This window comes from Pelophylax lessonae (genome assembly GCF_965119305.1).
Source record: "Pelophylax lessonae genome assembly, chromosome: 7".
Classification (NCBI taxonomy): domain Eukaryota; kingdom Metazoa; phylum Chordata; class Amphibia; order Anura; family Ranidae; genus Pelophylax; species Pelophylax lessonae.
In genome coordinates, this window is record NC_138774.1 from 70,317,954 (window position 1) to 70,462,132 (window position 144,179).

Consider the following 144,179-nt stretch of genomic DNA (forward strand, 5'->3'; position numbering starts at 1 on the left):
ATTTACTTGCTGCTGAACATGGCCATACAGCTCGGGAATGCCCTTCTGCGAGAAATATTTCCTGCCTGGGACCTTCCATTGTGGTGTTCCAATAGCCACAAATTTCCGAAAGGCCTTAGAGTCCACCAGTTTATATGGCAATAGTTGGCGGGCTATCAGTTCCGACAAGCCAGCAGTCAACCGTTGGGCAAGAGGGTTATCTGGCGTCATTTTTTTACGCTCCTACATTTGGGCCACGGAAGCCTGCCTTTTTCCAGAACAACGTGAGGACGACATGATGGAAGGTGGAGTGGAGGGCAATTGTGAGGAGAGATGAGAAGAAGCGACTGGACGGTGAGAGCCTGGAGTGTGGCTTTGTGGTATCTGACGGCGTTGCTCCCACTGGGCTCGGTGATGGAAGTTCAGGTGCCTTTTTAAGGCAGTCATCCCTAGGTGAGTGTTGGGCTTACCGCAACGTATGCGTTGACTGCAAAGGCTGCAGATGGCAACAGTATTGTCAGCAGCGGACACATTAAAAAAAAGCCCACACTGCGGAGCAATGTGCCGGTGTCCTGGGAGTGCCAGATGTGACTGTACATGGTTGATGGCTCACTCCTGATACATTAGTAGTCTGCTGCATTGTCCCTCCTGTGCAATGCAAGATCCGCCTGCTTCTCCTTGCTATCTGCTGGTCCATCTCTCCATCTGAACTCCCCCTACTCTTCCTCTCTTGTGGGCACCCACGTGACATCCATAGACACATCATCATCGACGTCGCCTTCAACACCACTAACATTTGAGATCTCGGAGTAGGCAGCAACAGCGGGGGACCAACCTCCTTGGGCTGATCTGGGTACCGTCAGACTGCTGAGTGGCGGCTGTTGCTACCTCCTCTTGCTGATCCAATGCCAAGAATGGCTGCGCATCCCAAATGTCTTGTGATGGATTGGAAAATAATTCCAGTGACACAAGCAGAGGGTATATGGTGTTGGTTTCTTTGGGGGTGCACACAGCAGAGAGTGAAGATGGTGCAGATAGAGAGGATGAGGAGGGTGCCAAAGAGGAAGGCTGAGTGAGCCACTCAACCAAGTCTGGTGCGTCCTTTGACGTAATCGAACGCACCTTCTGAAACTTCACACTTTGGCTCTGGCCTACTGCTCCAACCCTACCCCTGCGCCTGCCTCTTCCTCTGCCTGTCATTTTTTTAAGTTACCCTGTGACAAATGTCTCTAGAGAAGCGCAGTATAAGTGGAACAAGGTATATAACACCCCGCTTCAATCTGTGGTATTGGGGGGCCACTGGTCTTTCACACCAGTTCTACAAAAAATTGTCCAGTAACTTTGGCACTGTGTGTAGCAGAGTTAACGCAGCAAAATAGACAATATTTTTGCAGGACACAAATACACTCTTATAAAAGTATACTGTTAGACCAGTGCCCCCCCCCCCCCCCCCCAATACCACAGATTGAAGCAGGGTTTTATCTAACAGTATACTTTTATAAGAGTATTTGTGTCCTGCAAAAATATTACCTCTTTTGCTGCATTAACTCTGCTACACACAGTGCCAAAGTTACTGGCCAATTTTTTGTAGAACATGTGTGATAGACCAGTGACCCCCAATACCGCAGATTGAAGCGGGGCGTTATCTATGACACCAGTTATTCTTTTTTAATAGTGCTTTTGTCACTCTTTGTAGTTGTAGTATCGCTGCAGAAATGCTCAAAACACCAGTCACAATGCTGCACAGTGCACAATACAAATCTACTATAATATGCTTTCTATATTAGAAAGTATATTATAAGTGTATTATAACCCTATATAGTGCACTGCACACCAAAGAATAGTACACCTATACCAAATACCAGTCCTTGAAAGGACTTTTGTGGTCCTATAACAGAGCCATCTGTGTCACTGACAGTCACAGTGGCTTCATTGCCTTTTTTTTTTTTTTTTACGATTGCCAATTTGTTTTTCTGAAAATAAAATGTAAGGTCACAATTCCTGGAACATGAAGATTTTGAAATCTATGTTCAGTTCAAAAAGGATTTAAAATGTCATAATGGGGAACCTAGAATGACATTCCAAAAAAAAAAAAAAAAAAGATGTACAATGCCAATGCAACAGAAATCTTTAATAAGGATTGCCAGTTTCTAACCACAGTGTGACACCATGCTTGACGTTTCATCAGGGGTATTTCACCGAGCAACAGCAAACATCTTATAATTCCGAGCTGTTGAAGCATTGGTGTTGGGTTCTGGGGTGATCTCCAGATCCTTCAAGTTGACCGTAGATTTTAAAATAGACCTTTGCAATATAGTAGTGAAAAACAAGAAGAGTTCCATTCGAGCCAGCCCTTCTCCTGCACAAGAGCGTTTACCTAAAGAGAATGGACAAGGAAAAAAAAAAAAAAAAAAAAAATCAGTTTTTCAATACCATTACAAGACCGGTTTGCAGTGCAAAATCATGTGTCAGTAACCTGGTGCCTGGGAACACCTAATCTTAGGCTTGTGATGCTGCAGGCAGGGCTGCTGTTAGAAATCGCGAGGCCCCGTACAGACTACCTGGCAGGGCCCCCTCAAGAAAATATTAAAGATATATTTAGCTAAAATTACAAAGTCACTATTAGCAGACACATATACAACATAACTCGCATAATTCCTGCTAAAACTAAAAAAAAAAAAAAAAAAAAAAAAAAAAAAAAAAACTATGTTAAATGAAAAAGAAGATGAGATGAGAAAAATATACAGGCTGGGCAGTTGGAGCTCAGTGATAAGAGAGACAGAGAGAGAGAGAAACAAAGTTACAATTTACAAATAAACTCCTGAGCAGAGATAAGTGCTGGGAGGGGCGCACAGGGAGGGGGATTAGTGAGGGACGACTGTCTCTTTCTCAACAGATAAAAGCTGATAGCAGGGAGAGGGACAGATCAGATTCAGGTGCTGGAGGAAGATTTCTGTAATTGTTGTCCATCAATAATCCCCCTCTCTGTGTGGGTCTCCCTGTGTGCTCGGGCCCCCTACAAGAGGGCTGGTGGTCCCCCCCTGTCAGCGGCCCTGGCTGCAGGGCAGGGCTTTACAACTCCATGCAGCAAAATTTTTTTTGCAGACACCAAATCCCATACTTTTGTCCAATTCTAGAGGCAGGGATGTAAAAAAAAAGGGGGAAGAAGAACCGACAAGTGTTCTATTGGAGACTGTTTTTTTTTTGTATCATTTAGTAGAGCAAAAGAAAAAAAAAAAAAAAAAAAATTCACCCATGATCTGACCCTATGCTGTCCTGCCCAGAGGAATTCTCATAGTATTGCACTGTTAGATTGAAGAAGAATGAATAAAACTTCAAAAGCAATAATCAAAATATATTTTTTGATGTTCCCCTCTGGGATTCATATTCATACTCTTGACAGTCATATGTATAATAAACTAGAACATCCATACCATGGATAAGGACATGTTGGGACTGATGTTTTAATGGATTAGAGTCACTACAATAATATTTATATACAGTGGGTACGGAAAGTATTCAGACCCCCTTACATTTTTCACTCTTTGTTATATTGCAACCATTTGCTAAAATCATTTATGTTCATTCTTCTTCCTCATGAATGTACACATAGCACCCCATACTGACAGAAAAACACAGAATTGTTGACATTGTTGCAGATTTATTAAAAAAGAAAAACTGAAATATCACATGGTCCTAAGTATATAGACCCTTTGCTGTGACACTCATATTTAACACAGGTGCTTTCCATTTCTTCTGATCATCCTTGAGATGGTTCTACACCTTCATTTGAGTCCAGCTGTGTTTGATTATACTGATTGGACTTGATTAGGAAAGCCACACACCTGTCTATATAAGACCTTCCAGATCACAATGCATGTCAGAGCAAATGAGAATCATGAGGTCAAAGGAACTGCCTGAAGAGCTCAGAGACAGAATTGTGGCAAGGCACAGATCTGGCCAAGGTGACCAAAGGTGACGGAAGTCCTTCACTTCCGTGTCCGCTGCCGGCGTGCGGTTCACGGTGGTTCTCAGGAAATGACGCTGTAGCGTACCGCTGCCCGGAAGTGCGTCGACGCGTTTCGCCCGCCTTGTGGGCGTTTGATGACTTTGCTGTATTTGCTGACTAATGCCTAACTATTTACCACCTTTGTGAGTACCATTTTTTAATCGTTTTAATAAATACAATACATTACGGGCTTCACTATGTCTGGCTTCTTTCCTTCCTTCTGAACATACCATTGGGGAGAGAGTGGAGAGGAGCTAGTAAGGAGCCAATAGTAAAGGATTGCAGCCATCCATCCGGGCAAGGGAAACCTTTAGTATCCGTGAGGCTGCGCTTACTTTCCAATTGGAATTTTACATACGTTTAAGGCTCATTTACATCCCAAATCTGGTGAGTGCATCCCCATAGGGGGGATTTTCTTTGAAGAGCACTTGGGCACTTTATTTGGATTCTGAGCACCTTTTTGGCACCATAACTTCTTTGGAAGAATATAAGTTTGGACTGCACTTTAATTACATTTTGCACTTTATTTATGATTACAGTTTGGACACTGGATCCTATTTATTGTGACACTTTATGAATTCACTAATTTTGTATACATTTTACCATATTTATTGTTGCACTTTATGCATTTATGAATTTTTACTGAATTTATATGCACTTAATTTTTAGTATAACCTATATCACAGATAATAATTAATTATATAGCACTTATCTATAGACTTTACCTGCTAGCGCTGCCTATATAGGTTTTCTAGTTTTTCCTGGTGTTATACTTGGTGAGCAGCAGCTTCAGGATATAGATATAGATTATTATATATATATATATATATATATATATATATATATATATATATATATATATATATATAAAAATTCACTATATTTATTCATCACAGCGCGGGTATTAAGTTACTGTTTTACAAGGAAGATTTTAAGGCTGCCATCTCTGGGGTGTTCATGGCTCTGCCTCCTTGTGGTGGGCTATAAATACAAGAGGAGGCAGCCTAACTGGGCCTTAAGCCTTCTACAAGGGAATATAAAGAAAATAATGCTGCATCATGTAAAGGCCGTGCTAAGCATATGGTCTCTTTTTGGGGAACCCAGTCAGGTTACCAGACTTTGATGAAATGACTAGATTATCTAGAGGTATAAACTGGGCAGCCTGAGATAGGGTGAATTAGAGCTGTGTATGGGAGGAATCTGGAACTGTACCATGTTAATTCTGTATCTGCAAGAAGTTTTAAGTAAAAAGTTAAAAAATTCCTAAAGTGCCTGGTCTGAAGTTCTTGAAGATAAGGACTGCATGCAATTAAAAGAATAGGGCTTTTAAACAGGGGATGAAGAGGAGTTTGGGAGATAATGAGGTCAAGAGTTAAGAAGTGGTTAAGCTGAGAAGTGAAAGGCTATATTGTCATGCCTCTGGAAGCAAGCACCCCCTCCCTCCATCCATATACCCCACTGGGCTATATCTTCATGGTGGTGTCATTCTCGCTATCATTTAATCCCATCTCTAACATTCTTACTAACCCCCCCCCCCCCCAAAAAAAAAAAAAGCCCTGATCTGAAAATATTTTGACAGGGTTAAGGTCTCCCCATAAAAGAATGGGCATTTCACATTATCTTAAGTGGCTCAAGACTGACATAGCCCTACTACATGAAACCCATTGATCCCCCTCAAGACTAACCGTATGCGCAAACTATGGGTGGGTCAAGTTAATCGGTCAAGAGGAAAGCTGGTGTGCTTATCCTTATCCACAGAAACCTCCCCTGTGAAACCCCTTTCAATAGAGATGGATAATGACTGCTACAATCTTCAAAACTCAGATGGTAATACCCAAACACTGTCTGAATCCAGTATACAACATTTCTGAGCCCAGTCAATCTGCCTAAACTAGATTGTGAGGCATTACAATCTCTTAACTCCCCACGCTCAGAAAAAGATTGACACTATTCGCTCTTTGCCAATGCATAAACACCAAGCACAGATGGATTCCCTGGAGAATAGTATAAAACATTCTCTCACATCTTCTTGCCACATTTAGGCAATTTATTTAAGGAGACTGACAAATCTGCATTTTTTCCAGAGGAAATGCTGCAAGCTACCATCACTGCCTTGCCTAAATCAGGAAAAAGCCAAATATCCTAGAAAATGTTTGGCCTAGATATTTTAAACACTAACATGAAGATTTACACAGAAATTGTAGCTAATAGATTAGCCAAGGTAACCCCCCCCCCCCCCAATTAGTAAGGGGGACCAAGTGGGCTTCGTAAAAGGTAGACAAGACCCAGATGGGACAAGGAAACAGTTCAGTCTCATTAAAAATTACAGAATCCTGTAAAAAGCATATGTTAATCTTAAGCTTAGATGCCGAAAAGGCGTTTGGATAGGGTGCATTGGGGGTACTTTCGAACAGCCATTCAAAAATTATTTTTTTACGGATTCAGATTTTCAGCAGTCACCTCGTTATATACCGTACTATTCCCTCAGCTAAGGTGTACGTGTCTAATATGCTCTGACAAATTTTACATTACAAATGGCACCCGCCAAGGATGTCCACTCCCAGCCCTTACTGTATATATTTACCATTGATGGAACCGTTGACGGAAGCCATCAGAAGAAAGGATTCCATTTTAGGGATTAAGTTAGCAGGATATAATCACAAAATAGGATTATTAGCCAATGATGTAGTATGAACATTGACTAATCCCGCTTCTTACCTGGCTAGTGTTCAATGTTTATTAGAGGAATTTGGATATCCTCCCATGAACTTTCATGCATGGGGAAACCGGCATGCCTTGAAAATGCACCCGCTACCCAAAATCTACGATTTTATAATAATCCTATAGATATACCAGAGAACTTCACCTTAAATGAAAAATGGACAATTTTTGTGGAAAAAAAAAATATGACTAAATTGTCTTTTCCAATGCCATTTAAACATAGAAATAGAGGAGGTATAAGCTTTTCCAATTTACGCAATTACCACTGTAGCACCCTTGTCTTAAACAGGGTTGTTTACAAATTAGCCAGGCTAGCTACCACCTAGCATAGCTAAATTTATTGTCTTTGTGATCGTTGGATTTTCCTCCCAAGACTGGTTTAGCTGTGGTTTCTCCCTTTTGTCAGTAGGTGGCACTGTTACCTTTGGCATTATTATGGTATGAATATGTATACTTTTCTCAGCCAATCATACTGGCTGCTGAACATGTTGGGAAAAGGTATTTGGAGGCATTGGTTTAGTGATCTTTGTCTTTTCGGGTGGATGTGTGAGGAACAGCTGCTTCTGGGTAGGCCTGAAGCCCAACCACGTGCAAGGGAGAGCCTGCTCGCTACCTTGAAGCATGAAGGAAAGGATGGACCAGGAAAACCATGGAGAGCCTGGGAAAGCATCAGGAGGGAATCATCCTGCAACCAGAGTTGAATATTGTTGCTAGAGGAGACCGCTTGTGCTGCAAAGTACAGATTGCTGGTTCCAGCTTAAAGGCTTTTTTTGTACTGCAGTCTACCTTTTTCTACATTTTTGTCTAAAGAGACTGCCGATCTGCAAGTCTGCTGCTGTTTTTGGACACGACTAAGGGTGTCCTGTGCCCTACCCATATCCCACATTTTTCCTGTTGTGAGAACTAAACCATTGTTCAAGCACAAAAGTGACTGGCGCCCATCTTTCTACCTTGTACACCACCCACAAGGTCTGCCCTCCCCCTGTTTGGTTGGGGGGGGGGGTGCTACATCACTACGCGACCCTCTTGGACCAAAATGAAAGCTTGGTTAGAAACTTCCTCTGAGAAACTCTGGGTACAAATAGAAAAAGCTGTGTTGAGTAACAGCCTCACCGCCATTATTATTGGCAAAACCAACGGGAAAGGGAACAAAAATAAAAAGTACTACCCTGGTTACATAGCAATCGAATGACAAACAAAAAATCATCAAAACAACCTACCCCCCCCCCCCACCCCCTTACCCTAACATGTAACTACATTATATCTTGATGGTTGGTGAGGAAATTAAGTACAAAGCCCACGAGGCAGCATGGAATTACCTCCTAAATAAACCACAAAAAAAGAAAAAAAAAAAAGTATGGCCTGGTTTTACCCTCTCATCCAATACGAAGAGAAATTTACTAACAACTCTAATATGGATGAATTGGGGTAAAGTACTGGGCTCTACTTTTTCCCCTATGGACTGGCAATATGCCATCCAATCACATTACAGTCATTCCCATTGAGCACTTATGCTAAAAATCTTGTTTAGAAGGTATCTAACACTAGTTAGGATCTCACAAATTTTCCCATAGTCTTCAGCTGATTGTTGGAGGCAATGCAGAGCGAGAGGGGGTATCTTGCATATTTTGTCTATTTGACTATTACATCAAAGTGGAAAATGCCTACTGCCCCTAATGTTTCCAAAGTAATATACAGGGTCAAGACAACACTCATGAAAAAGTTTTTGCAGCCTGATCCAACACCTTAGGTACATTCAATACACGTTGGAACCCCTGGGCTCTTCACTTCCCAAATGATACCAGAAGAAACTAAAAAGGCATATCCAAACACATATGGCCTTTAAAGCATCTCAGTATCCTGGTACTGAATATTTGTGTATTCAGTGCGTTTGTCTTATCTTTACTCAAATAATTTGAATCACAGCTGTAGATTACGCACTACGAGAGAGAGTTTTATCTCAACACGTGTACTTGTCTAGCAGAAGTCTAAGCAAAATCTTTCTAAAATGTGATAATTTTTTGTGATGCATTTCTGTAACTTTAATATATCCCTGTTAACTGTATAATTGCAACTTACAGGTCAACTTTTCAATAAAAAAAAAAAAAAAAAAAACACTTGAAAGAAAGTGCAGCACCATGCGGAAGAAGTCTAGTACAGTAAGCAAGTGTAGATTCACTGAAGGTCATTCGCGATCGTCCCTTACACCGGGAGAAAGGCAGGCAGCTAATGTAAACAAAGCCGCCTGTCATTCTTCCCTGTGTAAGAATGGAGATCAAACGGTTCTGCTATGTAGGACCGTTGATGTCTGTTCTTACACATCAAGCCACATCCAATCACAGTTAGAATCATAACCCCTCCCTCTCAAAAAAATTTAAAATCGCAGATCACCACCATTACTCGTTAAAAAAACAAAAAACAAAAAATGACAAAAATCTTTCCCTTAGTTAGTAAAACGCAATAACTTTTGCGCAAACCAATCAAAATACGCTTTTTGCGATTTTTTTACCAAACATATGTAGCATTCAACAAATTGGCCTAAAATGTTAAAAAAAAAAATTAGATTTTTACATTTTTTTTTGGGGGGGGGGGGGGGGGATTTCATATAAAAGAAATTTTGAAAAATATTGTTATTTTTGCAAAATTGACGCTCTTTTTTGGTTTATAGCGCATGATCAAAAAAAAAAAAAAACACACAGGTGATCAAATACCACCAAAAGAAAGCTCTATTTGTGGGGAAAAAAGGACGTCAAATTTGTTTAGGTACAGTGTCGCACGACCGTGCAATTGTCGTAAAGTCACGCAGTGCCGAATCGCAAAATAGGCCCTGGTCAGGAAGGGGGTAAAATCTTCCGGGGCTTAAGTGGTTAATGCCGATTTCTCATGACTGTGGTCTATACTGCTCAATACAGGCATTAGCTAGCATGGTTTCCAGTGCCCCCGATTAGGCGTGTTAAGCCCCCCTCACAAGTTAGTTCTCTGGTACCTGTAGAAAATGGCATGAAGGCATCATTCTTCTTTAAGTTCCCATTCTCATCAAGAAAGTTCCTGGGGTCAAATTGAGTTGGGTTCTTGAAACAATTAGGGTCTTTCAAGACAGAGGTTAGTATAGGAGCCACCAGTGTGTTCTGAAATGAAATTAAGAACTAACATTATTGCCTTTGAATTCTTCTAAATTGTGTTCTGTAAATCAGGCCTTGGCAACCTGTGATTCTCTAGCTACAAGGAACTACAAATGGGGCATCATAAAAACTGACGTTCAATACTGAGGGGACACCTACAGAAACAAAAACAGACAAGCACACCATTGTTGTACTATTGTCTAGAATATGTTGTACAAAGTTGTTTAAGGGGTCTTTGCTCATCCTACATGGGGTACCATGAAAGTTAGGCCTCTATTAAATTAGAACTACTATAGGCAACCCCCCCCCCCCCTCCCCATTTTGGATAGAGCAAGGGAGGGTTAATACACCTGTCAGATTATCTTTTGAAATCTGTTCCATTGCAGAGATTTCTCTTCACTTCCTAAGCCAAAACAGGAAGTGAGAGGAAATTCCTGCAAATTAAAGAGTATTCCCTGGGGACCTCACCAGAAATTGCGTCCCCATTGGAAAATCTCTTCTAATAATTTTCTGGGGACAATCCAAAATGTGGGATTCTTTTTTTACTTTCAATGGTAATGGTAAACATGGAAAGAGGGTTAATCTCTCCTGAACTCTACCCAAAGCTAAACACAAATGTTTTTCCTTTAGCTATACTTCAAGGTTATTGGCCTTGTGATTTTAAGCTTTGTATGCTCTTTTACATTTTTGTAGCAAACTATTTGATTTTTATTCTATACATTGTGTCATGCATTTGCCGATAAAGTCTAACATTTTCTGTATCAGGGGTATTCTGGTCAGTTTCAGGCTTCTCTTACTTTAGGGGGGAGAAAAAAAAAAAAATTTCTCATGTTGCGACTTGCGAGTTCTGCCTGTCTGCTGGCCATCTCTTTCTACATTTTCCTGTATTTCCTGCATGCTTTGCATCTTCTCCTCTGCTGTCAGTTTTCAATTACTAAGGACTACAAAGACAATGGTACATTGCTGTCTGAAAGCAGCGATTCCTGTACCAATTCCTCCTCCTGAAATGCCTCAGCACCTCTGTAGTACAAAAGGCAGGCTCTGTGAGAGGTGTGACACAGCATTACCTAGTTACAGGTCATACTACAGAATTAAAGGACATAAATGTTTGAGGATCTTCACAAAGTAAGTTTGCACACGTCAAGTTTGTTCAGAGTAATAGAAGTAGGCCAGAAATAATACGCAATATAAAAAATTAATATAGGATTTTACATTTTGACAGAGTTGTATAAAGTACTCGAAACCGATACTTGAGTAAAAGTACAAGTGCTCGATCAAAAAAATGACTTGAGTAGAATTGGAAGTGCTCGATCAAAAAGTGTAGAAGTACTAAAGTATTCAACATTTTTTGTATTTTGTATTGCAAGTAGTTTTTTTAAAAAAAAATTTGCTACTCAAGTACTGAAAGTAAAAGTACAAGTACTGTGTTTTGTAGTTCTTAACCTTCCTAGCGGTATTCCCGAGCGTGACTCGGGGTTAGGTTTTAGAGCCAAAAGCGGTAACCCCGAGCCACATTCGGGGCAGCGCTAGGAAGATCGCTGGATCCTGGTAGAGGTTTTACTTACCTTTTCTCCAGGATCCAGCGAAGAATGCGGGCGGTATGCAGCGGCGGAGCTTCCTTCCGATCGTCTGCGAGCCCCGGCTTCCGTCTCCGGCAAATTCAAATGTAAAACACACCAAACACACTGATACCATTCAAAAAAAAAATTCACATTACATTGCCCCCCAGTGCCCTTTCCTGCAGTTTTACTGTAATATATATACACATACATATATATAGACATACATATATATAGATATATATATATATATATATATATATATATATATATATATATATATATATATATATATATATATATATATATATATATATATATATACACACACACACATATATATACACACACACACACACACACACACACACACACATATACATATATATACACACACACATATACATACACACATATACATTATATATATATATATATATATATATATATATATATATTATATATATATATATATATACACATATACACACACACATACATATACACACACACACACAAATAATATATATAATAAATGTATACAGTTGGTTTGGGCTGCTCATTCACAAGAATTACATGCAAAATAATGGTACCGCTTTTAGCACCTAAAATCCAAAAGAATCATACCGCCAGGGAGGTTAAAGAAAGAAGTCAAAAGTTTATTAAAAGTTATTAAAGTTAAAGTTGTTAAAGAAAGAAGTCAAAAGAAGTCAAGTCAAAAGTACACATGACATACACATTTTTTTGAGCTTCATGAAACCTGCCATCTACTGTTCTGGCAGTGGTAATTTTTATAATAGTAACGAGTAACTATGCAGCACAAAAAAAAAAAAATATTGGAGTAGAAATATTGAAATCATTGAAAAAATGTAGTGAAGTAAAAGTGGAAGTAGGAGAAAAAAATTCTACTCCAGGAAAGTACAGATACCGCCTTTCGGTACTTAAGTACAGTAGTGAAGTAGTTCTACTTAGTTACTATACATCTCTGCATTTTGACCATAGCTTTAAGTCAAAAGGTTCACTCAGTTTAGCTTAATTAACTGCAGAAAGTTATCCACTAACAAGCTTAGTAGTGCAGCAGGAAAAGTATATTTTCTGGAACCTGTAAAATGCAACTTCCACTCACTTCTTCCTGCATTTCCAAACCCATTCCAACTTCCAAGGCAGGTTTCATTCTAATTGGAGACTGAGAAATATCTTGATACTAGCATTCTTAAGCTAGGGGGTTGATTTACTAAAACTGGAGAGAGCAAAATCTGGTGCAGCTCTGCATAGAAACCAGTCAGCTTCCAGTTTATTTTGGTCAACACTTAATTGAACAAGCTGACGTTAGAAGCTGTACTAGATTTTGCATTCTCCAGTTTAGTAAATCAGCCCCAATGCAGTGCATCTGGAAGGTTTTCACAGCGCTTCACTTTTTCCACATTTGTTGTTATGTTACAGCCTTATTCCAAAATGGATTAAAGTCATTGTTTTCGTCAACATTCTACAAACCATACCTCATAATGACAATGTGAAAGAAGTTTGCTTGAAGTCTTTGCAAATTAAACACAAAACATGTACCCAAGTACTGTATTCACAGCCTTTGCTCAATACTTTGCCGAAGACCCTTTTGCACCAATAACAGCCTTAAATCTTTTTGAGAGAGTATGATGCACAAGCTTGACACCTATTTTTGGGCAGTTTCTCCCATTCTTTGCAGGACCTCTCAAGCTCCATCAGGTTGGATGGGGAGCGTCATTGCACAGCCATTTTCAGATCTCTCCAGAGATGTTCAATCTGGTTTAAGTGTGGGCTATGGCTGGGCCACTCAAGGACATTCACAGAGTTGACCCAAAGCCACTCCTTTGTTTTCTTGGCTGTGTGCTTAGGGTCGTTATCCTGTTTGAAGATAAACCTCCTCCCCAGTCTGAGGTCCAGCATGCCCTGGAGCAAGTTTTCATCAAGGAGGTCTCTGTACATTGCTGCATTCATTTTTCCCCTTGATCCTGACTTGTCTCCTAGCACCTACGACTGAAAAACACCCCCACAGCATGATGCTGCCACCACCATGCTTTAGTGTAAGGATGGTATTGGTCAGGTGATGAGTGCTGCCCCGATTTCCTCCAGACAGGATGCTTGCTATTCAGGCCAAAGAGTTCAATCTTTGTTTCATCAGACAGTCCTTCAGGTGCCTTTTGGCAAATTCCAGGTGTGCGGTCATGCGCCTTTTACTGAGGAGTGGCTTCCGTCTGGCCGCTGTACCATACAGGCCTGATTCTTCACAGAGAAACGATGGAGCTCTGTCAGTGTGACAATTGGGTTCTTGGTCAGCTCCCTGACTAGGGCCCTTCTCCCCCGATCGCTCAGTTTGGCTGAGTGGCCGGATCAAGGAAGAGCCCTGGTGGTTCCAAACTTCTTACTTTTGATGGTGGCCACTGTGTTCATTGGGACCTTCAATGCTGCTGAAATTTGTAATGTACCCTTCCCCAGGTCACTACAGTCCTGTCTGAGGTCTACAGACAATTCCTTGGACTTCATGGCTTGTTTTCTGCTCTGACAAGCAGTTTTAAATGTGGGACCCTATATAGGCAGGTGTGTGCCTTTCCACATGTCCAATCAACTGAATTTATCACAGGTGGACTCCAATCAAGTTTTAGAAACATCTCTAAGATGATCAGTGGAAACAGAATGCACCTTTGTGTCATCGCAAAGGCTGCATATACTGTACACGTTCTATCGTTCTTTTATGAATACATTTGCAAAGATTTCAAACAAACTTCTTTCGCAATGTCATCATGGGATATTTGTAGAATTTTGAGGAAGATAAGGTAATCCGTTTTGGAATAAAGCTGTAACATAAAATGATATGCCTTTGTAGATTAGGTTTTCTCTATTGTTGAAGCCAATTGGTATGAAATCTCTACTTATGTTGTTAACCACTTTAAGGACCTGAAGGTTTTACCCCCTTAATGACCAGGCCATTTTTTGCGATATGGCACTGCGTTACTTTAACTGACAATTGTGCGATCGTGTAAAGCTATACCCAATTATAATGAATGTCCCTTTTTTTCCACAAATGTAGCTTTCTTATGGTGGCATTTGATCACCTCAGCCAGTTTTTTTTTTTTCTTCATTTGGAATGTTTTATAGCAGAAAGTTAAAAAAATGTATCAATTTAGGCCAATATGTATTCAGCTACACATTTTTGGTTACTGTTCCGACACTGACAGGGAAAGGGTTAACACCAGGGGCGATCAAAGGGTTAAATGTGTGCCTAGGGGATGCTTTCTAAATGTGTGGGGGATTTACTTACTGGATGAACAGAGACCTATGTTCCTAAATAGGAGGAACACAAGATCCCTGTGTTCATCACTGACAGAACAGTGGTCTGCCGTGTTTACAAAGGCAGACCACCATTCTGTCTCCATTGGGAGAAATCACTAGTGCCTGGCGGACTCCCCCTCTAGCCAATCGGTGTGCACATGCCCCCACCATATGCTACACGAGACGTACAGGTATGTTGTTTCGCATAACCGAGCCAACCGGCCACAGAACACCTACGGGGGCTTGCCGGCAAGTGGTTAATGGGTTAAATGGTCAATAGCTCTTTAATAAGGTGCGTTCTTACACACTATGTCATTCTATGTTTTTTGATACCATTTGGTGTATATAGTTTGTGTAATCAATTGACCGTTGTCTGGGTTCCCAGTGTTTGACTGCATGCTGGGCTTTGGGGTCAGATGTGTGGCCGGGTAGCCGGATTGTCAGTGCCAGCTCTGGTGACTGTCATTGGGCAGGTGGTGTATGGAGGCCACACCAGGGGGCAATCCCCCTTAGTTGTGCCATTCCTGGGACTGCTCTGTCCTCCTTTCCCTGCTCTCTGGGCATTGAAATCCCCTTGTCTTGGAATCCCCTAGGTCTTGGAACGCACGGCGGCATGCAACATACTGTGGAACGCAAGCCGGAACACTGCTAGGAAGCGTTTGCCTCGAATCCCCGGAGCCATTTTGTTCCCATTGTACACCCAAAGTGGAAATTAAACTATATAAAAAACGTAATCCACTATTTGGAGCCTATTATTTTCTTTGCACAACCTGACCCCACATCCTGAGGAGTGAAACTAGGTGAGGACGGACCTGACCTGCACTCCACTAGGAGAGGAAAAGGGGACCCCAATTATTGGCCTGGAAGGCCTCCAAGCGTATTAGGTCTTAGTGCTGTATAGCACACAAGACCCACTATTTCCGGTAAGTGATTCAATTTTACCATATGCCACTGGAAAAAAAGGAACCCACGCCACGAAAGTCACAAACCTTGAATACTGAGCACAAAGCACTTTGCACTTGATTACACTTTCAAAAGACTGTTATTTTTATTATTTTGGTGGGCTCTTATTTCCATAAATTAATAATTGCGCACAAATAGATTTGTTGGATTTCACTTATAACTGCACATTGTCACAATATCTGCTATTTAATCACAAAATTATATATATTTTGAATTATATCCTTTTCATATTTATTGTTTATTAATTTATTCAAATCAATTTATTCTCGTAATTATATTAGGCTAGTGGCAAGCGCTGTATATAGCCCAGGCTATTTTTTCTGACAAATCCCCTTGTCCGCACGCAGGTCACGGTGCATGGGCAGTCATACCTGGCCGGGTTATGCTGATGACTCGATTTGGGACACACATATAAGGCTCCTAGTGAGCCTTATACTGTGTCTGATGCGTCCATCAGGTGCTCTTAGCATCCGGCCAGACCAAGTTTTGTTTGCTAGCAGTATGTGGACTGATTGATATACACATACTTAGCAATATGCCACAGCGTACTCGTCCATGTGAATCCCAGCCTAATATGTTTTAGATTGCTTTGTATGGGAGGGGTCTCCCCCCCCCCCCCCAAAACAACCGGTGGCAAGCCAGTGCTATATGATGAATACATCCCGGTTTCTCTGTGCTGCAGCAATTTACCACCTATTATGTTACTGTATCTACTCAAAGCAATACTATCTGTTGGTTAAGGTGAAATCCCGGCCACCATCTTCCCTCACCCTAACCTAATCTTCCCCCCCTTTCCTTCTCTCCCCCCCCACCCTTTTCCAAAGCCCCTTCTTTCCCCCCTCCCATTTTTCTTCCTCTTCTGATCCTATTCCTCCCTAAAAAGGTATTGTCTATGCAAGACTGGGCTTACACATGTAACATATTTTTAGATATTTATACTACTATAGATCTCTTTTAGTTTGAGGATATTTCAAATTTTGCAAGTGTTCAAAGTTTGACAAACATAATTGCTTTCTATTCTGATAAACTACCAGTCCCTGTACGTCCAAATACATTGACCCGGGTAGGTCACTAACTTTATGGTAAATAAATGCAGCCTCATGAGTGGTGGTGGGCTGGTGGCCTCTCCTGTACAATTATTTTCTATGCAGCAAACTCCCCCCTCTACTCTATAGGGAGTGTGTTCTATGATTATTCGCCCCTTTTTTAGATACTTGGTGTGTCCCCACATCTGTCTTTGCCTTTTTTGCATGTTGGTTCCAGCCCTGGGATCTCAGACAGAGTTCTATCAGATTTAATTTCTGTATTCTACAGTAACATGGTGAATATATCTTTTGTAAACAAAATTTTGTTTTGTTAAATATACTCACTAGATTCCATTTACATACTCACTAGGTTTCCATTTACATAGAGTATGCAAAGGAAAATAGGCTCCTGAAGAAGCGCGATACTGTGAAACATGTTGAGCTTTTAGCATTTATACACTGCATTCCAACTCTGCAATGGGATACTACCAGGGTTTGTTATTCCATTGGCCCTAACCCAGCGATCGGAGCTGGATAACTTTTTTGTGAGGTTTAAATTGCCATTTCTTTTTTTTTTTTTTCATGTAAACATGTGTTTTATGCAAATTGTTAATAAAAGTTATACATTTTATTGGTGCCTAGAAAGTCCATATTTCCTTTTCCATTTAAACATACTATCCATCGGCTAGTGTTGGTCCACTGTGTTTTATCAAGTCCAAAGTCAGCGCAGTCCTCTACCAAGAGGTTCTAGAACTCCTAATGCTTCCCTCTGCTGACCAGCTTAATGGAGATTTGGATTTCATTTTTCAAGCAGGACTTGGCACCTGCCCATCATGCCAAAACTACCAATACCTGGTTTAATTATCATGGTATCACTGTGCTTGATTAGCCAGAAAACTCACCTGACCTAAACCCCGTAGAGAATCTGTGGGGTATGGTCAAGAGGAAGATGAGACACCAGACCCAACAATGAAGATGAGCTGCTTTTAAAGAAACCTGGCTTCTACAACTCCTCAGCAGTGCCACAGGCTAATCGCCTCTATGCCATGCCGCATTGATGCTGTAATTCATGCAAAAGGAGCCCTGACCAAGTATTGAATGCATACTATACTGTACATGGACATACTTTTCAGTAAGCTAACATTTCTGTATTAAAATTCTTTTTTGTTGGTCTTATGTGAGGTTTAAATTTTCTGAGATACTGAATTTTAGGTTTTCACTAGCTGGAAGCCATAATCCTCAAAATTAAAAGGAAAATGCTTGAAATATATCACTCTGTATGTAATACATCTATACAAGATATAGGAGTTTCCCTTTTAATTGAATTACTGAAACAAAATAACTTTTTGATGATATTCTAATTTTAGGAGATGCACCTGTAAATATGCAAGCCAGAGAAAATGTAACACTCATGTTGTCTTTGAAAGCCAACAAGCAACCAGCACACACTGCAGCCTTTCACCTAATGCCATGCCTAACATGCTTCAACTGCAAAAAGTAGAAGTACAGTATGGGTTTGCACAAAATAAAAACACACAAATACAAACTCACCTCTATGCTGGTTGGTGTGATGCTGCAGCTGTCCCTAGTCAGCTCCAAGTCCAAGAACCGAGTGATCACATGACCACTATCGCTTAGTCCTTGGGTCTTCTGGGGCAGGGAAAGGGGCAGGTGCAACAATGATTGGCACAGAAGGGAGCTGGTGCAGCTGGCACTGGCTCTCATCCATGTGCCAACTTGTGGAGCCAGCTGTCAGGCAGCTGTGTGGATGCCAACAATATTGTCGGGGCCCTTCCTGAGTGGCTCTGCCTTGTCAGCTGACGACCAATAGCCTGCTATCAGTGGATGCTGGGTCACAGGAGAGCAAAAAGTAAGTGCACTTTTGGGACCCACAAGAGAATATGACCAAAAATTGTAGCAGCACACAGTCCAAGATCTCTCACAGGTCTGTAATCACCAAATGATCCTTGGATGCCTCTAACATAGCTGTGACCTTGAAGTGTAGAAGCACAGCTGGACTGCCCAGGAGCCTTTAGGCTGGGAACTTCTCCTGGACAAGAATCCTGCTGTTCCAAGCCTCAGACTGTTTATGGACTCCCCGGCCACTTACTGGACACTCTCCCCCCAAGGATTGATTGGGACCACATATATTTAGGTGGCCTATTTGACTCTCCCAGCCCACTACATTCCAGAACCCTCCATAAAGGCGGGGGGGGGGGGGAGCAGTCAAATCTGCAACCAGTGAGACAAAACAGCCCAAAATAAATCACAAGCTTCTTAACTGATTACAAGAGAGCTACAGGAACTACATTTTACCTAAATAGAATCACATCTAGGAGGTTGCTACATTAAAAAGCATACATAGCTACAAGTACTTCTACCTTAGGAATGTTATATCCTCGGAAGGTAACGTCTTTACTGGTAGCATGAAGTAATCCTAATGGAAAAATATCAGCAAATCTCTGGATCTCATGTATAACGGCATCTGTATATGGCATCTTACTTCTGTCCTCCCCAGAGGGAAGGCGATCTTGTCCAATCACAGTGTCAATCTCCCTTTGGACCTTTTCTGTAGGTTGTACAAAAATTTATAAAAATGACAAGCCTTGTGCAAAAATAAAAAAATTACATTTAGCATGGGGGATTTTTAAGTTTGGAAACTGTTACTTTCCAGACAGTTTAAATAGGAGGAAGACACATACATGACATGCTCCATACCTACAGTGGATATATATATATTTATTAGATAGATGATACATTTACACACCCATTAGGTCAGGTTTCTGTGATTAAATAAAATGAGACAGATACATTAGAACTTTTTCCACCTTTAATGTGACCTATAAACTGTACAACTCAATTTGAACAAACTGAAATCTTTTAGGTGGAGAGAAGTAAAAATAAAAAACACTAATAAATTATGGTTGCATAGGTGTGCACACCCTTAAATACTTTGTTGAAGCACCTTTTGATTTTATTACAGCACTTTGGGTAGGAGTCTATCAGCATGGCACATCTTGACTTGGCAATATTTGCCAACTCTGCTTTGCAAAAACACTCCAAATCTGTCAGATTGCGAGGACATCTCCTGTGCACAGCCCTCTTCAGATCGATGGTGATGTGCAGTGTTTTTGCGCCAAACATATATCTTTTGGAATGATGGCCAAAAAGTTCTGCCTTGGTTTGATCAGAGTGGAACATATTTTCACACATGCTTTTGGAAGACTTCAGATGCGTTGTTTGCATAATTTACCCGGGCTTGCATGTTTTTCCTCGTAAGAAAAGGCTTCCATTTTGCCACTCTACCTCATAGCCCAGACATATGAATATTGGAGATTGTTGTCACATGTACCAGACAGCCAGTACTTGCCAGATATTCTTGCAGCTCCTTTAATGTTGCTGTAGGCCTCTTGGCAGCCTCCCTGACCAGTTTTCTTCTCGTCTTTTCATTAATTTAAGGGATGTCCAGTTCTTGGTAAGGTCACTGTTGTGCCATATTTTCTCCACTTGATGACGACCGTCTTCACTGTGTTCCATGGTATATCTAATGTCTTGGAATTCTTTTGTACCCTTCTCCTGACTGATAGCTTTTAACAAGCTTTTAACAAGGAAATCCCTCTGATGCTTTGGAAGCTTTCTGGGGACCATGGCTTTTGCTGTAGGATGAGACTAAGAAAATGTCAGGAAAATATAACAGGCTTTGGCAACCTTGGGTTGATCATTTCCTCCCACCTGATTTTGATTCCTCTCTTTTGTTGCCGTGATACTCCTCCTTCAGCTTCATTATGTTCCTTATCTGATGCCAGTGCTCTACCCCCCAGCGACATCCCTCCTACCTTTTCTCTTTCCGTTCCCCCTGCTTCTCTCTTTTCCTCCCTCCATCCCTCTTTCTCCCTCTTCCCTCTCCTCCCCTGTACGTACACTCATGTGTTTACTAAATAAGTCCTAGACGTGATGTGCCTCACTAGCATGGTTATGCTTTTGCACTCACCATAATTCCTGTTTACGTTTTCAATCTGTATATGTAACCCCTGTATTTACCACTATAGTTGTTGACTTCACTTTAGTCGATCTGTTTTCTCAATAATATTTTACTTTGGAGGTGAATGAGTCTCGGAGTCGCCTCTATGTAATAGCGAGCGGGAGGTCGCATCGCCCAGCGCGGGCACAGCTTGTTCCCTTTACGGGGTGCCTGTGTGCCGGCGACGACAGCCCCACCTCCTCTCATCCTGGTTACTCGCGGCTTGCTCTTGCAACCGCCTGTATGTACAGTTGGGTTTTGTATTTATGGTTCCTGTAACACCATGTTATTCTACACATTGCTGTATTTATTCTTCTGTTCATTGTTCTTCTGATGCTTCTCTTCACCTGTAAACCTTAATAAAACGTTTGAACAAGAAAATGTCAGGAAAGACCTACTAGAACAGCTGGACTTATTTGGGGTTAATCAGAGGCACTTTAAATGATGGCAGATGTGTACTGACTCCTGTTTAACACAAGTTTAAATTTGATTGCTTAATTCTGAACACAGCTACATCCTCAGTTATTAAGGGGTGTGCAGACTTAAACTACATTTTTACTCCCCCCCTCCCTTTAAAGATTTCAGTTTGTTTTTCAATTGAGTGTTACAGTTTATAGGTCACATTAAAAATGTGGGAAAAGTTCTAAATGATTTATCTTAGTCTCATTTGTTTACATTAAAGAAACCGAACATTTTAAACAGGGGCGTGTAGACTTTTTATATCCACTGTATGGGCTTATAGGATTCAAGGGAATATGCAGGAAAAATGTTTACAAAAAAAAAAAAAAAAGGTATGTGGGAAAAAAAATAAAAAAATTGAGGTTTAAAGCTTAAGTGGATAGACTGACATGTCAGGGGTTAAAAACTAGAACATCAGCCAGAGACAAGACAAAGACTGGAAGGTACTGGAGGGGAAAACCGAATAAAAGAAAAAGGATAAAAATAGGAGTTCAGCACACCAAACACAGACAAAAAAAACATTCATATTTAATTAGTTTGTGTGCCAAGTTTTTATTGCACATTTTCACACATTTGGAACAAGAACATTTTGGTGACATGGAGCCATTATTGACCTTATAGTTCCCTTAAGGTGATAGATCTTTATTGTGATAATAGTTTTTGGCCACTAGAATTTTAGAATTGGTGATTATAAAAAAAAAAAAAAAAAAGGAGGAGAAGTATGGCCAAAGCTATTTTGGTTATACTTCTGTGGATCACAAAAGTGCAGTTCTTTCTGCACTCCTGTGAACCATTTTCAGCCAACAGCAGGCTAAAGTTTGCTGTCGGCTGATGTCACTCAGCCGGTCCGGGCGCTGGATCAATCCAGACTTCACAGTTGGGATCCACCCAGAAGCCTGGAACGGCAGCTGGATCAGCCACTCGCACTGCTGGTAGACTGAGCCTGCTGCTCCTACCCCCCTGGCTCCACTGAGTGTTGGAGGAGCAGATCAGAGAGCCAGTAACCAATAGTCCCTACTCTCTGCTCAGAGTCACCAACTGAGCTGTGTTTAATCATTCAGTTCCCAGTGTAGAGGTGACAAGAGGATGCTGCATCCCCCTAGGGGAGTGTGGATGTTTTTAATACAAAAAAAAAAAATAGTGTTAAATGCTCCCTGAACTATGCTTTAACTGAAGCACAAGCCCTACACCTAACCCCTAAAGTTAAAAAAAAAAAAAAAATGAACTTTAGGGGTTAGGTTTGGGGCTTGTGCTTCAGTTAAGCATTTAGGGAGCATTTGACCCTACTTTTTTTTTTTTTTTTAGCAGGGTGTGTGTCCATGTAATTCCAATTGTAGTTTGCTTACCGTACATTGCCTCCCTTCATGTCCACTACATTGTTGATCCTGCCAGCCCATCTGCTTACTTATTGTCAACTGAACATGGCAGGCAAGGAAGCACTGTTAGTTGGCAAGCCATTGACTTGTTTGCATGTAGAAGATACTTTACCCATGGCATCCTGTGTAATGTTTGCCCACCAACGGGTGGCATTCACATGCATTAGGTTTGGTGTTTGGGTAAAAGAGCTTTAGATGAAATGTAGTTCTCTGGGAATGCAAGTTCTGCCTTTAAGAAATTCTGAAGTTTTTCTTTCACAAATACACCACTTTTTCCATTTTATTTAGTTTGATCTGTAAAGTCACGGCATGTATGTAGGCACAGTATCTCCTATAGGTCTTGCATATGAGAGGGGCTAGGAATGTAATGCTCAAGCTAGCTGGTGCACGAGATAGCAAACATGCCAATCACCATAGCATGCTGCTGAAGTAAATTCCTATGGTATACTGCGATTTATGGTCTGGCAGAAGGAATATATACAGCTTGCTGCTATGCATTGGAAGTAGTAAATGTTGCACAAGTCCAGCTTCTATTATGGCACATAAAAAGCTACTTTCTAGCTGGCTTATTTTTCTATTTATTTATTTTTTTTAAAAGGTTATGTAGACAAAATTTTTTTTTTAGGGAATAAAAAAAATAAATAAATAAATAACACTCAACCTGTTATATTGTGATCATGCATCAATATAGAGTAAAATAAAACCACAAAAAAAAAAAAAAAAAAAAAAAAAAAAGAAGGACAGTAGATTTTTTTTTTCTTAAATCTTTTACAAACAAAAGCCATGCAGTCAATTCTGTGGATTTTCTTTATAAAAACTATAAAATATAGGATTTGACATGCCTTTGTTTACTTTACATAACGATATCTCACACCCCTTTGCTATGTGGCATACCACTGGTCTAAAAGCAAGAGACTAATAAATAGCAGGGCAAGTAAGGACCTGGTGATAAGGCTTTTGCTTCCACATTAAATTAATCTTAATTTCATCCATGTTAGGATAAAGAACTAAGCTATTCTGTAGACTGCAGTGTGCTAAAGATGAACTTGGAGCAACAAATAATGTAAAAACGAGCAAAGGTAATACCTTGTATCTCTGGGTGTTTCATCATTATTATGAAAGCATAGCTCAGAGTTTTGCTTGTAGTCTCCGTAGCACCCAACAACAAGTCGAGTACTGAACCCAATAGGTTTTCCTCATGAAATTCTGTATTTGGGTTCTGTTTCTCCTGAAAGAAAAAACACAAAATCATAGGCACACAGGCATAGGTTGACAAAGCATGCAATATCAGAAAATCACTAGTAATATGTCATGCACAGTAGTAGTAGTACATACATACATACATACATACAAGTATATATAGTATAAAAGAAACAGGCACTAAACCAGTTAAAAGGCTAATTTAATAGTCACTTGATAGGTTTGGTAATGAAATAAGCATAGAAATTGAATACCAAATGGTAATACAACTTTGGCTGCAGGGTAATTCGTAATAGGGCTAGGCATATGATAAAAACCAATCTACTTCTAACCTCAGCTTGTCGAATTAAGCTTTGACAATAAAACCTGAAAGCTGATGGGTGGAGTCCTTATGCTCTTCTGCCGGCCATCATTGGGGTGTTTTAAGAAGCATTGGTACCCTTAACAGTCTCAAACCAGTATACAGTACAGATCTTGCCTACAGTAACGCAGTCCCTGCTAACAGTGTTAACAATGGGCAGTGCCCTCTCACCATTCCTTGTGCTGTGGTTGTGAACCTTCTCTGTAGAAAGGGGGCCCCACCTCAGTCTCTACAGAATGCCTCTGGTATCAGTGGTGGGAAGTAAAAGGTGAGAGGATGTTCTGGTCTCCCTGCGGCAACTGTGCAGATGCCATTTATGCGGTCTGTGCTGCGCTGCCTCGGGTGTCTTCCCTGGTCTGACCAACATGCAGCAGATGTGCTCTTATCAGTTCCCTCAGCGCCAAGAGAAAGAGCCTAGCTAAGCAATCTTAAAAGCAGCTCCACTATTCCTTGACCCAGTGTTTCTAAAGTTCTAGTGCTCCACAATATGGCTTACTTCCTGCACTTCACAATCCCATGTTCCTCAGCATTCTGCATAATAATCCATATGCTTTTCTGCCTATAGTTCTCCCTCTGCTGACTGGGAGGTAGTTAGTGCAACACAACAGTAAATAAGACACACACAGAAAGACTAAAAGCCATGATACCTATATGTACCGTAAAAGCTCTCCCTTCGATGTTCCCTTTAGGGGGTATGTATGTATGTATGTATGTATGTATGTATGTATGTATGTATGTATGTATGTATGTATGTATGAGGCAGGGAGTCAGAAACCTCGCTAAATATGTACAGATCTATTACAAGATGTGAAACACATGCACATACTGTATATAACAAATTAAAGTTTGTTACAACTAAAGTTATTCTAGCAGGTTATGTTGACATCAAAAACAGTCCATGGTGTCCAATTTTTTTGCCTCTAGACATAAAAAACCTGGTGATTCTGCCAGTCCCTCATTTAATTTTCTAAAGTGACCACAATAGAGATGAAAGCTAGCATGGTCAGTTTGCATCCAATTTATTTCCTGAAAGAGATGCAGGCACAGCTTTCCTATGCATAGCATGCCTGCTGTATGTATATCTCTGTAATTTGGCATGACCCCCACTTATTCCTACCAGATTGATTGACAGCCTCTAGAGAAAAGTATTCCCCACTGTGTATGAAGTATGGAGAGCAGAAGGAAGGGGCACATTCCTGGAACAAACTGTATACAGCAGGAAAAGCACTTCCAAGCTGTGTTTTTAAGTCATCAACAAGCCACACCCTAGCAACACTGACACGGCCCCCAGAGGCCAAATAAAACATTAAGCATCACGCAACGGATAGAGAAAATAAGGAAAAAAACAACAACTTTATTTTTTGAAACATTTATACATGCAGTATGAGAAACTCATAACTGTTGCTTTGAAAAAAGGCACTTTGGGTGCAGCATGCTCAGAGATACTTTACGTTTAACAATTGGGTATTTGTTTGAAACTGATCAGCTTCAAATATTAAACCTTTTTTTAAAAAAAAGGTTACTTTCATGTATAGTTTGTCTACCCTCTGAAAATACCCCACCATTGTTAAATGTATTTCTGCTACTTATATAGGGCTACCCCCGCAGGAGCCACTTGAAATAATTAATTGTGCTCAGGTCTCTCACTGATTACAGCCAGACACAGGGCATTTTCACACAGCTAGGTGCACACACTCCTCCGTCCATCTCCAATATTCAGTTTAAGGGATGTGTTTATTTTGTATTTTATCTGAAGAGCTTGGATAGGAGAAGGGAATTAGTAGGATACTCCAAATTAACAAGCTAGGACAACTTCAATATAACTATGCAGCAGGCTGTACAGAACAAAGCAAGTCCCTTTGTAGTAAGAAGGAATTTAGTGGACTTTGCTTCAAGACACTAGCTAATGTCCCCTTTATCTTACACAGTATTCTGACTTCTAGCACCAAGAGGGGGATTTTAGGGGGTCTGTACTCGAGGCCCTGGCTGCAGGTCACCTTCCTCCGTGGACATCCTCCCTCAGTCAGCTTGCAAGAGAACTATGGGTTTCAGCTTCAGTGTTTCAGGCCCTCAGGTCTCCTACCTAAGGCCGCATGGTGTCCTGAGCTTAGGAGAGGCAGCAGCCCTCTACCCACCTGGACCTCACCCTGTAGAGGAAGGCTGGACTGGACTGAGCCTATGTGCTCCTCAGATATAAATACAGTCACCCAGAATGCCTTGGGGCTCACCCCCCTTCTAATTGGCCAGGAGTGTAAAGACATCCCATGCGCTCATCTGCCAGGTTTCCACCCACTATCCAGTATACTTCATTGCTACTGGATCAGTATGAAATGTCAGAACAGTATGAACAGCACCAGAGCACAATGAGCAGCCTCTGCTAAACCACCACAGCTAAATTTGCAGAGAAAAAGGCAGAGAAACCAAAAATTATATACACTCACTCTAGCGCCTACCTAGAAGGGTGCGCTACACTTTGAATATTACTAATTAAAATTCTTCTAAGACTCAACATAAAAGACAAACATTTCACCAACATTCCCTCACCAGTTTGTCAATACCCAAACTCACCTCTTCCATCTTTATGAGGAAACAGTCTATGAAGTCCTGTGGACAGTCCTTATCCAAAACTTCTCGGTGTGACTTCACCACCTTCCTTACAAATGCTCTCAGGTTTTCAAAACTGGTAAGCGATTTCTGATGGGGTCCAGGAAGCTTGCCCAGCAATTTTGGGAACATGCTTAGGAACTAAAACAAACACGTACATTTTAATATAGAATGTCAACAAATTGACCTGGTCTTAATTTCATAAGATAATACAAGTCTCAACGCTAATGCTTTCTATGTGGTATGTTAAGCTACAGGTCATTGGATAATAAGTTATTCGATTATATTCAGGAAGGTTGATGGGTTGCTCGCCAGTTATAGACCAAGACTTTGGTAGAAATGACTCCAAGATATCACCAGCACACCATGTTTAGACAGGATGCTTTATTGTCACCAACAGAACGCAGTAATGTTTGCGGCCACTAGGGGCCTCTACTTCAGACAGAAGTGACAGTGGGTTAAGGTCACTGCCTTCTGAGAAGGCAAATGCTATAAAAAAAGACATGGAAGTCCCATAGAAGATTAAAATCAATAAGGCAATTTATTGAATACGTTGTGAACAACCTCCATAAGTCATAAAAAGGGGGAGAAAAGCTCATATAAGTAGGTGTTCTTAAGGTGTAAGCACTACGTCCCAATATGAGTATTGTCAATACAGTATACATTTTAAACTTCTTCCTTTTCTCTAATAAAGTTAATCTTTTTTGATATTTTATATCTATCTCTTTCTTGTATATTTTACATACCAGCACCCATCTTGAAAGTCCCCTGTTTTTTGCGCCCAACCCTCTCCTCTTCAATACTCCATAAGTCATAGATAAGGAACCAAGGCACACCCAAGTGCAGGACAAAGAAAGGGCTATCAAATTACATTGACTCGGGATCCATGGTATGCAAGCAGACAACAGATTAGAAGCGTGGAAATGGTACGCCTTTATTGACTTGCTCCCAATAAAACAATGCAGCACTGTAGCTGGCATACCATGTCATCTTTAAAGGACCACTCATGGTTTTTGCATGGGACATAGTTCTTTGAGCCTCACAGTTCTGATGTTCACCAAGTGATCCTTGTGCGCTTTTGTTTTATTATTGTTTAGTTCAATGCCCCTCCTCAGCAAGGTGGGATTGCATACAGCTGACTAAAGGATATACCAGTTTCCTGGCTCTTCTTTCAATATAGTCCATTGGTTTCTCCACAGCATTGCCTTTTAGAGTTGGACTGTTTTTTTTTTTCTAGGTTTTACCTCCCAAGAAAGAGGCCCCTAGTGATCGAAACATTCCCACTTTCTGCTGGTCACAATACATGCCTTATCTGTTTATCTAAACATTATGGGCTGGTGATATCCTGGATAGGACTTCTTCGGTGGCACCATTCACCATTTTACCACAGCACCCTCCGATAACTGGGTATCATTGCTACACAGAGTGCCCCGTTTTAGAAATGAGACATTTCATAGTGAAAACCAACTGTTCTTTTGGGACTTCAACAGTGAAATCTCCCAGGTGGAGCTCCATGCTCCCCCCTCACAAGGACCCTCACAAGGACCCCAATCATAATACTCCCCCCCCCCCCCCCACTCCCATTTCCACCTCAGATATAGCTGTCATACAGTTTAAATTAAAAAAAAAAAAAATGATAAATGCACCAAGATAGTCCAATTGGTTTGTGGAACACGAGTGCATTATGCAGCCTAAAAATAGACATTACAGCAAATACTCACACTGGGGGAATTCCAATAGTATAAGGTTTCCAGGAGTAATCCAAGATTGGACCATATTTAGACATCATGCGTACCAAGAAACACCTCAACATTCTGCCCCCAAAACCCCCTGAGTGAATACACCCTTTTGTACAAGCTCCACCCCTTGTTTCAAATATTTTAGCAAAAGCTAATGCTTGAAAGTACTAATAGGGGCAGCATAGGTGTTGTGTGTATAACCATTTTACAGTACAGATCATCAACAACGATCAGCTCATGTTTCTTGAATTATAAACGAGATTTCTAATTTCTCGCAACAATTCCTTAACCCTCTTTCCATTACTGGTCTACTAACTTTAGCCACAAATGCCCAGAGGTAGACAAAAGGAGGGGAAACAAAGAAAGTTACACATTGTGTATATGTTAAGGCTTGAGGGTGCACCCCACAGCCCTGGATGGAAGTGATTGGCTGCTTCTGAGTGGGCTTAGGTTAGTATTTCCATTAGATTTAGGGCCAACCACAACATGATCCAAACACCAAAATTTTTTTCCCCCGATTTCTAAAAGCATGCACATAAATATACAGGTTTATATCTCTGGAGGGTTAAAAGGTCAGTTCCTTCTAACACTAAGTGGTGGTATAAGTTTTTTTTTTTACCTTAATACCTTTTAATAGTAGCTCCCCTGCAGTCCCCCTAAATACTTAAAGTGAATACACCTCAAAGTGAAAATGTCCAAAAAGGGCCCAATTAGCCACTTTCCCTCCCTGGTGTTATGTGACTCGTTAGTGTTACAAGGTCTCAGGTGTGAATGGGGAGCAGGTGTGTTAAATTTGGTGTCATCGCTCTCTCATACTGGTCACTGGAAGTTCAACATGGCATCTCACGGCAAAGAACTCTGGAGAGCTGAAAAAAAGAAAAAAAAAAAGAATTGTTATAAAGATGGCCTAGGCTATATGAAGATTGCCAAGACCTTGAAACTGAGCTGCAGCACAGTGGCCAAGATCATTCAGCGGTTTAACAGGAGAGGTTCCACTCAGAACATGCCTCGCCATGGGCCACCAAAGAAGTTGAGTGCACATGCTCAGTGTCATATCCAGTGGTTGTCTTTGGGAAATTGACGTATGAGTGCTGCCAGCATTGTTGCAGAGGTTGAAGGGGTGGGGGGGTCAGCCTGTCAGTGCTCAGACCATACGCCGCACACTTATCAAATTGGTCTGCATGGCTGTCGTCCCAGAAGGAAGCCTCTTCTAAACATGATGCACAAGAAAGCCCACAAACAGCTTGCTGAAGACAAGCAGACTAAGAACATGGATTACTGGAACCATGTCCTGTGGTCTGATGAAACCAAGATTAACTTATTTGGTTCAGATGGTGTCAAGCATGTGTGGCGGCAACCAGGTGAGGAGTACAAAGACAAGTATGTCTTGCCTACAGTCAAGCACGGTGGTGGGAGTGTCATGGACTGGGGCTGCCGGCACTGGGGAGCTACAGTTCATTGAGGGAACCATGAATGCCAACATGTACTGTAACATACTGAAGATCATCATCCCCTCCCTTCGGAGACTGGGCCGCAGGGCAGCATTCCAACAGAACAACCTCAAACACACCTCCAAGATGACCACCATTGCCTTGCTAAAGGTGATGGACTGGCCAAGCATGTCTCCAGACCTAAGCCCTATTGAGCACCTGTGGGGCATCTTCAAACAGAAGGTGGAGGAGCTCAAAGTCTCCAACATCCGCCAGCTCTGTGATGTTGTCATGAAGGAGTAGAAGAGAACTCCAGTGGCAACCTGTGAAGCTCCGGTTAACTCCATAACCAAGAGAATTAAGGCAGTGATGTCAATATTTTATGCTGCCACCATGATTTCCACTTTGGGCCCAGTTTGGACATTTTGACTTAGGGGTATACTCACTTTGATGCCAGTGGTTTAGACATTAAATGACTGAGTTATTTTGAGGGGACAGCAAATTTACACTGTTATACAAGCAGTACACACACTACTTTACATTGTAGCAAAGTGTCATTTCTTCAGCGTTGTCACATGAAAAGATATAATAAAATATTTACAAAAATGTGAGGGGTGTACTCACATTTGTGAGATACTGTACATGAGGCTGATCTTGATCCAGTGTTATGCAAGTCTGCAGCAGCTTTTCTCCCCTCTCCCCAGTCTCCCAGGCTTGGCTGAGGGCAGCTGGACCCATTGGCCCCGTTGATGTTAGTCAAACCCTGTGAGAGCAGAGAATGTGGGACTGGGCAGAGGCCGACTGAATAGATGTAAAAACGGACAGTAAAGCCCCGTACACACGTACCGAATGTCGGCCGAACGATCGGCCATCTTTTGTCCGGTGCTGTCCTGTCGGTTGAAAAGTGCTAAAGACTGCACACGAATTTTGTCGGCCAACAACAGCCGACTGCCGAAGTGATGTCATGTGATGGTTAACTTTCCTGTGTTTTTTCTCTTCTCTGAGCATGCCCAGTCTTGCTCATCTGCTGTATGTCGGCCGAATTCTGTACTGACTGGCGAACAATCGGCCGTTCTGGTGACGGCCAACAAAAATTTTAGAGCCTGCACACCCGATTCTGTTCGGCCGAAAAGTCGCAGTCGGTTGTCGGAAGCATCATACTAACAAGCCGACAATCGGCTGATCGTTCGGCAGCCGAATATTTACGGCTGACAATCGCTACGTGTGTACGGGGCTTTATTCTTACCAGTAATGGTGTTTCTATGAACATTCCAGGATGGAAACAATTGAGATGAGAGGCTCCACCCTACAGAAAACACAATCAGTTCACAGCTGCTTAAAAAGGCCCCACCCTTCCCCTTGTACCTCAGTTGTAAAAACGTAATCCTCCCAACCGATCCACAATGGGTATAAAATTAATTTAGGTACTCACCACCTATTGTTTACATTCTTTCCTCCCCCTTAACTGGGTAGGATGTAGACCTGCCGTCCTGGAAGGTTCGTAGAAACAACCTTACTTGTATGTCTAACGGTCGGTTTTCTCCTCTCACCTTCCAGGACAGCAACACCTAAGAGTATAGTCAAGTTAACTGCAGGTGTACTTTAGGCTGGGACCATCGCCTATAGCACCTTTTGGCTGAAGGCTAGGTCTTGCAGAGACAGCACCTCAACTCCGTAGTGCTTCAGGAAGCTATCTTGACTGAATCAGGTGGCTGCACTGTGAATCTGTTCCCAGGAAGTTCCCCCTTTCTCAGCCCATGAGATTGACAGGGCTCTGGTAGAGTGCTTTCAGCTTTGCTGGTGCAGGAATACCTGAAATCTCATATGACGACACGGTAATGGCTTGTCTGATCCACCAATAGACTGAAGGCTTAGATGCTTGAAGTCCCTTCCTTGGTCCAGAGTAGAGGATCAAAAGAGGATTAGATTTCCTAAACTCCTAAATTTCTTCCCTTTTCAGAGGATTTGGACAAAACTTTATCCAGGCCTAGATCAAAACAGCAAGGACCCTTCAAAAAAGGCCACACAGTTTTACCTTTTTGAAGTAAAATCGCCTCCCCATGCATTAATCTAAAAATGGCTCTCCTAGCTGAATTAATAAGGGCACCAGTTTTAGCTGAGGCTTTAACCGACTTGACTGCAGCATCAGCCAGGTAGGCGACAGTTTTCCCTACAACTTCCTTCCCTGTGAAAGTTGCTTAGTAAGGCCTTCTATCCTGAAGTCCGCATTCCTGGCAACGCGGTTTGCAGCCAGCGCTGGGACCATAGTGGATGAATTGGTGTCCCATGTTTTTTTAGCAGGGACTCCAATTTACGGTCCATGGCATCATTGATACTCCCTGTATCCTCAAAAGGAGAGGTCAGATTTTTTTTAGTCACCAGGGACAGGGAGGCATCCAGTTTAGAACTTTAGGAATTTTTCCATGCTTTTGGTCTGACCAAGCTATTTTCAGGAACATCACACTCTTGAAGAAATAAATCCTTCAAGGACTGGTGTGCAGGAAATACTTTGGACTGGTTTTTAACCAACCCCCTATACATCCCATCCTGTGCCGAGGTCTTCTTCTGAGGTTCTGGGATCTCTTCAGTGGCATAGATAGCTTGAAGGAGTCCCACAGATGTTTTATCTTGGTCTCCTCTATCTAGATCAACCTCTTCCCCAGAGCTGGGTTCAGATTTTGCCTGACTTTCTGCCTCTCCCAAGTCTTCCTCCTCCCTAGCTTGAGCAGGGGGGAAGTTCCTACAGGCAGAAAGGCACTCGGCCCTGTCTTGGAAAGTAAACTTTCCTGAGAAGGGCCCTCCATAGGGGTTGGCTCTTCTGGGTCTGGTAGCTGGGTTGAAACGAGAGAGGTGTGAAAGGACTAGATTGTGGCTAACATTTCCTCCTGAACAGAAATAAGAAAATCCTTTATTAACCCTGAGGCCTCCCTTCCAGCCAGCTTGTTAATACACCAATAACAAAATGGCTTAGTGTGAGATTTGGAAAAAATGGATTAGTGTGAGATTTGGACAATCTCTCCCCACAATTACCACATTTTTTAGAGGAGCTAGTGCTAGCTGTAGGGGGTGGTTTGTCAGAGGCACCCTGGGTTCCACTTGGGGATTCTGCAAGAGAAGAGAACAAGTAACCATCACTCTTTCTGCCCCCCTTTTACTTGGCCACAGCCCCCCCCCCCACGAGGGGAGAGCATGGAGACTACCAGAAACTAAAGCCCGACTCAGGTATTACCCCATAGGGAAAGGCACTTCCTGGGCCCCGACTTGCTTTTGCCTGCAGCCACCTGTGCTGTCTTTCCATCCTACTTCTCCATGAGGTGGATCCAGACAGGTTTCACTCTTACCAGCTCTCTGGCTCTTGGTAGCTGAAGAGCCAGTCATCTTTCCACCGCCACGCAGGTCTGGTGTCTTCTCCATGCCTTATTCCCTCGTCCAGGTCGCACTGTATGTGCTCTGCCTCTTCCCTGCTCAGACCGGAAGTTCCGGTTTCAGAACGAGTCCTCCCCTTTGTTGCTTAAAAAAGTTTGGCCGGGCCCTTGCAACATGGCGTTCCGCTGCATACAGGGAAAGACAGGAGGAGACCCAAGCTGCCGAGCAGAGTACAAAGGTGGGGGACCATCACACTTTGTCCGAACTGCCTGTACAACATGAGGTGACCTGTTAGAAGCTCAAGGTGTGCAGGTTCATGCGGCCCTCACAGACATTCCTAAACCTGCCTCAGAGGTCTTCTGGTCAGAGAAAAAAAAACAAACATTTCACTGTGGGAGAAAAACAATCAATACTGGAGGGACAAGGGGAAGGGTGGGGCCTTTTAAACAGCTGTAAACTGATGTGTTTCCTGTAGGGCAGAGCCCTTCATCTCTCAGACGTTGCCGTCCTGGAAGGTAGGAGGAGAAAAGCCGTCCTGGAAGGTAGGAGAAGAAAAGCCCATCTCGAGATTGAGCATGCACGAGTGCTCGAACATGAATTGGCTTCCTTTGGTTGGGGGGGGGGGGGGTTTAGATTAGGATCGCCATGGGGAAAAAAGAGAAATTGGTGCTGCTCTGTTCAAAACCTTTGCACAGGTATAACATGTTTATCATTTAGAAAAAAAAAAAAAAGGAAAAAAAAAAAAGGAAAAAAAAAAAAAAGATTTACAATCACACCGTAGCCTTCTGGGACAGTCACAGGTCCCAGAAAGCTGCAAGCCATTCACAAGCGCAGAGTGGCTCGCACATGCACAGTGGGAAACTGGCTGTAAAGCCATAAGCAGTCACAGCCAGCTTCCCAATGTAAATATGCCTCCTGAAGAGCCGGCTCAGGTGAGGACTGCACTGGATCCCTGGACAAATAGGTGTCCCATTATTAAAAGTCAGTGCTACAGTTACTTTTGTTTCTAGGTTGAAGAACTGTTTAAATAACCAAACACAGCTACCCTGTTACTCAGAAAATAAGCCCTACCCCCAAAAAAGACCTAGCATTATTTTCGGGAATGGCTGCAATATAAGCTCTAGTTAAAAGTTGTTGTAAAAACATGTAATCATTTTGTAAAAAGATAATGTGCAGTGTGTCTCCCTTTACCTTTATTGTGGCAAATCCCTTTTTACCGCGCCGCTGGGCGCTCATGTGACCCCGCCGGAGATCTTCTTTCCTCCCGGCTGAAGTCAGCGGCCTCTCCCTCTTCAGTGCTCGGAGTGGGGAATAAGAGCTCCAGCAGGTCACGAGAGCGCCCAGCAGCACTGTAAATAAGGTCTTTTTCACTATTAAACTTACAAAGGAGACACACTGCACATTATATAATCTTTTTACAAAACTGATTACAAAATTTTATGATGCATTAACCAAGGTTTATTTTTGAGGATTACAGAATGTCATAATGCTGACTCCTGAGCTGATAGGGGGAGAGAGGAAGAGGGTAAGAGAGGAAGAGGGTAAGAGAGGAAAAGGGTAAGAGAGGAAGAGCATAAGAGAGGAAGAGCATAAGAGAGGAAGAGCATAAGAGAGGAATAGGGTAAGAGAGGAAGAGAGGAAGAGGGGAAGAGAGGAAGAGAAGACAGGAGACACAGGAACTTTTTAAAAACCTTTTATTACATTATTCCAGGTTTGAGAACATAGAGAGGGGTAAAGGACAAAGCACAAGCAATGTGCTGTCTATTATGGTTTAAAGGATCAGGATAATTTTTTTTTTTTTTTAGGGTTACAATCAATTTAAGATCATCATGATGACATAACTATTTGAATAAATGTACATACCATAAATAAGACATCCCCTAAAAATAAGCCCTAGTGTGTTTTTTGTAGCCAAAATTATTAGAAGACTCGGTACAAACATTTCATTTCTCTTTCTCATTTAGCTTTTCAGGTAAAGAGCATTATATAAACCCATGGTACATTTTTGGGTCCATGCACACCATGCAGCTGAAAAAAAAATGCCATAACACTCATAGTGGCTCGTATTGCACAAGAGTTTATGGCCATTTGCTTTTATAAGCGTTTTTTCCAACCCAAAACATTTGCCTCATTTTTCACTGTAATCAATGTACACTTGGAATCACTTAACACTCCCAAATGCTGCGTTTATGGGCATCAAGTGTTTTTTTTTCTAACCAAAAGCTCCTCTCAAACACACACGCTGTTTTTTTTTTTTTCAGTCTAAAAACGCTCTTCTGCAAATATACCTGTAAACACCCGAATGTGCATAGACAATTAGGCGAACAGAGTTCCCTATACAGGCTGAAAAAAAAAGAAAGGCAAAAGCCTGTATAAGCAGCATTTTTAATGTGCAGCATGCATAATGCCTTAATGTCTAAACACATTTGAACTGTCCAAGAATATTCCTGATTTGCCTCTATATACTCACCACACCAGATCGGGAGTTTATACTCCTGAAGATCTCTCTGATGTATTCCTGAAGAGTCAAAAATGTCTTCTCCTCATAGTCAAATCTCTTTCCAAACACAATGGAACAGATGACATTAGAGACAGATAATCTCAGCAGAGTAGTTGGGTCAAATGGAGTGTCTGTTAAAGAGAAAAAGCTAGTCACATTTTAAAGTGATACGCCACCATATAGGCTTGTTAATGAAATCAAGTGCATAATACAAAATTCATGAGCACGCCGATATACCAGGCAGCAAGAGACTTTTCCATCATTTCCAGACTGATACAGATCTCTATGTACAGAAAGATGTTCTCATACAAGGTTCACAAAACTTTAGTGCCCCTTCATATGCTAGCTTTGTGTAAGGCCAGGGGAGTTGGGGATGCCTTAAGATAGAATGGTGTGCTCGAGGCTAGATAGGAAGCCCTCTGCGGTGATAAACTGTCAGGGTTTACAGTGAGGACACATCTGGGACAGAGGTAGGGGCCTGGCCATCCCTGGCCTTGGGGCCAATGTGAGGAGCACCCTTTGTGGGAAGGGAAGACACACCTTATTTGCGAAAATCAAAGAACAGACTGGTGACATCTGGGAAGATAGCTGTAATGGTGCTGGAATTTGAGTGTTCTGCACTTGAGGCATTACAGTTCAGAAGTCATTCACTTGAGGAATAGTGCTCTGAGCTTTAGAGTTATATTCAGCAAGTGAAGATAATGACAACCGTTCTGCAAAGCAAATGTTACAAGAGAGATGTATGGAAACAGTGATTAAGTTATGTAGTAAAGTGTTTAAAATGCAACTGGACTGCAGTTTATTTCAGGTGACAGGCCTTAGGCTGGTGATATGGAAAAGGTGACCTCAGGCCAGGAGATTGGGACACAATATGGTTGAGGTTCTCATTAAACAGGTAGGGAACTATCACATCTAAGAAGCAGCATGGAGGGTCTGGAGTCAGCATGGCGGGAACCACAAACCAATGGCAGACCATTGCATGCAGAAAAATGAACTGTACAAGCATGAACTCTTCCACCACCAAGGTATCAACTTAATCAGGTTGGCATGCAACTGCATAGAATAGACTCTTATATTCTAGAACAATAGAGAGTCAAGCTGAGAATCACCACTTGGAATAAAAAGAAAAATGGTACAGAACACAGCTATATTGGATTAGCCTCATAAACAGCATCCATCACAGTCCAGTGTAACTCTGCCAAAAGAGAGGGAGGTGAACGGTTGAAGGGATCCGAGGCCCATGGAAAGGGCACCTCACTGGAACCTGAAAACTCTGGTAGCAAATGGGGAAAAGGCTTCCCACAGTAGCTGGGACTTCTAGAGAAAATGCATAAGGGTCTTGCCCAACTACCTGCATGCCACTTCTGACCACGGAGGGCCCTCACTTGTTTTCGGATCAATTACCTAGCTACCTCTGCCTCATCAGGTGGGGCCATATAGAGCTAGTGAGGGAGGGAAAGGGAGGAATTTATAGAATTTATAGTACCTGGGCATGTCCAGGAACCCAAGTAGATGTGGGAAATGTGCACTCTGCTACAAGTACAAGTACGTCATAGTGACAAAGAAAGAAAAGGAAATCAATTGCCTTTTTCTTTTTTTTTTTTGACTATGGATCTTGGGAATAACAGCTGAGAATAATATGACAATTTGGCCTCATCTTGGTCACCATCATGGTAAACCTGCAAAAAAAAAAATAAAAAATGCACTTAGGAGTGGTGTGTGTGTGTGTGTGTGTGTGTGTGTGTGTGTGTGTGTATCACACACGTATGATGCTTTGGAAGCTCTCTGCAGACCATGACTTTTCTGTAGGATGTGACTAACAAAATGTCGGGAAAGACCTACTAGTACAGCTGCACTTTATTTGGGGTTAATCAGAGATACTTTAAATGGCAGGTGTGTACTGACTCCTATTTAACATGAGTTTGAATGTGATTGTCTAAAGTCTGAAAAACGCTACATCCCCAATTATAAGAGGGTGTGCACACTTATGCAACCACTGTATAATTACGTTTTTTTCTCCCCCTTGCTTTCCAAAACTTGCACTTAAATATACAAATCTCCTAAAGTGGTAAAACAATGTAGAGTCACATGAAGAATTTTAAAAGGGATATGATGTGCCTACTCTAGAGAAGTAGAGGTGAGAACCACATAACTTTATGAATCTAAAATGACTCTGCATGTAGGCAGGGGCAGTCTGCTTCCTTCACTGTAGGTGGCACCCATCCAGAGTGGCATCATAGCCTGGAGAGGAAGTCAGGGGAAACTTTCTGTGGTTTCCTGGCTCCTGGAGGCAGCATTCTGGTTGGCTGTGCTGCATTCAGGTTGACCTTTGGTGGCCATCTTGGGTCAGCAGAGTCTTTCAACTCCCTGCTCCCCAGGTTTTGTGCATTAGCATGTGGGTAGTGTAGCAACAGATTTCCCATCTATCAAGGACAGTATTAGTGGCAGGCAGAGGTTTCATGAGGAGAAGGAAAGCGTAGTGCTTGCAATTGCCTTGGGCATCTTCCTGTTTGATTACGAGACAGCAGGGCAGTATTCTGTCCCCCCCAGACAGATGCTGTCAGTTTGGCTGATACCCACTCAGCTATGGGCTGTTGGCATTTGCAAGTGCTCCCTGTTGGGTTCTCTCCCACTGAGTCTGTTGTGAACGGTTTGTCCTGACTACAAATTCTGCCTTTCCTGCAATACAACTTATTTTAATTGCACCTAGACGGTGTGTGAATGATTGTCGCTGAAGCACACTGCACCCACCCACATGCATCTATGAGACACTCCTCCACATCTGCCAAGTCTCTACAATCCAACATCTTCCACGCTCAGTCAACACTTAAACACTTGTGCCAATGCCGAAGCTTCTAAAATATAGGTAGCTTTTGCTCAAAAGAAAGTAGAGATGGAAGCAGAAGCCACAGAAACCGCACACAAGTACAGATGTAAGCAGAGGTGAAATCAGAAGCTGCACGCAAGGGCGTAGCTGCCGGCGCAGAAGATGGCTGCTTTCTAAGCTAGCTCCGCACGGCCACCCAGGACAATCGCAGCTACAAGGGCTACCGCAGCATCTCTGACCCTCGGAACAGCTCTGCGACCCGCATGAACGCCGCCACTATGACCCGAAAGAAGAAGACCGGCCAATCGGGCAAACTAACGGGATTCTTCATCTCTCAAACTCCCGGACTCCGCCAAAATGGCGGCGGGGATCCGAGCTGCGGGCAGCGTAGGAAGCAGGGACCTGCTCCACTAACCAAGCTCCTTCATCTCCCATCCACCCCGCCACAACGCTGCATCATTGGCAACCCAGACAGCGGGCAATCGTCAGGATCGCCATCTCCTCCTTCTCCGTCCTCCAGGAGTCCCGCCAAACACAAGCAGAGGAGAGAGACTCACCTCCTACCTCACAGAGCGAACCAGGTATTGACACCACCTACCCCCACCTCGCACCTGCGGCCCTCAATCCTCCTCCTGCAGACCCCTTCTCCGCATATCCCACTGGGGGAATCCCATCTCAGAGTCTTCTATGAAGGACTTGTTATTCACACTGAGCATCTATGCAGGCTGACATGCAGCTACAAACTAAACAGATTACTGCAGAGATATCTTCCCTGGGCTCCAGAATAGACCTGGTAGAGCAATCCGTATCCATGCTGAATCTATCAATCTCATTATAGATAGAACAAATGCCCAAACTGAAGAAATTATCTGGCTAAAAAACAAAGTGGCTGACCTGGAGGACCGCTTCAGGCGCAACATCAAACAGAGGTATTCCGGAATCGGTCTCCCCTACACAGCTGCTGCAACATGTTACAACGTTGTTCAAACTGATGGTTCCCTCTATGCCAGAATCTGAGCTCCTAATTGATAGGATTTATCGGTTACCCAAACCCACATTTCTGGCAGGTGAAGTGCCTAGGGACGTCTTAATGAGGGTACACTTCTTTCATGCCAAGAACCGTATTATGCTGGCCGCTAGACAACTCAAACAGCTCCCGGAACCATACTGCAATGTACAGTTACTACCAGACTTATCCAAACACACGCTACAGGCCAGGCGCAACCTCTCTATGGTTACCAAGGCCTTGCGTAACCACCAGGTGCAACACAAATGGCGATACCCTGCGACTCTTTTGGTCACACATGAGGGATCTACAGTGCCTATTAAAACACTGGAGGAAGGCCTCTCCATACTTCACAGATGGAACATTCTCCCAGCTGAGCAGGCCCCTTCTCCTCACTTTCCGCCTCTATGTCCCATGGACAGCGAGTAGCAAGTGGTGTCCCGCAAACGGCCCTCCAGGCCGCAATCCGCCAACTCTAGCCACATTTGATGCAACACAGTTCTTGTCCTAGGCATCTGATAGTAAATCTGGCCCCTCACCGCTTTTTTGCAAACTGTTTCGCTCTCGGACTGCCAAGACGGTCCTTTTTTTATGCATTTTTTCCCCTTTTATCCCTGACCCCCTTTTCTTTTTTCTCAACATTTTTGGATATTAAGACTGGCACATACTCCATGGCACTGGACTTTTATTTTGATAGGCACCCGCGCAGCACTATGTGATTCATTATGACCATTAAGCTGATTTCTATCAATGCCAACGGACTGAACCACCCAGCGAAAAGGCGTTCCCTGTGGAAGGAGGCCATTTCACCTAAAGCTGATATACTGGCTGTACAGGAAACCCATTTTCAGGAAGGAAACCAACCTAGATGCACTCACAGGAGCTATCCTCAGACTCTGTTTCCTTCTTGTACTGACAAGAAATGGGGTGTCATGCTAGCGTTCAGAGACTTTGGCGGTCACCCTCCATAAGACTGTCCTAGATCCTGAGGGTCGGTTTATAATTGCGACCTGCAAAATCAATGGACTGCCGATTACTTTGTGTGTTATCTACGCTCCGAACTGACACCAGCTCCGCTTTCTGAAGAGACTTCTTAAGCAAGTATACAATGTCAAGTATGGTCATTTGTTGCTCTGTGGAGACTTCAACGCTGTTGTCGACCCCAGGTTGGACTCCTCGGCGTCCCCCCGGGATCGACAACAGTCACTGGGGGCCCTTCTCCATTGTGAAAAATTGTTTGATGTGTGGAGGTGTCAACATGCCACAGAGAGGGACTACTCCTTTTCACCTAGACACCGTTCCTATTCCAAGATAGACATGTTTTTTGTGGATATGCATTTGTTGGATATGCATGTTGCAAGAAGATGCACGCAAGAGCTTTGGAGAAAATGTGAGCCCCCCAACAGGTATGGCAAGGTAAAAAGGTTTTAGAGCAAGCTGTTAGCAATTGTGAAGGACATTTTTAGCAGCACTGCATTGTGTGCATCATATTCCTTACACTGTATCAAAACTTAATCTCCCAGCCACAGCAGCTGTATCCCTCAACCAAGGTCAGTACATTGAGCCTACCGCCTCTCAAGGCAATCTGCCTACCCATCCCTTAGTACACTATGCCTCAGCAAGCTGTTGCCACAGGTTTGCAGATTTAACAGAACATACACCCTACCATAAGGCTAATCAGTTACCTCCTATCCAATTACACAGCTCCACAGCTGAAACCCAACATGGAAACCAACTCCAGGTCAGTATCAGGTATGAACACCCTTTCACCACTGCCAAAGTCGCTCAATCTCAGCACACCAGCCAATGTAACTGCTTTTGCTTCGCATGCAGCTGTGCATCCAAAGTCTGAAAACACAGACAGGACCTGTCACAGTTTGTTAAATACATGCTCTGCAAAAAGCCCACCAAGACAGATCTCACTGTGTTGGATGCAGGCCCGGATTGGCCAATCGGGAGAACCGGGAGAATTCCCGGTGGGCTGGTCGGGTTGAGGGCCGGTGACACCGGTGTTCTAAAATTTAGAACACAGCTGACAGAGAGGAGGCAGGACTGGTTGCTTAGCAGAGAGGAGGCGGCACGGATATAATACATCCTCGGGTCTGAGAGGAGGCGGGGCTGAGGCGGGACAAACTGCTTAGCTGGGAGGAGACGGGACGGAGGTAGAGAAAAAATGTAATCAGCAAGCTCTGCATTATTACAATTATGCTCGACCTCCGTCCCGCCTCCTCCTAGCTAAGCAGTTCGTCCCGCCTCCGCCCCGCCTCCTCTCAGACCCGAGGATGTCTTCTCTCCCTCCCACCTCCTCCCAGCTAAGCACTTCGTCCCGCCTCCGCCCCGCCTCCTGTCTCAGCTAAGTAATCTGTCCCGCCTCCTCTGCCAGCAATGACCTAATGACGCTGGGGGGGGCGCCATTTTCAAATCGAAAGAAAAAAACTGCAGTGGCCCAGCAGTGGCGCTCGCCTCTCATCACGGCCAGGTAAGACCCCTCCACAGCCTCTGACCATCTCCCCTTGTACCATGCCCACAGCCTCTGACCATCTCTCCCTGTACCGTGCCCACAGCCTCTAACCATCTCTCCCTGTACCATGTCCACAGCCTCTAACCATCTCCCCTTGTACCATGCCCACAGCCTCTGACCATCTCCCCTTGTACCATGCCCACAGCCTCTGACCATCTCTCCCTGTACCGTGCCCACAGCCTCTAACCATCTCTCCCTGTACCATGTCCACAGCCTCTGACCATCTCCCCTTGTACCGTGCCCACAGCCTCTAACCATCTCCCCTTGTACCATGTCCACAGCCTCTAACCATCTCCCCCTGTACCATGCCCACAGCCTCTAACCATCTCTCCCTGTACCGTGCCCACAGCCTCTAACCATCTCCCCTTGTACCATGTCTACAGCCTCTAACCATCTCCCCCTGTACCATGCCCACAGCCTCTGACCATCTCTCCCTGTACCATGCCCACAGCCTCTAACCATCTCTCCCTGTACCGTGCCCACAGCCTCTAACCATCTCTCCCTGTACCGTGCCCACAGCCTCTAACCATCTCCCCTTGTACCATGCCCACAGCCTCTGACCATCTCTCCCTGTACCATGTCCACAGCCTCTGACCATCTCCCCTTGTACCATGCCCACAGCCTCTAACCATCTCCCCTTGTACCATGCCCACAGCCTCTGACCATCTCCCCTTGTACCATGCCCACAGCCTCTAACCATCTCCCCTTGTACCATGCCCACAGCCTCTGACCATCTCCCCTTGTACCATGTCCACAGCCTCTAACCATCTCCCCTTGTACCATGCCCACAGCCTCTAACCATCTCCCCTTGTACCATGCCCACAGCCTCTGACCATCTCCCCTTGTACCATGCCCACAGCCTCTGACCATCTCTCCCTGTACCGTGCCCACAGCCTCTGACCATCTCTCCCTGTACCGTGCCCACAGCCTCTAACCATCTCTCCCTGTACCATGCCCACAGCCTCTAACTATCTCCCCCCTGTACCATGCCCACAGCCTCTAACCATCTCCCCTTGTACCATGTCCACAGCCTCTAACCATCTCCCCCTGTACCATGCCCACAGCCTCTAACCATCTCTCCCTGTACCATGCCCACAGCCTCTGACCATCTCTCCCTGTACCATGCCCACACCCTCTAACCATCTCTCCCCTTGTACCATGCCCACAGCCTCTAACCATCTCCCCTTGTACCATGCCCACAGCCTCTAACCATCTCCCCCCTGTACCATGCCCACAGCCTCTAACCATCTCTCCTTGTACCATGCCCACAGCCTCTGACCATCTCTCCCTGTACCATGCCCACAGCCTCTAACCATCTCCCCCTGTACCATGCCCACAGCCTCTAACCATCTCTCCCTGTACCATGCCCACCGCCTCTAACCATCTCTCCCTGTACCATGCCCACAGCCTCTGACCATCTCTCCCTGTACCATGCCCACAGCCTCTGACCATCTCTCCCTGTACCATGCCCACAGCCTCTAACCATCTCTCCCTGTACCATGCCCACAGCCTCTAACCATCTCTCCCTGTACCATGCCCACAGCCTCTAACCATCTCTCCCTGTACCGTGCCCACAGCCTCTGACCATCTCTCCCTGTACCGTGCCCACACCCTCTAACCATCTCTCCCCTTGTACCATGCCCACAGCCTCTAACCATCTCTCCTTGTACCATGCCCACAGCCTCTGACCATCTCCCCTTGTACCATGCCCACAGCCTCTAACCATCTCCCCTTGTACCATGCCCACAGCCTCTAACCATCTCCCCCCTGTACCATGCCCACAGCCTCTAACCATCTCCCCTTGTACCATGCCCACAGCCTCTGACCATCTCTCCCTGTACCATGCCCACAGCCTCTAACCATCTCTCCCTGTACCATGCCCACAGCCTCTGACCATCTCCCCTTGTACCATGCCCACAGCCTCTAACCATCTCCCCTTGTACCATGCCCACAGCCTCTAACCATCTCCCCTTGTACCATGCCCACAGCCTCTGACCATCTCTCCCTGTACCATGCCCACAGCCTCTAACCATCTCCCCCTGTACCATGCCCACAGCCTCTAACCATCTCTCCCTGTACCATGCCCACAGCCTCTAACCATCTCTCCCTGTACCATGCCCACAGCCTCTGACCATCTCTCCCTGTACCATGCCCACAGCCTCTAACCATCTCCCCCTGTACCATGCCCACAGCCTCTAACCATCTCTCCCTGTACCATGCCCACAGCCTCTGACCATCTCTCCCTGTACCATGCCCACACCCTCTAACCATCTCTCCCCTTGTACCATGCCCACAGCCTCTAACCATCTCTCCCTGTACCATGCCCACAGCCTCTGACCATCTCCCCTTGTACCATGCCCACAGCCTCTAACCATCTCCCCCCTGTACCATGCCCACAGCCTCTAACCATCTCCCCCCTGTACCATGCCCACAGCCTCTAACCATCTCCCCTTGTACCATGCCCACAGCCTCTGACCATCTCTCCCTGTACCATGCCCACAGCCTATAACCATCTCCCCTTGTACCATGCCCACAGCCTCTAACCATCTCTCCCTGTACCATGCCCACAGCCTCTGACCATCTCCCCTTGTACCATGCCCACAGCCTCTAACCATCTCCCCTTGTACCATGCCCACAGCCTCTAACCATCTCCCCTTGTACCATGCCCACAGCCTCTAACCATCTCCCCCTGTACCATGCCCACAGCCTCTAACCATCTCCCCTTGTACCATGCCCACAGCCTCTAACCATCTCCCCTTGTACCATGCCCACAGCCTCTAACCATCTCCCCTTGTACCGTGCCCGCAGCCTCTAACCATCTCCCCTTGTACCGTGCCCGCAGCCTCTAACCATCTCTCCCTGTACCATGCCCACAGCCTCTAACCATCTCCCCCTGTACCCCATAGACATGCATTATGTCCGTATATCATCCGCAAACGGATAGGATGATATGCAGACATACGGACCGGATGACACAAGTGTCATCCGTATCCGTAAAAAAAAAAAAAAAAAGTGCCACAGCGGACAAAAAAAACGGAGCGGCCGTGTGAAAGAGGCCTTATGCCCCGTACACACGTGCAGATTATCTGCAGACTTTTGTCTGCAGACTTACCAAAACCATATAATATGAGGTCAAACCTAAACACTTTCAATTTGTATGCAATCCGGCAGGCCCTTGTACTACATAGAAAAGGTAAGTCTGCAGACAAAAGTCTTCAGATAATCTGCACGTGTGTATGGGGCATTAGGCTACTGAATTTGCACTGAATTGTAAATATTTTTTGAAAAATACAATGAATTACAAGGCTGTAGAGAATAGAGAACAGTGCACCTTTGCAAACTTATATTCTGAGGTTTTAATTACATTATTTTAATATAGTCAGTCATGAACTAAAGTGGGCCGGTCTAAGTCATGAAACTCCAGGGCTGAAAATGAGTCCCACTCCGGCCCTGGTTGGATGACAAACCTTAAAGCTACAGAGGCTGGAAATCCACCTTCACAGCCACAATCAGTGACCTAGATAACTAAAGAAGAACCAAATCGGTTTAATCAAGTGGCTAGGTCCTCAATCTGCTGAACATATAAAACAAAAAAAAAAAAAAAAAAGACTCAAAGCTGTTTTGAGTTGATAAATCTGCAGGTCTTAAATGTGGTATTAAACCAAAAAAATTAAATATTGCAGCTTAACAAGTGGTGGCTGCAAAGGTTCTCTTTGTAGCCTCCCCCCCTCCCCTTTTTTTTCACCTGCCAATTTGGTGACGGTTGTCAGTTGTACTAGCAGCATCAGATACACTAACAAATTGAAGCCAAATGCCAGCTCTCACTGCAGTTACAGCAAAGTTTATTTTCCTTTTGGAATAAAGGTTTTACAAAATAAAATAGGGTTATTACCAGCTCTATGGAGTTTTCAGTACCTTAATTCTTGTGATGTAAGCTGCCTCCAACCTACCACTGAGGTAGTAAAATGAAAAAGGTGCACAATGTTGGGAATGGCGCTATCACTTAAAATATACAATAATAAAGTGCGTTTTGTGCGTATTGGTAAAAATAAAAATAAACTGCATAAAAACATCCGTATTCGGTAAAGTGCATATGGTGCATACAGTGCATGTGCCCCTTTAAATACAAAGTGCTACGTGCTAGTTAAAATTTCAATAAATAATGCATGGGCTGTGTTTAGTGTACCATAACCTATATCACATATGCATAAAAAGCGCTGAGTGCTTATATAGCAGTAAACCACGTGAGTGATAAAGTGCTAGATAATGGATGTGGCGCCTGTGGATCCCCACAGATAGCGCCGCTGCTTACCGCACACTTAAGGCAAATGACTCAGCCGTTCCTCGGTCTCTAGAACACAAAAGAAGCCTCCATTGCGTAGTATATGGTAGTTGGGTTAAGAGCAAGCAGCATCCCTCAAGGGGCGAACACCTATACTGATAGTGAACTCCCTAAATGTGAGTGGATGCTGCTTGCTCTTAACCCAACTACCATATACTACGCAATGGAGGCTTCTTTTGTGTTCTAGTGACCGAGGAACGGCTGAGTCATTTGCCTTAAGTGTGCAGTAAGCAGCGGCGCTATCTGTGGGGATCCACAGGCGCCACATCCATTATCTAGCACTTTATCACTCACGTGGTTTACTGCTATATTAGCGCTCAGCACTTTATATGCATATGTGATATTTGTTATGGTACAATAAACACAGCCCATATATTATTTATTGAAATTTAAACTAGCACGTAGCACTTTGTATTTAAAGGGGCACATGCACTGTATGCACCATATGCACCTTACCGAATACGGATGTTTTTATGCAGTTTATTTTTACCAATACGCACAAAAACACACTATTATTGTATATTTTAAGTGATAGCGCCATTCCCAACATTGTGCACCTTTTTCTTTTACAAAATAAATAGAGTTGATCACTGTAAGCACGCCTGTCAATGGTAAAATGGTTGCCTCAAACACTCTTGACCGACACATCTACTGGACAGCTGGTTCTTTTGAGAAAGAACATACTTATTCTTACTGGATGGAAGACCAGGTGAAAAAGGAAAGCAAGCCTAAAAAAAAACAAAAACAAATGCAGCCATCGCATACAAGAATGGTTGAGTTGCAATATAATAAAATATTTGCTTTGATGTTTAATGAAGCTGGGGACAGTTTCAAGAGCTCAGTGAAATTTTTTTTGGAGCTTCAACTGGCCAAAGCTGACATCCCATCTACCCAGCCTCATTTACATAGATCCTGCAAGCATCACTTGGATCAAGAGACCAGAAATAAAATATGGACAATTGAATACTTCCCTTTCCATAATTTTCCTTTCCTGGTGCCTATTTATTTGGGTTTACAAAACAAATTTGTAAAGTTTTTTTTTCCAAAAATCACAGGAAGTCAGTGCGTCTGGGTCCAGGCTATATTGGGCCATGAAGGTGTTAAATGAAGACCAACTTGCCGCACAACAAATGGTTTCTGGAGAGACCTGTGCTAGAGCTGCCCAAGAAGAGGCTATTCAACGTCAAGTGAGCATTGGTTGCCTTAGGAACCGGAAGACCACTAGCCCGATAAGCCTTTTGAATCAGACATACGATCCAGCTTGCTATAGTTTTTGGATGCCGCCAACCCTTTTCTACCTCCGTTTGGAAGAACAAATAAGCGTGGTCTTTACAGAAAGGTTGTGTTGGATTGATGCATTGATGTAGAGTCCTTGCAAGGTCTAGTTCATGTAATTTTGATGTAGCTGGGTCTTCAAAATCTAGGAGGAGAACCCATTCCTGATTAGCATGGTAAACAGTTGGAACTTTAGGTACTGTATGAACTGGTTGTAGAACGACCCTGTTCGGGAAGAATGTAATGTACGGGTCTTGAGCTCACAAGGCTTGAATTTCCAAAATCCCATGGCCTGAGGTGACAGCTACAAGAATGGCAGCCTTAAGGGTAATATTTTTACCCTTTACAATCCTCAATAGGCAGTGCTGTATCTTGGCCTAGGCCGAAAAGGCCCAGGCCTAGGGCAGCACAAAAGCTGCACCCTGCACAAAAAAAAAAAAAAACAGCCTCCTCTCGACTCTGGCAAGAAAAGGGTCCCCGCCGGCTTGAGCTACACTTTTCGTATAATGACTCTGGACTTCCTAGTCATTATAGAGGTAAATGAAATAATCCTATGATTACAATGAGTGGCAGCAAACACAAGTCCAAACATCTTAGGCTGCACTAATGGGCACTAATAGGCTGTACTGGTGGCCACTGATGAGGCTACACTGATAAGGCTGAACTCATGGGAACTGATGAGGCTACGCTGATGGGCACTGATACACTGGTTGTGGTTTACAGATGATAGGGCAGGTCATAAAAAGGAAGGGGTGTGGCCTTTACAGGAAGGGGTGGGTCATATTTAAACTAGGGGGTGCACATGTTTAGTCAGGCCTAGGGCAGCACAAAACCGAAATACACCACTTTCAGTAGGAGCAAATGGAGGTGCTGTCAGTATTCAGCACCAAAGTTAAATCTCACTTCTGGTACAGCATTTTCCTAAGTGGTCTTAACCTCAGGACAGCCTTCTGGAAACGCTCTATCAGAGGGTTCAAGGCCCGTCTGCTGTCTGCCAGAGCCAATAAGGCTGAGACTTCTAAGTGTACTAAGCCCCAAACCCAAAATCTAAACCCTCCTGTAGAAACAGGAAAGTTTCCTGGACACCTGGCCTCAAGGGGTTAAACTGGCTGGCCTCTGCACATTCCAAAAATTTCTGACATTCTCTAGTAGGAGCTATTATTGGATGACTTTCTGGCTTGGAGTAGTGTCTGGATTACTTTGTGAGAACATCCTAGTTCCTCCAGCCTTTTCTGCTCAACTTCCAAGCCCTCAAATCCAGGATCTCTGGATGTGGGTGGATGAAGTCCCTTTGAGACAGAAGGTTGTGCATCTGCTGAAGAACTAATGGGTTGCAAAGAGAAAGTTGGGTCAAGGGCATGAACCAATGCCTACTCGGCCAATTGGGAATCACTGCCAGGATGGTCACTTCCTCTTGTCAGGCTCTGAAGGAGTGGGGTTGGAGGGAAGGCATACCCCCACTTGGAAGGTCCATGGCCGGACTAAGGCATCTACCCCCGCTGACTTCAGGGCATGGCATCTTCTGAAAAATTGGAGGAGTCTTGGCGTTCAGTGGGGATGCAAATAGGTCTAACTGAGGATTGCCCCACTGATGACAAATCCACCGGAACACCCCCAGCGTCCAGAGACCTTGATGATAAATTCCCTGGACAGGCGATCCGCTATATGATTCGGGGGGGGGGGGGGGGGAAGTGCCTGGTAAATAGGCCACTCTGAGGTTGACCAGGTTCTTTGCCTATGAGGGATAACGATCTGCTGTGGGTTCCCCCTAGGTTCTGGACATAGGCCACTTCCGCCCTGTTGTCCATTCATAACAGGAGAGAGCTGCCTTTGAGAAGAGGTGCCAAGTGATCTAGCCTTCTAGGCCACCCTCAGTTCTAGGATGTTCAAGACTATTTGGACTACTTGAATCAACTGATCTCTGTAGTGAGCACCCCAACCCAACCGACTTGCGCCAGATACAAGTGATCCACGAGATGGGGCCAAGATGACTGATTTTTCATGACTGATTTTTTTTTTTTTTTAGGTTGGATGGCCTCATCCACCACCACAGGCTCGACTTCATAGACATCCTGATCAGTATCCTCTTAGAAGGGGACCTCCTCTTCCTCCACTGGGATAGAAACTCCTGTTAAAAGCCACGGAGATGCCACCGGGCCCACTTCAACAATCAGGATGCACGAGGAAAAAGATCCCAGGAGACTCCGACATTCCGATGCTGACATGGACTTGCTCACCAGTGCCCTTTTTACTTTCCTTGTGATTCTAGGGGATTTTTTTCTGGAGGGAGCAACACTGCCTTCCTCTGGGTGTCAAATAGTGCCCTTAAATAGATCATCCTCTGGATGAGCTGACTCTTTGCATAATTTATTACCATCCGTGTTTCATCAGTGTGCCCGTGACCTCTTGTAGAAGTCATCTTCAGGACTTCCTCGTCTTGAGATAGGACTAAAATGTCATCCAGATAATGTAAAAAACAGGTCCCCTTCTCCCAAAGAGGAGCCAGGAATACCAACACTTTTGTAAAATTTCTGGGGGCTGTTGATATGCCAAAGGGCAAGCACTGGAACTGTAGGTAAAGTTCCCCTATCTTGAATATTAGGAATGACTGGAGGTCGCAATGGATTGGTCTATGCCGATAAGCATCTTGGACATCTATAGAGAACATCCAATCTTCTGGCTGTACAGTTAAGGATAACAGTGTTGAGGGACTCCATCTTTAAAATATTTGAGATGGATAAACCTGTTCAACCCCTTTGGGTCTAGAACTGGTCTCCAGCTTCCAGACATTGAGTACCAAAAAGACTGGGGAACAAAATCCTTTGATTCCGAAACCGGTACCACTGCTTGCTGATGAAGCAACATCTGAACATATTGCAGAAGGAATTTCCAATTTTCTTTGGAGTTTGTAATCCTGGTAGGCAGAAAAGAGCAGGGCGGTTGGTGTTTGAACCTCCAAAAATGACCCTGAAGGATTGTGGAAGTGACCCATTGATCCAAAAAGGTTTCCACCCAAACCTGAGTGATTGCCCGAGACTGGCCCAGCTTAGTTGGGCAAGAAGTCAAAAGGACTTCTGATTTTTGTGCGCAGAGGTTGTAGCCTTCTGATTTACCATTTTCAAAAAAGGTGGCTTTGGAGCCCTTCCAGCCCCTTCTATATTCTCTTACTGGATGATATGTTCTGGTGTCCTTGGCCTTCTGCTGAAATCCCGCTCTTGTTGCAAATTTATTCAGATCCTGAGGGATCAGGCTGCTCTTGTCCCCTATAACCCTATTAGATGCGGTATCCAGCTTCTCGCCAAATAGGACTTTTCTGTCATAGAGTATGTGGCACCACGTTTGCTTAGAGGAGGGATCCGCCAACCATAATTTTAGCCAAAGTGCTCTTCTAGCAGTGACTGAATATAACATGGCTCTGGCAGAACATTTCAAGGTATCAATGGCCGTCTCAGCTATAAAATCTGACGCCAAATCTAACTCATTAAGAGCCTTTATAATCTGGTCAGAATCTGTGCTCTGTCTGAGAGCCAACTCAATGTTAGTCAAAGCTGGTGCTGCCCTGGATACCAAGGTTAGAGCCACTGCCAGCTTGCAAGCTCCCCCAGGCACCTGACAGGCCTTAATCAGGGAGTCAATTCTTCTATCTAGGACATCCCTGAAAGACTGCATCCTCCAAGGGCAGTGTTGGGTTTCTAACCAGCCTCATAACTGACGCATCCACCGTTGGCATGGAATCAAATAGTTTGGCATCCGACTCTGCCAGAGGATATAATTTGTTGAAAAGTTTAAAGGCGATCGGTCTCTTCTCCACCTTCTGCCACTCATCCATCACAATAGCCCTCATCTCTTCCTAAAGCGGATAAGTCTGGGGTTACTTCTGCAGGTGCGGAAAGTATTTTCTGGATTTGGCAGGGGGTTCTGGTGTCTCCTCCCACTGAATCGCCTTTTTTACCACCACCACCACCACCGTGAATGGGTCGATTAATCTAATCCAAAATCAAAACGCAGAATTTTCCTCTGATGTGTCCCTGTCATCCTCAGAACTGGAGCATGAATCGGCTTGTTGGATTGTCTCAACACATCTTTCCACTAACTCCTGGGACAGGTTTCATTCTTGAATTTAGTCTTTAATCAGTCTTTTTCATCATATCAATGGATTCCTGCTTGTCTTTTTTCCCGGTCACCAGTAGCCTCCATGAAACATGCTTCACAGACTAGTTTTTCTGGCAGAGCCCATTTGCCATAAACCCAGCATGCTTCGTCACTGGGCCGGGTGGAACAGTGTGGCAGAGTGGCCCCTCTAGACATGCGATACGTGGAATTTATGAGATGCACGAGAAGATAAGTATTCCTGAGCAGGCCTTAAACTGCCGTGGCCTCTGGACCTCCTATCTGGCGAGTCTCTGCGGGGCAATCGGCATTGCGGGCTGTAATTAAACATTTGAGGTTTCATAGAATACGTCCAATGCTTTTTTTTCCACCTTTTTTTTTATGGGAAAAAAAAAATAAAAAAAAATTACCTCAGCGGTGCAGCCCCTTGCCTAGTGGTATTTTGAGAATTTATTTTGCAACACTAGACTGTGGGAGGTGGCTGAAAATGGTAAAGGAGAATGGCAGGATTACATTTTTTTTTTTTATCCGTTAAAAAAAAAAAAGAAAATGAAAAAAGTTTTTTTTTTTTTTTAAAGTAGTAGGTGCTGCGGTACCCCCAGCTTCCATTTGGAGGCAGCAGCAAAGGCCAGAAGATTTATATGGAGAGCCACTGGTAAATCTTCAGCAGCAGAGGGAGCTGCCTCCATAATGACCACAGACTGGCCATATATATATATATATATATATATATATATATATATATATATATATATATATATATATATATATATATATACACACATACAGTGGGTACGGAAAGTATTCAGACCCCCTTAAATTTTTCACTCTTTGTTATATTGCAGCCATTTGCTAAAATCATTTAAGTTCATTCTTCTTCCTCATGAATGTACACATAGCACCCCATACTGACAGAAAAACACAGAATTGTTGACATTGTTGCAGATTTATTAAAAAAGAAAAACTGAAATATCACATGGTCCTAAGTATTCAGACCCTTTGCTGTGACACTCATATTTAACTCAGGTGCTTTCCATTTCTTCTGATCATCCTTGAGATGGTTCTACACCTTCATTTGAGTCCAGCTGTGTTTGATTATACTGATTGGACTTGATTAGGAAAGCCACACACCTGTCTATATAAGACCTTCCGGATCACAATGCATGTCAGAGCAAATGAGAATCATGAGGTCAAAGGAACTGCCTGAAGAGCTCAGAGACAGAATTGTGGCAAGGCACAGATCAGGCCAAGGTTACAAAAAGATTTCTGCTGCACTTAAGGTTCCTAAGAGCACAGTGGCCTCCATAATCCTCAAATGGAAGACATTTGGGACGACCAGAACCCTTCCTAGAGCTGGCCGTCTGGCCAAACTGAGCTATCGGGGGAGAAGAGCCTAGGTGAGAGAGGTAAAGAAGAACCCAAAGATCACTGTGGCTGAGCTCAAGAGATGCAGTCAGGAGATGGGAGAAAGTTGTAGAAAGTCAACCATCACTGCAGCCCTCCACCAGTCGGGGCTTTATGGCAGAGTGGCCCGACGGAAGCCTCTCCTCAGTGTAAGACACATGAAAGCCCGCATGGAGTTTGCTAAAAAACACCTGAAGGACTCCAAGATGGTGAGAAATAAGATTCTCTGGTCTGATGAGACCAAAATAGAACTTTTTGGCCTTAATTCTAAGCGGTATGTGTGGAGAAAACCAGGCACTGCTCATCACCTGTCCAATACAGTCCCAACAGTGAAGCATGGTGGTGGCAGCATCATGCTGTGGGGGTGTTTTTCAGCTGCAGGGACAGGACGACTGGTTGCAATCGAGGGAAAGATGAATGCGGCCAAGTACAGGGATATCCTGGGCAAAAACCTTCTCCAGAGTGCTCTGGACCTCAGACTGGGCCGAAGGTTTACCTTCCAACAAGACAATGACCCTAAGCACACAGCTAAAATAACGAAGGAGTGGCTTCACAACAACTTCGTGACTGTTCTTGAATGGCCCAGCCAGAGCCCTGACTTAAACCCAATTGAGCATCTGTGGAGAGACCTAAAAATGGCTGTCCACCAACGTTTACCATCCAACCTGACAGAACTGGAGAGGATCTGCAAGGAGGAATGGCAGAGGATCCCCAAATCCAGGTGTGAAAGACATGTTGCATCTTTCCCAAAAAAACTCCTGGCTGTATTAGATCAAAAGGGGGCTTCTACTAAATACTGAGCAAAGGGTCTGAATACTTAGGACCATGTGATATTTCAGTTTTTCTTTTTTAATAAATCTGCAACAATGTCAACAATTCTGTGTTTTTCTGTCAGTATGGGGTGCTATGTGTACATTCATGAGGAAGAAGAATGAACCTAAATGATTTTAGCAAATGGCTGCAATATAACAAAGAGTGAAAAATTTAAGGGGGTCTGAATACTTTCCGTACCCACTGTATATACATATACATATATATACATATACACACACACACACACACACACACACATACACATACTCACATTGGTAATACCAAGACAGCTGCCGTTGGCTTCACCCAGTCATCACAAATGCGCTGATATCATCTGGCGCCGCCAAGGTACCGCCTCCTGAAACTGGCAAAAGGAGCCTGAGGAGGCGGATTCAAAGTGCCACAGAGACCGGAGTGGGGGGGGGGGGGGGGAGATGAGGTAGCCTGGAAGTGTGCCTCCCCGAGAGACAGGTCCTGTATAGAGTAACTTGGAGCCGGGCCCTCAGATATTCCCATGCTTAGTGTTGCCATAATGTAGCACTATGTAGAGTCATCTGTAAAGCAGGCTCCTTGTCCATCCTGATCCAGCTGCCTGTCTTTTATAGAGTTAAAGGGGTCCTGTGGGTTGGTCATGGGCGGAGCAACCAACCATATGTATATTTAACAAAAAACCCCCTTGAGGAATGGTTGGGACTTTAGAGGTAACTATATTAGACTCTCATGACAGAGATATATAAATAAAAATGTGTCTTTATTTTGAAAAAGTAGAATGATTAAAGAACCATCAAAACAGAAGGAACATATATTTGGACAGTATACATGGACATTTATACAAACAGTCACAGGTTACAGCAGAATCCAACGCGTTTCAAATGCAGTAAAATACATGAATCTTCCTCAGGGAATCTGCATATATTCCTGAAAAAGTAACCACATACAGAATAAGTCCCAAAAAGAGGGGCATAGTTCAGTATATACAGTTTACAGATATATAGATATATATATATAATCTTGCAATTGCGACCATGTAGTCTCGAGAAGAAAAGAAAAAAAAAAAAAACCCAGGAAAGAGGGAAGGAGGGGGGGGGGGGGAGAAGGGAAAGAAAGGAGAAAAATTCCCAGATGGAGTACCACTGATTAGGAGATCACATACCTGCAAAAAATGGGAAAGCCCAACAACCCTGTCCCAATGGGGATATGTTCCGTTCCCACAAAGTGAAAGCTAGAGTCAGGTGTGTGTATTATTGACCTTAACCTAGAAACAATGGTAAACAATCAGAAAACTACTATGTAGAGTTCAAGCTGCACTATACCAAAAAATATATCAAACAATTCACCTGGTTCGATGATTAATCACAAATAAAAAAGTGAAGAAAAAAGGGAGTAAAAAGTTTTCCCTGAAATAAAAAATACAGGGGGGAGGAAAAAGGATATTGTTCCTGGAAAGTTCCAATTGGTTATTCCATAATATGAGTATCTCCAAAATTTGATAGATCCTATATTAGGAAATGAAAAGGAAAAACTAAGCCATACATAGATGTTCGTGACCGTCATATGAAATATGGTGGACACATTTCATATGGGGTGCCTTACCTCAGTAGCGGTGAGTCATTGTGATATTTCCATCAATTCAATATATATGTATAGTCCCTCAGGATATATACAAGCAAAAGTATATTCCAGAATCCTTGGTGAGAAGTGCACCATTACTTGCCTAAGATGAATGTAAAGAAAATACATACATCTATGTCAATATATATAGAAATCTCGGCTTAGAGTACGTAATAAATATTTCCGATAAAATAAAGGAAAATATAATACCATTAAATGTAGGGAAGGCAGTAAATCATGGAGTCACGCTGTCCACCAAGGCTAACAGAATCCAGTTCTATGGTACCTTGATAGAGCCGCAATGGCGTCCACCACGTGTGTCTTAATAGACTGGAGGGAGGGAAGAAAAAGCCTCCTTAGCCAGAATCAAAAATAAATGTAACAATCGGGGTCCTAAGAAAGGTACTTACTATCGTGTAAAAGGTTTCGAGGAACACCAGTCCTGAGGTGACTTCGGAGAGATAACTCTCCGGACTGACTCTCGGCGTGTCCTTAAATAACCCAAGGGGGGCCAGTGGTCTCGCTGTAAACATCGCGAGATTTGTGTGTAATGATGTCGTCATTTCCGTCTATCGCGGGATAGCCCGCGGGTTTATTAGGAATGACATCACTTCCGTTTTAGATGTCCAAGTTGCGGAGCGCTGTATGAGGCCAAAACTAGTGACTACTTCCGCCCTTACTCGGTATTGGACATTATTGTATGTCCACCCGAGATCACGGCGGTTCATAGGCACAGCAAGATGAACAAGGAAATAGATTTTAAGTGAAACCCGATTGAAAATATGAGGATATAAATTAATGTATGCTGCCATGGAGGCACCAGGAAAAAAAAAAAAAAAAAAAAGTTTCCTTTTCTCCCCTTTTCCCATTTGTTTATTAGGAGAATTGCAGATACGAAGAAGGTTTCAAGTTTCTCCTGTAGGGAGTTCAACCTTCTTGGTCCACCTTCTCCAAAAGGTATGCAAGAGGTTCAGTGTCTGAAAAGGACTGCTATTCTACCTGCATCTACTACTGTCCCTAAAAAGACTAATCAGAAATTTATTATTCCCAAATCGACAATGCCCCTTGCATTACAAACCACCCCCGCATATGCATTGTCTTTAGAAAAACCCTTGCAAGAAGGCAAAGAGCTTCTAAAAAAATTTGGGGTTTGCTTCAAAATGCTGTGCTTCCTTGGAACCACTATGCTAAAGACTGTAAGGCTACCATTAGGTAAATCGAGTGCAACAGTAATGATCACGTGCAAGCACTTTCAATTTCATGACCATCCTATTCTGTCCACAAGTAATCCTTCAGAGGCAAAGCATTGCAGGGATAGCACAGACCAAACAGTGCCTCACCCTCCAGTTTGCTCTACATGTACAGATGTTTGGAGACAAATCCTGTGCAAAAGTATGCTTAGTTTGTGTATATTCCATGGGTCAATGTAAAAAAGCTGTAACACTGTATACTATTCCAGATGATCAGAGTGCGGGTCTCTTGCAACATCAATACTTTTTGACTTGATAAAATAACCAAAGATGCAATATCAAACACTCTTGGCACCAGTGCCGGAAATGACAGATGTTTCAGGCAAGAGCCACTTGTGTTGTAGTAGCAAGGCTGAATGGCAGTGTAGAAATATCATTTCCCAATCTCAAGTGCAACCAGATTTCAAACCGCAGAGAGAAGATCCTTCTGATGGACTGCCTGGCATCCAGACTGAATGTCTCCACCAAACCGTGCATTCTGCCCTTCAAACCCTACCAGCAGGATGATGAGAATACTAGCCCTTTACCCAGAGCATCATATGCAGACAAGATCCCTGGTCTCCTCCATGAGCCAACATTAGTGGGTAGAAAGCAAGCCCATAGTCTGGTCCACAAGCTCCTGTCCCAGCTGGGTGTGTAACAATCCCTACGCTTGCAGCTTCATCTCACTTGGGAGTCATAGCTGAAAACATCCCAGCTTGACAGAAATGCCAATATTCTCCTGCTTTTTGGCAGAGACATCCCCAAGGATACACAAGGCTCATCAACAAATCGACAAGCTACATGACACCATATGCCCAAAGCTTAGACCCAGGCTTGGTCATCATAGGCAACATTTGTCTGGATAATATCAGGAGCTCTTCTACAGTTTCTTCTTTCAAGACAAGTTTCCTGCCAAATAGCCACATTTGTTTCAAGTAGTGCCCACATACTTTAACTACCATGTCAAAGAAAGACTTTGTAAAAGTTCTTCACTCAAGGTGATAAAGCCTTTCATTTCTGGGACGATAATATTGGTACCACATTGTTTGATGCATCAACTAAAAGCGATCAGCCAGCAACCACTGTCGAAGACAAGAGTTGCTACAAACTATAGAGGAGATTTACTAAAAACCAGTGCACACAGAATCTGATGCAGCTGTACATAGTAACAAGCTTCTAACTTCAGCTTGTTCAATTAAGCTTTGACAATAAAACATAAAGGGCTCATTGGTTACTATACACAGCTGCACCAGATTCTGTGTGCACCAGTTTTTTGTAAATCTTCCCCTATGCGTTCTGTACTACTACCATTTCATGCCTCAAAAGAAACTACCAAATAATGTTTGGCTTGCAGAAGCATCATTTACTTCCTTTACCACACACCCTGAAGCGAGAAGAGTTGGGAAAAAAAACCCCACACACAACACACGACTTTATGCAGAAGGGGTTTATGAGAAATCATGCTGAACCTGCATCGCCACTCACGTACCTCCCATGCTTTGGAGTGTACTATTCGCATAATCCATATCAGATCAGGGTGATCTTTGAATCAAATGCTTAATATGAAGGCATTTCCCCTCAGCAATATCCTTCTCACTGTGTTTAACCACTTCAACTCCGGAAGGTTTTACCCCCTTAATGACTGGGCCATTTTTATGCGATGCGGCATTGCGTTGCTTTAACTGACAATTGCACGGTCGTGCGATGCTGTACCCAAATCAAATTATTTTTTTTTTTCCACAAATCAAGCCTTCTTTTGAGGGTATTCGATCGCCTCTGCGGTTTTATTTTTGAGCTTAAAAAAAAAAAATATTATATATATATATATATATATATATATATATATATATATATATATATATATATATATATATATATATAAAACAAAAAACAAAAACAACCACACTATCTGTATGAATATCAAAAATTAAAGAAGGAAAGAAAAAAAAAAAAAAATTTATAATATATATTATATATATATATATATATATATATATATATATATATATATATATATATATATATATATATATATATATATATAATTTTTTTTTTTTATCAATTTAGGCCAAAGTATATTTTGATTGGTTTGCCCAAAAGGTATAGCATCTACAAACTATGGGATACATTTATGGACTTTTTATTGTTTTTACTGGTAATGGCGGTGATCAGCAATTTTTAGCGGGTCTGACATTGTGACGGACAAATCTGACACCAAGTGACACTTTTTGGGGATAGGTGGCACCAATACAGTGTTCGATGCTTAAAAAAAAAAAAAAATGCACTGTTACTGTATAAATGACACTGGCAGGGAAGGAGTTATCACTAGGGGGACCAAGGGGTTAAGTGTGCTCCTAGAGAGTGCTTTCTAACTGTGTGGGCAGTGGATGCACTAGATGGAAAGAGATCTTTGTTTCAGCTTAGCTGAAACACAAGAGCTCTCTCTTCCTCTGTGACAGAGCAGCAGTCTGCCTTTTTTAAATAGGAGGACCGCCGCTCTGTCATTCCATCGAACGATCGGTGGGTCCTGGCGGCCATTGCGGCCCCTGGACCTGCTGATTGGCTGTGTCCAATGACGGCGCTCTGACAGCACGCATGCCCCTGAGAACCCGTGCACAAAATCACGTACCAGTATGTGATTTTGCACAGCCGGGCCGCCCTGCCGCAGTATATGCGATGGGTGGTCCATAAGTGGTTAATCTCAACAACAATCTTATAGGTTTTGCTCTTTCAAACAAGAGCCAGTTGCTGTTATGGCGGGCATTCAAGCAGGTTCCAATGGTATCACAAGAATGATGAACCCATCACAATTCACATGGATTCTACAATTGAATTTGTTTATCCTGAGTCTAATAAGGAATTCCAGAGGTGTGAAAGGTTTATGCTATTAGCTCTGAAGTCAAAGACGAAGCGGAGTTCTCCCAGTTTTGAATGCTTTTCCAAGTGCCCTTCTATTGTACAAGCTATTACATGACTTCTCCATGTTGCTCATCAATCTGCCAACTCTACTGGAGTACGATAAAGTGTGTCGTGGATGGGACCGAGATCGCGTATGGCCGCATTCTAGAGAGCTCCAGCGGACCCTGAGGCAATCCGCCATCTGTAAAGCCCAGCAACCTGGGACTGAACATCACAATCACCCCCAACATCCCGCACCTCCCTAGGAATGCCTAAAGGCAAAATTGGGGCCCCAGCACCGCCAAAAATGGATAATTTCTTTAAACAGCTAGGCCACGGTCTCCAACAAAATGGCGGCGGCCGGGAGCCGCGTCCCGCACCAGACATCCCAACAGACCAGACAGTGGACACCAGGGGACATACTCCAGCATCTGAAGCCCACCAAGTGGACAGCGGGGACTCCTCCAGGAGCACATCACTATCCCTCAGGAGCCCGGTCAAGTCCAAGCCATGCACTGATTCGCCTGTGAAGCATACCTTGCAAATGGAGGCGAGTGCTACTGACACTACAGGCCTCTACAGGCACACCAGCTACAGACCCCTTTCTGGACTTCCCCACGCAGGATCAACCAACATCTGACACCATCTTAAAGGGGATGCTTCTGTCTTTCTGTGCATCCCTGCAGAGTGATATATTGAACTATGTGTATCAGTGTAAATCGGACATTGTACATCTGGGGGACAGGATAGACAGAGTGGAAGACTCCATTAGCAACTGTATCACCTCCTTTAACACCGTGATTGACACAAGCCGCCCATAAAAATGAAATATCCTGGCTGAAAGATAAAATGGCTGACTTAGAGGACCGTTCCAGAAGGCACATAAAAATACGGGGCACTTCTGAAACGATTCTGCAACCGCAGCTGCCTTGCTGCGTTCTGACTTATTTCTAGCACTTGCGTCTGACCTCTTAGCCCTCCACTTGGCCATTGATAGAATTCACAGGCTGCCCAGAATTCACAGGCTGTCCAGACCGCCCTCTATTTCGGACACCCCCAGAGATGCATTACTCAGGGTGCACTTTCATCAAACCGATACTATCAGCAATTATGGCCCTTTACTTTAATCCCTCTGCCCAAGTTAATACTTCGGGTATGTTATCTAGACCGTTTAAAATCACGAATGGGACGCTCCAGGGCTACCCATTATCACCGACCATATTCAACTTAATGATTGAACCTTTGTCAGAGGCGATTAGATCAAAGACATCCAGGGGTTCCAAATAGATGCCATAAAAATTAAACCCATTTGCGGATATCATCATGTTCTTATCTAATCCAAAGTTCTTTCTTCCCACAGCATACCGCACACTAAATTACTTTGGGAACGTGTTCTTCTACAAGGTCAACACCTCAAAATCTCTAATTTTAGACTTAGGCTTGGACAAAGGCACAAACCCTTCAGAAACTTTAGCCCTTCACTTGGAAAAACGATGGGGTTCCCTATTTGGGTATTACGCTCACACCCTCTATATCATCCAAAATCCTGACAAACAAAATCTCTTCACTCCAAAATACTGACAGAACCAAACCACATATCGAAGCATGAAATATCCTGGTTTGGCAGAATTGCCGCACCCAAGATGTTCATAATTCCTCAAATACTATATCTCTTCCTATTGCCAAACACCATCTCCTAATGAAGACCATCAAGTCGTACAGATGGAAAGGGAATAGCGCTCGCTGCCCTTACTCTACGCTAAAATCGGGGCATTGAACATTTATAAGACATCCTATTAGACAACACACCCATGTCACTGGAAGCCATGACAACTAAATACTCACTGCCTCCCCAGGACCAAATTTACAAGTATGAGAATCTTACATTTTCTCCGAACCCACGGCATACCTACACATGATCTCTACGCTGACTTGTGGGCCTTCCTCATGTCCAAACAACCCAGACACAAGCCCATGTCTCGATTATATAACATCTTAAATGGCAAAACCCACTTTACCAAAACCAAAGCCATTATCAAAATGGGTAGGGGATCCTAACAGGATGTTCAACCCCCCCCCCCCCCCAAGATTGGCAACTTGCCCTGAAATTAGCAGATCGAGCCTTACACTTTACTAGCCACAAAGAAACGTCCATTAAAATCACAACCCGATGATATTACACCCCATATTGATTATCCAAAATATCACCTTGCTACTCCCCCCTATGCTGGCAGGGATGCAGACGGATAGGAACACTCTACCACTGCCTATGGTCTTGCCCTAACCTCGCTAGCCTCTGGAATCAATTCTTTAAATTGGTGAGCTCCAGTACAGGTCTATTACTCAAACCAGACCCTGCACTAGCAATACTGGCCTGTGCATGGATAAAATACCTCCAGACCTTAAAATAGTCACCGCACACATTCTCCTGACAACCCGCCTTCTAATACTTATAAACCGGAAGTCCACAACCACTCCCAACCGATCCGATGTAATCAACAACATTAACCAAAAACTGTGTTCTTGAGCATGTGTTAGCTATGTCTAGGATGACACTCACGAAACATACAACTGCATGGTCCACCTGTGATTTAAACTAACTGAATACATAGAACGAAGAAGCTACTAACCAGGGTCGCCTATGGTAAATTTGGCAATTATGGCAATAATGACACCAATGCGACACTAGAGGAGAGGGCATTAGGACTGGGGGCCCCTGTGGAGGCGGTAAGGCCCCAGGTACAGGATGGTCCCATTGGGGTGCCTGGGGCCGGGCCGCTCCTGGGGGGGGGGGAATCCCCACACCCTGACATGCACAATTTGTTCATATGGTACTCAGTCCTCCCTCACTATCCTCTGCGCCATAATACTCACCTACAAAAGCGACTGTTCCTCTGTGCATCTGTAGTCCCAACTAGTGATGGACTAACATCAGCCGGAGCGGTTCACAAACATTATCCGCAAACTTTCCCAAATGTTCGCCAACCGCAAGTTTGCAGCGGGCCCCATTGACTTTAATGGCAGGCGAACTTTAAAAACCTTTAGGTCATATTTGCAGCCCCAAAATACTTATTAGCTGTGCACAAATAGTCCCACAACATGGACACTGACATAACAGAAGTATTGCTATTGAAAATGTTGCCCTAAAAAATCTCACAAAAAAAATATTTTTTCTAAATCAGCCAGAACTGACAGCAGCCGGTAAATACATGTCAAAACATATAGGGTCCATTCACACGTCTGTAAAATGGGTCCGCATCTGTTCCACAATTTGGCGGAACGTTTACAGACCCATTGATTTTCAATTCCACTCTGAAAAATTAGGCACAGGATAAAGAAATAAGTGTCGCCCATTCCAGGCCCCAAAAATTAGCCCACATGCATTTACCTGACAGCTAAGAACGTTGAATTCTGTGGCTGAAGGTACATTAGGCATTCACAGGAAAAATTATTGTCGGCCATGAATGGCCCCAAAAATTAGGCATTGAATGGACATGAAATGCCTTTTATTCTGCTGTATTTACCGAAGACAAGAACCATGAATTGTGGGTGGATGGCAGTCTGGTGGATATTTGTGGCCTGTCATGGGAAATTGTAATCAAACATGGTCTACTGGTCACATGTGTTAAATTCCTCTGAGATCCATGACTCATTCATTTTTATAAATGTGAGGTAGTCACTGTCATGAGCTGGGTGAGTGCGCTTATCGGTCACGATCCACCCTGCTGTGCTGAACGTCCTTTCGGACAGGACACTGGACGGGGGGCAAGCCAACAGTTCCATTGCAAATTGTGCAAGCTCTGGCCAGAGGTAAAGTCTTTCCACCCAGTAGTCCAGGGGTTCATCACTCCTCAGAGCGTCCACATTGGCCGTTAACCCAATGTAGTCGGACACCTGTCAGTCTAGGCATTTCCGGATGCTGGATCCAGAGTACAGCTGTAGATGGGTCGGCTGAAAGAATGATCTCATATCTGAAGTGACCAACACATCTTCAAACCGCCCTCTTCTAGCAGGCACTGTTGGATTGCTACCCGCAACTGTCTCTCTGCGAGTGGAAATTCCTCTGCCAGCACACGCAAAAGCAGAATGCAGCATTTCTCGAAGCATGGCCTGGAAATGCTGCATTCTGACTGCCCTCTGATGGTGGCAACATTTCCATCATTTTTTGTTTGTACCGGGTGACTAAGTACGTTGCCACCCAGTACTGGTCCTTGCCCTTTATGCTTTTTATACGGAGGTCCCCCTTAACACTGGAGCATGAAGGCCCCCATTCGCACTAAACTGGAAGCGGTGTAGTGGCCTGGCTCCAGCTCATCATCCAGGATAATGTCATCCTTGTTCTCCTCCCCCCATCTTCGGACAACACCAGGGATCCCAGACAGGTTTAAAGCATGCTCTTCTTGCTCCTCCTCCTCCTCCTCCTCCCCCCCGGCACCATCCTCCTCATCAGACTCCTGTTGACTTGTCTCAGATGGAGTAGCACCCCCTGGGAATTCATCCAACATTCCTCATCTTTCTGCTCCTCGTTTAAGCAAAAAAAGATCAAGCGATGTGTTTCAATATGAAGTGTACCCACAAGAGATGGATACAAAAAAAAAAAAACTTTAAAGGATAGCCCACTCTGCAAATTGAACCCAATGATTCATCACAATAATACTTCAAGATGGAGATCATATAGGGAAGTCCAATCTATTCAATGAGGAACAGAATCTTATTTATTGTTTAGGCCATCACATCACTGTACTGCTGATTCGACATCACCATGAACAAGTTCAGCACCTTGCCAATGTTTTCATTGGAAGAAGAACCTTTGCAACCCTCAAGGTTGTGGGTAACTAGCAAGCCCAACCTACAAGTGGGCAACAGTCCTCCAAAAAGAAAAGAATGCCAACTGAAACCATTAGCCTATGGGTCTCAATACAAAGACTGTAGCAAAGTCAGGATGGAAAGTAGAGGTTAGGGTAATTGGGAAAGGAACAGTGCGACTACTTCAGGCCAATCAGCAAGCTGGTGCTGCATTTGCCAAAGAAAGAGGATTGGTCTTCTAAAGCAACAACTTGATATAAAGGAAGGTAAGAAGGACTGGTGCATGTTGCTGCCTTCTCCACTGAAGATGCACTCAAAATGGTCGGATGTCCAGTGGAGGCTGGTGCTCCAAATTTTTTTGGGGGGCGCAAACAGAAAAATGTAAGGCATTGCTTTGCGGCAAAAAAGGCGGCAACAAATTGCATGACTGAGGTCACAAAAGTATAGTGTGCCCCCTTTCAATGCAGAGTGACCACAGCTTGCCCCCTGCCAATGCAGAGCCACCACAGCGTGCCCCCTGCAATGCAGAGTGACCACAGCGTGCTCCCTTCAGTATAGAGTGACCAGCGTGCAGAGAGACCAGTGCACTTACCTGATGCAGCAGCAGCTTCTCCTCAGTCCTCTTTGGCCAATGGCAAAGGTTCGCCTTTCGGCCAATCAGGAAACGGGTCTCGGACCCGCTTCCTGATTGGCCAGGAAGAGGATCCGTGTGACAATAGTGAATATTAATTCGCTATTGTCACAATGGGTGGGCTCAGGGCGCACCACTCTGCGTCCCGGGTCCACCCTTTTCTGAAGCCTATTAGAGCCTCTGGCTCTAATAACGTGCTTCAGAAGAAAAAAAAAAAAAAAAAAACCCATTGAACTCCATGTGTCCGGTGCCCTGCAAGTAAATTAGGGGGCTGGATGCATGGATGGGGGGCCGCCACTGCTTATGTGCCATCTAAAGCCTTGTACACACGGTCAGATTATTGGACACATTTTTAGCCATTTTTTGTCGCATGTTAGTCTCATATCGACGATGAAGAGGTTACTTTCATAGGAAAATGCTTTTATGACAGAATTTTACTTCAGAAGCAATGTCATGTGTTGAATTGTTTTGGATGTATTCTTTTGTTTCCGAGCATGCATAGTCTTGCGCTTACGATTTTGTTCGGGTGGAAACTGTACTAAATTAAATGAAAAATCAAACATTGTGTTCACATACAATATTTTATAGCCTGCACATCCAGTTTCTGTTGTCTGAAAATTCGTAATCGGCTGTCAAAAGCACCATACTAATGATCTGAAAATCGTCAGATCATTAGTCGGACTAAATTTTACTTCCGATTTTTTGATCGTGTGTATGGGCCTTTACAGACACCAATAGCGACTTTGTTAGGGTTTGCTTTATTATTCTTTTTCTCACCTTTCAGGTGTTCCCAGACCAGAGTCTTCACTGAATGTTTGGACTTGATCCTCAATGGTTTACTATTTGAAGTCAGATTTTGATGGGGAGTACCATGCCTTGTTTGTCATTAAGTAATTTTGTCCCCACCTCAAACTAGAGAAAGCTCTCTCTTAAGGCCCGTACACACGTGCAGATCGGCCGATTTTCGGCTTGTTAGTATGGTGCTTCCGACAGCCGACCGCGCACTTTCGGCCGAACAGAATCTGTCGTGCAAGCATTAAAATTTTTGTATGTCAACACCAGAACGGCCGATTGTTCGCCAGTCAGTACAGATTTCGGCCGACAGACAGCAGATTTGCAAGACTGGGCATGCTCAGAAAAGAAAAAAGACAAGGAAAGTGAACCATCACATGACATCACTTCTGCAGTCGGCTGTTGTTGGCCGACAAAATTAGTGTGCAGTCTTTTGCAGTTTTCAACAGACACGACAGCCCTGGACAAAAGATGGCCGATCGTTCGGCCGACGATCGGTACGTGTATACGGGGCATTAGGGGCATAACTACATGGGGCACAATTGTAATCTGGCCTCCCTGTACACATTAATAGGAGGGGAGGCGGCATATAGAGGAAACGATTCCCTCCATTTTCCTCCCTGCAGCCACTGAAAGCCTGCTTCTCCTCCTCTCCCTCCTGCAGGAGGAAAATGGAGGGAATAAGTTCCTGTATATGTGGCTGCCCCTTCTATCCAGCTTCTTTCTGCTGCCAGCCACTGTGTCCTTAACCGATGAGTCATCATCAACTGTCAGCTGGCTTCCTCCAAAGCAGCTGAAATGTAAATCAAAAATTCCAGGGGAAAAAAAAAGCAGTGTGGTTGTGTAGATCTGCACAAGTTTGTGATTTAAAACTACGACCGTATGTTACAGCTATCTTGCCACAACTGGATGTTATAGAGATCATTAGTTTGGAGAAGGAGGAGAACAGTCACCTACCTTTTTGTTTCATGAATTGCGCTCTCAGATTTTGAGCCTCTTCGCAAATCCTCTCTTCAATGCTTCGCCTCCCCATTCCAAAATTTCTCAAGGTCATTATAGCAAAGCGTCTCATTGTTTTCCACCTTTCTTCATTAGTTGTGACAATCCCTAGATCATTGTAGGAGAGTATTTGACTACAAACTGCAATAGACACAAGCTTACAAAATCTGGTTAAGTGAACATTACAGGTACTGCGCATGAGCTGGAACATATCTATATATGGCCTTGGGAAACCACCAGATTCTGGCTCTCTTTCTTGAAATTTTAAAGAAAAAAAAGCAGACACCCAGAAAGACACAGTTAAAGCAAACTGGTCACCCAACTTAGGCCTAAACTTAATAAAAATAAATAAAAAAACTGCAAAATATTGTAAAAACAGTCCTCCAATGTGCCAGCCTAGTTCTCAGAAACCAATAAAGGGACACTGTGCAAATATAAAAAAAAGTATTTTGTGCAATATTAGGTGATGTGTACTTTCTTCCCAGAATGTTTTCTGTGTATTCACCATGTGAGATGTAATCACTCCACACTCACCAGATATTGGTGACTGCCTTACTTTACAGTGAGGACAGTCAACTAGGCTTGCAGGTCTCTTATTGGGGAGGGGGGGGGGGGAGGGAACCGATCCCACCTGGATGTCCTCTGCTGACTCTCACCATTCCAGATTCCCTCCTGGTATGGTCCAAACAATTCTTCCAAAGCGGGTTGTTATGCAGGAAAGAAAACAAATAGAGAGGTGGCTTTGAAAGAATTGCTGGGACCATACTAGGAGGTAATCTAGACCGGTGAGAGTCAGCAGAAGACATCCAGGCATGATAGGTCCCCCCAATAAGAGACCTGCAAGCCCAGTTGATTGTCCTCGCTGTAAAGTAAGGCAGTCACCAATATCTGGTGAGTGTGGAGATCTGGTGATAGTGGAGATCTGGTGAGTGTGGAGTGATTACATCTCACGTGGTGAATACACAGAAAACATTCTGGGAAGAAAGCACACATCACCCAATATTGCACAAAAGACTTATATTTTCACAGTGTCACTTTGTTTCTGAGAACTAGGTTGGCACATTGACTTTTTTTTACAATAGTTAAAAATATTATCCACTAGTGCATGGAAGCGCTGCCTGTATATTTATATAGACGTACCTACTTGGATGGATAGACAGTGGCTGCACATTGTAATAATTGAAATGCATACCTAGGCGCGGGTGTTCAGTTTATTTAAAAAAAAAAAAACTGTAGCTATGGCTGCAAAACTCAACTTAAAGATGTTGAATAACACCCTGCAGAAGAGGACAGGTTGGTAGTACAGGGTGTTAGAGGGGTGGTGAAATAATCAGGTCTCTGCATTAGGGTCCACCCACCATCAAATAATTAGTAACTACTAACTAGGAGGAAGGGGAGAGCATAGGGAGCTAGCATATGTACAGCCCTGTAATGTTAGATTTCCAGGGGGAGATAAAACTCCAGCCCAGCCATCTGTTTTTACTGGCCCCCCATGTGAAAAAGCCCTTTCACTGAAGAAGGAAAACAGGGCACACCTATACAAAAAAAACATAACATGAAAAATCCATGTAGTAAGAATACCCAGAGGAGGGGGGGAAAAAAAGCCAATACCTTAGTACTGCACTGTTGAATTGCTACACCTGTAGCCACCATAGTTCCAATTAGTACCCACACATTTTGGATATACATTAGATTTTATATATATATATATATATATATATATATATATATATATATATATATATATATTTTTTTTTTTCTTTTTTTTAATGTTTTTAATATATATAAACAAAAAAAAAAAAAATTATATATATATATATATATATATATATATATATATATATATATAAATAAAACATTTCAAAAAAAAAAAAAAAAATGAGCAGTCTTTTATAATTCATTTTACATTTTCAAGATTTCAGCGATGGGCATGTAAAGTTTGCATGAATTTGGGTTTAATGAGCAATGTGCAGTTTTTTGGGTGTGTTCATATTCTGAGTTATTAACAAAAAACTATAATGGGAGAAGCCTTATGATTTATGGATATTCATTACAACATGCATTTCCTTCCAAAAGCCTATTAAGTACACATGCTTCCCCCAATCAAGACTACACAGAATGTATGAGCACTGTGGTACCCTCCATGAAGCATGCTCCGTTAGATAGTTTATCATAGTTTACTTACCGTAATTTTTGAATAACATAGTGAGCACCTCAAAATCTCCTCTGTTGCTGAACACATCACTGTGGTCTTCCAATGCCTCCTTCACCGCATCATATCCAACCAGCACAACCAGAGGAATGTGGGTCAGGTAGCAGGTGTACACAGGTCCATAGGTCTCACTTAACTGTATGTCATGGTAGAATATGTTATGCCCAGAATGAAAGAGCAGTAGTTAAAAAGAGTGCTGGTAAACATTCCTCCCTCTCCAAGTAATAATGGATATACAATGAAATATTACCTTTACAAAGCCTTTGGGCATTTCTGTGAGGCTCAGTTGCATTAAATTTCCCAGCAGAGGCAGAGGGGTTGGACCTGGAGGGAGATTACTGTGCTTTATCCTTCTCCACCATGGCACAAGGTAAAGTAGAATGACTACAGTAGCCAGCAGCAGTGTTGTCCCTATTCCCAGCACCATCCTGATGGTAACTAGCTCAAGCAAGGGTCCGTCTGAGTGCTATTTACCTGTTTGTATATGAACTTTGAACTCTGGCAGCTTCTTGGCTGCAAATGTGTGTGATATAAAACATGGAAGTGGGATTAGGTATTGGAGCTGTTCACAATTGCTATGGGGCCTGGTTCTGGGAAGGGGCCCAACTCATGAATTTGTTGAAGAAACTTAAACATAAAAAAATCAATGTCCATGTACAGATAGCACAGATCCCATAATGTATCGCTATCCCTGATTCTAAGGATAGTCTAAAGCCCCGTACACACGTACCGATCGTCGGCCGAACGATCGGCCGTCTTTTGTCCCCGGGCTGTCGTGTCTGTTGAAAAGTGCAAAAGACTGCACAAGAATTTTGTCCGCCGACTACAGCCGACTGCAGAAGTGATGTCATGTGATGGTTAACTTTCCCTGTGTTTTTTCTTTTCTGAGCATGCCCAGTCTTGCAAATCTGCTGTCTGTCGACCGAATTCTGTATTGACTTGCGAACAATCGGCCGTTCTGGTGTCGGCATACTAAAATTTTAATGCTTGCAAGACAGATTCTTTTCGGCCGAAAGTGCGCTGTCGGCTGTCGGAAGCATCATACTAACAAGCCGAAAATCGGCCGATCGTTCGGCGGCCGAACATTTTCAGCCGACAATCTGCACGTGTGTACGGGCCTTTATTTCTAAAGGCCCGTACACACGTACCGATCGTCGTCATACAAACGTTCGTCTTTTCTCCCCGGGATGTCGATGTCTGTTGAAAAGTGCAAAGACAGCACAAGAAGTTTGTCCGCCGACTTCAGCTGACTGCAGAAGTGATGTCATGTAATGGTTAACTTTCCCTGTGTTTTTTCTTTTCTGAGCATGCCCAGTCTTGCAAATCTGCGGTCTGTCGGCTGATTTCTGTACTGACAGGCGAACAATCGTCCGTTCTGGTGTCGGCATACAAAAATTTTTATGTTTGCAAGAAAGACTCTTGTCCGCGGATTGTGTGCAGACAGCTGTCGGAGGCACCATACTAACAAGCGTACAATCGGCAGATCTTTCGTCCGCCGACGTTTGTATGACGACGATCGGTACGTGTGTACGGGCCTTAAAAGAACTTGACTGCCATAATCACAGGATGAGTATTTTCTCTCTTAATCACATCACTCCTCTTCTTTCCCCCATCTGTGAGTAGACTTCAGAACATCTGATCATCCTGGCCACCTCTCTGATATTAACTCTCTGCATACACAGTCTTTCTGACACTAAAAATCCCAGAGTAAGGGCCTTTTCACACGGGCGCTCCGTATGTCCGCAAATCGTCCTATTTTTTTGCGGATGATTTGCGGACATAATGTAAGTCAATGGGATTGCGGATGTAAGCGGAATACCATCCGCTGACATCCGATTTTCTTCCTTTCAGTTCTGTTCCGTTTTTTGGAACAGAACAGAACCCTATTTTTCCTCCGTTCAAAAAAACGGAAAGGAAGGAAAATCGGATGTCAGCGGTGTCATCCACTGACATCCGCAATACCCATAGACTTACATTATGTCCGCATATCATCCGCAAACAGATGGGATGATATGCAAACTTACGGAGCGGATGACACAACTGTCATCCGCTCCGTGGAGAAAAAAAAAAAAAAGTCCCGCAGCGGACAAAAACAGCGGAGCGGCCGTGTGAAAGAGGCCTATCTCCTAATCTAAAAAACGATAGTTTGACTATCATTTGAGGTTACACTGCACGACAAGCTACAATTAAAAGTTGTTTGAATTTAGGTTGTGTAAAGAAGCACTAAAAAAAAAAAAAAATACATATATATATATATATATATATATATATATATATATATATAGTGCATTCATAAAGTATTCGGACCCCTTTCACCCTTCCACTTCTGGTTTTATCCACCTAAAGACCAAACCATCTTTTGCAATAGAGCACTGCGTTACTTTTTTTAAAATCAGAAATCGCTGCATTATTTTAACTGACAATTGCTCGGTCGTGCGACGTTGTAACCAAAAAAAAATTGATGTCCTTTTTTCCCACAAATAAAGCTTTCTTTTGGCGGTATTTGATCACCTTTGCGGTTTTTATTTTTTTGCGCTATAAACAAAAAAAGAGCAACAATTTTGAAAAAAAAACAATATATATTTTTTACTTTCTGCTATAAAACAAAGCCAATAAAAAAAAAAAATTAAAAATTAAATGTTTTCATTATTTTAGGGCAATATGTATTCTGCCACAAATTTTTGGTAAAAAAAATCTCAATAAATGTATATTGATTGGTTTGCACAAAAGTTATTTTGTCTACAAACTAGGGGATAGATTTATGGCATTTTTATTTATTTTTTTACTAGTAATAGCAGCGATCGCGGATTTTCAACTGGATACCTAACTGCCACTTTTGACACTTTTGAAGGGACCAGTGACATTACTACAGTAATCAGTGCTATAAATAGGCACTGTTACTGCACTAATGACACTGGCAGGGAAGGGGTTAACACCAAGGGCGATCAAAGGGTTAAGTGTGTCCCTAGGGAGTGCTTTATAACTGTGTGGGGGATGGGCTCACTAAATGAACATAGAGATCTGTGTTCCTGAATAGGAGGAACACAGGGTCCCTGTGTTCATTAGTGACAGAACGGCAGTCTGCCTTTTTTAAAGTCATAGGCAGACCGCCGTTCTGTATCTATGGGGAGCGATCGTGGGTGGCCGGCGGACATCGCATTTGCCGGACACACTTATAGGCTCTCCCTCTGGCCAATCAGCACCCCCCACTGGCTATTACAGGTACGTCGTTACACGTAATAGAGCCTACCTGCCTTAGTATATGTGCGGCGGCTTGTCGGCAAGTGGTTAAATACATTTTTTCTCCTTAATCTACACTCAGTACCCCATAATGAAAAAATGAAAACAGAATTTTAGAAATGTCTGTGAATTTATTAAAAAGAAAAAACTGAAACATCGCATGTACTTAAAGAGGAACTCCAGGCAGCTATAAAAAAAAGAAAAGTCAGCAGATACAAAAAGTGTAGCTGCTGACTAAAAAAAAAACAGCCATTTACTTGTCCCACGGTCCAGCGGTGAGCTCATCCCAACCATCTTCTTCCTCCATCCTCTCTCGACGTGGCGCCGGCATATTCACTATGGGCACCTGGCTGTGACAGCTTGCAGCTTCACAGCCGGGCACCCATTGCGCATGCGTGAGATACGCTGTGTATCCTGTAATGATGGATGCAGTCTTCTGGGACCTGTCAGTGTCCCAGAAGACTGCAAGGGAGAGGGAGGAAGAAGAACTTTCATTCCCAGTGCTGTGTGCTGGGAATGGAAGTGGGAACAGGTACCTGACAAAATCGGTACCTGTCAAAGAGTTTGCTGTTTGCAGTTGCATGGTGGATGTATGCTAGACCTGTGTGTGCTAATCAGTGCCATTGGTGGAGCTGTGCCTCCTACAGGGGCTAGATTGGGGATCCATCGGTATCCTTGCTCCCATAGGGACACAAAGCTGTACTTTATATGACTAGGAGTCTTGCCTGAGCACTGGTCTCCACACACAAAGATATCAGTATTATCCTACTGTCCAGCATCCCACTGAAGAAGACTTGGATAAGTTGAAACTGTACTCTGCTGTGCACTAACAGTGTCAGGCCCATACTGTGATGTGCTGCATGACTCCTTATCATTATTGATATGGCCAACAGTTAGATGGCTGTGAATACAGGTTTTTACATGTTTTGCACTGAATCAGTGTTGCCAACCACCTGTACATTTACAGGCAGCGCCTAAATTTCAACCCATTTTTGGGCTGCCCTTAAATGTTCATTACATAAGAAATATGGCTGTGGGCTGACAGTGAAACTGTGCATGCAGTGTTCCAGAGCCTGCCAGGCTCGGGCAAGCTCATACATGCTTGGCCATTGTTCGGCACCAGCACAGTGAGTCAGTGATGTAATGGCATTGCCTGGCGCCATTTTTGAACAGAAGTCAGTCGGCACTCAGTCTCGGCTTCTCAATAGCATATCAGCGGGCAGGAGACCAGACCCTGGCCTGCACCATGTCTGGAAAAGCCTGTAGGGACTCCCACTACCACCACGTCACTGTACCCCTGCACCATCCATCCTTGATCCATGGCTGCTGGAGACCAGTTACCAGACAAGTTACCAGACAAGAACAGCAGTGGTGAGATTTTAAAGAATCAAAGATGTTCACAATCTCTTGCTATCTCCTGTACCATGTCTGCATCCTCTAACCATCTCCTGTACCATGTCTGCATCCTCTAACCACCTCTTGTATCTTGTTTGTATTCTCTAGCCACCTCCTGTATCATCTTCACAGCCTCTAACCACCTCCTGTATGATGTCAGCAGCCTCTAACTCCCACCTGTACCATGTCCGCATCCACTAACCACCTCTTGTATCCTGTCCACATCCTCTCACGACCCCTTGTGTCCTGTCCACATCCTCTAACCACCTCTTGTATCATGTCCGCATCCTCTAACCACCTCCTGTATCATGTCCGCATCTTCTAAACACCTCCTGTATCATGTCTGCCGCCTTTAACTACTTTCTGTATCATGTCCGCAGTCTCTAACTACCTCCTGTATCATGTCTGCAATCTCTGACTATCTCCTTGTATTATGCCCGCAGCCTCTAAACCATCTCTTGTATCATGTCAGCAAACTCTGACCATCTCTTGTCTTGTATCATGTCTTGCAGTCTCTGAGGGGGAGCCTGGGGAGGAGTCAAAAGTGGATGCCCTGCCAGGATGGGGATCACGAGAGGAGTCAGACATGTGTGGACTGTGGAGTGGAGACTATAGGATAAAACCAGGCCATCTGACTGAGCCATGCACGGTGCACCTTAGAGGGGGTCAATGACAGCGCCACCTGGCCAGTCTGATGGGGGGGGGGTCACTGATGTAAGGGGGTGGTGAATACAATAATGTAAGGTGGCGCTGATATAAAGGTTCCCCCTTATATCAGTACCCCCCTTACCTTAGTGTATTCACTCTGTAGAAGGTGGTCTCTGGTCACCAGAGCCCCCCCCCCCCCACATCAGAGTTCCCGGTGATCCCCTTTAAATGAGATACAGTGCAAGGGGTAACTCTGCGGATCCTGATGTAAAGGGGAACTCTGATTTAAAGGGCAATGCTGCAGACCCTGATGTAAGTGGGAATTCTCATGTAAAGGGGAACGCTGTGGATTTACCAGAGCCCCCTTTACATCAGAGTTCCCTGTTAGATCATGATCTGCAGCATTTCCCTTTACATCAGAGTTCCCTTGCACTGTAAGGGGGAATCCTGCAGACTGTGATGTATGGAGGAACTCTGTGCTGGCTGGGTTACGTCAACCTGACCTTCATGTAAATGGAGAAATATGGTTTTTGACTTTTGTTTAACTTAAGCACATTGCTAATAGCACTAGCTTCATGATTATAGGGTAAATATTAATATTTCCCAGTTTAGCACTGAAAATGGCAATTATATGCACTTTTTTGTAGCGTCAGTAAAAAATGTGGCTCTGACAGTACATTTGATGATTTTTGTCAATTTAAAATTGGTGCTATTTGTAAATGTTTGCATCCTGTCAGTAAATTTCACTTTGAGGGGTTGGCAACAATGCACTGAATAGAAGCTTCCATCTATAGCTACTCTGCCATAAAGCCCAGATTGGTGGAGGGCTGCAGTGATGGTTGTTCTTATGGAACTTTGTACCATCTCCACACAGGATCTCTGGAGTTCAGACATAGTTACTACCGGGTTCTTGGTCACCTCTCTTACTAAGCCCCTTGCCCCTCCGATTGCTTAGTTTGGCCAGGCAAACAGCTCGTGGAACCCTGGTTGTGCTAAATGTCTTCCATTTGAGAATTATGGAGGCCACTGTGTTTTTGGAAACCTTCAGTGCAGCAGAAATGTTTTGTTGTCTTCTCCAGATCTGTGCCTTGCAATAATCCAGTCTCTGAGATCTGCAGGCAGTTCCTTTGATCTCATGTCTTTTTCTCTGATATACAGTAGTATGCATTGTCAGCTGTGAGAAATTGTTGGGAAAAGGGATGGCGCACTACGGTGTAGAAATTAGCCATGCCTCATGAGTCAAAACACTGGCAAAAAATGTTAATAGAAGGGTATAATAGAAGTTTTATTGATGAATATTTAAAAACAAACCAGTCTTGGAGTCTCCGGTGTCACTCTGGGGTGCTGTGGGAATCCCATGCCTAGAAGAACAGGATGGCGCTAGCACAAAAATGGTGCAGGGGAAGAGTGTGAAATCCCGGGGGTCCAGAGGAACGCCAATGCGGATGTATTCGACCGTTCGGGTACTGTGTGCGGCCGCTACACAGACTGAATGCCGGATCTGCCGCTATCGCCGGAAATATCACCTTGATACGTCACCGGAAGTGACGGCCGGAACTTAGATGGAACGCTGACCGGATGTGAGGAATGGGGCGCAAGCTTCTGGTTGCCGTAACTACATGTTTTGTGTGCATGCGCTTTGTCAAGTTACGGCAAAAGGCAACCAGGAGCTATTTAAAGCCCAGGAGGGGGGCGGAATAAAGACGGAACAATGAACCGATTGTAAACAAAGGATAAAAAACAAAAAATGTGAATGAAGAGGAAAAAATGGTCCTCTATCTCTTCATTGGTAAAGAGAAATGGAAGGCATCTGAGCTAAGGTGCATGTGTTGTTGCAAAGGCTCTGATCACTTCTGCCAATGTGATATCTTGTTTTAATTTTTTCATACATTTGCAAACATTTCTAAAAAATAGTTTTCATTTCGTCTTAATGGGGTACTAAGTGTAGATTAAGGAGAAAAATGGTGGTGGTGGTGATAGGATACTTCCTGTGCTGCTGCTGAGATATGTGCAGTGGGTCTATGTCAGTCAGCAGCATTGTCACTATTCGGTGGATCTCCCTTTGAAACAGCACCAGTGCCCCCTTTTCATCCACAGGACATCATCGCCCCCTCTCCTCTGACCAAGAGCACCAATGCCCCCTATCCCTCTACAGAGCACCGGTGCCTCTCTTCTCCCTTCACAGAGGATTGGGCTCTCACCCTCTATAAACTACCCATGTCCCCACTGTGGCGCTTACTCCTGCATGAGATGCTGGATATTTGCCCTGGTTCTTTCCCAGTGGATTGCCCCACAGCTAGGCACAAGATCACAGCCACTCTTCTCCTCCTCAGGGGTGTTTTTTGTTGTTTTTATTTTTGGAGTAACTGAGATAGGGTTGAGGGAACTGAGTGAGATACTCCAAAAACAGAAACCAATAAACCCCTTTCTGAAAAGCTGAAGCAGAAGTTCTTGCATATGGTAAACTGTGGACTTGGTTTGTAGTAGAAGCAGTTAAAAGCAGGCTTCTTTCTTTAGAGAACCAAGAGCAGAGTCCTTTCACAGAATCAGACTGAGCTCTTCAGGACACCAGCCGATGTCTCTTTACAAATACACAGTTGCCTCTTGAGCACAAGGGGGGTGGCAGCAACCTGAGGCCTCATGCACACAGGATGTTTAATTCTCCTAGAAGCCAGCAGGGTTTTTGCAGAAAAAATTCCTGATGCTTGTAAAAGTGTCTTAAGCTTTTACAAGCTTTAAGAGCTTTTACAGGCATCAAGCTCTTGGACGTTAATTCAATTAATTGGCCAGAATAAATAATGTATTCTGGTCACTGAAATGAACTAATCCTCAAGCACTAATGTTTAGGAGCGTTTAGGCTTCATGTACACAGGACATTTGAAACCCTCTTCTGAATGCTGGAATTTGACATCTCTCTTTCTCCATTTACAAATGTGAGTTACTACATTTAGATGCGTTTACACGTGTTTACACGCTGTTACAAACATTTGGTGTTTCAAATGCCACTAAACTACTGTCCTGAACACAATTTTTTGCTTTTAGAAAAATGCTTCTTACCTCAACTGCTTCTAAGTTACTATCCCCTCCTGAGTGTACATGTACCCGGGAGCAGACTACCATTATCTGCTCTCTCAGACTGTCTCTTTGGTCCCCTAGTGTTGGTCTCAGATTTCATGCATTATACTCCTGAGACTGGAAGAAAAGCATTGAGGGAACTGTAGTCTTCTAAAAGGATATTACTGCACTGCCGAACTGTTTAAGAACTACACCTCCCAGCAGGCCATTTGCTCCAGGAGGGAATTGTGGGAGAGACTATAAAGGGATCTGCTAAACAGGCCAACGCTCTTTTGCTTCCCGAGACCCATCGTGTGTGCATCGGTCTGCCACAGAGAGAGAGGACTGCGGCCTACTGCATGCCACCCAGCTGTCTGCAGGCTCAGCCCAGGCAGGACAGATGATACTCGCTACATCACTGACATCCCTGCAGCATCACTGATTGAGTGGAGTTGGCGGGACTCACTGAAGCAGAAAAGCGTCTCACAGTGTCTCACAGAGTGGAGATTTGCTGTTACCTGTACTTCCAAAACTCATAAGAGGGACATTAGGATTGGTGATAGATCACCTGCTCTGAGTCCAGTTACCAGTTCCTACAGTTTCTCTTAAACACTGAACACAGACACTCTACACTTGGATCAGTTAGTGGATCATCATTAATCAGAACTAGCTATACGGCATTTCCTGTTGCACACTGTGCTACACTGGGGAATCATTTGTTCTTTTATCTCCAACTGCCAGTGAAGATACTAGTAAGGCCTTGCATACTGAACATTGCTATATCATTGCTCTTAAAGAAGACACTTTACTGGTATCTAGATTACTATTTGGTGTATTTACTTGTTACTATAACTGGTTATTAACTGTTCTTTAGTGTTATTTCAACTGAGCCTTCGCTGTTTATCCAGGGCCAAGTTGATTAATACTCTTTTCAAGCCTTCTTCTTGAGTAAGAGTTAAAACCTATCTACATTGTGTCAGTGTGTCTTTTAAAGGTATAAAAAACATGTCCGAACCTAGAGTGTGAGGAGGGCTGGACGATTCACAGGATCAAAGCAGCACAGAAGAACATACAATTACAAGCAACCCCCAAGGGGGCAGTGCTACATACATGTACCCATAAGATAACATTGAGGAGAGTTCAGGGGCTGCTGAAAAAACTCCCAAATGCTCTTAAATGTCTGTTTACCAGCTGCAGTGTACACAAGGCCCTAGAAGCTGTTAGCAACTTCTAGCAGCTGTTAGTAGCTTCAAGCGTTTTTCTCTGTCCAAACTCTGCTGCTCCTAAATGCACTAGCAGTCGGTTTTTTCCTGCCTCTAAGGCTCCATGTACACGGGACGTTAGAAAAAACGTCCTGCAAAGCTATTTCTGACGCCGGGAAAAAGCAGCTGTTAAACGTGCTTTCAGTAGCTTTTTCCATTTGCGTTATTGCACGTTTGGCCACGTTGCTTTTAGCAGCGTTTTTCTGCCTCCATTCAAAATCAATGGTTCCCTATGGGAGCCTATTGATTTGAATGGAAGTCGCACCGCAAGTCGGTCATCTGTGACACGAGGGGCGGGGCCTCCCGATGACGTCATCGGGCCACGCCCCTAATGGCTATATAATAAGCTGCAGAGACCGGAGACCGGCATAATTACCGGAGACATTGTCGGAGGAGGACCGGAGGAAGAAGAAGAGCCGACAGCAAAAGAGCAGAAGACCGGAGAGGAGAAGAAAAGAAGAGAGGACAGCAGAAGACCCCGGAGAGCAAAAGAGCAGAAGACCCCGGAGAGGAGAAGAGCCCGAAGAGCCGGATGAAGATTTTTAATAAACTTTCCAAAACGTCTCCTGTCGTTATTTCCATACACTGCCTTTTATGTGGTGAATGAGTAGGGGTACAGTGTACCCCATACCCATTCACATAGGGAGGGGGTCCAGATTCCGATGAGCCCCCTGCCCGCAGACCCCCACAACCACCAGCCAGGGTTGTGGGGATGAGGCCATTGTCCTCATCAACATGGGGGCAAGGTGCTTTGAGGTGGGGGGTGCAGAGCTCCCCCTGCCCCAAAGCACCAACACCCCCCCATGTTGAGGGCATGTGGCCTGGTGTGGTCCAGGGGGGGTGGGGCCGCTCGCTCGTCCCCTCCCCTTTCCTGGCCTGCTGGGCTGCATGCTCGGATAAGGGGCTGGTATGAATTTTGGGGGGAACCCCACGCCATTTTTTCGGCGTGGGGCTACCCTCACATTCCATACAGGACCCGAAGGGCCTGGTTTGGAACCTGGGGGGGACCCCCACGCAGTTTTTTTCCCATTTTTGGCGTGGAGTTCCCCCTCAAGATTCTCACAGTGCAGGTCGCGCCGCAAGTCGGATTCCATTCAAATCAATAGGCTCCCATAGGGAACCATTGATTTTGAATGGAAGAAAAAAAACGTATAACGTGGCTGAACCCTCACGTTCAGTCACGTTTAGTCACGTTCGGCCGCGTTTCTGCATTTGAAACGCCGGGAAACACACGTTCGAATGCAAATAATTGCGTTCTAAAAAAAGTCCCTGAACGCAACTGCCTGCAAATGACTGTAAAGGAACATGTGTACATGGACAGATAAGATAACATGGAGATGCGTTCAGGGGCTTCTGAAAAAAATGCCCAACTGCTCCTAAACGGCCATTTCCAGCGTCCCGTGTACATGGACCCTAAAAGCCTCTAAAACCTCCTGCCTCTAAATGCTAAAACCCTATGTGTGCATGAACACACAGGCTAACGTGGAGGGGTGTTTAGAGGCTGGAAAAAAAATGTCAGATGGCCCTAGAAGCAGCTGTAAAATCGTCTAGTGTTAATTAGGCCTAAAAGTCTCTAAGATCTCTCACAGCAGTCTGTACTCACAAAATGTCCAGGGACAGTTGGTTGCCTTCTTCCAACTTCCATGCGACACCTTTTTTCAATGATACCAGTCTAGAACTTCAGCAGACTACCTCTCAGTCAGCTCTCTGTAGCTTCAGCATCCAGACCCTCAAGTCGCTCATTTGAGGCTTCACAAACAGCAAGCACAGAGGCGTAACTAGAACCTTCAGGGCCCCGGTGCAAGAAACCATGAAGGGCCCCCTGGACCCCTGGCGCCCTGGGGCCCTTTACTCTCATTGCGGGGCCCTTTATTACGGTCCTGCAGTGGGACCCTTTCACAAGTTCTGCAGTGGCTCCCCTTCCTGCCATCTTGGGGCCTCCCCACGGTGGTGGAATGCCAGGGCCCTGTCGCAAGTGTGACCTTTGCGATCCTGGAAGTTCACCCACTGGTGTCAGTAGTTTTTATTTTTTGGTATTTTAATTGTATTATTTTTTATAATTTTATTTTATATTTTTTACAATGTCACTGACTATGACTATAAATTACATATTTACCGACCCCTTCCTGGTTCTCTATTGTTACATATCCCCTGCAGCAGCTGGCAGGAGAGGGAGGGGAGCACAGTGGGGGGGGGGAGGGGCAGCACAGTGGGGGGGGACCAGGGGAGCACACAGGGCCCAGAGACAGCAGAACACAAGTGAACTGGATAGGAGGAGTGGTGGGGGCAGCATACAGAGGAACCAATCTCCTCCATTTTCCTCCTGCAGCTACAGAAGGAAAAAGGAGGACAGTGATTTCTCTACATGCTGCCCCCGCCGCCCCTCCTATTCAGTTGTACAGGGGAGCCACATGGGCCCCCTTGAGCATGGGGCCCGGTTGCGATTGCAACCCCTGCAACCCCTGTAGTTACGCCCCTGAGCAAGCACATGACAGAGTTGCCTTGGAGGCCAGCAGCCCTCCAGGCTGGACTGATCCTCTGCAGGAAAAGACCCAGAGAATATCTCAGAGAATTTATAGACTCCCAGAAACTTTCAGGACCCTTCTCTCAGGGATTGACCAGGGCTGCATAAATATTCATACTGCCATCTGCATAGTCCCACACCTATGATACAGAGAATTCTATAGCTTTTCTTTTTCTGCCACTGACCAGAATTAAAGGGAAACTTTGAGGCACATGTAAGCAGGTGCCTAATGAGGTATTACTGTGTTGCTTGCGTTAATTATTTCTTTGGGTAAGTGTATTTTCTGCTGTTAGGTGCACTTTTTATTTAATGCTGTCCAGCAGAAGTGGTGCTGCTGGAAAGGTAAGGGTTAACCCTGCTGTTCAGACTTTCCCAGTCTATTCTGAGAAGTACTGCCCCTGCTGGTAAACGCATATATAAAGAGACACTCAGGGCCGGCCCTACCATGGGTCCCACTGGGTCCATTGGACCCAGGCAGCATTTTGAGAGGGGCAGCAAATTGATGCCCAAGATTTATTTTTTTTCCAGCAGTTTTTTTTTGTGTCATCAGTTTGCAGCGCGTTATGGGCAGCATTTCTTCATCTTATACTGCCGCCGGTAGTGCAAACTGATGAGTAAGAGGAGGCGGAGGGTCCCCTCCAGGGAACGTTCCTTATGTGATTGTGGAGTGCGCAATGATGTCAGACATTCAGACCAACAAAATAATACTGGAATTTGTGGTTTGGAATTTAACATAATGGGATGTCATATAATTGTGCATGTAGACAAGGTGCAGTTGCATATAAATCTGACTTCCTGATGAACTTAATTTTAGTTTTAATTATCATGATATAAAATAAATTTACGTGGGCCTTTTGGTGGGCCTGATTTTTTTTTTTTTTTTCGAGGGGCAGCATTTAATTTTTGGACCCAGACAGCACAATGTCTTGGGCCAGCGCTGGGGACACTCTATCTAGGTTTTTCTATCACATGGGAAAAAGAGGAGAGTCCTGCTAAGGATATAACCACCACCTTGCTGTCTTGTCGTCCCTTGTGAGAAGCCATTCAGGGTCCCAAGGGATATAGACTTTGCTGCTAAAAGGGACTAATAGACTTTTCCACCTGTTTATGGTATGGCCACCTCATGGGGCACAATGGAGCAGCAAGGGACACACTAAAAGGGCACTTAAAGGACTTTGTACAGGAATGTGTATGGAAGATGCTGTGAGAACTTTTCACTTGTTAAAAAACTACTTCAAGAACTTTGTTGTTTATTCAATCTGCCTGTTCTAAAGTAACCAAAGGGGTGCATGCAAGGCATATCAAGGAACAGGGCTTTGAAAGGAAGATAAAGAGAATTCTGTGCAGACACATTACAAGGGTCTAACCTGCAGTGGAAGGACAAGAGACTATGTTGACATTGTTAAGAGGCAGCCGGAGTAGTGTTGGTGCTTAAGTGGGAGTCTTATGGCACTTTTCCACTGCAAGTACCGGCTCGTACTGGCTCGGCTCTACTCGGCCCTGCTTGGCCCGGTTTGCTTTTCCACTTGGTATAGTGTCGGAACGGTTCGGTACGGTACGGTATAGGTTTGCTTTTCCACTAAAGTAGTACTAAAGTTAAGTGGGTGGGATAACAACGGGGTGGGTGGGATTCTCTGACCAATCAGTGGCTAGTAGTGACTGCATGCAAAGGTTGTGGGATATGGTACCAGTTTGGTACCTGTTGGAACCACAATCGAGTAGGTACTGTTTTTTCAGAGCCGTACCGTACCGTACCGTTCGGTTCCATGCAGTGGAAAAGCAAACCTATACCGTACCGAACCGTTCCGACCCTATACCATGCGGTACCAGCAGTGGAAAAGCACAAAAGCGTGCCGAACCGGTACGGTTTCATGCAGTGGAAAAGCGCCATTAGTGTCATGGCATGGGGGATGGAGGGCTCTGGTTGAGAGGGGGTTTGTGAGCTTGGCCCCCTCCCTAGCGAATGCTGCTACACATACAAGGACAAATGTCATGCCACATGGTATCCCATGTATCTCACAAAAGTGAGTACACCCCTCACATTTTTGTAAATATTTTATTATATCTTTTCATGTGATAACACTGAAGAAATGACACTTTGCTACAATGTAAAGTAGTGAGTGTACAGCTTGTGTAACAGTGTAAATTTGCTGCCCCCTCAAAATAGCTCAACACACAGCCATCAATGTCTAAACGGCTGGCATTAAAAGTGAGTACACCTCTAAATGAAAATGTCCAAATTGGGCCCAATTAGCCATTTTCCCTCCCCAGTGTCACCTGACTCGTTAGTGTTACCAGTTCTCAGGTGTGATTGGGCAGCAGATGTGATAAATTTGGTATTATTGCTCTCACTGTTTCATACTGGAAGGTCAACATGGCACCTCATGGCAAAGAACTCTTTTAGGATCTGAAAAAAAGAATTGTTGCTTTACATAAAGATGGCCTAGGCTTTAAGAAGATTGCCAATACCCTGAAACTGAGCTGCAGCACGGTGGTCAAGACCATACAGAGGTTTAACAGGACAGGTTCCACTCAGAACAGGCCTCACCATGATCGACCAAAGAAGTTGAGTGCACGTACTCTGCGTCATATCCAGATTTTGTCTTTGGGAAATAGACGTATGAGTGCTGCCAGCATTGCTTCAGAGGTTGAAGGGGTGGGGGGTCAACCTGTCAGTGCTCAGACCATACGCCGCACACTGCATCAGATAGGTCTGCATGACTGTCATCCCAGAAGGAAGCCTCTTCTAAAGATGATGCACAAGAAAGCCCATAAACAGTTTGACAATCAGACTAAGGACATGGATTACTGGAACCATGTCCTGTGGTCTGATGAGACCAAGATAAACCTTTTTGGTTCAGATGGTGTCAAGCTTGTGTGGTGGCACTCTTGGGGAGTTTTTATATGAAACTTTTATACAGAGTGCACCTTTTGTTTTATGTTTGTTTTATTTATAGTGGCAGCTTGGATTTTGGAGTACAACTAGTTGCACTCTATCATTTTATATATCATTTTTAGCGCTGGGTGAGCAGGATAATTTACTTGTATTTATTCTACTCCTAGTTGAACAATACTAATAAACAGTGGCAAAATGGAGGCAATAAACAGTGTAAACAATAACACAACTTACAAACAAGAAGCACTGGACAAACTTCAAGGGACAAAGTTTAGTCCTCCTAGACCCTGACTTAAGGTGGATGCTCCAAATACGGGAGACACATACTGTCACGTCGTGTCTGGAATTTGATTCTGAGACCTGGTGTTCTTTGGACGGTACTCTATTGCCTGTGCCACTGGGGAACTTCCTTTTGAGTAACCCCTTGTTTTTCTAATCCTTGAGTTTTGATGCTGGCCCCACCCTGTGTCCAGCTGTTGGCTGTCATCTAATCTAGTGATCCTATAAATAATCACTTCCTCTTCCTGTCTTTGCCCTAGTATAGGTCCTGTTCCCTGGGTGCTGGTGGTAAACATATTGTATGTCTGGCTGCTCACTGCTTGTTTGCGACTACGTTTCTTGGACTACTCCTTTGAATTTTGTTCAAGACTGCGACTTTTTGGCCGAACAGAATCGGGTGTGCAGGCTACAACATTTTTGTTGGCCGTCACCAGAATGGCCGATTGTTCGTCAATCAGTACAGAATTCGGCCGACTAACAGCAGATGAGCAAGACTGGGCATGCTCAGAGAAGAAAAAACACACGGAAAGTTAACCATCACATGACATCACTTCTGCAGTCGGCTGTTGTTGGCTGACAAAATTTGTGTGCAGTCTTTAGCACTTTTCAAACGACTGGACAGCACCAGACAAAAGACGGCCGATCGTTCGGCCGAAATTCGGTACGTGTGTATGGGGCTTTAGAGTCTCCTGGCAGGCAGACTTGACACATACAAGACTATTAAGACAAAGTCCCTCACCATTCCACTGGCTAGTGGTTAATAGCTGTCAGCAGCCAGCATTGGGGCCCAAAGTCTACTTTGCACATGTTCCTAATTAAAAAATATGAAAAAAATGCATAGTGTTTTATCCAAAAGGTTAAAAATGTATATAAAAGTGATCATATACATTTTAATGCACTTTATTGTATGTGCACAGTTTTAACTTTTTTTTTTTTTTTTTTAGGATGCTAGTTTAGACCGGTGTAGTGCCTTGATGTATCCTTGGTAAAAAAAAATTCATGTTCATTTTTTGGAAGCTTTAATGCATGTTACATGAACTTTTAGGCGTTTTTAACCACATCCAATTAGCATAATACGTAAATGTGACTGTCTTTCAATGGCGCCAGTTTACACATGTCCAGGGCAGTTGCGGGTTTTGAAAAGGGTCCTGTGTGTTTATTGATCTGGTTGGAATTCAGGCAAAAATTTGCACCTGAATCGCACCTGAACCAGTTAACAGAAATGCACGGGACTCTGGACTGAAATCCACAGCCGAGTATGTGTGATTCAAGCCTGAATGGGAAAGCAAGCTTATGTATATCACCCTCTGTGTTACAGTGAAGGGAAATTTAGTTGGGCTCCTCTGTAGGCAGAGGAGCTGGAGTTATTTTTTTAGAGTTAGTTGGTAGAGCTCCAAGGGCTGCTGGAGCTTTCTAGTACTATATGGCAGAGGAGCAGAGATTAGGCCTGAATATTTATGGAGTCTCCTCCAATCCCTGGGTGGAGATGACCCAGAAGGTGGAGAGATAGACCATAATAACTCTGGAGCCTGGCCATGTGGGAGCAGGGGGTCCAGTTGCCTGAAGGGGACCCCTATGCTGGGGGGCTCTGCCCCTGGGCAGAACGAAGGATCCAAAGTAATAATAATAATAAAAAAAGAGAGACCAGAACCAGATGAAGACTCGCACCATTTCAGCCTCAGCTAGGCTTAGTTAAAGCCACCCTGGGAGCTATTGGGATCAGCAGGAGGCCTGTTCCATAATCACTTGAGCTTTAGGATTCTCCAAAGGGACTGAGTAACATCAACCACTACACCCCAAAGCCTGCTAGAGGGAAAGCAGCAAGGTGCAATATCCTGCTTGCTCATTAAAGAGGGACAGCTTAGCTTAGAAACTATTTAAGCCTGAAAAGCCACACTACACCTCTTAATCTAAGGAGCAGCCAGATGCCTTGGCATTTTCTATCAAGTTAGAGCATTCAGTGTTTGGAATCCTTTCTTTACCAGTTGAGCTGATTCATTTATCCTATGGGAGGACAGCCAAGCACCCTGGACTGGTTCATGAATTTTGTGCAAGAGCTAAAAAGTCCTGTTGCCTGGCTGTGCATGTAAGAGAGGACTCAATAATCCAGCAGCCCTCTTTGGGGTAGCTCTACATTTTTCAACTTATGATAACATACCTCCCAACATTTGAACTTCGGAATGAGGGACACTGAAAGAGGAAAAAGATCTGCGCCGAGGTAAAATATGGGCGTGGTCAGCAGTGGGAGGGGCTTAAGGGATGTGGTTAAACAAACCCCAGGCTTCTTTGTACCCATAAAATATGCTTTGATTGCTTTGTCTGACCATAAAGAAGAACTTTATTAAAATAGTCAGGGACTGCATAGCAACCAGCAACTGTTGAGACAATGAAGACTTTGGTGAGATGTGTATAATGCAGGGGACAGGAGTATGTAATGTATAGAATGCAGGAGACAGGAGTGTGTAATGTACAGAATGCAGGGGACAGGAGTTTGTAATGTACAGAATGCAGGGAAAAGGAGTGTGTGATGTACAGAATGCAGGGGAAAGGAGTGTGTAATGTACAGAATGCAGGAGACAGGAGTGTGTATAATGTACAGAATGCAGGAGACAGGAGTGTGTAATGTACAGAATGCAGGGGGCAGGAGTGTGTAATGTACAGAATGCAGGGGGCAGGAGTGTGTAATGTACAGAATGCAGGGGGCAGGATTGTGTAATGTACAGAATGCAGGGGGCAGGATTGTGTAATGTACAGAATGCAGAAGACAGGAGTGTGTAATGTACAGAATACAGGGGACAGGAGTGTGTAATGTACAGAATGCAGGGGACAGGAGTGTGTAATATACAGAATGCAGGGGACAGGAGTGTGTAATGTACAGAATGCAATGGACAGGAGTGTGTAATGTACAGAATGCTGGGGACAGGAGCATGTAATGTACAGAATGCAGGGGACGGCTCAACCCATTCCCCCAATCTCATCCTGATCCCATCCTTGCTCCATCCATTCCCCCGATCCCATCCTGGCTCCATCCCTCCCCCGATCCCATCCTGGCTCCATCCCTCCCCCGATCCCATCCTGACTCCATCCCTCCCCCGATCCCATCCTAGCTCCATCCTTCCCACCAATCCCATCCTGGCTCTGTCCACCCCCCATGCCATCCCCGCTCTGTCCATCCCCCCCATGCCATCCCGGCTCTGTCCATCCCCCACCCCAGTTCCATCCTTCCTCCCTGATCCCATCCCAGCTCCATCCACCCCCCACACCCACCGCAGCTCCATCCATCCCAAACACCCATCCTATCTCCATCCACCCCAAATGCCCACCCCAGCTCCATCTACCCCAAACACCTATCCCAGCTCCATTCACCCCAGCTCCATCCAACCCCAAATGCCCACCCCAGCTCCATCCACCCCCCATCCATCCCAAATGCCCCCCTTAGCTCTATCCACCCCAATTGCCCACCCCAGCTCCATCCACCCCAGCTCCATCCACCCCCATGCCCCCCCAGCTCCATCCACTCCAAATGCTCCCCCCCAGCCCCAATCCACCTCCCAAACTCCCCCCAGCTCCATCTGCCCCCCCATGCCCCCCTCAGCTCCATCTGCCATCCTCCCTCAGCTCCATCAACCCCCCAGCAAGTAAATATAGTAGTTAAGATCAGATCTCAGATCAGCCGCATCTTGCACAGTGGTGTGCTGCTTGGGTTCAGTGCACTCAACTCTGCACTGTGCCAGAGGAAGCCGGGGACTGAGACCAACTGGCATGTTCTGCGCGCGGGAACCAAGCCGCCCACGTCGCCGCGAGCATTCCAGGACTCAGCCCTGATTTGCGGGGATCGCGGGACACAGACCATTTTCCGGGACAATCCCGGCAAATCGGGGACGTTGGGAGGTATGTGAAAACACATAAGCCCAAAGCAATAAAAAATGCATTTAAAACCCAGACACACAAGTGTAAAACCAACCTAAACGTTTGATAGGTGACCTTTCATAAAAAATAAACCAAAAATGATTTGCTGTGATTATCTATAGGGGTTAAGAAGCAGTGCTTTTTTTTGCATTTGAATTTGTACATGAAGATTTCAGATTCTACATCCAGCTCAAAAATGATTCCATTGCAAAATGGTAGACTTATAATGAGTGCAACATGTTACAACAAAATATATACTACCAACGAAATATATAATTAGGGTTGCTGGTCGCAGTATAATATCTTTGATCTTTTATAATGGGTGCTTCACCGAGGGACGGCAAACATTTTATAATCCCGAGATCTTGAAGAATTGCTGTTGGGCTCTGGGGTGATGTCGATGTCCTTCTTGTCCACTGTAGGCTTCAAAGTAAATTTTTGCAGTATAGTAGTGAAAAACAAGAAGAGCTCCATACGGGCCAGTCCTTCTCCTACACACATACGTTTTCCTGCATTGAATAAAGAGAAAAAAAATCAGCTGTGCATAATATTTTTCCAGCAGTGTCAAAATCTGATTGTTACCTGGTGTAACCTGGTGTTCTGGGAACACCTGATTCTAGGCATGCGTGCTGCAGGCCATGGCTTTATGATGCCATGCATCAGAGTTTCTCTACAGACTCTAACATTAAATATTCCTGTCTTTTACCAACAATGCAAATCCTTAAGCCCCTTTCACACAAATGGTACCAGCAAGCACTGGCTCGCTGGTACAGTGCCTGTGGCTGGCTGGCTGGTACAGGGCCTGTGGATGTGGCTGGCTGGTACAGGGCCTGTGGCTGGCTGGTACAGGGCCTGTGGCTGGCTGGTACAGGGCCTGTGGCTGGCTGGCTGGTACAGGGCCTGTGGCTGGCTGGCTGGCTGGTACAGGGCCTGTGGCTGGCTGGTACAGGGCCTGTGGCTGGCTGGTACAGGGCCTGTGGCTGGCTGGTACAGGGCCTGTGGCTGGCTGGCTGGTACAGGGTCTGTGGCTGGCTGGCTGGTACAGGGCCTGTGGGTGGCTGGCTGGCTCGCTGGTACAGTGCCTGTGGCTGGCTGGTGCAGGGCCTGTGGATGTGGGTGGCTGGCTGTCACTGGGCTGCCGTGGGTGGGTGTATGGCTGTGATACACTCCCGCGAGACTAGTGCCGACTCCAGACGAGGCTGTCCAAGGCGAAGGAGGCGGCATAAGAAGGCAGAATGACGCCACAAAAATATCGGCAATATCGGCCAGTTCCAGGACCGATATATCTGGGAAAGTACATATCGGCCACCGATATAACGGCCTTGCCGATAATCGGTCAATCCCTAGACCAAAGACCATTATACATGTAGCAGGTTTTCCAGGTATTGGGCCTGATGTGGGTCTGCCATTGTTACCGGTGACGCCTTCAGCCCATTTAAGCTGAATACCCAAATGTGAGATTGGAGACAATGACATTCTGGCATCTTTGGTTTGTTTATTTGATAATGGGGATGGGAGAAGGGAATGAGGGATATTCTTCTGGCTCAACTAGGTACAACTGGGACACTTTGCAGAAAAATGCCTGTTAGTGCTGTCTTAAGGCCAGCTGAATGCCGACCAATGCTTGTTGGAGCTTCAAAAATACTGACTTGCTGAACTTGTGCTTGAACTTGACTTTTAACACTCTGGTTAGCTCAAACGTCCTGGACAAGACTGAGACTTGACTCTTGACACTCTGGTTTAGCTCAAAAGTCCTGTAAACAGCTCCCTCCAGCCCTTCACTGACTGAGGTAGCTCTTTGTGACTGCTTGTGCTGCTGCAAATCAACACTGTACACTGCACGCTGCATGCTGTATACTTTAACTCTTCAGGGCCCAACCACTGGCGCCCCCTTTACACTTCAGGGTCCTCTCACTAGGCAACCCCTCTACACTTCAGGGTCCTCTCACTAGGCACCCCCTCTACACTTCAGGGTCAACACTGGCATCCCCTTTACAGCTAGCTGGCTCCTGGATCCCTTGGACCTTCACTGGAATGGTCCCCTCTGCTAGGCAGACCCCAAGGGGCAGTTTACAGTACTCATGAACTGGGAATGCTTTCCTGAAACTGGACCCCCTCTGCTCTGCTGGTCCTCGGCACACCGGATCCTCTCTGCAGCTCAGCTCACTCCGTCCCCTCAGGCAAGCCGCCTGGGACACCCGATCCTGCTGACAGGAGGAGAAACAGTTGTATTCTCCCTCCTGGGACTCTTCTTCCTGCCAAAGACGCTGCATCATGTGCTCCCCTCAAACTTATACCCACTCCTAGAATCCTGGGCGTCAGAATCTGACTTTCTGGGGTAGATACAGGCCTGAATGTGCCACTGATTGGGTTTCCTCCACTGCCCAATGAGAACCCTTCTCATGGAGCTAGTGGGGAGACTCCCCAGTCTCAATAGCAACACCTGGGAGACATGACAGCCCAGCTGAAAATCATGGCCCTGCTGTTAGGCAGCCAAGGCCCAATATAATTTGCCTAGCACCTGCCTTGTAGGGTGCTACATACACAATACAAGTTAATACTTTCGTAATATTTAATCCCCAGAATACACAGATTAGCAACGAAAAAAGATCACAAAAGCAATCCGCTCAATCCATTAAAATTCATGTGACCTGCATTTAGCATCGGAACCACATCAGTAAAAGCATATCAATAGATATCCCACGACAAATGTATACTTGCCTCCTCATCTATTCACTTGGCCCACAGTAATAAGGCATCCAAAAAGCCTGTGACAAATACATAGCACCATACACCCTCAGGACTCAAGCAGCAGGAGAAGCCTCCTGCTGTCAATCAAGTGCAGTGAGGAGAAAGGGGAGGTGTGGATAAGCCCTGCTGTGTGTCTATGGAGAGCGGCTCCATAGGCACACAGCTCAGGAGCAAACATACACTGTGGGCCCCCATAGCAAGCGGCTTAGTATGGGGGCACAGGAAGAAGAGGAGCAGCCAGAATCGCTGGCTGGGGACCAGAGAAGAGGAGGTTCAGGGCTGCTCTGTGAAAAATCACCACATAGAACAGGTGAGTATAACATGTTTGTTGTTTTAGTTGTAGCACCCTCCTAGGTAGGTGCTAGGTAAAACACATATGTGACCCTTTTCTGCTTATGAGGAGGGTCTGATGTGTCAGTTAGCCTGTCACATGTTTCCAGGTGTGTTCTGTTGAGTCTGCGGAGTCTCCCCACTGTATCTAATGAGGGACCTGGTTGGACAGTGGAGGAAACCTAACCAATAGCACACCTGGGTTTATGACCATCCCAGTGGGTGGGCATTGCTGCAATGCATCCTGGGATTGGGAATAAATCTGGAGGGAGCATGTGACAAGAGTGTCTTTGGGCAGGAAGCCAGGTTCCAGGAGGAGGGTGATGGCTGTCTCTCCTCCTGTTGCTGAGGAAGGTGGTCCAGACAGTTGGCCTAGGGGCCAGGGGATGAGCTGTGCTGTAGAGGATCCAGTGTGTGCTGACCAAGTGGAGCTGTGGGGCAGGATTCTTCTGGAAAAAATATTGAGTACCTAAGCATCTGCCCAGGGGTCTGCCTAAGAGAGAGGATGACTCCAGAAAGGTCAAGGAGATCCAAGAGCCAGCTAACCCGGAGTGTTACTGTAAAAGGGGGTGCAAAGTTGTAAATCCCTGAAGATTAGGGGGTAAAGGGGGTGCCAGGAAGGGCCCTGAAGTTGCTCAGCTGTACAGTCTACTTTAGAGGACAGCTACCTCAGGAAAGGAGTGCCTTTGGAAGCTAAAGGACTCTTTCACAGTCAGAAGGCAAAGTATTCAGCGTTACTCAGCATTTAACTAGCATTAACCACTTTACCACCGGAGGATTTTGCTGTCATACGTCCAGGCCACTTTTTGCGATTCGGCACTGCGCAACTTTAACTGACAATTGCGTGGTCATGCAACGCCGTACCCAAACAAAATTTACGTCTTTTTTTCCCCACAAACAGAGCTTTCTTTTGGTGGTATTTGATCATCTGTGCGATTTTTACTTTATGCGCTATAAACAAAAAAAGAGCGACAATTTTGAAAAAATAACAATATTTTTCAAATTTTTTAATATGAAATTCCCCCCCCAAAAAATGTAAAAATCTAAATTTTTTTACATTTTAGGCCAATGTGCTTTCTGCTACATATTTTTGGTAAAAAAAATTGCAATAAGCGTATTTTGATTGGTTTGCGCAAAAGTTTATTGCGTTTACTAACTAAGGGAAAGATTTCTGTCATTTTTGGTGTTTTTTTTTTTTTTAATGAGTAATGGCGGCAATCTGCGATTTTTTTTTTTTTTGCGGGATTGCGGCGGACAGATCGGACCCTTGACTGACATTTTTGACACTTTTGGGGGTACCAGTGACATTACTACAGTAATCAGTGCTATACATATGCACTGTTACTGTAAAAATGTCACTGGCAGGGAAGGGGTTAATTTTTATTGGAGAGGGAGGGGTTAATGTATGCCTGGTGCTTACTAACTTGTGTGGGGGGAGGTGACTGAGTGACACAGGGACAGATCGCAGGTTCAGCTATGCTGAACCCTGCAATCTGACCCTGCCTGTCACTTAGGAGATCCGCCCGCTTTTTTTATACAAGCGGGCGGATCTCCACACTCGATTCCCCGACGATCGGGGAAGAGAGCGGCGGTAATCACCGCCGCTCCTCCCCTGGCCCGACTCCCGCTGTGACTGGATAGAGCGGGAGCGAGCCTCCGGCGGCGCACGCGCGCCGCCCGCAAAGCGGAGGAGTGCAGCGACGTAGGTCTACGTCGCTGGACGATAACTAGCCGCTTTGCCGCAGTACAGTCAACGTGACTGGTCGGCAAGTGGTTAAGCAGCATTTAACCAGCGTCCAACAGCATTTCAGATTGCCCCTGCTTATTGTGCATAGTTTAGTTCTGTTGTAGTATCCCACTTATCCCTTCTCTTATCCAAGTTCCTAAAGCCTAGTACACACGCAACGATTATCGGCCGACCGGTCATCCGTCTTTTGTCCAGAGTGGTGTTTTGTTGGTTGGAATGTGCCTAGACTGCACACGAATTTTCTCGCCCAACAAAATTCTACTTCAGAAGTGATGTCATGTGTTGGTTTGCTTTCTTTGTGTTCTTTCTTCACTGAGCATGCCCAGACTTGCTCATTAGGTTTTTCCCTGTCGAAATCTGTACTGACTGTACGAAAATCGGCCGGGTTTTGACAGCAGACAAAAATTTTATAGGCTGCACACCAGATTTTTTTCGGCCGAAAAGTCGGAGTCGGTTGTTGGAAGCATCATACTAACAAGCCGAAAATCGGACGAAAATTCCCTGCCAGAAACTGGACTGGTCCTTGTCTGAGGTAAAATCACTTGGAAACATGTCTGAATGTTCTACTGCTGCTAGTGGTAACCCAGGGGAACCCATCTTCAGCAGCTCCCTTGGGAGTAGTGCTACATAGTAAAACAAAGTTTACCTTTAGTGTCACTTTAAATAAAATGTCAAAAATCAAGCAAATTAAAGCCTAAGTATACTTTCAGACAAAGTGCAAATATCCCGGGCTTTAAACATCTCACGGAGAACTGTTCAGTCCATCATCTGAAAATAGAGTATGGCACAACTGCAAACCTACCAAGACATGGCCATCTTCCTAAACTGACAAGCTGCACAAGGAGAGCATTAATCAGAGAAGCAGCAAAGAGGCCCATGATAACTCTGGAGGAGCTGCAGAGATTCACAAGTTAGGTGGGAGAATCTGTCCACAGGACAGCGTTTATTTTTGCACTCCACAAATCTGAGAGTGGCAATAGGAAAGCCATTGTTGAAAGAAAGCCATAAGAAGTCCCATTTGCAGTTTGTGTGTGTGTGGGGGGGGGGGGGGGCGGGGGGCACAGCATGATAAAAATGACAATTTTTCCCGTCGTTAGTAGACGTGATAACTTTTGCGTAAACCAAAATAAATCAAAATATGATTATTGCAATTTTTTTTTTTTTTTTTTTACCAAAAATATGTAGCAGAAAACAAATTGGCCTAAATGTTAAATTTAGATTTTTACATTTTTTATTGGAATGTTTTATATAGCAAAATGTGAAAAATATTGTTTTTTTTTTTTTTTTTTCAGAATTGTCGCTATTTTTTTGTTTATAGCGCAAAAAATAAAAATCACACAGGTGATCAAATACCACCAAAATAAAGCTCCATTTATGGGGGGAAAAAAAGGAACATCAATTTTTTTCTTTTGGGTACAGCATCGCACAGCCGCTCAATTGTCCGTTAAAGTAACGCAGTGCCGAATCGCAAAATATGGCCTGGTCATTAAGGGGGGAAATCCTTCCAGTCCAGAAGTGGTTAAATAAATCAGAAGGCTATACATGGGAAACAGGATTTAAAAATACATGTGAATGATCATGTTATTATTAACTGCATATATAAATATAAAGAAATTATAATGGACTCTAGTTACTACATGGTTATCTGATACCTGCAGAAAATGGCATGAATGCGTCATTCTTCTTAAAAGCCCCATTCTCGTCAAGAAAATGCCCGGGGTCAAAGTCAGTTGGGTTCTTGAAAAAATTAGGGTCTTTCAAAACAGATGTTATTGCTGGAGCCACCAAGGTGCCCTGGAAAAAAAAAAATAATCTAAAATGTAATTAATATCCTAGATTTTGTGTTAGTTAAAGTACAACTCTTATTTTGTTATTGGGTTTTAAAAATGTAAAGCATTATTAAACTCAAACATTTATTATATTGCAGCTTTCTAATTCTTAGATGTGATGGCTGCATCAGATTTATTTTTTAGGCTTTCCTTCTTCTATTTTCACCTGGTGATCTGGCCTGAAAGTCTGTTTTCCAACAGAACAAGCTCTCCTACAAATGTGTTGAGACAAACCATTTTCCACTGACAGGGGTGTTTGCAATGGTCGGTTTTACTTATTCATGTAAAATCTTTATCCCAAAAGAAAAAAAAAAGTTTCCTGTAACTACTTGTGTAAATGCAGTGCAAACTGGGGTTTTGCTTCAGTTTGTTGGCGTATTTAAATCTGCTAATCCATCTAACACTTCCCCTCCCCTCAGACTGATAATGTTGCTGTCCAAAGGTGCCCCCTGTGCTCCTTCATCCAGAGTGGGGGCACTTTAATACAGGAGGTGTGTTACTGGCCAGATCACCAGATGAAAACAGAAGGAAAAAGGTCTAAAAAGAGGAAAAAAAAAAAAGGATATTACGTTTTGGGTTTTGTTTTTAATACCCCTTTAAGCCCAACAGTGGAAAAATGTAAAAATGCCACCTACTGACATTCTTCTCTACAGACCTACTGCACTGAAGTCCACCAGTAGCCCTATTTTAGGTCGAATGATGCCCAGCATCACCCTACACACTTCCTGTGAGCCCAGGCCCTCATGGACATCCCTCCTGAGGTTGCATCATCACTCTGACCTGGAGTCACAGTACTCACATTTCATATGGCAATCATTGCTGCAGGACAAAAGGAAGGACCCATAGGATCATTGGACAAGCCAGAAGAGCCAAATAAAAAATGTATGCTTAATTAGATTTACAGTAGGAAAAAATAGCTGTGGTTTAATGCATTGCATTCTGCCTTGTAGCACTAGGGTCCCGGTCAGGACACTTAGATGCTCTCCCTCTGCTTGTGTGTGCTTGCTCTAGGTACTCCAGTTTCCCCCCACATACCAAATCATTATGATCGGTCAATTGACTCCTAAAATTGGCCCTAGTATGACTTTCTACTAAGCACGCCCAAGATGGCTGCTTCGCCATCTGCCCCAACAACCAATAAAAAGTACTTTGGGTCCCCAGAAGTTTGGCTATATGAAAGTACTGTATATACAAGAAAGGCTTGTTCTGAGGTTCAATTCTCAATGGAGACTTGTCTTAGTAACACCATTATTTTACGTAAGGATTTCCATATGAGAGGCAGCATAGAAGCTTTGGTGTGTTCCCCAGCATTTCAGGTAGGTGCATTCCAGAATCACTGGTTTACAGACAAAGGATTAGGGTGAACTGGTACAGTACAGAAATGTGGACAAAAACTGGAAAAATAATTGCTCAACAATAAAATATTTGTTGCCCCATTCACTTTTAATGTTGACTAGCACCATCATGCTTGGCAAATACTTCCAAAGGCTAAACACAATATTTGTGAATAACTCCTTAATGTGCTATGTAGCCCCCTCTTAGTGTAGGCTGGTTAGAAAATCTAGTTGGCTCCACTCTAATCAGAGGAGCAGGGGTTGTTTATTTGGGGCTGCTCAGTGTCTCACAGGCTGCTGCTCTGATCACTTCTGTCTGTATTCCAGAGGAATCTAGAATGATAGTGGAATGAAGAACAGAGTGGGCAGCCTGAATATTTATGGGACTTCAGCCAATTCCTGGGGAGGTGTGCCCAGTAGGTAGTTGGGGATCCCTTCAATAGTCTGAGGACAGAGGCAGCAGTGGTAGAGTTCCTGGGTCCAGTCCACTGAGGCACTGCAGAATTCTATAAGGAGCCATCCGGAAGACACCAGGGTCCCAGCCAGGCTTAGTTGGGGGGCCTATTCACAAGCCTAAGTCCTGGAATCAAGTTAGGTCAGGAGAAGCTCACAGGAGAAAGCCTGGAGGAAGTTGGTTAGAAAAAGTCCAGCTGTCCTATGGTGGTGTGAGTCCACATCTCCCTCACTGAGAAGAGTCTGGAGGATATGGGAGGGAGGCCACTAATTATCCTTTAGCTATGTGAGTAATAACCCAACTGCCGACTGTGACTGTGTGTGTACCTTTTAGTCTCTGGAATGGGTACTAATTACCATCAGCATAAAGATTCTGTGGGACATTCATTTAAGTACATTTCAGCAAGATAGCTAAGGAGTTCTCAGGTTGTCCAGTTCTTCAGTTTTGGGGTATTCCATGCTCCCTCATCCCAATCCAAGTTCTACATTCCAATAAAACTAAAAAAAAAAAAACACCCCTAGATTGCTCCTTTGAGCAAGTGAAAGAGTGAGGAAAATGCTGTGTGGCTGACTGTGAATGCTCTAACTGGGGGAATAGGACCAAGTTACCAGCGGCTCTTTAGGGGGTGCACTACATAAGGGGATATCATCCAGAATATTTTACACAACTATTGCCAATAGTAACTGGAGCAAACAAAGAATTGGAAGGCAGTTGTGTATCCAAGTTATTCTGATCAGGAAAGGACTTGCTAAAGCTCAGTGCCCAATGAAAAAACTGGACAGAGCGCTCTCTCTAGTGGTCTGATAATTCCTTAAAATATTTCCCCCTTTTGGCTTACGTAAGAAAAACATGAAGCAATGCTGTATAGGTTGAAAGCTTTATATATTTTCTATTAACTCTTGCTATCCTAAGTCTGTGATGTCTCACCACATTCCGGACCTACTGACAAGAGCCAGTTTTTGTATTATCTAAATAAATAAGACTTGTAAATACTTTAGCCATTTCCAAAAAGCAATATTGCATAGTACAAAAAAAGCATAGTACCCTACACCAACTAATCAGCCAGCCCTTCTTTACATGATTCTACTGAAATTGCTAGCCATAGGTAGCTGCACATGATTGCACTATGCATCATGTTCCTTTGATTGTAAGTCCCATACATCTCTCCCTTTACCTTGGGAATGTGGTATCCCCGGAAGCTGATGTCTTTGCTGGCAGCATGTAATAATCCTACAGGCAAAATATCAGCAATTCTCTGGATCTCGTGTATAACTGCATCTGTATAAGGCATCTTACTCCTGTCCTGCACAGAGGGAAGGCGGTTTTGTCCAATCACAGTTTCAATCTCTTTCTGGACCTTTTCTGTAGGTTGTAAACAAATAATGACATAAATGAGAAAAAAAAAATTGACCAGCACATCTGATGATTTGTAGTTGATAAAAATGACTTTGATGCACGAAATATGGAGACGTCTCCCAATGGAATATTTATGTGGCACAGTGGATAAACACACTGGCCACTTATCTATGATATGCAATATACTATACAAAGGGTCCACTAAACTACCTTACATGGTATGATGGGAAAGGGACTTGGGGAAGAATGGGGGGAACTGGCCCAATTCAATTCCAAATCTTATAATAATACCTCCCTAATTGAGGCAAATTATAAAGTCTTCTTGAGATGGTATCTAGTTCCAGTCAAATTGGCATCTGCTGTCCAGGAGACTCCTCCAGGTGTTTTTGTGGTTGCGGCCAGGAGGGAACCATCCTCCATACCTGGTGGTCGTGCAGCAAAATAAGGGGGTTTTGGATCCGCACATACAATTTTATCTATTCTCTCACTCATGTGAATCTAACAAAGTCTCTATAGCAGGCTCTCTTGGGGAGACCGGTGGACACCGATATGTGAGACACCTAATCGCATTTATTTTCACGGCAGCTAGGATATCCATCACCCAATCTTGGAGGTCACCCATGGTCCCTTTTGATCTCCTAAAGACAAAACTGACATGAAACATGATCAATGAACGTATAGTGGCTATCCTTTGGGACACGCTGGCCTACTTTAAGAAAATATGTACAAAAAATAAAGGAACAGAGCGCACACCGCCCTAGTGTAACACCATTTTTTCGAAGTTAATAGAAGCCATAAAAACAGGTACTCACAAACAGATAGGAAGTCATGCATGGAAATAAATATCCCCCGATGATGTTTACAGGGCTCTCTCCTCCTAGCCTCGGCGGCTCAGCTGCTCGTCCTGCACTAGTCAGTGAGTATCGTACGGCTAAGCCAACCACCTCGGATTACTCAAGGAGACTCGATGTGGTCTAGTGGGAAATTACGAGGGCTGAAGCACGGAAGGGAGCTAACAGAAACATAATCTGAGATCCATTGTCTTAATCAGTAAAGCTGTCCATACACTAGTAGATACTCGAATGACATTCACACAAACATTTGTATGAAAATTCTAAGTACATTCAATGACTTGACGAAAATTGTTTGAAAGTACTTAAACATTTTGGTTGCTTATAGCATTTATTTTGGAAACCAATGGACTTTTCCAAATGAAACTATATTCACTGTTAGAAATTTGTTTGTTTGAGAAAAAAGTTAAATCCGGCTCCTTCTCATGCTCATTTGACCCCAAACTAAATTCTACTTTATATGGCCCACTTTATTGAAGGAGAACTAAGGTGTACTACTATTGTAGGCAGTCAGACTCTTTGGGTCTGGTTTAGAATTTGGGGGGGGACCTTGCAACTTTTTTTTTTTGCTTGGGGTCTCCCTTGAAATGTATATCTGATCTGAAGTGTCAGGTATGAATAAGGGAATTCCCAGCCATGTAAGTGAATGGAACTGGTAATGTCACTGGTGGTTAAGGAATTGGTGGTGCTTGCGTCCACTGCACCCTTAACAACCATTGATAGCAGCAGAATGTCATGTATAACAGCGGAAGTAATGCTACTATTACACATGAAATTCACCTGAACAGCTTGAGTTTGGTCCGATCTTGTGTTTGGATCAAGCCTTTACCTCATTCCTAAGCAGAGATTAAAAGCTAGAAAGTCAGCCAGAGGCGAGACAAAAACAGAAATGAGATACTGCAAAAAAAGGACAGACCTGGCACATAGACACATCTGAGCAAGCTCAATACCCTGTAAGGGTCACCTTCTCAGGCTCATTTTACTTATAAAACATCTAAAATCAGCCAAGCAACAAAGCCAGGATTCAGAAAGGAAATACAGACTGCACTGGGCATGAAAGCAAAAGAAAAGGATAATGGCTTTAGTTTCTGATGCATTATAAAGAACACAAACTTCTCCTCGTCTCTTCATCCCTAAAACTTTTCCTTGTACCTCAAAAGCACAAGATTTTTTGAAAAATCAACATATATTTTTTTGCACTTATTAAACAGATATAACAAAAAAAATTCAATGGTATATTTAGTTGACCAAAAATAATTAAATAAGAGAGGTTAAATCGGAACTGAAGTTTCTCTGTAAAAAAGTGTGCAGGCAGGCTTTTATTGACATGCACTGTCTCTTCTGCAAAAAAATGCACTTACCTTGTTGCTGTGTTCTACGGCGCTGTAAACTGAGCTTTTTGCGTAGAAGTCACATCTTCTGCTGGACAATGAAAAGGCCTGAAGACTGCCACTCAGAAGAAGATGTCAATACCACAAATGGACCATTGGACTGGTAAGTATTCAACCTTTAGGGTCCATTCACACTAGCGCGACTTGTCAGGCGACTTGGATATGTGAACAGGGGCCATTGAAATTAATAGAATTTTGCTTGTTGGGCATTTTGAGACTTTAGAGATGAGCATTTTATGAGCTGAAAAACGCTCAGGTGTGAACAGAGCCTTAAGCAATTTTTTTCGTAACAAGGCTTTTATGTAATCGGTACTGCCAAAAATGGGCAACAAATAATGAATAGGAAGCAAAACTAATACCTTGTATCTCTGGGTATTTCAGCATAATTATGAAAGCATATCTCAGGGTATTGCTTGTAGTCTCTGTACCAGCAAAAAACAAGTCTTGTACTGATCCAACCAAGTTTTCTTCATGAAATTCTGTGTTTGGGTTCTGCTTTTCCTGAAAGAAAAAACAAACAAACATTATTTTAAGTAAAGCCATGGGAAAAATTAGGTACACCCAATGGAAATTGTTGGCTTTTTCAACCTATTTGAACAGTCAAACGTTGGGATTGATTTACTAAGACTGCAAAATCTGGTGCAGCTGTGCAGCCAATCAGCTTCTAACGTCAGCTTGTTCATTTAAGCTTTAAAAAAAAAAAACTTGAAAGATAATTGGTTTCTATACAGTGAACACCAGATTTTGCACTCTCCAGTTTTAGTAAATCACCCCCACTGGGTCGTTATTCAAACACTGCCTACAAATAAAGATGATATACTTGAATGCAAACAGAAGAAAAATGTGCCCTTTCAATTATTCAGTCAACAAAAATATGAATATATATAATGAAATACTGTGAAAAAATGGGATATTGCGCCCTGGAGCAGAAGTGACTTCTTGTAGATATTTTGTATAACATCCCACCAGTCTCTGACATTGGCCACTTTTCCATGTAAATTCCTTCAGTTGCAAGATGTTTTTAGATTTCCTTACATGAACTGCCCCTTCCAAAATCCCCCTACAAAATTTCAATTTTTCATCATATTAGGGCTTTGACTAGGTCAGTTCATAACTCTCTACTTCGTGAGCCATTCAATGATTGATTTGCTAATGTGCATTGTACCACCATACCATTTCCACCACAATGCCTCACAGTTGTTAAGAGGATCTTCTCCTGAAATGCTAACTTCAGTTTGCAGCGAACATGTCTACTATTACTGTGACTCAAGATAGAACTCTACTCATCCACAACTTTCCTTTTGAGGGCCTTAAGGCAGCTTTAGATCGAATGTTGGCCGTTTCAGCAGGCAGATTCAGGTAATCTATGAGCAGGTTGGTTGTACTAAAGTCGATCCATCGATCAACTTCAGAACAACCAGTCTGTGATATTTTTTGCATGCGATCACTGCCCGCAGCTATGATCCTTGTGTCCTGCTGGCAGAAAAGGCTTCTTGGTCGGCAGAACACAATACCACCGTAGAAGGGATACCCCCATCAACACTGACTGTGTTTTATGGGGAATCTAGCAATTTTCTTTCCTTCCACCCAGGGTGGAAGGAAAGAACATTGTATAATCTATGGCTTGCTTTAGAGAGCTCTATTGATCTTGATATAATGACACAACAAATGTCAATAGAGAGAACACCAGACCCTAGATGTCTGAGGTCTAAATAGGAGAGGTTTCACCTAAAGCTTCCTTCAGTGGTTCTAATCATTGGCGCTTAATCATGAAAGCTGAATTCTAATTTTTTGGGATTTGCAGTGACAGTAAATTATATTATTTTCTGTATGCAAAATATGCAATCTGATCTATAAAATGTTATATATCGTTTACCTAAAACCCTCTTGCTTGACTTTTTGTGGGTTAATGAGGTTGGTGTCACAGGCTCCTTAAAAGCATGGCTCTCTAAACTGTAGCCCAGGGGCCGGATGTGGCCCTTTGTTTGCCTCAATCTGGCTATTGGCGTCTTCTTACATCCACAACTGACATTGATGATTGGGCACCATTCCTTTGACTGAAACCAGCGGTGGAGCACTATTTCTCCCACAGACACCAAGGGGTTGAATTGCTAAAACGTGAAAACTGGAGAGTGCAAAATCTGGTGCAGCTGTGCATGGCAGCTAATCAGCTTCTAACTTCAGCTTGTTTATTTAAGCTTTTGACAAAAAACAAAAATGGTAGTTGAATGGATTCTATGCAGAGTTGCACCAGATTTTGCACTCTTCAGTTTTAGTAAATCAACCCCCAATGATAGGGTGCTATTCCTCCCACTGATATCAACCATGGGCCACTTTAATTCCCATTAATTCCAACAATGGGGCACTATAACTCCCACTAAAAACAATGATGGGGCATTAGAGACCACACACCACTCCAGGTGGAAATACCTTAAAAATCCTCACAGTAACAGCAGAGGTGCATGCTCAATGTGCAAGCCATATGGAACAAAAAGTATGTCTGGACAACCGCCTCCAATGCAAATATTTGTTGAAAAGAAAAAGAGGATAAAAATACCACAGCATACAGAGGTACAGTTTAAAGACAGCTGATGCGTTTCACACTTCTAACAGTGTTTAATCATAGCTATCAATAGCTATGATTAAGCACTGTTAGTAGTGTGAAATGCGTCAGTGGTCTTTGATCCCTACCTCTGTATGCTGTGGTATTTTTATCCTCTTTTCAATAAATATTTGCATTGGAGTGCGGCTGTCCAGACATACTTTTTGTTCCAATGATGGGGCATTGTTTACTCAAACTGACGCTGGGGCATTTTCTACTCCCACTGGTCACAGTCCAACCCCCTTAAAATCTGAAGGACATTAAACTTGCCTTTTGTTTAGAAAGTTTGAAGACCCCTGCTCTAAAGCACACTGCAATCTGACAGTTCAATCTCCTTTAGATCTATCCACAAGTATGTAGTGCAAGGACCTGCATGATTGCATATAGATTGTATGAATGGCTAAAAAAAGTTCCCATAGTACACAGTTTTGGTGAATCTAAAGTTGATTGTACAATGATTAACTGGTAGGATTGTAACCTGTATGGTGAGCTTTGAAAAGGCTTATACATCTTGAGTTTACACTGAAAACATTTTGTGCTTTTCACATTTTAACAAGCTTGTGTAAAATATTTTCGTGGTTTAATTTCATATACAAAGTTTTAGGTGCTCCCCCCAGCGGCTGTCTGTGTATTAGGGAGTAAGTCAGCAGCCTTGCTGAAAAGCTTCATATCTATGATCAGTTACTAGATAAATCACATTGAAAAATAGGTGTTTGTGTGAAATTGACCAGCTTAATGTAAAAACGTTATTTTGGTATATTGTTTTTATGACCTCGGAAAATACACTGTAATTTCCCTTTATGAAAAATATTTGGGGATGCTTAACATATTACAAACCCCAGTTCTTCTCTAAAGGCACAAAATAAGAGAAACAAACATTTCTCCAAGGTTCCATTACCAGTTTCTGTCAATCTTTCAACTCTCAACTCACCTCTTCCATCTTTATAAGAAAACAGTCTATGAAGTCCTGTGGACAATTCTCATCCAGAACTTCTCGGTGGGACTTCACCATCTCCCTTATAAATGCCCTCAGTTTGTCAAAATTGTTAAAAATTTTCTGATGGGGTCCAGGTAACTTGCTCAACAAATTTGGGAACATGCCCAGAATCTAAAACAAAAATGTTGCAGGTTGACAACACTTAAACCTGACGGTATGTATTTATAAGCAATTTGCATAACTACTTGCCCAGTAAAAGGTTTTTTTTTACACATTTGTGTTGTGGAAATGGGATAAAAAAAAATAATGTTTATATTTATTTCTTTATTACAGGTACTTATATAGCTCAGTCACTTTATGCAGCACTTTACATCTATATTGTACATTTACATTAGTCCCTGCCCTCAAGGAGCTTACAATCTATGTTCCCTAACTCACATTCATACATACACATACTAGGGCCAATTTAGACCGGAGCCAATTATCCTACAAGCAAGTCTTTGGAGTGTGCGAGGAAACCAGAGTACCCAGAGAAACCAAACCGGCACAGGGAGAAACTTCAAACTCCAAGTAGGTATTGTCATGGTTGGGATTCAAGCCAACAACCCTAATGCTGCTAGGCTATTTCCTGTGCTAACACACATGCAGGATAATGGCACTGCAACCCAATCATGCAATCAGGGCGGGCAAGAGCTCTCTGTTTCCACTCAATGTTCCTGACTTGTGGTCTCCATCCTGCAACACACGAGTCCTTCCATGTAGATAAAGTCGGCAACCACGTGAGGATGAATACAATTTCTGTTTATTTTGTCTATGGATTACACATGTTCCAAACAGAGCCAACACACTACTGTTAATATACGTTCCTGCAACACCTAGTTTCCATATGACTTATTTTTCCTGGTGAGCCCTGAATGTTATCCTTATTTGTTAACCTCCCTGGCGGTATGATTATGTCAGGAATTATGTACCAAAAGCGGTACAATTTTTTTTCAGGGAAATTTGGCGTTATGTATTATAGGCCTACAATTCTTAGTAATTATTGACTTAAACCTGACCAAAACAAGACTCTAGTAGACATCCCAGATGTGATAAATTTGAAACACAAACGCATGAATTATAATCGAATCAATAATATAATTTTATTATTTAATATATAATATATATAATAAAATTATATTATTGATTAGATTATAATTCATGCATTATATTATATATATATATATATATATATATATATATATATATATATATATATATATATATACACACACACACACACATATATACTGTGTATATATATATATATATATATATATATATATATAATATATAACGCATTAATTATAATTGAATCAATAATATAATTTTATATATATGTGTGTGTGTGCATATATATATATATATATATATATATATATATATATATATATATATATATATATATACCGGTGTGTATGTATATATATATATATATATATATATATACAGTAAAACCTTGGTTTGAGAGTAACTTGGTTTGAGAGCGCTTTGCAAGACAAGCAAATTTTTTAAATACATTTTGACTTGATATACAAGCGATGTCTTGATATACAAGCAGCGTCTTGTCACAACTGGGTATAAAAGAGAAGAGAGGTCCCTCTAAGTGTAGCAATATGGTTACATTTAATGAAGGTTCAATATTTAGCAGCTCACATGGTTGAAGCTGTCCAAATAGACCGTCCTCCGCACTGCCATCTTCATCACACCCTTCCACGCTGCGCTCCACGAGCGATTCAAAGTCTCGCTTTCAGATCACTCTACTGCAGAGTAGTCTTCCCAATCACAATTGCAGACTGACATCTGTTAGAAAACAGCAAGAGAAGGGCGCACCGACCTTGTGCATTACCACTTAAAAGTTTATTAAAATCAAAGAAGGGTAGCGTACAATATACTCACAAACGTAGCATATGAACAAGCATATAGGAAATGGGCACCGCTTGCTTCCAGGACACTTCTCTACTGCTGGATAGCATGATGGCGTCCTCAAAACCTGATGTGGCTTACGCGTTTCGAGGGAGGACCCTCTTCCTTCCAGTGGCGATTTTGGCTCTGAGGAAGAGGGTCCTCCCTCGAAACGCGTAAGCCACATCAGGTTTTGAGGACGCCATCACGCTATCCAGCAGTAGAGAAGTGTCCTGGAAGCGAGCGGTGCCCATTTCCTATATGCTTGTTCATATGCTACGTTTGTGAGTATATTGTACGCTACCCTTCTTTGATTTTAATAAACTTTTAAGTGGTAATGCACAAGGTCGGTGCGCCCTTCTCTTGTTGTTTTCCTGTAGTGCCTTTTGGATACCCTTGGTCCTGAGGGGGGCAGCAAGACCACTTCATTTGTGTCATAAAACCGCCTAGAAGATTCACCTTCCCGCATACCACTTGAGCGCAGGAGAGATATTGTTGTTTTTTGACATCTGTGAGAGCCAGTGGTTCAGAAGATGGTCTATGTGGACAGCTTTACCCCGAATGCCTGCATACTTAGATGTGCCTGTTTAATCATCAACCATTTAAGTTGGTAAATGTTGTACCTTCATTAAATGTCCCCATACTGCTACACTTAGAGGCGCCTCTCTTCTCTTTTATACTCTGTAGCTCCTGCTGGATTTTGCTTCCAATCCCCTTGTGGAGGAGCCATTTGTGGATGGACATTTTATGATGACACAACCTATCACATTGCTATAATCTTTGTATATAGACTATAAACTGAAAGACTTATGAATAAATGGTTGTGGAACGAATCATCTGAGTTTCCATTATTTCTTATGGGAAAATTTGCTTTGATATAAGAGTGCTTTGGATTACAAGCATGTTTCCGGAACGAATTATGCTCGCAATCCAAGGTTTTACTGTATGTATATATATATATATATATATATATATATATATATATATATATATATATATATATATATATAAAATGTGTTATGTGTTTGTGTTTTGTGCAATGTTTTTTTTTTTTTTTTAAATTTCCGCTCCCATGCAGCATTGCTGCTGCAGGGAACGGAACTAGGAAGTCATCAGACCGACAGACAAGTGGCGGGACTCTCGGCTGGTGGTCACAGCAATGAGAGATCATCGCTGGATCGCCAGGAGAAGGTAAGAGACACCGCTGTGCTCTCTGCACATCCACCCCGAGCGTGACTCGGGGATACCGATCCTAACCTAAAAAATCCACCCCGAGTCACGCTCGGGATTACCGCCAGGGAGGTTAAAAGGAAGCTGAATGATGAGAGTTACTTGATGATAGAATGGTTACTTTCTTGTTTTATTTAGGTGAGTCCTAAATAATACTGCTCTCTGCTCACATGTATGTTGCTGCTGGCAGTGTTGGGGGTAACGAGTTACAAAATAACGGATTACAGTAACTACATTACTTTTTTTGGTAACAAAGTAACTTAACTAGTTACAATACTAATATTGGTAACTACACTACTTTACTAGGCTATAGGAGGTAACTACACTACTTTACTAGGCTATAGGAACGCGCTTTCCTGCGTTACCCAAGCCGTGCGATACAATCGTTATTTCGAAGAATAGAGAGGGATGAAGTTTATGACTTTTTGTTGCACTTTATGTTTTATTCTGTTTTTTTCAGGTTTTGTTCTCATGTTTCCCAAAGCCTGTGTTTATACAATAAACTCTATGCATAAAGAGTGTCATGTATCTTCTTCTACACGGCCAATTAAGAAAGAGGAAAGTAAAGTAATAAGTAGTGAAGTTACTTTTCAAATGCAGTAACTAGTAAAGTAATCTCGTTACAATTTACAGAAGTAACTAGTAACTAGTTACATTTTTTGAGTAACTACCCCAACACTGGCTGGGAGCTTGCTGCCACCGAAGTTCTTGTCAAAAGGGAATTGCATCTCCCTTTCACCCTCTGAAACATTGGGACACTTTGGGGACTTTTGCCTTACAAATACCTCTGCTAGAGGTTTAGGCACTGCTAAACTGTGTCAAAGAGCCCCACAACCAGCAAACTTTGCAATTTATTTTTCACTGACAGGTGTCTAGATAGAATCTAGGTATAGTAGATAGGCTACATCGTTAATCCAATTTTCTTACGTTTTGGGGATATTTACCTCTGTGTCTTTTGATTTTGCTACTACTAGAGTCATTCCTCTTATTTGTCTAGTGGAAGGCCATCCCCAGGCAACTAAAGATAAAGAAAAGTATTTACTCAATTGTGTCTTTGCTTTTATGATGGTTGATACCATGGTTACCCTGTCATGTTCAATTCTGTTTATTAAGTGTTTCCATGCAGAGCTTACTCCAGGCTAAATAAAGCCCACTGTATCACTACTGGTGAGTAGCAGGTCACCATTGAAAATGGTAGAAGAACCTAACACTCCAGCAGCTCCTTAGAGAGTAATTGCTATTGGTGCACCTATATCCCACAGAAAATTTTCCCTTCCATGAAAAGGCCAATTGGTTAAATTTCCCTCAAAGGCAAAAAAGTTCTTAATGATTTCCTGATGGACTGTGTGTCACTGGATAATTTATTATATTCTACTATATGTCATATTCTTGGAGGCATCTACCCAGTTGCCTTTCAATGAAATATGCCCCACATCAAGATATTGGGGTTGATTTACTAAACTGAAGAATGCAAAATCTGGTGTAGCTCTGCAAAGAAACCAATCAGCTTCCAGTTTTTTTTTTTGGCAACGCTTAATTGAACAAGCTAAAGTTAGAAGCTGATTGGCTACCATTCACAGCTGCACCAGATTTTGCACTCTTCAGTTTTAGTAAATCAACCCTGTTGTTTTTGAGTGCAATATAATTCCCCTACATGCCTGCTCGCTATCTCCTCCAACACTATAAACTGAGGTGCACACGCGCATCTCAGATAACACTGCTGGGACAGTCTCAGAGTGCTGGGATGACAGCCTCCTGCACATGCGCAGGAGTGACGTCGTCCCCTGCTGGCCAATGAAGAGGCCTGAAGACCGGCATTCAGAAGAAGATGACGGTGCAGGACAGTTGGACATAAAAATATCCATAGAAAGATGTATGTATATCTATGTAGGGGGTACACATTTTCCTATTCTACTCACAGACACAAAGATTGTTTCCAATTCTGGTCAAAATAAAATGGATCACTATCTTTTTACGTAATGGATATTGTAAATTTATGCCCTTCACATGAAAACACATTTGTTTAAGAATGCATTTCTGCATTTATGCATTCACCTGACCAGATGCAGAATTCATTCCACTTATGATCTCTTTTAAGTAGTGCAGAAGAGTCATAAAGTTCTTGTCTTCATAGTCAAATCTCTTTCCAAACACAACAGAACAGATGACATTGGAGACAACCAGTCCCAGCATATATGTTGGGTCAAATGGGGTGTCTATAGTCAAAGACAAAAAGCAAGTCAGCCTTTAAAACATTGTGTAGAGGGTGATGAAATCAAGTGCACAATACATAACTACATTTCTGGGAATTCAGCTCTACCAAGCAGCAAGAGGACTTGTTATAGTTCTTAGTTGAATTCTAGTGTTTAAAGAGGTTGTAAACCGAGAAAAAAAAAATTTTTTTTTCTTTATATCCTGAAAGAGAAAGACATAATGAGCTAGTATGCATCGCATACTAGCTCATTATCAAATACTTACCTTAGAACAAGCCCTCGCCGCGCCGCTCTCTTACCTCTATGACGGGCGACATGTACAGTCGCCCGTCTTCCGGGATCGCAGCATCCGGCCATCTGATTGGCCGGAGCCGCGGTGACGTCACTCCCGCGCACGCACACGGGAGCCGACGGTCACGGCACAGGGCTCTGAAGGAACGGCACGATCGGCCGCTCCTTCAAAGCGCATGCGCCAGTGGCGTCACTGGCTGCATCAAATGTAAATATCTCCTAAACGGTGCAAGTTTAGGAGATATTTACAGTACCTATAGGTAAGCCTTAATATAGGCTTACCTATAGGTACAAGTGTCAGAGGAGGGTTTACTTCCTCTTTAAGTTGCTATCTGTATGAGTCACTTCAGATCATTTATGCTGACATCAGACAATCCCAGGGGGTGACCCCCTTCCCCCAGCATACAGCCTGTGTTTAACAGCCTCAGCTGTGCATGTTTCCCTTTAAGACTTTGTAGAGGAGAAGTGTCCACTCCCTCCACTTGAGTCTCAGATTACACTCAGCTCTCTGCTCTATGCTATGCAGTGTGTGACTTTAGATCCCCGTCCCCTGCCTGCTGAAGCTCAGAAATATTGTGTAAACTTCGTGCTATTATAAAGTGAGCTGCAGATAAAAATATACAGGAGGATTTTTTTCACCTCTGTGTATCACCCGAGGCTAGTCATGTCACTGGCTATAGGTAAGGGTTTACAACCAATTTAGGTGTCTCAGAGGGAGTACTCTCATGAGTAAGATCTTTGGATCCTACTTTACTCTAAATCCATGTTTCCAAGTGAGTCAAAGAAACTTGCAGCTTCCAAATGTATTTGCAAATGTATGAAAATAGAGCTAGAACTAGATTAGATAGGTCACGTTACTGATTTGCAGAGTTGAGGCCTAAGGATTTTGAGATATGTTGCTCACTTAGTGACTTAGCCCCCTATAGTGAAAGCCACCATGATTTTTTTTTTTCAATTAATTGAGCAGCTACCATTTTTTATTTAAAAATAACACACTAACTCCAATTTACTAAAAACAATAGAGCATGCTCACGTTCAAGGGAAAATGAGGTGAAACAAAAAGAAAATTCACTTTGCAAAGAATTCCCAATTATGTAAATATAAAAAAAAAAAAAAATGTTTGTATTCACATATTTGGATAATTGAAGTTGGCACAACTAGACTAAGCTGACTGAAAATTCACTTTACAAAGAGGAAATGTCCTTAGCTTAGTGAATGAAGTATAGTTGTGCTGACTTCAATCAGCCAATTACGTGCAAGTAAAAATATTGTTCTTTTTTTTTTTCTTTTCTTTTTTTTGCACATGATTGGGTATTCCTTGCAAGGGGAATTTTTTTCTTTGTTTTACCTCATTCACTGAGCTTAGTGAAAATTTACTTTGAAGATGAATATGCTCTACTCCTTTAATAAAACCGCCTCAATATCTCAATCTACAGTACATTACAGTATATTAAAATGACACAATTAAACTAATAATTCAAATGTAATATGTATATAACACAATGTGTGATTAATCAATCATTCTCCAGTCTGTTTTAAAGAACATATCCATTTTATTAATATGATATGCATTATAAAGATAAGTAAATTAAACATATACTGCCTTTTCAGCACCAACTTGTATTGCACAGATGTGTAACCCTGGATCACAATCTCATTGTATAAAAGCTTAAAATGCCAGAGAAAAAAAAAAGAACCTTGCCGCTGGATAAAATAAATTGTGTTACTCAACTATAAAGAGTCAATATTAAAGTGGAAGTAAACCCATCATCCCGGGAATGTAACTGTCACATCGGTCATGCTCGCAACCAAACTGTCAAACCATCATAAATGATCACATGTGCAGCATCATGGCAGTTGAAGGTTAATCAGAAGCCAAGATGGCAGCTTCCTTGGTTGAAAGCGATATGAGGTTTTACTTCCACTTTAAGCCAAAACACTGAAAGTTTGGAGTGATGGAGTTCCATTTTTGTCAATACTCCTGACTTAATTGTTATGTGGTATAAATCTCAAAAGGTTGTCTCAAACAGTCACACATGTACAGCAAAACCTAAAAAGCAAATTAAACTCCATTTATTTTTTATTTTTTTTTTACTATGAATTTGGGGAAAAACAGCCTAGAAGCATGACAAACTGGCCTTATAGCTGTCACCTACCTTTGTTTTTCATAAAATTCTCTGTCAGGTTTTGGGCCTCCTCCTGAATCCTTTCTTCGATACTTCTTTTCCCCATTCCAAAATTTCTCAGTGTCATTAGACCGAATCGTCTCAACGTCTTCCACCTTTCTCCATTGCTCATTACTATCCCTAGAACATTATAGGAGAGTGTTTGTTTGGAAATTGCACAGTTAGCACCCTATTAAAAATGAATGCGGCATACAATATGGAGTGCCGTATGAAGGACATTTATTAATATATGGAACCTTGATCCTACATATGCCAGTAAGTTCCAATAGGACTCAGTCCATAATATAGGTAAAGGGTGTGAGGGATCTTTGCTTATCCACCAAACTTCCACCACAATCGGTGCTCCCCCCCTTTCTCTGGAAACTCAACAGACGATCGGTCAAAACAACTCCCTCAAAGGATCAACCAATCAACGAGCATAGAATTCCGGACTTGTAGGATCAAGGTTCCATATATTAATAAATGTCCTTCATACGGCACTCCATTCAAGAAAGCATGTAAATGAACAGAGTGGGGGCAAATAGTGTAATTCTGCAAACATTAATGGAAATAAAACCAATAGAATACACAACAAGCCCCTCTCCCCTCAAGATGTCTACTTACAGGAAGACAAGGGAATGAAGGCATTGAGTACAATATGCACGCTTGATAACCCCAGCGTGAGTGGAAGTCCTTACGACGAAACGCGTCAGAGCGTGTGTGCGCGGTCGCCTGAATATTGTCACCACGCCGGACCACGCTACAGGCATCTTATGGATATGAGATCGGTGCAGCGGGGGTTATCAAGCGTGCATATTGAGTTTCCAGAGAAAGGGAGGAGCACCGGTTGTGGTGGAAGTTTAGTGGATAAGCAAAGATCCCTCACACGCTTTTCCTATATTATGGACTGAGTCCTATTGGAACTTACTGGCATATGAATTTCAGACTTTATTTATCAGTTGTTGATATAAGAGTGATTCCAAACTGTCATCAGTAGCTTATGTACAATAGCGCTGCTAGTGTTGTAGATATATTTATTTCTTTTAGATTTTCTATTACACCTTTTCAAATGTAAGATGGAATATAACAGTGTTGAGAACAGGAAACAAAATCACATTCTAACTTTTTTGTTTTTTTTTAGGGAAGTTGTATTTGGTTATTGATGACAAAATAGATACCTTCTATTAAAACCAACCTGAAAGCCATATTTATTTTGTTTCAGTTCAATTTTGTTAATTTTTCAAGGTATGGCATAACAAGAGAATCATTTGTGCAAGGGCAGTTTAACAGCAGACAATACAGTATATAAGAAAACATAGAAAGGTATAGTGTGTACTGTAATATGAGTAAAATATTAGGTCATCAGAGTTCAACCCAAAGAAGATGTAAACTTCCAATCATGGGAATGGCAAGGCTTTATAACCTGGGTTGATACACAGATGGAGGGGTAGGGAATGGAGACCTTTACAGAAGGAAAAGGGGGGGGGTGAAGAGGGGGGAATGCAGGCGTAGGAGGCGGGGAGGAAGGGTAAGCTGGTGGGGACAGGGGGCAAGGTATCCCCAAGGGATCAGGATGTAGGATGGGACAAGGTATTTATATGTAGCTGAAGCTAGAAGAATTCAAAAGAGGAGTAAGGGTACTGGATAATTTCTTGCTAACAAGCAACATGTTCATGTGCTTGTTTACTTCCTGCAAAATTAACTCTGGTCTTTTTCAAGGCTTTAGCAATTGTTTGTTTGGCAACTAGAACAAGGAAATGGCCAGCTTTTCCAAAGAGTTGGTGAACCCTAGGATTGTATGGTGTAAAAGGGCTATTCATGGGTCTTTTGGATTAGTAATGTAAAATAAGGTTTGGATTATCTGTACTGGACCAAAGCATCTGATATGGGGCAGCTTTTGCTATACATGCAGGTACCCAACACCATGTGAAGAGAATTTAACAAGTGGATTCTATTACAGTCATACAGTCAAGAGTATCAAGAGTGCCAAATTTTACTGAATGCTTCTTACCATCTGACTCATTGTAAGTGCAATTCTTTTATTATTCAATAAATTTTCCAAACGGTATTACGCTATGGTGTCTCTCTGGTTTATCCCATCATACACTCCCTGGAGTGGCGATTCCTAGACATTTCCTTGCGGATCGTTTTCTGATGATTGCCACCAACACCTGCCATCCAGAGAGTCTGTGGAAGTTCCTACCATCCGGTATTGAGGACATCTCCATTTTCAGCCTGCATGACTCAATTGCTGTATGATATTCTGGGTCCATGCCATCTGGTGAGCGAATTTTCAATACTTGGTGTGGGATTTATCACGTTTACAAGTCAGCACCTTCTTGTGTGGGACTATCTTTTTCAGTTATCATTTTATAACTATTGGACTTTGCATATTTTTTTTTCCGAATAATTATTACTGATTTATAAGTGTTCATTTGTGCACAATTTTTTTTTTTAGCGCTGCACTATTTACTATTTTTTACATACTAAAAAGAGCATTTGGCTGTTCTTGTCCGGATCTTACCCCATTGGGGTGCTTTTGGGTTGCCAGTTCTTGTTGCCAGTTTTTGCCATTAGTAAGGGAGGAATGGGATAGGCAGGTGTTTAAAGCTGAGTATGGGAGAGATTTAAGTCTGGGGGACCTTATAAAGTAAAGGCAGATTTTTTCTAAGATCGATTTAGCATAAGGAAATTGTGAGTTCCTGGTAAGGGTAAAAATCCAGTGTCTGATCTAGCGATATCTGTAGTGTTCCATCTGGGCGGCATTGGCGTACCGCCAGAGGATCAACCACTCAAACTGGTGTGAAGTAAGAAAAAGATGGACATGGAGTGATAATCAGGGCTTATGCAGAAGGGCACAAAAAAACATGGTGGTTTTATAATTAAACTTTTTTTCTATGGATTTAAATGCAGGTGTTATTGTCTCTTGCAAACAGCTGCATAAAAATGAGTGAATCGTAAACCTAGCAACAAAGAATCCTAGGTGAAAGGAGCCACTTGTATTGTTGTAACAAAGCATGCTAGGCAGAAGGAGCTGCCTTCTTCCTACCAACAAAAGGTGCTAGGTGTCAGGAGCTGTCTGCGTTCTAGCATCAAAAAACGCTAGGTGGCAGGAGCCAACTGAGTCCTAGCAACCAAGGATGCTAAGTGTCCTTTCTTGATATGTCAGCCTTGAGCAGCGCCAGTGGCCAATAGAAGCCACTTACACTGTAACACTGTATGCATGTAAACATTGCTTGAACTGCATACTTACGAAGGACACAATAGCCAGATATAGTGTCTGACCACCTGCATTAGGGGGTAAGCGTGACATTTTTCCTAATAAAGAGCCAGTTGTATCTATAAGACTAGATGTCCAGAACACCCCCATCCCCTTTATATCAGATCTCAAGAGCCCCCCACACCATCGGAAGTCAAGAGTCCCTCACCCTCCCTTACATGACAGTGCACTCCTCCCCCTACTTTGAGCTGCTGCAGGGAAGAAGCTGGGGGCAGATCTCAGAAGCAGAAAATATAGGGTCTTGAAAAGATCCAGAGGTGGGCTGGGGTCAGCTGCTGGAGTCTGCTGAATGCTAAGACCAGGGGAGGTGGAGACGAGGGGGTGCTGCGGCTGTGAGGTGAGGTGCATGATCTGTAGGAGGAGTTTTGTCCTCCTTTCTGCTGCCAACTGCTGAGATGGGGAAGGGGCAGAGTGGAGCCTCTCTGCGGCTGCACAGAGAAGCTCAGGATCTGCCAGAGGAGTTCTGTCCTCATCTCATCAGTTTCTGACTGCTGAGACAAGGTGGAGGCAGAGACAAGGGGTGCTTTGCGGCTGCAGGAGAGGTGCAAGGGCCACATGAAATGGCCTGGTGGGCCAGATTTGACCCGGGGGCCTGGTGACACCAGTGCCGTGTATTGATCTTGGAGCAAATAGGACTACTACTGCTGCTTAGAATACTGGTATCAATTCTTACAGCATGCTTTTCCAATCAGGGATGTATGAAACGATTTAGCATACTTGCTACAATCAAAGTCGACATTTCTTTGCCGTCATGTTCCACAACAGGCATGCATACTGTGGTACCCTCCACAAAGCATGCATTGTCATATATAAGGTATCAATTCTTACAGCATGCTTTTCCAATCAGGGATGTATGAAACGATTTAGCATACTTGCTACAATCAAAGTCGACATTTCTTTGCCGTCATGTTCCACAACAGGCATGCATACTGTGGTACCCTCCACAAAGCATGCATTGTCATATATAAGGTATCAATTCTTACAGCATGCTTTTCCAATCAGGGATGTATGAAACGATTTAGCATACTTGCTACAATCAAAGTCGACATTTCTTTGCCGTCATGTTCCACAACAGGCATGCATACTGTGGTACCCTCCACAAAGCATGCATTGTCATATATAAGGTATTTTCCTCCTTACCGTAGGTTCCGAATAATATTTTGACTACTTTCAAATTTCCTCTGTTGCTGAATACATCACTGTGATCTACCAATGCCTCCTTCACCGCATCATATCCAACCAGCACAACTACAGGGATGTTGGCAGAGTAGCAGGTGTACACGGGTCCATAGGTCTCACTTATCTGTATGCCATGATAGGATAGATTAGTGCAGAGAATTTAAAAAAAAAAAAAGCTAAAACATAGCAAATACGTTGTATTTTCCTACTTTACTTTGCTTATAACAAGAGAATGCTGATGCATTTCAAGTGACTACTAAATACCAATGACACGTTATAGAGTCAACTAGACCTCCTGCATGATGTCTAGAGAGCAATACCATGCTACAAGAGTCTGTCAAAGATCATACAGAAAATGTGCATATCAAAGTTCTAAAGAAACAAATATTAAATTGAATTATACTAAATTATATTTAACGTTTACCTTCAGTAAAGATTTGGGCACTTCTGTGATACTCAGCTGCATCACAGTCCCCAGCAAAGGCAGAGGTGTGGGCCCTGGGGGGAGATTACTGTACTTTATCCTTCTCCACCATGACACAAGGTAAATTATAAGAGTGACTCCAGTAGCCAGGAGAAGTGTTGTCCCTACTCCCAGCGCCATCCTGACAGTAACTGGTTCCCAGAGACGTGAATGTGAGCTACAATGGTTTCCTGTTTGTATCTGAGCTTTGGCCTCTGGCTGCGTTTCAAGTTCCAAGCATACATGGTCATAATGAAGAAAGCAGAGGCACTGAAAGGGATTGGTGCTTTGTTTTCAAGAAAGAAAGCTGTGCAGTGTTATTTAATAGCACACAAGAGGAAAAAGTTTCAGTCTAAAAGAAAACATTCCACAGCACTGATACAGAGAGACGCTTTGTGGGAGATTTAGTAAAACTGGAGTACTGAGAATCTGGTGCAGCTGTGCATAGTAGAAAATCAGCTTCTAATTTTTTAAATTTAAGCTTTGGCAATAAAACCTGGAAGCTGTTTGGTTTCTATGCAGAGCTACACAGAGATGTATAGTAACTAAGTAGAACTACTTCACTGCTGTACTTAAGTACTGAAAGGCGGTATCTGTACTTTCCTAGAGTAGAATTTTTTTCTCCTACTTCCACTTTTACGTCACTACATTTTTTCAATGATTTTAATACTTCTACTCCGATATTTTTTGCTGCATAGTTACTCATTATAATTTTAAAAATTACCACTGCCAGAACAGTAGATGGCAGGTTTCATGAAGCTCAAAACATGTGTATTATCAGCGCATACGAAAATAAAAGCTACTGTATGTATAAATAAAAGCTGCATTTGAAATAATAAAAAACAATATGATGTTCAAACTTTTGACTTCTTTCTTAAATAACTACATAACACAGTACTTGTACTTTTACTTTCAGTACTTGAGTAGCAATTTTTTTTTCAAAACTACTGGTACTTTTACTTTCAGTACTTGAGTAGCAAAATTGTTAAAAAAACTACTTGCAATACTCAAGTACAAAAAATGTTGAATACTTTAGTACTTCTACTCAAGTCACTTTTTGATCGAGCACTTCCACTTCTACTCAAGTCACTTTTTGATCGAGCACTTGTACTTTTACTCAAGTATGAGTTTCGAGTACTTTATACAACTCTGGAGCTACACCAGATTTTGCACTTTCCAGTTTTTAGTAAATAACCCCATTTGTGTGTCTCTTCTGCCTAAACCACCTCAAAAATATCTCCTTCAACCTTTCTCCCATTTTCTTTTTGTGTGATACAGTGTAATGTGTACTCTCAGCCCAGGCTATAAAATGCAGGCTATATATTTCTTTCTCAACCATGGGTTCATTTGATTGCCCCATCAACGCAGTCTCAGTGTTGATGGGGGAATCCTTCCTGTTTAGCTATTGTGTTCTCCTGGCAGAGTGGCATGGGGAGACGTTCTTGCCGGGAGAACACAGTGAATTTTGCTGGCAGCTATAGCCACTGGAAATAATCACATGCAAAAATCCAACATGCTGGTTCTCCCTAAGTCTATCGATGTTTCGACTTGGGTACAATAAGCCTGCCCATAGATGGTTCGAATTTCGGCCAATCTCTTCTGAATCGCCTGAGATTCAAACCTGCTATTGTCAGCTTATAATGCTAAGAGTGGTAATGAGTAGGGAGCGACTGATTATCGGCAGGGCCGATTTTGATTTTTGCCGATATATCTGTAACTGGCCCATATTGCCAATTTTTTCAAATATTGCTCATGTAAGGGTAAAATGATGTCACATAGCATAATTCCGTTTATAAATGTTATTGAATATGCCACTCACATATGTACAAACAAAAGATATAAGCAATTCCACATTAGCAGATCTGCTGGCAGATCGGTATCTCTCACCCACTTGCCGTAAGTGATACCCGGGTGATACCGCTTTGTTCGGCATCCACTCAATACTGCTCTATCTCTCACCCGATCCATTTCCCACCCATCCAATACCAATCCGTCTCTCACCCACTTGCCATAAGTGACACCCGGGTGATACCGCTCCATCTGGCATACGATGATGATCTCGGAGGTCAAGTAATCACGCCAGGGGTGACCACGCAAGTGACCTCTGAGATCATATGCTTGACGAAGCGGTATCACCCGGGTGTCACTTACGGCAAGTGGTTGAGAGACGGATCGGTATCGGGTGGGAGATGGAGCAGTATTGAGTAGATGCCGATCGGAGCAGTATCACCCGGGTATCACTTACAGCAAGTGGGTGAGAGATACCGATCTGCCAGCAGATCTGCTATTGTGGAATTGGTTATATCCTTAATTTGTACATATGTGAGTGGCATATTCAATAACATTTGTAAATGGAATAATGAAGATCAAGCATACATGGGCAAATGGCTTAAAAAATAAGGGGTTGGATGCGAGGGAAGTGGCAGAGAAGATGAACACAGCGACAACATATCAAGAGAGACTTAAGGAACTTAAAATGTACAGTCTGGAGTAAAGAAGGGAAAGGGGAGACTTGCCTAAAAAACCCTTAAATACATCAAGGGGTTGAATAAGGTTGAAGAGGGCAGGATTTTTAATATGAAACCAAGATCAAGAAGATCAAGAACATGGGACATGACGTCAAAAGAACTGAAGGAAAGTTCAAAACTAATTTTAGAAAGTATTAGACCCCGTTCACACTGGGGCGACGCTACTTGCCGGGGCGACCTCAGAAGTCGCGGTGCACAGCTCGCACCGCGACCTCGGAGCGGCCGGCACGGACTTCATATCATTGACGTCAATGCAGGTCGCTCCAGGTCGCCCCAAAGAAGCTCCATACCCTTTTTCTAAGTCGGAGCGACTTGTGTCGCTCCTATTAGAACGGGTCCACAGCTTTTTTATGGCAGGCGACCTACGGCGACCTGTCAGGCGACCAGGTCGCCTGACAGGTCACCCCAGTGTGAACGGGTCTTACTTTGCTGAAAGGGTAATTGATGCTTGGAATAGAATTCCAGCAGAGGCAGTGAGTCAGTTAGCAGTATGTGGCTTCAAACATGCTTAGAACAAACATTGACAAAAAAAGTTAACAAAAGAAAATACAAAAACATAATTAAAAAAAAAAAAAAAAAAAACGGGCAGACTTGATGGATCACTTGGTCTTTTTATGTCATCGCTTTTCTATGTAACCTGACCTGTTATCGCTAGAGTAGAATAAACTGTTAGTTTGCAATCATTCAATGCAAGTGAATTTCACTTTAATCACTTGCCTACTGGGGCACATTCACCCTCCTTTCTGTCCAGGCCTATTTTCAGCTTTCAGTGCTGTCGCACTTTGAATGACAACAATTACGCGATCATTCAACACTGTACCCATTTATAATTTTTTTGTGACAGATAGAGTTTTCTTTTTGTGGTATTTATTTACCACTGGGTTTTTATTTTTGCTAAACAAACTAAAAAAGACCTACAATTTTGAAAACATTTTTTCCAGTTTCTGTAATAAAATGTCATAAATAAGTATTTTCTTCTTCATTGGTGTGCGCTGATGAGGCTGCACTGATAGGCACTGAGGAGGTGGCACTGATGAGGCTGCACTGATGGGTACTAATAGGCATCACTGATGGGCACTGACAGGCAGCATTGATTTGCAGCACTAATGGAAACTTTTGGGGCTGCACTGATAATCAGTACTCTGATGACTAGTGCCCTGATTATCAGTGTAGATGTCCCCTGTGTGGACTGCCACCTACCGGCTCTCCTCATGTGCTGTTAGTGTGAGGAGAAGAGTGCTGATAACCGGCAAATCCTATTTACACTGTGATCTGCTGTGGTTGGACACAGCTGGTCACATGGTAAAGAGCCGCTGTGATTAGCTCTTTATCCAGATCTGTGATCAGTTGTATCCAAAGGAGATAGCGATCACAGATCCTTGCTGATGCGCGCTGCAGGGGGCATGCAGGAATCGAGATCTAGGGGCATCTATTGACGTCCTCCCGGAAATGTGCGACTTTGCTGTAGCCATCATTTGGCTGTAGCACGGTCGGGAAGAAGTTAAAGTGGTTGTAAACCTCAGACATGAAATTTAAAAAAGCATAACCCTCTATGTCAAGGGTAGGCCCACATTCAGAGGCTGAGATTTACCTGAAAAACATGGAAGAAGGCAAAGATCCCAGGGGGTACTAGGTGGCGCTCTCAATAAAAAGTAGACATAGTGTTCTGTACCCGCTAACACAGTGTCCTCTGCCCCCTTCACATCACCCCCTCCCTCACTGTAGCTTTTTCTCCCCCCCCCAATGCAGTGTCCTCTGCTCCCTTCACATCAGCCCCCAACATTGTGTCCTCTGCCCCCATAGCATTGTTCTCTGCCCCCCTCCCCGCACAGTAGTGTGTCCCCCCAAAGCAGCATCCTCCACCCCTCACATCACCCCCCACTGTAATGTCCCGTACCCCCCCCCCCCCCCCAAAAAAAAAACAGTGTCCTCTGTGCCCCTTCACATCACCTTTCCCTCCTATACACACAGCGCTGTTTAGGTGGCACATCCTACCTGCCACCGTGTGTACAGCAGAGCGGAGATAAGGAGACAGCATAGTGCTGGGTGGAAGTCAGGAGCAGGAGCTGCAGGAGTTATCATTTCAGAAGTTGGTGATTAGTTACTAGGACCGTCTAGCAACCAGTCACTGATCAGCTTTCGCTTCCGCCATTTAGCCCTATGCTGCCTCTCAATCTCTGCTCCACGGTGAACGAAATTGAAGGAGGATGAGGGGAGGCAGAACCATGGTCACGATCCACCTGTTGGCTCCCCGTGGTCGACAGGTCGATCGCGATCGACGGCTTGCAGACCCCCCACTCTATGGTTTCCTGGGTCACTGGGGCAGCTATCTGATTGGATGCTGGTGCCCCATGTGACTCTGGCCCCCATCTTGAGTCAGAGTCTATTCATGACCCTGGCTCCCAGGCTTTACACGCATTTTGCGTGTGAGTAGTGTGGGTACAGGTCAACCGTGTGGCAGGGACAGTGTTTAGAAGCAGGGAGAGTTTGCAGAAGAGTAGGGAAAGTGCAGGGACAAACCGCCCTCCCTGGAAGCCTCCCCACTTAGGTACGGACTGGCCAGGCCACATTCTGGCTCTTCAAGACAGACACCTGAGCGCACCTGCTATGCTCATCACTGTAACATCCAGTGAGAGCACCCAGTCTGGCTGTTTCTCTGCTGGCTTAGTTGTGCTTTGCTGAACTGTATCTTCAATACTTAACTGGAGTCAGAGTTTTCTGTCACCGCACAAAGCTGCACCTACCCACATGCTCATTTCTAGTCAGTCCTCAGAGGCAAGTCATCAGTCAGAACTGTTCCTCAGGAATACTTTGAGCTGGGTATTTTAAACGGGCTTCACTGGTAATCTGACAGCTGGTCACCACAGACAGGACATCAGCCAGTTAAACCCTGCACCAGGTACCACAGGCAATTGATCAGCCAATTACCTCATACGATATATCAATCAGTTACCTCAAGAAAGTCCTTCTACTGAGTACTAGAGTACTAAGTTGTAAGCTGGTTACCCTAAGTAGCGCCCAGAGATGTATAGTAACTAAGTAGAACTACTTCACTACTGTACTTTAGTACCGAAAGGCGATATCTGTACTTTCCTAGAGTAGAATTTTTTTCTCCTACTTACACTTTTACTTCACTACATTTTTTCAATGATTTCAATACTTCTACTCCAATATTTTTTTTTTGTGCTGCATAGTTACTCGTTACAATTATAAAAATTACCACTGCCAGAACAGTAGATGGCAGGTTTCATGAAGCTCAAAACATGTGTATTATCAGCGCATACGAAAATAAATGCTACTGTATGTATAAATAAAAGCTGCATTTGAAACAATAAACAATATGATGTTCAAACTTTTGACTTCTTTCTTTAATAACTACATAACACAGTACTTGTACTTTTACTTTCAGTACTTGAGTAGCATTTTTTTTCAAAACTACTGGTACTTTTACTTTCAGTACTTGAGTAGCAACATTTTAAAAAAAAAACTACTTGTAATACTTAAGTACAAAAAATGTTGAATACTTTAGTACTTCTACTCAAGTCACTTTTTGATCAAGCACTTCCAATTCTACTCAAGTCACTTTTTGATGGAGCACTTGTACTTTTACTCAAGTATGGGTTTCGAGTACTTTATACAACTCTGGTAGCGCCCTCCTAGGTAGGTGCTAGAGTGAGTATTTAGTTTTTGGTTTCTCTGCTTAACAGGGAGACAGCTAGGCAAATGTATGTGCTGTCTGCTTAACAGAGAGCTGTGATTGATTGGTAAAGTCTGCTCAGTGTGTTCTGGTGCTGCTCATGCTGTCTTGAAAGTTTTCACACTGGTCTGGTAGCTATTGGATGTACTGGACAGTGGGTGGAAAACTTGCAGATGAGAGCATGGGATGCCTATACAGCCCTGGCCAATCAGATATGCCCCAAGGCATGTTGGGTGACTGTATTTATATCTGAAGAGCACATGGGGTTTGGGTCTTCCTCTAGAGAGAGAGACCAGGAGGGAAGGGGCCTGCTGCCCCTCCTCTGTGCAGGCTGCCATGCAGCCTCAGGTGGTTGACTTGAGGGCCTGAAATACTGAAGCTGTAACCCATGGTTCTTGAGAGAGCTGCCTGAGGGAGGATGTCCGCAGATCTTATTTTCTACTACTGAGGAAGTGTGCTGTGTGTGCTTAGGAGCCTTGTGAGTACAGACCCCCACAGGGGATCCCTGGGGCTTGTGCTGTTAGATCCCCCTCTGGGTGCTAGAAGTCAGCTGCTGGGAGCGAGCTAAAGGGGACAATGGTTAATGTCTTGAAGAGGCAAGGTTCACTGAGTTCCTTCAGCTACAAAGAGACTTTTTCATTCCGCACAGCTGCTGAATGGTCTAGCTGGTGATCGGCTGCACGGTTCTATTAAGAGAGTTGTCCTCACCTGTGAATGGTTAATTTGGAGTATCCTACTAATTCTGGTGCACACACTAAAAGAGTGTGTGCACCTCATTGTGTGAAAATACCCTGTAACTGGCTGTGGATCAATCAGTGAGAGGCTTGGGCGCCAATATCCAAGCAGCTCGGGCGGGGGTAGCGCTACACGTAGGTGAATACTTTAGACAAGCTCACAGCTGGCTACTATAGACAAGATATCAGTCATCCACTTCTAGAGAGATATTAGCTCTTTGTCAGATAAACTGATAAGTTCCTGAAGTGAGATTAGCAGCCATTGTAGCAATCTGAAATCTCTGGCATTATAGAATTTAAATAAGATACATCACAATTGAAAAGAGAAGTTCAGGAATATAAAAAAAAACAAAAAAAAAAAACATACTCACTTAAATGGCTGCAGCACTGATCCCAGCTTCAGCTTTCCCAAGCTGCCTCTAAGTCCGGGAACTGAGCGATCAAACACAGCTGATCGCTTAGCTCTCAGTCCTCAGCCTGCAGAGAGCTGGCGACTGTCAGTCACCGGCTCTCTGCTCTGGCCCTCTGGTGCTCACTGGGAAGCTAGGCTGTGGAGGGGGTGGGAGCGGCTGATTCAGGCTGAGAGTCTGAGACAGCAGTCAGTCCAGGTTTTTCAGAGCCTGGACTGGCTCTATGACATCACCCAACGGCAGGCTTTAACTGCATTCCTGTGAGTAACTGCAGAAGTATGGCCAAAAAATCGTTGGATATACATATCCTTAAAGTTGTAACACTATTTAAAAAAAAGCTTACCGGTATATACTGCTGAAGCTTTACGTCAAGCTGTGAGGATCAACTGAACATATAGTAAATGTACATAATCTAACTGGGTACTAACATTTATAAGTAAGATTGATCCAGGGAATATCCTACTGCCTCTTGGGGAGATCAGGAAGGAATGTTTGCCCCTGCTGGAGAAAATTGGATCATGCTTTGCTGTTTTTTTTTTTTTTCTTTTTTGCATTTCTCTGGATGAACTGTAGGTATCGGATTGTGTATATGGGATTGTATATTTTTTTTTATTTTATTTTTTTCCCCCTTTTTTTTGGTTGATCTAGATGGATTTGTGTCTTTTCAATCTATATTAATCCCTTCTTCAGCTCTTCATATTACATCCGTTCAGAATTTATATTGTTCCACTTTATTGAGATAATTCTTACAAAGTTACTTCCAAAAAGTTGACAGTTTGACAGTAGATATAAGGAAAAAAATAAGCAATATGTCATTGATTGAAAAATACCTTCAAAAAGGGCACCACCAAAGCTAGCTGAGAACTATTTCATCTTTACTTTTATTTATAAAAGCCCGGAAGCCACCGCTAAAGTGGGTCTTGCGGTCCCTACTATACCTGTCGCCTGCTTTTACCTTTCTAAATGTGAGTACGTTTCTTGATGCTTTAATAAAACATTGTATTTTAAAACGATACATCACTATATGAGGCTCTTTTTCCCTATGATGCCCTGGATACATTTCCCATGAGTTTATTCTGATATCCACGATCCATACGTCTCTCAGAGGGTTACACCAGAAAGTTCAACATACATATCTTTTCCACGACCGGAGAGTGGATTCTTGGTCTTATATGCGGGATACCCCTGTAGGGGTGTGATCATCTGGTGAGTGCGGGACAAATCAGGAATAAGAGGGGTGCACTGTTCCCACACCCGGCACCTATACCTCTGGAGCACTATAAAAAAAACGCCCACCCACGGAATAGAAATATTGCCACAGCTTACCTTTTAATGAACTTTGAAGGACTTCTCATTGATTTGATTCTTTCATTTTTTTTTTTTTTTTTCTCCAAACCATTTTTTATATAGAATCACAGATTATCTTTTATATATACTTTCTATACAATTTTTTATATTTTTGATATGAGTTTTTTGTAAACAACATTTTGAAAATTTAGTCATTTGCACTAAATAGCAGCCCGATACTACACACTACTACTATAGATTATCTTTTATACTGCACTTTAATTAATTATAATTATTATATTTATTGCACCCATTCACCTATTATATTTATATATCTCCTATGATATTGTTGCACAGTTATCACTTTTACAGATCAAGTTTAACATCTATTCCCGTTGATTCACTGGTCAGATACCCCACTGACCAAATTTCACTTCAATTCATTTTATTGGGGTTCGCGCACTTTTTTGCACTATTTGCACCATATATGTTTTAAATCATATGTGTATATATATTGATCTGTGACTGTATTAATTTATTGCTTTGCACTTTATATTTATATTTATATCTGGGAGATTTCTTATATATTGAATTGCTGTTTCACATTTTATCTGAGAAATCCTCTACATATTACTCATTGGTTTTATTGTTTTATCTCATTTTTTATACAATTTTAGGCAGCGCCAATTACCTCACTTGCTTTTATAAAATGTAGGACCTAACCTACAGCCCTGCATTGGACACGAGGGTGTCGAGGGACAATCCACAAGCCAGAATATAGGGGAGCATCTGCTGCAGGCAGAACAGGTAAATACATAAATGTGCATTTAACCACTTGCCGACCGCCCACAGTATATTTACTGCCAGCCCCGTGCAGGCAAAGTTCCTGCCGGTCTGGGGCGCGCTCCTGTAGTCCCGCTGATGACCTGATTGGGTTCAGAACCGATCAGTCATCAGGTCCAGGCCAATGATTTTTGGCCTGGACCTGTTGATTGGGCCTGCCCAATCAGATTCTATGCTGAGCCTGTGTAATGTAAACACAGGCTCAGAAAAGACCCGCTCTCTCCTCCCATGATCCTTTTTGGATTCATCGAGAGGAGAGAGCACATCTAACTGTAAAAACTGCACCAAGCACATACATACACCATTAGATAGGCACATTTCACCCCCGATCGCCCCCCCCCCCCAGTTAACCCCTACACCCCCTGTCACAACACACACCGTATAAGTGTGACTTGTGACCAGGTTTAGCATTTTGGGCCCTTCCTTTTACACTTAAAATACCCGCCACCCCCCCATAAAGATTTAACCCCCTGATCCCCCCGAGTTAACCCCTTCCCCCCTGTCACATTGCACACTAATATACACGAAATATAGTGTTTTTCTGTATTTTGTATTAGTGCGATTGTAACTTGAGTTAGCGCTAGTGAGTTAGTTTCTGTCCCAAGGAGGTTTAGGGTCCCCGCCACCCCCCCAATAAAGATTTAACCCCCTGATCCCCCCTACACCCCCTGTCACAACACATACGGGTATATAGAAAAATGCTATATACTGTATCCAGTGTGTGTTGTGACAGGGGGTGTAGGGGTGATCAGGGGGGATCAGGGGGTTAAATCTTTATTGGGGGGGTGGCGGGTATCCGAAGGATAAAAGGAACGGCCGCAAGCGCTAAACCTGGTCACAAGTCACACTTATACGGGTATATAGAAAAATGCTATATACTGTATCCAGTGTAAGTGTGACTTGTGACCAGGTTTAGCGCTTGCGGCCGTTCCTTTTATCCTTGGAAAATCTGTGCGCAAATACCGTGTGCTAAACAAATTTGCATCATCCACCATTTTGTTCTATAGGGCCTCTGCTTTAAAGAAAAATATAATGTTTGGGGGTTCAAATTAATTTTCTAGTAAAAAATTATATTTTTTCATGTAAACAGTCACAGAAAAGGCTTTTCAAGTGGTTAGAAGAGTGGGTGATGTGTGGCTAAGATTGAGCATAAAATGCCAGGACAGTTCAAACACCCCCCAAATGACCCCTTTTTGAAAATTAGACACCCAAATCTATTTGCTGAGAGGCATATTGAGTCCATGGAGTATTTTATATTTTGCCCTAAGTTTCGGGAAGGTGACAATTTGTTTTTTTTTTTTACAGAAAGTTGTCAGTAAATGATATATTGCTCACGCATGCCATGGGTATATGTGAAATGACACCCCAAAATACATTCTGTTGCTTCTCCCGAGTACAGGGATACCACATGTGTGAGATTTTTTTGGGAGCCTAACTGTGTACGGGACCCCGAAAACCAATCCCATCTTCAAGTTTTCTAATGGCGTAAATTGCTTATTTTACCTCTGCACTACCTGTCACAGTTTCAGATGCCCTGAAATTTCAAGATAGCACAAAACCCCCCCAAATGACCCCATTTTGCAAAGTAGACAAGCTATTTGCTGAGAGGCATGATGAGTCCATGGAATAGTTTATATTTTGCCACAAGTTTCGGGAAAATTATTATATATATATATATTTTTTTTTTCAACACAAAGTTGTCCGTAAATGATATAATGCTCACACATGCCATGGGTATATGTGAAATGACACCCAAATGCAGTGTGGGGAGGACAGCCCCACTGTAAGGCAGGCCATAGATGGAGTGATTTTCTTTCCTGCGAGCACGGGTTGCAGGAAAGAAGATTTCTCAATTCCCCCATCAACACAGGCATTGTGTTCTCCCGGATGGGGAAGCCGTCCCTGCCGGGAGAACACAGTGATTATTGCTAGTGGCTATCAACTTGGGTACATTAAGCCTACCCATACATGGTTCAGATCAGCAGGAACCGCCACATATTTGAATCGTCTATGGATGGCTTAAGGTAGGATTCTTATTTTCCCCGGAGATAGGCTTTAAAGCTGAATTTAGATTTCTAGTGATAGTGCTTGTTCTGTAAACCAATGTTTCTCAACTCTGGTCCTCAGGGCACACTAACAGGCCAGATTTTAAGTATTACCTTGCGGAGATGCAGACTAGAATACTGAAATCACTGAGCAGCAAATTATATCACCTGTGATATATTCCAGTTTTCTTGTAAACCTGGCCTGTTAGTGTGCCCTGAGGATCGAAGTTGAGAAACACTGCTGTAAACTAAAGAGTGAGAATCTGGAAGCAGTGGCGTAGCGTGGTTTGTCAGCACCCGGGGCAAGGCAAGTAATTTGCGCCCTCTAACCCGCGGGATTTTAGCACTCGAGTCTCTTCCACTAGATTAGGTAAAGAAACCCTTACCCCCTAAGCACATGTATTGTTTGTTATGAAAATACTGATGTAATTAAAGTAAAATGCATCTAAATACAAGTTTGAATGACCAGCGTGCCCCCTTTCAATGCAGAATGACCAGCGTGCCCCCTTTCAATGCAGAGAGACCAGCGTGCCCCCTTTCAATGCAGAATGACCAGCATGCCCCCATTCAATGCAGAGAGACCAGCGTGCCCCCATTCAATGCAGAGAGACCAGTGTGCCCCCTTTCAATACAGAATGACCAGTGTGCCCCCTTTCAATGCAGAGACACCAGTGTGCCCCTTTCAATGCAGAGAGACCAGCATGCCCCCTTTCAATGCAGAATGACCAGCGTGCCCCCTTTCAATGCAGAATGACCAGCATGCCCCCTTTCACTGCAGAATGACCAGCGTGCCCCCTTTCAATGCAGAGAGACCAGCATGCCCCCTTTCAATGCAGAATGACCAGCATGCCCCCTTTCAATGCAGAATGACCAGCGTGCCCCCTTTCAATGCAGAGAGACCAGCATGCCCCCTTTCAATGCAGAATGACCAGCATGCCCCCTTTCAATGCAGAGATCATCGTGCCCATTTTCATTGCAGACCAAAGAGACTTACCTGTAGCGGCGGCTTTTCCTCAGTTCCCCGCGTCTCCGAGTCCTCCCGCCTCCTCCTCGGCCAATGGCATGCGATCGCCTTTCGGCCAATCAGGAAGCAGGTCTCGGACCCGCTTCCTGATTGGCCAGGAGGAGGATCCGTGTGACAATAGCAAATTTTCATTCGCTATTGTCACACGATGGGTGGGCTCAGGGTGCACTGCTTTGCACCCCGGGTCCACCCTTTTTTGAAGCCTATTCGAGCCTCTGGCTCTAATCAGGTGATTAGAGAAAAAAAAAACACTCTGTGACAGCATCAGGCTGCTGACTCACTTGCTGCTAAACTGACTGAGCAGTGAAGAGAGGCGGCATAGGCGGGGCTTGGCTTGCAATGCCACCCCAACCTACACCAATGGACAGGTGAGGCACAGTCCAGCCCCGCCCCGACCCGCCATTTTCAGCCATAGGGCGGCTACGCTGGACATCTCCCAGCCTAAAGATGGAGGCAGCCGCAGACAGTGTGTGAACTGTGTATGGCAGAGTCAAACAGACAGAGTGACACTGCGGATGCGCCCCCCCCCAGATGTTGCGCCCGGTGCGGCCGGCCCCCCCTGCACCCCCACGCTACGCCACTGTCTGGAAGTCCTTTTTGGCTCATGGGTGAGATTCGCCAAATGTGGTCATAACATGGAAAGGACAGTGGGACAAAGGCTGTAGACTGTCTTTCTCCTTTTGACATTTTTGCATAGCATCGTATAATTCACTGCAAGTGGGCATATCACAATAGTGCATGTATCAACTTGCAAATCATTTGGCAGGTTAAAGAGTAACTCCACTTATGTCAAGAAAAAACAAACATTCTCATATATATATATATATATATATATATATATATATTACCCATCAGGATTATTGTATACCTTATCAAATTTATCGATAAAGCCCTGCAGGCAAGTTTATGCTTAACTGGACCACCGAAGAGTTTTTTTTTTTTCTTTTCTATTCTGCCAGATATTAATATTACACATTACCTTTGCATAGTTACCACTTGCTGCCAGCAGATGGTGCAGGTAAAAGATATTTTCACCGTTCTACTGAGAATTATTATGAATACTCTGTAAAAAGATGAAGCTGAATGTGTCAGAGGAGGGCCACTCCACCGTCTCTGTCTCATAAGACCATGTGAATTCTCAAGGAGGGGAGAGCAGCAAATTATAGGATTTATTATTATAAAGGACAGCATTCTTTGCAAAGTTGAATGAAACCAGCCTGAATTGAATGTTTGTAAAATAAAGATTTATTACAGGAAATTAAAACATATATATATATGCGTTCCCGCAGCTGGACTCGAGCCCTGGATGATAATGTCAGTCTGTGTCGGGTCTTGGGGCCCCAGGCCAGCTCGGGGCCCCAAGCAATTGCTTGGTTTGCCTGCCTTGACGCGACGGCCCTGTATATATATATATATATATATATATATAAAAGATCAGTTTACATACTCCATATAAATAGACAAAATATAACTTACTAGAGCAATTACAGTTTCCCTTTAAAAATCCAATGCTATAATTTATAATGTACTAGAGGAACATTTTTCTTTTTGTTGAAGTTGGCTCACCTCACCCTGACCTCTCCATTCTTTTCTTTTTTTTGTAATATTGAACAGTGCTTGACCGCTATCTATTGGCACAAATCAGAAAAGACAACCACAGGCAAGGAGGATGGAATACTGCATATTCAAATCTAATCAAATAAACTAAATATTATTATTGGTGTAGGGCCAAGGAAAGGGATAGGTCTCTTATATTTACCAGTTGGTACACCCATGAAAACAGTGTTAAACAAATACAGTAAAAAGCACTGAAATAAGTATGTAATTGTAGTACGCATTGTCATGCAAGCAGTTAAATTCCATATCAACTAATTTAGTTATGTAACACCATGGCCACTAGTGTGCTCTTCCCAGCAGTTGCACACCATGGCTACTAGTGTGATCTTCCCAGCAGTTGTGCACAATGCCCACTAGTGTGGTCTCCCCAGCAGTTGTGCACGATGCCCACTAGTGTGATCTCCCCAGCAGTTGTACACCATGGACACTAGTGTGGTCTTCCCAGCAGTTGTACACCATGGACACTAGTGTGGTCTTGCTAGCAGTTATACACCATGGCCACTAGTGTGGTCTCCCCAGCGGTTTTACACAATACCCACTAATGTGGTCTCCCCAGCAGTTGTGCACCATGGTCACTAGCGTGGTCTCCCCAGCAGATGTACACCATGGCCACTAGTGTGCTTTTCCCAGCAATACACTGTCAAGGTCTTACCTTAACCTCCTTTTGGCAGCCATCTTGGACATGTGCAGACTGCTGCCTCTTATAGACTCTGATTGCATCATCATTTGCCTGCTGCCTGGGCATCACACAGTGATGATGCTGCACAACTGACTATATCTATCACATGATGGGTTGCAGTCCTTGCCCTTGTATGTGTGCTGCAAGGTGCATCTCTGCTAGCAGTCTTCTGTTCTCCGTGTTCCTCCGTGTATGACCTGGCTTTGGCCAATGACTCTCCTGGCTCTTGACCCCGCATCGGCAGACGACCTGGCATCGGCAGATGACCTGGCATCAGCTAACTACCAGCGTCTGGACTCGACCCCAGTTTGGATGACTACCTGCTTCTGGACTCGACCCCGGCTTGTTCCTGCTACTACTTCCTCACTCTTGCTGTGCGTTTATTGTTTGGTTCAATAAACTGCTTTATTTTACCTGCATCCCCATATGGTCTGGTTTCCTGGCACCCTGACAGTACACAAGGGCCATGAACCCTGACGATGCAGGTGCTCCCATGCTCCCCATGCTGGTTACCAGGCTCGAGCAACAAGATCATCTTTTGGATCAGGTCGCTCATGCATTGCAGACGTTGTTTGAACGCACAGCACACCTCGCTCCTGGTGCTGCTAGGCCAGTGGTTCCTCTTGTTGTTGCACCTTCTGCTGCTCCTCTTGCTGCTCCTGCTCCTGCAGTTGCAGCTGGAGTCACAGTTACCAGTGGGATGACTGGTTCAGCCCCCCTCCCACAGCGCTATGGGTGTGAACCGAGTCAGTGTCGTGGCTTCCTAAACTAAGTGGGCATTGTAGGAGAAGGATAATACTGTTCTACTACAGTACCTGAGTTTTGTTGCCTCTTTTCATAGGGTATTTGATGTACCTGTTCTCTCTGCCTCTGCTGCTAAGCTGCTCCTGTCCATTCAACAGGGTATGCAAACCATTGCCGAGTATGCTATCGAATTTCGTACACTGGCAGCAGAGGTGGACTGGAAAAATTGGGGCTCTGGTGTCTTCTCTCATGGTCTCTTCGATACATTGAAGTACGATATTGGGGTCAAGGATCTACCTGACGAGCTTGAGGCTCTCATTTCCTTCCTGATTTTGATCAATACCAGGCTCAGGGAGAGACCATCGTTTAAGGAGCGCCTGTGGAGACCCCCTACCAGATTGGCTCCTGCGTTTTTTTTCCCCACCTATTCCTCCCTCACCTCCCACGCCTCCTGGAGATGGTGCATCTGGCTGTGAACCCATGCAGCTGGGGTTCACTCGCCTTTCCAAGGCTTAGCAGGCCTTTAGAAAGAGGGAGGGCAGGTGCCTGTATTGCGGTCTTGGTGGGCATTTGCTGAACTCTTGTCTGACCCTTCCGGGAAACGCTCCCACTAAGGTCCTGTAAGGGGGCAGATCTTCGGTGGAATTTCCTCGTCCTCAGTTTCCCGTAAAGATAATCACAGTTGTCCTCTCCTGGGCAGTGCGTTCGGTGGTTACTCAGGCATTGGTAGACTCTGGTGCTGGCAGTTATTGACAGTACCTTTGCTACTGCAAATTCCATACCCTTGTAGGCTTGTATTTCTCCACTAGTTATCGAGGCGATTGATGGCAGATCTCTGCAACCAGTCCTTGCCCTTGTGTTTGTGCTCCAAGGTGCATATCTGCTAGCAGTCTTCTGTTCTCCGTGTTCCTACGTGTATGACCTGGCTTGGCTGGTTGACCCCCATCGGCGGACTACCTGCTTCTGGACTCGACCCCGGTTTGGATGACTACCTGCTTCTGGACTTGACCCTGGCTTGTTCCTGCTCCCACTTCCTCACTCTTGCTGTGCTTTTATTGTTTGCTCCAATAAACTACTTTATTTTACCAGCATCTCCGCGTGGTCTGGTTTCCTGGCACCCTGACATACACATTGCCCACTAGTGTGGGCTCCCTAGCAGTTGTACATCATGGCCACTAGTGTGCTCTTCCCAGCAGTTATACACTATACCCACTAGTGTGGTCTCCCCAGCAGTTGTGCACCATGTCCACTAGTGTGGTCTTCCCAGAAGTTTTACACAATGACCACTAGTGTTACTTTCCTAGCAGTTGTACACAATGTTTACTAGTGTGATCTCCCCAGCAGTTGTACACCATGCTCACTAGCGTGGTCTCCCCAGCAGTTGTACACCATGCTCACTAGTGTGGTCTCCCCAGCAGTTGTACACCATGCTCACTAGTGTGGTCTCCCCAGCAGTTGTACACCATGCTCACTAGTGTGGTCTCCCCAGCAGTTGTACACCATGCCCACTAGTGTGGTCTCCCCAGCAGTTGTACACTATACCCACTAGTGTAGTTTCACAAGAAGATGGACATCATACCCACTGGCATGGTAGCTTGGACATGGTGAAAGAGATGGTTAGAGAGTGTGGACATGATACAATAGATGGTCATAGAGTGTGCACATGGTGCAAGAGATGGTTAAAGACTGCACACATGATACAAGAGATGGTCAGAGAGTGCAGGAGATTCTCAGAGACTGTAAACATGCTATAAGAGTTGTTGGCAACTGTAAATATTCTTCAGGAGACAGCCATTGACTGAAGAGACTGCTAGAAATCACTGCAATAATAGAGCAATAGGGAAGCAAAGATTAATGTCTGCAGGAGCCCTGAGGGCTTCACAAAAAGCGCCAATGGACTGCAGTTGGGCACCAAGGATCTAAAGGCACTATTCAGGTCAACTAAATAATGGAAGTTTTAGGTATGCAACCAAAAGAAATATAAATCTTATCACTGAGCTTTGTTTTTAAAACTAAACAATATTCTGTATACATAGTGTGTACCTGGCAGCCTCAATATTTGCTTATTACACACACATACCATTCTTCCTTTTATGTAGAACAGCTGTTCTTATCTCAATGAAAGTTTAAAGGCGTTTAAACCTTTCTACCTATGCCTTGTGTTTTTCACCTACATAAGAAGTGCATTGATCATGCAGATTTATGGTGTCATTTGTTTTCCTGTACACGCAGCCTACAGTAGAGTAAATCCTCACCAAAATGAATTAAGTACAGTGATGTTTTAGCACCCTGTTATCAATCATATTATTATTATTATTATTATTATTATTATTATTATTATTATTCAGGATTTATATAGTGCCAGCAGTTTACACAGCACTTTACAATATAAAAGGGAGACAATACAGTTACAATACAATAAAATACAAGAGGATTAAGAGGGCCCTGCTCAGAAGAGCTTACAATCTAATGGGGTGGGGTGGGGCAGGTGTTACAAGAGGTTGTAACAGTAGGGAATGAGCTGATGGAAGATTAGTTAGTGGTGTGATAGGCTTCCCCGAAGAGATGAGTTTTCAGGGATCGCCTGAAAGCAGCTAGAGTAAGAGATAGCTGTACAGGTTGAGGTAGAGCATTCCAGAGGATGGGAAGAGGCCCTGGAGAAATCCTGGAGACGAGCATGGGAGGAGGAGACAAGGGAGCTTGAGAGTAGGAGGTCTTGAGAGGAGCGGAGAGGACGATTTGGGTGATATTTGGAGACAAGATTGGTGATGTAGCTCGGGGCAGAGTTGTGAATGGCTTTGTATGTTGTGGTTAGTATTTTGAATTTAATTAGCTGGGCAATCGGGAGCCAGTGTAGGGATTGGCAGAGAGGGGAGGCAGACACTTAGTGGTTGGTAAGGTGGACAAGCCTGGCAGCAGCATTCCTGATAGACTGAAGAGTGGTAGGCCTATAAGAAGGGAGTTGCAATAGTTGAGGCGAGAAATAAAAAGGGAGTGAACGAGTAGCTTGGTGGTTTCAGTTGTTAAAAAGGGTCGAATTTTAGAGATGTTGCGGAGGTGAAGTCTAAAAGCTTTTGACAATGATTGGATTTGGGGCTGAAAGGACAGGTCAGAGTCTAGGATTACACCTAGTACCCTGGCATGAGGGGAGGGATTGATGGTTGCATAACTAATTTTGACGGAAAAGTCATGGAGGGGGTCATGGAGGGGGGCACGGGCGGGGGGGAAAATTACCAGCTCAGTTTTAGAGAGATTTAGTTTGAGGAAGTGGTGCGAAATCCATGTTGATATGTCAGTAAGTAAGTTAGCAATGCGAGAGGAGACTGAAGGAGTGAGGTGAGGAGTAGACAGAAAGATTTGAGTGTCATCGGCGTATAGATGGTATTGGAAGCCGTGGGCGGTTATCAAGTGACCAAGGGAGGCGGTGTAGATAGAGAAGAGGAGGGATCCAAGAACAGAGCCATGGGGAACCCCCACAGAAAGGGGCAATGGGGAGGAGGAGGTAGAGTTGTGGGAAACACTGAAGGAGTGCCGTGATAGGTAGGAGGAGAACCAAGATAGAGCAGAATCTTGAAGGCCAAGGGAACGGAGTTTATTAAGAAGGAGTGGGTGGTCAACAGTATCAAAGGCAGCAGAGGTCAAGTAATAGGAGTATGGAGTAGTGGCCATTGGTTTTAGCAGTTAGTAAATTGTTGGTGAGTTTTAGTAGAGTTTTCTGTGGAGTGCTGCGAGTGAAAGCCAGACTGTAAGGGATCAAGAAGGTTATTTTCACTGAGGTAGGAGCTGAGACGGTTGTAGACTAAGCGTTCTAGAAGTTTAGAAGTGAATGGGAACAGTAAAATGGGTCTTAGGTTGTTCAGGTTGGTGGGGTCCAGTGAGGGCTTTTTAAGTATGGGAGTGATCTGCTCATGTTTTAGAGGGGAGGGGAAGGTGCCACTAGAGAGGGAGAGATTGAAGATGTGAGTAATGGAGCATAGGATAGAATAAGAGGGTGTCCGTAGTAGTTGTGAGGGAACAGGATCCAGGGAACAGGTGGTAAGGCGGGCATCTGAGAATTGTTTTAACCTCTTCAGTAGTAGCCAGTTTAAAGGAGGAGAGTGTTGACTGTGCTGTTAGGCAAGGTATGTTGAGTGGGGAAGATGTGCGCACAGTGGCGGTGTCCTCACGTATTGCATCAACCTTGTCTTTGAAGTGATTGGCAATCTCTTGGGCAGTAAGTCAGTTAGTGGGTAGAGGGGGTGGGGGACGAAGCAGAGAGTTAAAAGTTGAGAAGAGTCGGTGGGGACTGGATGACAGGGTAGTAATAAGAGAGACAAAGTAGGCTTGTTTGGCAGCATGGAAGCATGAATTGTATGTTTGGAGAGCAGATTTATATAGGGTGAAGTCCTGCAGGCATTTGGTTTTACGTCACCGTCGTTCAAGAGCACGGCAATGTCTCTTGAGATTTCTACTGTTGTCAGTTTGCCAGGGATGCAATGGTCGGGGCCTGATTCTGCGTGTAGTTAGAGGAGCAAGTGCATCAAGTGATGATGAGAGTGAGCTGTTGTAAACAGAGTTGCCCAGGTCAGGACAGGACAGGGGAGAGTTATGTCATGTAGGTGGTCAGTAGCAGAATAGAGGAGAGAAGGGTTAAAGTAATGAAGGTTTCTACAAGTAATTGGAGGGATGGGTGATTTGAGGCAAGGATACAGTGAAACTGATGCTATTGCACAAATGCCTCCAGCTATCATAGGCGGATACTCCTAAAATAATGAGTTTATATAATTACAATTTTATTGCATTGATATAGCCATCTTTATTTGTTTATTTGTTCAATGTATTTCTTTATATTATGTATTTATTTATTTTTCTACTAAATGTTTAAAGTGTTATTTAAATCCAAAAGCAAACATTTATTATATTGCAGTGTAAATCATCACAAAAATCCTGTGCTTTGTGTCTTTCACGTTAAAAAAACAGCTTTATTAAGAAATGAAGTGCAATGTACACATATAACATATGTACAACATCTATAATATCTCGTACATGTAGAGGGGTTCCCCTAAATGGGACTTTTTAGGCACAAAAGGATCTAGTGTTGTAATAATCAAAAGTAATTTTGATAATAATAGTGATTTTTATTAAATGTGTATAAACAAAAAATTAATTAAAAACATATACAAGCTATACCAGATGACACCAATTTCCAACCAAATAACAGAACTTTAACCCGACATGTTTCGAAGATAATAAACTTTCTCTTCTTCTTCAGGGGAAGCTCAAGTAAGTATTCTATTAACAGAAAAATATGTATATGAATATTATATAATAGATATATAAAAAAGCACATTTAAAGATATTATGTTAGCATTACTTACAAGGTTGATAGTGTCTAGACTCAAATAGCTTGTACAAAGGGTTAAAACCAAGGAAGCTGGGCTTGGTCTGACTGGCGGTGTGGGCTGCTGATATATATATGCAGCTAGGATGGTATAACAGGGTAAGCTGACCCGAGACCTCCACTATGGGCGTCTGAAGTCCAATAGGATTAGGAAGCCAAAGAAGGTGCCATATCTTATCCCTTTTCACATATGATGTTTCAGCCAGACAGCTGGTAAAAGAGATCACAAAAAAGGACTAGGTTTAGAATTCTGATAATTCAATGTGTGGCAAGATGAATGAGCATTGGAATTGCTCAGACTTTAAATTGCCAGATAGTATCGAAAATAGATTAGAAAAAATAACTTGTACCTTAAAGGATGTATAGATGGACAGACCGATCCTCTCCAGCGAGCAGACAGCAGATACTGTGCTGCCTGAACGCTGGGAGGGGGTGTATAAGAGGCCATAATAATTAGGGAAAAGGAGGCATCAGCTGGCGTCCAGGACTGGGCTTCCTGGATCGCCAGCACCGGGCCCGCCCCCACCCGACGTGTACGCCGCATAGCGGCATAATGTGGAGTAGGCAGGGCCGGCGCCTGCGTTCCACCGGCACGGTGTGCGAGAACCGGAAGTTCAAAGGAACATCCGGTCTTCGTTGGTGCGCACAAACCCAGAGGGAGTGCAGCTGGAAGAGCACCAATGAGAGACATTGCATAGAAGCGATGTGTCTCCACCGTGCCGGGACGCTCACAGAGGAGGACCCGGGAAACAGCTTACAGATAAAAGGCTGAGAGGGTACAAAGTTAAAAGATTTGTTTGTGCCAAAAACATTTAAGCAGCCAATATACTTAGGCGTATTGATATGTGTATAATATAGGTATATATAGCACCGCTAGAGATCAAGATCCAGACCAGGGTGTTGTGATGGGAACCACCTAATGAACACAAATGGAACAAGAGCATCAATGACACAAATTAAAATATTTATGTTGTACAATACAGATATTGAAGGTGAAGGTGAACATTGACATCATGGAGACAAAAAAGCATACATTGTAATCAAAAATAGATAACAATAAAACACAACAATGAAATTCATTTATGTTGCTTTTATGTACAGGGTAATAAAGTACAATACACGTGTGGACACATTGCTCTGTATTTTTCATTTTTCCATTCCTCCTGACTCAAAGCCTTCCAGGAATGGCTTGAAAGACAACATGCCATTTAACCCTGGTGGCTCAGTGGCTTTAAGGAAATAGATCCACCTCAGCTCAAGTTGGAGGAGACTTTTGTTCCAGTCTCCTCCTCTCGGGCTGGGGTGGATACGATCAAGGATTAGAAACTTTATTTTCGGGAATTTTCCCCCGTGGACTGTGCCTTCATGGCGTCCAAGCGGGAGCTCTGGGTCAGACTTCCTCATGCTGAGGATGTGACGGTAAGCCCGTCGCCAGAACTCTAATTTGGTTTTGCCTACGTAAAAGCATTGGCAATCACATACCAGTAAGTACACTACCCCCACCGTGCGACAGTTGGCGAAGTGTCTAGCTTTAAAAGCAAGACCGTTGGGCAAAGTGGGATTTTTTTGTGTCATCATGTAGCCGCAATAATTGCAGCTACCGCATGTAAAGGTCCCTTTATATTTACAGCAGACAGTGAGGGACTCATTCATAAATTCACTCCGAACCAACCTATCTTTGAGCGCAGGGGCTCTTTTGAAGGTAAATTTTGGAGTATCTGAAAGATATTGACTCAGAATTGGATCGGATGACAGAAGGTGCCAATGTTTGGTCACAATCTGTCTAATTTTAGAGTGTTAGTACATAAATGGAGTTATGATTTTGGGTTCATCACTGTTGCTGTCTGTGTTAGGAACCCTCTTTGGGGCTAGTAATGCTTTCCTATCACTAAGAAGAGCACGCTTATAAGCATGTTTAAGTGATTTTTTTAAAAAAACCTCTTCGTAATAATCTATCTCGCAGCCCATCGGCTGCAGATTGAAACGAGGGTAGATCAGAGCAAATGCGCCTTAGTCGTAGGTATTGACTTACTGGGATGGAGCGAAGGAGGGGTGTGGGATGGAAACTAGAACCATGAAGGATTGTGTTCCCCGCAGTGGGCTTTCGAAAAAGTCCACTGTGTAGGGTACCTCCTTCGTCCCTGGTGATGGCTACGTCTAGAAAGGTGACACAGTTGGAATCTGCATTCATGGTGAACACTAGGTTAAAATCATCTATAATATCCGTACATTGGTAACATATAAGCCAATTGTTCATATTAAGAAACCAACAAGAGGTAATACAAAAAAAAGGAAAAAACAGTAAGTAAATACATTGAACATGTAACTTTACATGAATATGCAGGACTTTTTTTCAGTGGTAACTGGCACCTCCAGCACTGAATGTGTATAATGGCAAGGGGTGCTAGGGTACGCTGGGTCTATTGATGCTGGGTGCTGAGGGATATATTGTCACTGGAGGGGATTTATTTTTACATGGGGATCTATTGTTGCTGGGGGATCAGTTGTTGATGTGAGGAATCTACTGTTGAGGGAGAGATCTATTGATGTTGGCTGCTAGAGGGTCTATTGATACTGGATCCTGGAAAACCTGGTTGTTGCTGGGGTGGTATTTTGTTGCAGGGTCCATTGTTGCTGGTTGTTCTGTTGTTGTAAGGAAGATCTGTTGTTGGTGGGGGGGGGGGGTCTATTGTTGCTGGGAGGGGGTTCTATGGTTGCTGTGGGGATCTGTTGTTGCTAAGAGGGAACTGTTGTTGGTGGGGGGGGGTCTATTGTTGCTGGGAGGGACTTCCTCAGCGCCGACGGACGATACGCGTGCGCAAGGGGGAGGAGATCGTGACGTCACTCGTAGCCCCTGTTAGCAGAGCGTTCTGCTCTGTCTGGAGATCAGCTGGATTGCTGTACTGCTCGTTTTTGCATTACCTTGAAGTAAGAGGCTGTCCATTTGTTTTGTTAATAAATTGTGGTGTTTGAAACATATTGCACTATGGTCTGCCCCCTTTCTATTACATGGGGATCGTTGTGAACACCTTTACAAAAAGGAGAGATGCCCTCTGTGATTGCTGTCCTGGTCAGGATTTTCACATTGCTGGGAGTGTACTTTTAAGGCTGTCTTTTCACAGCCTACAGGTGAGAGGCTAGCACCTCTGGTGAAGGATTGCACTGAACAAGCACTTGTGTCCTGTTTACTGATCAGCACTGAGCACTTTCATTGGGATTTCTTATTGGACTGTTTTCTCCTCTTTTTTACAAGACTACTGCGTGCCATTCATAGACTTTTCATTTATCCATTGATGTTTTTATTGTCTTATTGTTTTAGCGCTGCACTTTTCCTAATCTTGCTGGACATACTGTATATTCTAGAGATCTTGGATGCAGACTATATTTCATACTATAAAGTTGCCAGCTTGAGTTTGGTTGCTGAGGGCCAACACAGACAGGTCCTGTTTCAGACACTGTAGTAACTAAAGCCCTATCCATCCAGTAAATCATCCATCCAGTCATTCATTGTTCACAGAATTTAGTAGAAATGTACTTTCATTAGGGAATTCACAATATCACCTCCTCCATCCTCTAAAACATTCCCCAGTAATGGAAGAGATGTTTTGTCCACGTGGAACGTGCTTTTGTATGGAAAATGTATTTACATCTAAATGTAATATGAACATTGAAAAGCATAAAGAGTCATATCAGCTGGTAAATCCATGTTGGGTTATGAAAAATTAGAGAGTTGCTTATACTTCTTTTCAACTCTGAGGGCGCACTGGTCTGGTCATGTGATCACCCCAGTGGCTGGCTTCAAGGGAGAGGAAAGATTGCTGACACCGGATGGAATGTCTGGAATGTCTGAACAGTGACATCACCCATAGGCTTACTATAGGGAATCCGTTGTCGACACTCCCTCCTCTCCACTAAAGCCAAAGTCCTTTCTTGTATTAACAGAGGCATGGACTCCAGAGAGAGAGATATCATTTTGCCCCTGTACAAATCATTAGTAAGACCTCATCTGGAATTGGAGAAAGTGCAGAGAAGGGCAACCAAACTGATAAAAAGCATAGAGGAGCTCAGCTACGAGAAAAGAGGAACTACATTTATTATCTTGAGAAGAGGAGATTAAGGGGGATATGATCAACATGTATAAATACATAAGGGGTCCATATAGTGAACTTGGTGTTGAGTTGTTCACTTTAAGGTCAACACAGAGGACAAGGGGGCACTCTTTACATCTAGAGGAAAACAGATTTTGTCTCCAAATACGGAAAGGTTTCATCACCATAAGAGCTGTGAAAATGTGGAATAGACTCCCTCCAGAGGTGGTTCTGGCCAGCTCACTAGATTGCTTTAAAAAGGCCTGGATTCTTTCCTAGGTGTACATAATATAACTGGGTACTAATATTTATAGGTAAAGTTGATCCAGGGAATATCCAATTACCTCTCGGGGGATCAGGAAGGAATTTGTTTTCCCCTGCTGTAGCAAATTGGATCATGCTTTGCTGGGGGTTTTTTGCCTTTCTCTGGATCAACTTTGGGTATTCAACCTGACTATCTATGTAACTATGTAAAGTCGATTCTGGGAGTGGGTCATGTGACCTGACCGGAGCACCCTCAGAATAGGTAAGTATAAGCATCTTCCTTTCATAGGATAGATATAATAGGATTTAGAAGGGGGGTTTAAGCATAGTTAGCAATAGCCTGGAATTCCATTTCTGCAAATCCTACTATAGCCTCAAAAACTGGAGAAGTCGGTGGAATTATTTGACCGCACAATTCTGCAACCATTCCTCTTTTCATATATCGAGGATGAGAAAAACAGCACTATGACCATCGACAGAGAGGAACAGGGGGATAACTATGCATCTTGGGGTGGCCTAAAAAAATGTATCCCTACAGGGACAGGAATTGTGCTATTCACAAAATGACTAGATGAATATATTTTGAGTCCCCACAGCTCCCGGTAAGACTGGTTTGTTGGCCGTTACCAGCACTATATATCCACATGATTTGCCATGATCTGAGCTGCCCTGTGAGTAGATCTGGGTGGATTTTTTCTTTTTTCTATTTCTTTTATTTATTTTTTTGTTTTCTTTTATCATTTTTACCCTCAGAGACATATCTTTATACAACTGTTTTTGCAGATTTGCATCACATTCTCCTGATGAAGTGGAATACAGTCCACAGAAATGCATCGAGCCCTATTGATGCAGACCATTAGCAATACTATGGGTTACTGTTATATATCCTATTTTGTCCAATTTTGGTTGTTTTTATTGTGCAATCTTGATGTATGTATACCAGCTCATATCTACTGCTCTTCCATCCATTTACAGTTGCCATGTATATGTGCATTTATACAATAAATTTGATATCAGGTTTTTACCACTATGGCCGTGCCACATTTCTCATTTAAAGTCTCAACCTTCCCCCTCTCATAGATGAATATAATAGGGAACAATCTGGAAAAAAAGAAAACTTGCACGATTTCCAGGTGAATTTGAAGAAGAAAAAAAAACGTCCAAAAAAAGGAAACTTACATAACCAATACATCTAAGGATTGGTAAGCTTGACAAAATAGTTTATGTATCTGGTACAACGCATGGCATGTAACAAGTCTAAGCAAGTCTATTGTGTTTGCTTATATATTCTATTACACCTCACACCTAGGATTGTCCTAATCATTGAACCCAGTTAGGGAAGATTTGTATTTTATTTGTGTGAGAGCCCACAGCCAGCCTTGTACAAACAGAACAATTATCTCATATGATGCAAAAGCCAAACCTTACGCTGGCACCATGCCTCCTCTTGGCTATAAGAAGATGAAGTAGTTTATATAATAACAGTACATTTGCTTGATCACCCTGGTGGATCCTCCACAAAGAAATGTTTCCACTATGGCTTTTGGAATTTACAAGAAAAAGCAAAGAAAAACAAAGGCTCCCTTTTATATCCATTTTAACTTACTCAGCTGCTTGTATAATCGGAGCTTTAGTTACTAAGTTCTGTAAAAAAAAAAAACTTACTACAGTAGGATTCTATTAGTGCTAATACCCAAAATAACTCCTTTTTTATGCTTCACATGCTCACCTTTCAAAACACTGTAGCTGACAGTGGGAGGTTGTACTGTCAATCCAGAAAGCAGTGGGCCAGGTTCCCTGCAACATGTTTTCATCCCACTGCAGTGCAAGCAGGTACAGTCCACATAAGGGTGGCAACTCTGAAATTTTCTCAACTCCTGAATTCAGAGCATAGTGCAGTATTTATAAAATGTAGAAACACCATATAACACATAAATTGCTCTAGTTTTTCATTGTGTCCCAGCTTGGCACCAAGATAACAGGATCACGATATTTGTGTAATGTATAGCATCACCGCTCTGCTACCTACAGGAGCCTGTGTGCGTACCGAATACCGGATATTCCAC

The 144,179-nt window shown here is 43.4% G+C and overlaps 2 protein-coding genes across 2 annotated transcripts; both read right to left on the reverse strand.

The window, feature by feature from the left end:
- Nucleotides 1-2,173: 2,173 nt before the first annotated feature.
- Nucleotides 2,174-69,652, reverse strand: LOC309559493 (cytochrome P450 2C8-like). The gene is made up of 9 exons (XM_082262767.1): nucleotides 69,470-69,652; nucleotides 69,193-69,355; nucleotides 66,966-67,115; nucleotides 35,711-35,871; nucleotides 26,670-26,846; nucleotides 23,627-23,768; nucleotides 19,066-19,253; nucleotides 9,696-9,837; nucleotides 2,174-2,356 (listed from the first exon to the last, which is right to left on the reverse strand). The coding sequence occupies exons 1-9, from the start codon at nucleotides 69,644-69,646 to the stop codon at nucleotides 2,175-2,177; spliced, it is 1,482 nt and encodes a 493-aa protein (XP_082118893.1). The 5' UTR covers nucleotides 69,647-69,652; the 3' UTR covers nucleotide 2,174.
- A 19,060-nt stretch (nucleotides 69,653-88,712) lies between these two features.
- Nucleotides 88,713-116,957, reverse strand: LOC309559468 (cytochrome P450 2C18-like). Its single transcript, XM_082262740.1, has 9 exons — nucleotides 116,735-116,957; nucleotides 116,272-116,434; nucleotides 111,843-111,992; nucleotides 109,238-109,398; nucleotides 104,003-104,179; nucleotides 100,829-100,970; nucleotides 98,046-98,233; nucleotides 94,907-95,048; nucleotides 88,713-88,935 (listed from the first exon to the last, which is right to left on the reverse strand). Exons 1-9 carry the CDS (start codon nucleotides 116,912-116,914, stop codon nucleotides 88,754-88,756), a joined length of 1,485 nt encoding a protein of 494 aa, XP_082118866.1. The 5' UTR covers nucleotides 116,915-116,957; the 3' UTR covers nucleotides 88,713-88,753.
- Between the last annotated feature and the right edge of the window lie 27,222 nt (nucleotides 116,958-144,179).

Coding starts and splice junctions, on each gene's coding strand:
- LOC309559493 (XM_082262767.1), bottom strand. CDS start 69,646: ATGGTGCTGGGAATAGGGACAACACTGCTGCTGGCTACTGTAGTCATT. Junction 67,116..69,192: donor TATGTTATTCAAAAATTACG/GTAAGTAAACTA, acceptor ACAATGATCTAG/GGATTGTCACAACTAATGAA. Junction 23,769..26,669: donor TCCTCATAAAGATGGAAGAG/GTGAGTTTGGGT, acceptor TTTTTCTTTCAG/GAGAAACAGAACCCAAATAC.
- LOC309559468 (XM_082262740.1), bottom strand. CDS start 116,914: ATGGCGCTGGGAGTAGGGACAACACTTCTCCTGGCTACTGGAGTCACT. Junction 116,435..116,734: donor TGCCCAAATCTTTACTGAAG/GTAAACGTTAAA, acceptor CATGGCATACAG/ATAAGTGAGACCTATGGACC. Junction 104,180..109,237: donor TGAATTCTGCATCTGGTCAG/GTGAATGCATAA, acceptor TTTTTGTTTTAG/ATTCTGGGCATGTTCCCAAA.